The following is a 144,179-nucleotide window of genomic DNA, read 5'->3' as shown; positions in this document are numbered from 1 at the left end:
GAACCAGTCACAAAAGAAGAAGCAGGCTCCTTGCATCTTCTCACCCAACCACTTGCACCAGTGACCCATTTCCGTCACATCTCCTCCAGTCCCTTTCCCCTGCTGTCACCCCTCACCTAACTAAAATATTTAACCTCTCTCTCTTCTGGTATCTTTCCCTCCTCATTTACGCATGCCATAATACATCCACTACTTAAAAAACCATCCCTCGACCAAAACTGTGTCGCTAACTATAGACCTGTCTCTAATCTTCCCTTCATCTCTAAACGCCTGGTCCACTCCCGTCTTATCCGCTATCTCTTTGATAACTCTCTTCTCGACCGTCTCCAATCCAGTTTCCGCTCTTTACACTCTACTGAAACTGCCCTCATTAAAGTCTCTAATGATCTACTAACAGCTAAATCAAATGGTCACTACTCCATGCTAATTCTCTTGGATCTCTCTGCAGCATTCGACACTGTGGATCATCAGCTCCTCCTCACTATGCTCCGTTCCATTGTCCTCAAGGACACCGTTCTCTCCTGGTTCTCCTCCTATCTCTCTGACCGCTCCTTTACTGTATCTTTTGCCGGTTCATCTTCCTCTCACCTTCCCCTTACTGTTGGGGTTACTCAAGGATCGGTTCTAGGCCCCCTCCTCTTCTCCTTGTACACCGCCCCTATTGGTCAAACAATCAGTAGATTTGGTTTCCAGTCCCATCTCTATGCTGATGACACCCAATTATACGCTTCTCCTGACATCACGCCAGCCTTTCTAGAAAACACCGGCGATTGTCTAAACGCTGTGTCTAATATCATGTCCTCACTATATCTGAAACTGAACCTGTCAAAGACTGAACTCTTTGTGTTTCCTCCCGCTACTAATGTACCTATACCCGACATTGCCATTTCCGTGTGTGGTTCCACCATTACTCCCCAGCAACATGCCCGCTGTCTTGGGGTCATACTTGACTCTGAGCTTTCCTTTGCCCCCCACATTCGATCACTGGCTCGCTCTTGTCATCTGCACCTCAAAAACCTTTCTAGAATTCGATCTTTTCTTACTTTTTACTCTGCAAAAACTCTTACTGTTTCTCTTATTCATTCTCGTCTCGACTATTGTAACTCTCTTCTAATCGGTCTCCCTCTTACCACCCTACCCGCGCCCTCCGTTCTGCTGATGACCTGAGGTTAGCATCCTCAATAATCAGAACCTCCCACTCCCGTCTCCAAGACTTTACACGTGCTGCGCCAATTCTTTGGAATGCACTTCCCAGGTCAATACGATTAGTCCCCAATCCCCACAATTTTAAGCATGCCCTGAAAACGCATTTATTCAGACTGGCCTACCGCCTCAACACATTAACCTAATCTATCCCTGTGTGGCACAGCCAAAACTTTCGTGTCTACCTCTTTCCTCATAGACTAATCTTGCGAGCAGGGCCCTCATTCCTCTTGGTATTTGTTATGATCTATGTGATTATTGTTATGCTGTAATGTCTATTGTCTGTACAAGTCCCCTCTGAAATGTAAAGTGCTGCGGAATATGTCGGCGCTATAGAAATAAAATGTATTATTATTATTATTGGTCGGTAGTTTACTTCAGTGTTTTAGTATTTTACCCAAGTATTTGGTCAGTATGTTACCTCAGTGTTTTAGTATATTACATCAGTATTTGGTCAGTATTTTATCTCTGTTTGAAACACAGGTAAAATACTAACCAAATACTGATGTAAAATGCTAAAATACTGAGGTAAAATATTGTCCAAACACTGAGGTAAATCACTGACCAAATACTGAACTAAAATACTGATCAAACACAAAAAACTGACCAAACATTAAGGTAAAATACTGACCAAATACTGATATAAAATACTGATCAAACACTGAAGTAAATACTGATTAAATACTGACCAAATACCACGGTAAAATATTGTCCAAACACGGAGATAAAATAATAATCAAACACTGAGGTGAAATACTGACCAAATACTGAGGTAAAATACTGACCAAACACTGAGGTGAAATACTGACCAAATACGGAGATAAAATACTGACCAAACACTGAGGTAAAATACTGATCAAGCAGATACAATACTGACCAAATACTGAAGTAAAATACCAAATACTGAGGTAAACCACTATCCAAACACTGAAGTAAACCACTGACCAAATACTGAGATACAATACTGATCAAATACTGAGGTAAACCACTGACCAAATACTGAAGTAAAATACTGATCAAACATAAAATACTGACCAAATACTGTGGTTAAATACTAAAACACAGAGGTTAAATACTGACCAAACACTAAGGTAAACCACTGACCAAATACTGAACTAAATATGATCAAACACATTAACCAAATACTCAGGTAAAATACTGACCAAATACTGAGGTAAAATACTAAAACACTGAGGTAAAATACTGACCAAACACTGAGGTAAAATACTGACCAAACACTGAGGTGAAATACTAAAAACACTGAGATAAAGCACTGACCAAATACTGAAGTAAAATACTGATCAAATACTGAGGTAAAAACTGACCAAATACTGAGGTGATATACTAAAACACTAAGGTAAAATACTGACTAAATACTGAGTTAAAATACTAAAACACTGAGGTCAAATACTGAGTTAAATACTGATCAAACAGATAAAGTAATGACCAAATACTGAGGTAAAATATTGTCCAAACACCGAGGTAAAATAATGATCAAACACTGAGGTCAAATACGGAGGTAAAATACTGACCAAACAGTAAGGTAAAATACTGACCAAATACTGATGTATAATACTGATCAAATATTGAGGTAAAATACTGACCAAATACTGAGGTAAACCACTGACCAAACACTGAGGTAAATACTATAACCAAACACTGAGGTAAACCACTGACCAAATACTGAAGTAAAATACTGATCAAACACATAAAAAACTGACCAAGAACTAAGGTAAAATACTGACCAAATACGGAGTTAAAATACTGATCAAACAGATAAAATACTGACCAAATACTGAGGTAAACCACCATCCAAACACTGAAGTAAACCACTGACCAAATACTGAGATAAAATACTTATCAAACACTGAGGTAAAATATAGAATACTGATCAAACAGAAAACACTGACCAAATAGTGAGGTAAAATACTAAAACACAGAGGTAAAATGCTGATCAATCAATGAGGTAAAATACTGACCAAATAGGTAAAATACTGATCAAACACATAAAATACTGACCGAATATTTAGGTAAAATACTAAACCACTGAGGCAAAATACTGATCAAATATAGAGGTAAAATAGTAAACCACTGAGGCAAAATACTGACCAAATAATACTGATAAAATATTGAGGTAAAATACCGGCCAAATACTAAGGTGAAATACTGAGCTAATACTGAGGTGAAATACTGACCAAATACTGAGGTGAAATACTGACCAAATACCGATGTGAAATACTAAAACAGACGTAAAATACTGACCAAATATTGAGGTAAAATACTAAAACACAAGTAAAATACTGACCAAATACTGAGGTAAACCACTGACCAAACATCTGAAGTAAAATACTGATCAAATACGGAGGTAAAATACTGACCAAATACGGAGGTAAAATACTGACCAAATACTGAGGTAAAATACTGATCAAATACTGAGGTGAAATACTGACCAAATACTGAGGTAAAATACTAAAACACAGAGGTAAAATGCTGATCAATCAATGAGGTAAAATACTGACCAAATAGGGAGGTAAAATACTGATCAAACACATAAAATACTGACCGAATATTTAGGTAAAATACTAAACCACTGAGGCAAAATACTGATCAAATATAGAGGTAAAATAGTAAACCACTGAGGTGAAATACTGACCAAATACTGAGGTAAAATACTGACCAAATGCTGAGGTAAAATACTGACCAAATACTGAGGTAAAATACTGACCAAATACTGAGGTAAAACTAAAGCAATGAGGTAAAATACTAAAACAGACGTAAAATACTGACCAAATATTGAGGTAAAATACTAAAACACTGAGGTAAAATACTTACCAAACACTGAGGTAAACCACTGACAAAATAACTGAAGTAAAATACTGATCAAATACGGAGGTAAAATACTGACCAAATACGGAGGTTAAATACTAAAACACTGAGGTAAAATACTGACCAAATACTGAGGTAAAATACTAAAACACTGAGGTCAAATACGAGACCTGGGGACCCCTGTCCCCCCCGAGGGGAGCGTCCTGATCTGGAAGACATGGTCGCATTGGACGAACCAGGATTGGCGCGAAAGGACCGGAAACGTGTCTGTTGCTGCTGACAAAAAGGTCGTCTGCTGGGGGAGGAATTTACTTTTTCCTCCTGTGGCGTCCAAGATAAGCTGATCCAGCTTCTCTCCAAATAAACGACCGCTTTGGAAAGGCAGAGACGTTAGGGACTTTTTGGACGCAGAGTCCACTTGCCATTCTCTGAGCCACAGTGCCCGTCTGATGGTGATGGCGTTTAAGGCTGCAAGTGCTGCACAGTTAGAGTCCAGAGAATTTAGAAAATTAGGAAGGGGAAAGGGAAATTTGTGCTCACCAAAATAGTCCTGTAAGCCGGTCGTGCCTAGGGATCAAATGGCTGACCACCATGTGTTGCAAACATGAAGAGAGAAGGAAGATCCGGCACTGGAGACTTGATAAAATCCACGATAAGTTTTATTCACATAATTTCATGATAAAACCATAAAGGGGAAAACAGACCCCCCACGCCTGACGCGTTTCGAACCTTACACCAGGTTCTTCCTCAGAGACATGAAACAAAACAGTTCACAAAATGATTATAAACATTCCTAATCAGCAGAGGGACTCCACACATGTGTATAATCAAAGAGGCAGACAACTAAGCCCTCAAATCACTGGTGGAGTCACTCCCTTGCAAGAAGAAAGAAAAAAAAAAGGAAAAGACCTATACAACAATGGACAAGACATAGAATATATAAAAACATGTGCAATACACACGTATAAATGCATAAATACATAGCAACTATCAAATGACAAGCAACAAAAAAAAAAAAACCCAAAAAAAAATAAAAATAAAAAACACCAAACATCTCAGCACTCAATAGAAATACATAAGATCATTTCTATAATTTAGACCTTGCGGATATCGTGCATCAAGCGCAAGTATCCAGAAGGCTTCCCGACAGTGTAGTAAATGTTCCCAGTAAGGCCTGTTTCACACTTCCGTTTTTTCAAATCCGTCAAAATCCGTTGTTTTCCGTAAAAAAACGGATCCGCCATTTTTTGCAGGATCCGTTTTTTTTGTCCCATAGACTTCCATTACGGTTACCGCGGATCCGTCAAAAAAACGGATCCGTTTTTTTAAAAACGGATCCGTTTGCATCAGTTTCCGTCAAAAAAACGGAAACGGATCCGTTTGGCGGACACAAAAACGGAAGTGTGAAACAGGCCTAACCCCTCTGGGGGGTTTCAAGACCCGTTCTATTCCCTTAACTTTAAGACTGCATAAATTACCCTTGTGTATTTCAAGGAAATGTTTGGACAAGCCAGACACATTCCTACGACTGGACATAGACTCTGGATTAGAAGCGGTGATGTGCTCACTTAGTCTCCTCTTCAGGCTGCGTATAGTGCAGCCAATGTAATATAAACTGCACAATGTGCACTCTGCCATATACACTAAGTGTGTGGTGTTACAATTCATGTAGGTTTTAATTTTGTAGGTTTGTTGTGTACTAAAATTAACAAATCTATCTGTAATATCCATATAGCGGCACAAACCACACAATTTTTCACCACACTTATAATTGCCCAAGTAATTTAACCACGTAGGTTTAGTGCAATCAGACAAATACAATGAGGGGGACAAAAAATGACTCAAATTTTTAGCTCTCTTTGGAACACACCTATGTCCACCAGCCAATATCTGCCATAAGACTGGATCTTGATGCAGTAAGGGAAGATGTTTATTTATGATTTTAATAACACCCTTGTAATCTGAACTGAAAGCGGTAGAAAAAGTGGGAATATTTTTATTTTGATTAGTGTGTACCATGTCATTCTGCAATAAACTACTCCTAGTTTTGTTATCCACTTTCTTAATAGCCCTGTTTAACATCCAGTTCTTATAACCCCTTTTTGATAGCCTGGTGCAAATTTTACGACGCTCGGATTCATAAAGAGCGTCATTAGAGCATGATCTTTTGGCACGGATTAATTCACCCAACGGTAAATTTCGTATCACATGTGGCGGGTGACAACTATCCGCATGCAATATGGCATTACCACTGGTATCTTTTCTATATAGGGAAGTATACACTCACTGGCCACTTTATTAGGTACACCATGCTAGTAAGGGGTTGGACCCCCTTTTGCCTTCAGAACTGCCTCAATTCTTCGTGGCAGAGATTCAACAAGGTGCTGGAAGCATTCCTCAGAGATTTTGGACCATATTGACATGATGGCATCACACAGTTGGCGCAGATTTGTCGGCTGCACATCCCTGATGCGAATCTCCCGTTCCACCACATCCCAAAGATGCTCTATTGGATTGAGATCTGGTGACTGAGGAGGCCATTTGAGTACAGTGAACTCATTGTCATGTTCAAGAAACCAATCTGAGATGATTCGAGCTTTATGACATGGCGCATTATCCTGCTGAAAGTAGCCATCAGATGTTGGGTACATTGTGGTCATAAAGGGATGGACATGGTCAGCAACAATACTCAGGTAGGCTGTGGCATTGCAACGATGCTCAATTGGTACCAAGGGGCCCAAAGAGTGCCCAGAAAAAATTCCCCACACCATGACACCACCACCACCAGCCTGAACCGTTGATACAAGGCAGGATGGATCCATGCTTTCATGTTGTTTACGCCAAATTCTGACCCTACCATCCGAATGTCGCAGCAGAAATCGAGACTCATCAGACCAGGCAACGTTTTTCCAATCTTCTACTGTCCAATTTCGATGAGCTTGTGCAAATTGTAGCCTCAGTTTCCTGTTCTTAGCTGAGAGGAGTGGTACCCAGTGTGGTCTTCTGCTGCTGTAGCCCATCTGCCTCAAAGTTCGACGCACTGTGCGTTCAGAGATGCTCTTCTGCCTACCTTGGTTGTAACGGGTGGCAATTTGAGTCACTGTTGCCTTTCTATCAGCTCGAACCAGTCTGCCCATTCTCCTCTGACCTCTGGCATCAACATGGCATTTCCGGCCACAGAACTGCCGCTCACTGGATTTTTTTTCTTTTTCGGACCATTCTCTGTAAACCCTAGAGATGGTTGTGCGTGAAAATCCCAGTAGATCAGCAGTTTCTGAAATACTCAGACCAGCCCTTCTGGCACCAACAATCATGCCACGTTCAAAGGCACTCAAATCACCTTTCTTCCCCATACTGATGCTCGGTTTGAACTGCAGGAGATTGTCTTGACCATGTCTACATGCCTAAATGCACTGAGTTGCCGCCATGTGATTGGCTGATTAGAAATTAAGTCTTAACACACAGTTGGACAGGTGTACCTAATAAAGTGGCCAGTGAGTGTATATATTCCCCGTTTTGACATCTCCCATAATTTTAACATCCAGATATGTGGCACAAATGCCATGTATTTCGTGGGTGAATTTAATATTCAAAGAATTAGTCCCAATATACTCAAAAAACTTAAGCATGCCAGGAGAGGGAGATACATCACAACGATCAAACCACAAAAGGATCACGTCATCAATGTATCTCCCCCACCACAATACATTGTCTAAATAGGGATTATCCATAGTATATATATATTTGTTCTCCCAAAAGGACATATATAAGTTGGCCAGAGTAGGAGAAAATTTTGACCCCATCGGGCAGCCACACACCTGAAGATAGTACTTAGTGTCAAATTTGAAAAAATTGGTGTTCAAAAGATGTTGTAACGCCATAATGATAAATTTTTTAAGATCAGAACTGAAATTACTTTCTTCAGTCAAAATGGTGGAAACAGCAGATAATGCCAAATCATGAGGTATACATGAATATAGAGCAACAACATCACATGTTATCCATGTGTGGTGAGGCCCCCATGCAACCTCCTGAAGTGCCTGCAGAAGCTGTTTGGTGTCTCTAATGTGACCTGGTGTTTTCAAAACCAAAGGTTGTAATTTTCTGTCTATCCACTCGGAGAGTTTTTCATTAACCCCTCCAATACCGGCCACTATGGGCCTGAAAGGTGGAGGAAACACGCCTTTATGAATTTTGGGTAAGGCGTGAAATACAGGACACACTGGTTTATCCACATATAAAAAATCAGCCATGCGCTTGTCCAATACTCCCAAAGCAAGACCCTCCTGCAAAATCACAGATAAACCCTGCTGAATACAGCTTGTAGGATCATTGTTGAGAGGATGATATGTATTAATATCAGATAACATGGATAAAATTTCATTGCGATATAGTAGTGAGTCTAGAATCACCACTGACCCCCCCTTGTCTGATTGGCGGACTACTATATGTTGGTTCTTACTTAGTAGATGAAGCGCATGCTGCTCAATTACAGATAAATTCATACAAGACTGCACATCTGAATCCAACAGAGATTTAACATCACGTTCTATTGCCCTCTGGAAAGTATCCATAATGGGCACTCTAGATATCAGGGGATAAAAAGTGGGGTTAGATATCTGTACATTTGTGTCACATTGTACTGCTGTATGTTGATTTGTGCTCTCCAAACTAGACAACATGTCAAACAAAATTTGATCTCTAACAGGAGCAGCAAGTGGCAACAAATCAACATTGTTTGAACTCAAGGATGATATATCAGAAAATTGATTACCAATACCAGAATCAGGAGTAAAGAAATGTCTCTTAACTGTTAATAATCGCACGAATCGATTGACATCACATAATGTTTGAAACAAATCCCCTCTACATGTAGGAACAAAGGAAAGTCCTCTCTTCAAAACGCTCAGCTGAGCTTCACTCAGTATGGTAGCTGAAATGTTTATAACTGTAAACTCATCAGACGCAGCAATGTTACCGTTTATTTCCTCCAATGATTCACATTCCGCAGACCATATTGATGCTTTCTTCTTACGTCGACGTCCACCTCGCCTTGTTTTCTTTGATCGTTTTTTGCATGTGATGTTAAAGGTAACACCCGATTAGAGTCCATTGAACCCTCAGAAGTAGTAGGTGAATTAAAAGACTGTTCACATGAGGAAAAACTGACGTTGTTACTACGGAATGATTGATTCCTCTTGAGAATAGATCTAGGCTTATACGGAGTGAATTGTTTCCAAGCATAAACCATATTAGAGTCATAGTCCCTGCGATCACGCAGGAACTTATTTTTCTTGGACTTGGTAATGCCGCTTTCCAAATTATCAATATTAGCATGTAATCGTTCATAGCTCTTAGAAAATGTCATATGATTAGAAAATACATCCAACTTAGACTCCAAATCTTTGATGGAAGCTTCAATGTTGGTCAATTTGACAGATTCTTCCTCCACAATAAGAGACATTAGTTTCAAAGAGCATTCACTCAAAATATCATTCCACTTCTGTAGAAAGGTATCATTATAAATCACAGTCGGTACCTTTTTTAATCTCAAACCTCGCGGTATCATCTTATGACTAACGTATTTCTCAAGAGTCACTGAGTCCCACCAGGTTTTAAGGTGAGAAGTCATCTTTCTCTCCAACTCAGAGAAAAGTGAATGCATGTCCATACTAATCTTATCCTCATTATCAGAGGAAATGCCAAATAATTCATCAGCTTTTTTTCTTCTTAACAAGCAAGTTGCTGTAATATTTTTAGTCCCGGCTTGCATGTTAACAAATGTGCGGCTTGATGGGAGCACAGTCAGTATATTTAGAAAATTAGGAAGGGGAAAGGGAAATTTGTGCTCACCAAAATAGTCCTGTAAGCCGGTTGTGCCTAGGGATCAAATGGCTGACCACCATGTGTTGCAAACATGAAGAGAGAAGGAACATCCGGCACTGGAGACTTGATAAAATCCACGATAAGTTTTATTCACATAATTTCATGATAAAACCATAAAGGGGAAAACAGACCCCCCACGCCTGACGCGTTTCGAACCTTGCACCAGGTTCTTCCTCAGAGACATGAAACAAAACAGTTCACAAAATGATTATAAACATTCCTAATCAGCAGAGGGACTCCACACATGTGTATAATCAAAGAGGCAGACAACTAAGCCCTCAAATCACTGGTGGAGTCACTCCCTTGCAAGAAGAAAGAAAAAAAAAAAGGAAAAGACCTATACAACAATGGACAAGACATAGAATAAATAAAAACATGTGCAATACACACGTATAAATGCATAAATACATAGCAACTATCAAATGACAAGCAACAAAATAAAAATAAAAAACCCCCCCCAAAAAAAAAAAAAAAATGAAATTATGTGAATAAAACTTATCGTGGATTTTATCAAGTCTCCAGTGCCAGATCTTCCTTCTCTCTTCATGTTTGCAACACATGGTGGTCAGCCATTTGATCCCTAGGCACGACCGGCTTACAGGACTATTTTGGTGAGCACAAATTTCCCTTTCCCCTTCCTAATTTTCTAAATATACTGACTAACTGTGCTCCCATCAAGCCGCACATTTGTTAACATGCAAGCCGGGACTAAAAATATTACAGCAACTTGCTTGTTAAGAAGAAAAAAAGCTGATGAATTATTTGGCATTTCCTCTGATAATGAGGATAAGATTAGTATGGACATGCATTCACTTTTCTCTGAGTTGGAGAGAAAGATGACTTCTCACCTTAAAACCTGGTGGGACTCAGTGACTCTTGAGAAATACGTTAGTCATAAGATGATACCGCGAGGTTTGAGATTAAAAAAGGTACCGACTGATTTATAATGATACCTTTCTACAGAAGTGGAATGATATTTTGAGTGAATGCTCTTTGAAACTAATGTCTCTTATTGTGGAGGAAGAATCTGTCAAATTGACCAACATTGAAGCTTCCATCAAAGATTTGGAGTCTAAGTTGGATGTATTTTCTGATCATATGACATTTTCTAAGAGCTATGAACGATTACATGCTAATATTGATAATTTGGAAAGCGGCATTACCAAGTCCAAGAAAAATAAGTTCCTGCGTGATCGCAGGGACTATGACTCTAATATGGTTTATGCTTGGAAACAATTCACTCCGTATAAGCCTAGATCTATTCTCAAGAGGAATCAATCATTCCGTAGTAACAACGTCAGTTTTTCCTCATGTGAACAGTCTTTTAATTCACCTACTACTTCTGAGGGTTCAATGGACTCTAATCGGATGTTACCTTTAACATCACATGCAAAAAACGATCAAAGAAAACAAGGCGAGGTGGACGTCGACGTAAGAAGAAAGCATCAATATGGTCTGCGGAATGTGAATCATTGGAGGAAATAAACGGTAACATTGCTGCGTCTGATGAGTTTACAGTTATAAACATTTCAGCTACCATACTGAGTGAAGCTCAGCTGAGCGTTTTGAAGAGAGGACTTTCCTTTGTTCCTACATGTAGAGGGGATTTGTTTCAAATATTATGTGATGTCAATCGATTCGTGCGATTATTAACAGTTAAGAGACATTTCTTTACTCCTGAGTCTGGTATTGGTAATCAATTTTCTGATATATCATCCTTGAGTTCAAACAATGTTGATTTGTTGCCACTTGCTGCTCCTGTTAGAGATCAAATTTTGTTTGACATGTTGTCTAGTTTGGAGAACACAAATCAACATACAGCAGTACAATGTGACACAAATGTACAGATATCTAACCCCACTTTTTATCCCCTGATATCTAGAGTGCCCATTATGGATACTTTCCAGAGGGCAATAGAACGTGATGTTAAATCTCTGTTGGATTCAGATGTGCAGTCTTGTATGAATTTATCTGTAATTGAGCAGCATGCGCTTCATCTACTAAGTAAGAACCAACATATAGTAGTCCGCCAATCAGACAAGGGGGGGTCAGTGGTGATTCTAGACTCACTACTATATCGCAATGAAATTTTATCCATGTTATCTGATATTAATACATATCATCCTCTCAACAATGATCCTACAAGCTGTATTCAGCAGGGTTTATCTGTGATTTTGCAGGAGGGTCTTGCTTTGGGAGTATTGGACAAGCGCATGGCTGATTTTTTATATGTGGATAAACCAGTGTGTCCTGTATTTCACGCCTTACCCAAAATTCATAAAGGCGTGTTTCCTCCACCTTTCAGGCCCATAGTGGCCGGTATTGGAGGGGTTAATGAAAAACTCTCCGAGTGGATAGACAGAAAATTACAACCTTTGGTTTTGAAAACACCAGGTCACATTAGAGACACCAAACAGCTTCTGCAGGCACTTCAGGAGGTTGCATGGGGGCCTCACCACACATGGATAACATGTGATGTTGTTGCTCTATATTCATGTATACCTCATGATTTGGCATTATCTGCTGTTTCCACCATTTTGACTGAAGAAAGTAATTTCAGTTCTGATCTTAAAAAATTTATCATTATGGCGTTACAACATCTTTTGAACACCAATTTTTTCAAATTTGACACTAAGTACTATCTTCAGGTGTGTGGCTGCCCGATGGGGTCAAAATTCTCTCCTACTCTGGCCAACTTATATATGTCCTTTTGGGAGAACAAATATATATATACTATGGATAATCCCTATTTAGACAATGTATTGTGGTGGGGGAGATACATTGATGACGTGATCCTATTGTGGTTTGATCGTTGTGATGTATCTCCCTCTCCTGGCATGCTTAAGTTTTTTGAGTATATTGGGACTAATTCTTTGAATATTAAATTCACCCACGAAATACATGGCATTTGTGCCACATATCTGGATGTTAAAATTATGGGAGATGTCAAAACGGGGAATATATATACTTCCCTATATAGAAAAGATACCAGTGGTAATGCCATATTGCATGCGGATAGTTGTCACCCGCCACATGTGATACGAAATTTACCGTTGGGTGAATTAATCCGTGCCAAAAGATCATGCTCTAATGACGCTCTTTATGAATCCGAGCGTCGTAAAATTTGCACCAGGCTATCAAAAAGGGGTTATAAGAACTGGATGTTAAATAGGGCTATTAAGAAAGTGGATAACAAAACTAGGAGTAGTTTATTGCAGAATGACATGGTACACACTAATCAAAATAAAAATATTCCCACTTTTTCTACCGCTTTCAGTTCAGATTACAAGGGTGTTATTAAAATCATAAATAAACATCTTCCCTTACTGCATCAAGATCCAGTCTTATGGCAGATATTGGCTGGTGGACATAGGTGTGTTCCAAAGAGAGCTAAAAATTTGAGTCATTTTTTGTCCCCCTCATTGTATTTGTCTGATTGCACTAAACCTACGTGGTTAAATTACTTGGGCAATTATAAGTGTGGTGAAAAATTGTGTGGTTTGTGCCGCTATATGGATATTACAGATAAATTTGTTAATTTTAGTACACAACAAACCTACAAAATTAAAACCTACATGAATTGTAACACCACACACTTAGTGTATATGGCAGAGTGCACATTGTGCAGTTTATATTACATTGGCTGCACTATACGCAGCCTGAAGAGGAGACTAAGTGAGCACATCACCGCTTCTAATCCAGAGTCTATGTCCAGTCGTAGGAATGTGTCTGGCTTGTCCAAACATTTCCTTGAAATACACAAGGGTAATTTATGCAGTCTTAAAGTTAAGGGAATAGAACGGGTCTTGAAACCCCCCAGAGGGGTTACTGGGAACATTTACTACACTGTCGGGAAGCCTTCTGGATACTTGCGCTTGATGCACGATATCCGCAAGGTCTAAATTATAGAAATGATCTTATGTATTTCTATTGAGTGCTGAGATGTTTGGTGTTTTTTTTTTTTTTTTAATTTTTTTTTTGTTGCTTGTCATTTGATAGTTGCTATGTATTTATGCATTTATACGTGTGTATTGCACATGTTTTTATTTATTCTATGTCTTGTCCATTGTTGTATAGGTCTTTTCCTTTTTTTTTTTTTTTCTTTCTTCTTGCAAGGGAGTGACTCCACCAGTGATTTGAGGGCTTAGTTGTCTGCCTCTTTGATTATACACATGTGTGGAGTCCCTCTGCTGATTAGGAATGTTTATAATCATTTTGGGAACTGTTTTGTTTCATGTCTCTGAGGAAGAACCTGGTGTAAGGTTCGAAACGCGTCAGGCGTGGGGGGTCTGTTTTCCCCTTTATGGTTTTATCATGAAATTATGTGAATAAAACTTATCGTGGATTTTATCAAGTCTCCAGTGCCGGATCTTCCTTCTCTCTTCAAGAGTCCAGAGAAGCATGCAACAAATATTCCCTGGCCAAGGAGATCCGATTGGCTAGATCTGCCTCCGGGGGAAGGTCACGATCCTGAATGATGGTGGACAGGGTATCCGCCCAGGAGACCAATAGCTTTTCCTACCCCTGCCATGGCAAAGGAAGGAGAGAGTGCCGAGCCCGAGGCTTCGAAAACTGTTCGGGCAAGATTCTCTGATGGTCCGTGGGATCTTTGAGGACCCATCGGGTAAGGACAGGAGGGTTTTGGTGGCCAGACGGGAGACCCATGGGTCAACAGGAGGTGACTCGGCCCATTCCTTCTGCAGATTCACGGAAAAAGGATACCTAGCCTCAATAGGCTTCTGACCAGCGAAGCTTTTGTCTGGTCGCTCCCTATGCCGTCGAATTATGTCCTGGTACTCGGGATGATTGGAGAAAAACCTATGAGGACGTTTAGTCCTCTTGAAGGACACTGTGTGCTCTGGTACCAAATCAGAGTTCTTGTCAACCTTTAAGATGTGGTTAAAGTCCTCAATGAGACAGTCCACTGTCGCCTGATAATCCAATGAGTCTAGATCAAGGGGCATGTTGGGATCGGACTCCGAATCCTGGTCACTGCAAATCCCGGGTGAGGGGGGAGCGGAAAACTGAGCCCACAGATGACGAGACATGAGAAGGGTCGGGAGACATGCTATGGGAACGTTTCCTAGATTCCTGTGGAGTTCTTGACTGAGAACAGCCCCTGCTGGCCGACATCCCCCATGAGGTAGAGGAACCTTCCAAGCCAGGCAAACGAATGCCCCAACCAGAAGGATCTTGGAGGGATTCTATTGCTTTAGCTAGTGACGCCATGGACTGCGAAAGCGAGAAAGCCCACTCGAGGACTAGGTACACTGGGTTCAGCAGCGGAGGAGGGCTCCTGAACGCATTCAGGGGTCACAGGCTTTGCAGAGTGGCGTACTCTGTCCCCGTGGCAGCGAAGTCTGACAGGTGGTACATGAGGTGAAAAGTACTGTATGTGTCTTGTTAGCCTTCTTGGAAGTCTTAGAAAGTGACATGATGTACCCCAATATGCCCCTGCTCCTGCTGATGTGCTCCAATGGGGGGGGCGTGGCTGTAAGTCTCCAGTGACTACTGCAAAGGAAGGCCAATGAGTATCTGCTGCAGCTGAGTCTTACCCAGGTCCTGTGTGCCCAGAGATAGCAATCCTCCTGGAGCGCTGTGCCCCTCTGAAGATGAACGGTTGCCGCATGTGTTGAGAGCCGGCCGGGTGGATAAAGATGGCCACCGGCGTGTGACGTGCAGAGAGAAGTCTTGCTGTGTGCGAGAAGCACCAAATCGTGGACAAAGCCACAGCATGGGTGGAGCTTCCGGGTTATTGCTGGCAATAGGCCCAAGCGGGGGTTAAATTTCCAGCTAAGGCCGAAACGCAGCCGAGGAAAAGAGCCCTGGGAAAAAGAGTGACATGCATGAGCCCTCCGCCTCTGAGGCCCGGACAGACACCCAGCCCATCTTACCAGCAGTGTTCGTCCCGGCAGAAACCACCGCAGGAGGTAGAGTCCGGGGCAGATGTCGGAGTTTTCTGCTCCCAGGTCAGCTGCTCTCGTTTGGACGGGGCAGGGACCCTCTATCCGCCAATCCGTTTGCAGGAAGGGGGAGAGGGAGCGTCCGCCTACCTTCCATCGCCGCTGTATATCAGAGGCGATGCAGTGGGGGTGGCACGGGCGCCATAAGTGCATCAGGAAATCCAAGGGGTTAACTCCCCTAGGATGGGTCAGGACTGTAGGTCCGGCACAAAAAAACGGGATGTGCCTACATGCAGAGGGGGGTACGTGGAGGCGACACGCCATGTTCCCATCTGTTGCCGGAATGGAGAAAGCGGTGCGCTGAAGGGACCCGTCGCCACTAAGAAAAAAATCTCTGGCCTACCAATGTTAAACAATGCAGGAGGGGGTATGTGGAGGCGACACTCAATGTTCCCGCCTGTTGTAGGCTTGTGGAGAGCGGTGCCCTTAAGTGATCCGTTGCCCCTGTAATCTTTGAAAAATTAAGAATAAAGAGAAATTAAAAAAAAAAAAAAAAAAGCTATAGCCATCCATGGTCCTGTGTCCCCCAAAGAGGCGAAGGAGAAAAAGAAGCTTGGAAATCTAAGAACATTATCCCAACTGTGTAACATGGGGTGGGCTTCATCATGTTTAGGGGTTGCTTTGCTGCAGGAGGGACTGGTGCACTTCACAAAATAGATGGCATTATGAGAAAAGAAGATTTTGTGGTGATACTGAAGCAACATCTCAAGACATCAGCCAGGAAGTTAAAGCTTGGCGGGAAATGGGTCTTCCAAATGGACACTGACCCGAAGCATACTGCCAAAATGGTAACAAAGTGGCTTAAGGATAACAAAGTCAATGTTTTGGAGCGGCCATCATAAAGCCCCGATCTCAATCCTATTGAAAATGTATGGGCAAAGCTGAAAAGGCCAATGCGAGCAAGGCGACCTACACACCTGGATCAGTTACACCACCTTTGTCAGGAGGAATGGGCCCATATTCCAACCAACTTTTGTGAGAAGCTTGTGGAAGGATATCCCAAATATGTGACCCAAGCCATTTAGTTTAAGGGCAATGGTACCAAATACTAATGAAATGTATGTAAACTTTTGACTTTGCAGTAAGTAATAAAAATGCCTTAAAACATTCTCTCTCTCATTATTCTGGCAGTTGGCAAATAATAATTATAGTAATCCTAAATGACCTAAAACGGGAAAGGTTTATTCTGATTTCATGTCAAATATTGAGAAAAACATGCAGATGTGTCTTTTTACACAATGTATGGAAACTTTTAGTTTCAATGAATATAAATGAGATACTACCAATCCATTAACCAATAAACAGCAAGGTAGTGGTGAAAAAAATTAAAATATAACTTTTAAAGCCTTTAAAAAGACCATTGGTCCATAAAACAACAATTGTTTAATTTATGGGTTTCAATATACAAGAGGAGGGTTTCACACCTGAAGAGGGCTATAAAAGCTCTCCCCAATTATATGCTTATAATGTATTATTTCAACATCATCTAGGCCCACAATAGCTTGAACAAATAATAAACCCACTAGCAAGAAAATATACGGCATACTATATACTAAAGAGACAAGGTATCACCAAAATTCCTATATATAATAGTGCAAGGAAATATATGACACAAACCTCCCCTTAGAGCAAAAAAGCCACTATGATTCTCTCTTGGAATGAAAAAACGGTCACAGGAGCGCTAGGAAAGCCCAGGACAAGGATGTTTTTTCTTTAGCCACAACGCGTTTTGATGGTAACCCAGTCTTCATCAGGAGAGATTGGTGCTGCAGTACATAGGCCTATTCAAAATACCTATATTAAACCCTGCCTAACAAGTGGATGTTGGCACCCTAGAGGGGAAAAACCAAAATGGCGCCCCCACTCCGTGGCAGCTGTCCCTGTCTTTCCCTTATCTCAGGCCATGTTCTACAAAAAAAAAACAGCTGAAGGTGAGGGTCTCGTTGAGACCTGTTGGTGTTTGGGTCTTCAGAAGATAGATCCACCCTGTTTCACACTGCAGCATCCTTTGATCCCAGTTACCTCCCCTTTAAGTATATCAACTTTATCAATTCCCGTAAATCTTAGCTGTGAGTAATCCCCATTGTGATGCGTATTAATATGTCTGGACAGTGAGTTATCTTTTTTGAGGACAGTGTCTCTGAGATGTTCACCAATTCACCTTAACCGTTCCCTAATTTTTTTTCCTATACTAAGCCACACACACACACTCCGCTCTATAAATGTGACTCCCTTGGTTCGATAGTTGATAAAATGACGTATTTCAAATTCTTGACCTGTAACGTTACTCCTAAAGGAAATTTCTAGTTTCAACTCTACATATGCCATGCTACTGTTAACACTGTCCCACCTTAGTGCTTTACACTATTTGAGCAGTGAGGTCATGTATATACAAATGGGCGGTATGCTTTGCAAATACTGTGACTACAGTGGTTCGCTTATGAAAAATGAGTATACAGACAAAACAACATGGGTTTCGCAGCTGCTGATTTCTGGAGTAACATTTCCCTGTTTGTTTTATCACAGGATTGAATGTTTCTGCGATGGCTCCAGTTCTGATAGCTCATATATCAAGGCATTGACATAGGAAATCGAGTGGCAGCTGAGCGTGACTTGATTTAAAATGAGCTAAGAGCTGGAAACAAGGCAAAAACACTCGATTCTGTAATAAAACAGGGAAATGCATTACCCCAGACAACAGCAGCTGTGAGCCCCTGCTGTTTCGTCTGTATGCTCATGGTAAGTGATTAATACTTCCTTAGCGAAGGTTATAGATGGGGACTTATCTAGATCTATATACACCTATTACATCAGATCACGCTGGAACTGACAAACGAGGGAGAAGATAAGTGACAATCATTCAGGCCGAGCGGCTTCACTGCCCACACTTTCAATATTAATTCTGCTTCTCTCTGTAATTACATTGTGTGCAGGCTTGGACTGGACCACAGGAAAACAGAGGAATCCTCCGGTAGGCCGCCCCTGCGAAGGAGTGCTAATAAGTAGTGCTATTACACTTGATTCACAATTTTCAGTAAAAGGGTATCATATAGTCATTAAATAAGCTAGCTAAATTTAAATATTAAGTAGAAGCAAAGATAAATTTGCGTACTAAGATCAGGTTACTTTTGTATAACGGGCCCCAAAAATCAATGTTACTGGTGGGCCTTTGCCAACCCAGTCCGACAGTGATTGTGAGCATCACCTATGGCCGCTCTCTGTCTAACCCTCAATATGCCAGTAAATTTTAGTCGCCTGCAAATTGAAAAATCCTTGGGGACCGCACTCCTGGCTGCAGGGAACGGACATGTTCTGCAAAGCATTTGCATAGGGGCCTGAAGGCTTCCAAGGACCACGCACAGCTCAGAAACATACAGATGCCTACTGTATCCTGATGCCACACATTAGGTGGCATGGGATAAGCAGACATTACCTACTGATTTTCCTACTTTTATGCCAAGTGTAGATTTTCCGGTTCATTCGCCCAGGTTGCTGCCTATGGGTGATAGAAATTCAATAGGAACAAGTTACTCATCAGTAAAGACGGTGAGCGTCACGTGTGCAGAACTGCAGGCTGAGGTTGACTGACTGTGTCTGGCTGAGAAAACTATGTCTCGTCTTCATTGCAAAGAGTTTTAAAAAAAAAAAAACAACTTAGAAATGTTACCATTTACTGCTCATTAAAAATAATCTCCGTTCTTAAAAACATTTTTTTTAAATTCTATAGTTTACAGTAACCAGCGTTACCGGCCACCTCTGCAGTCTCAAGAGTGTATGGTTACCTCGGCACATGACACCCTGAAGCCGGGCGGATCCTTTGATGCCCGTATGCTTCTCGCATGCAGCAGAGGAAAAGCTGCCCCTTCTAGTATCTGGGAAAGTCCACAGGTGCAACCATGCCGATGGTTCGAACAAGAGGCAAGGAGGAAGCCAGGAGGCAGAGCAGGCATGTGATCCTGAAGATAGATGAGACTGACCCCTTTACTATATTAGTAAAAATGTTACCAAAATTGCATTTTTGGTGCATTTTGCCTCAAAAAAAAAAAAAAAAAAAAAATCAGAAAAAAGTCAAAAGTCACCAAAAAAAATACATCTTGTCCTGCAAAAAATAAGCCCACCAGGAAAAAAAAATATAACTTGTCACAAATTAAAAAGACCTCATGCAGCTCATAGAATTGTTCTTAACCCCTTAACGACCAGGAGTATTTTTGGTTTTGCATTTTCAATTTTCCCTCACCTTCTTTCCAGAGCCATAACTTTTTTATTTTTCCGTCTATATGGCCAACGTGAGGGCTTATTTTTTGCGGGACGAGTTGTACTTTTAAATGACACCATTGGTTTTACCATGTCATGTACTCGAAAACAGGAAAAAAATTCCAAGTGCGGTGAAATTGCAAAAAACTTGTTTTTTGCTTGGCTTTTTTGCTAGGTTCACTAAATGCTAAATCTGACCTGCCATTATGATTCTCCAGGTCATTACGAGTTCATAGACACCAAACATGTCTATGTCCTCTTTTATCTAAGTGGTGAAAAAAATTCCAAAGTTTGCTTAAAAAAAAAAAAAAAATTGCGCAATTTTCCGACACCCGTAGCGTCTCCATTTTTCATGATCTGGGGTCGGGTGAGGGCTTATTTTTTCCGTGCCGGGCTGACGTTTTTAATGATACCACCTTTGTGCAGATATGTTCTTTTGGTCGCCCGTTATTGCATTTGAATGTAATGTCTTGGCGACCAAAAAAACGTAATTCTGGCGTTGAATTTTTTTCTCGCTACGTCGTTTAGCAATCGGGTTGTTTTTTTTTTATTGATAGATTGGGCGATTCTGAACGCGGCGATACCTAATATGTGTATGTGGGATTTTTTTTTTACTGTTTTATTTTGATTTGGGCGAAAGGGGGCTGATTTGAACATTTAGGTTTTTTAAAAAAAATTTTTATTTTTAAACATTTTTTTTTTTTTTTTACTTGTGGCATGCTTCAATAGCCTCCATAGGAGACTAGAAGCATGCGCAACCCGATCGGCTCTGCTACATATGGGCGATGAGCATATCGCCCATATGTAGCAGATTTACTGCTGTGCTTTCAGCGCCGACCACCGGGTGGCGCTGAAAGCCATATGCCTGGAACAACCATAGAGGTCTCATAGAGACCTCTAGTTGTCCAGGCAACATGACGCCGACCCCCGATCATGTGACGGGGTCGGCGATGAGGTCATTTCCGGCCCGGCGGCCGGAAATGCTATTAAATGCCCGCTGTCAGCTTTGACAGCGGGATTTAACTAGTTAATAGGCGTGGGCGGACGGCGATTCCGCTCGCGCCTATTGCGGGCACATGTCAGCTGTTCATAACAGCTGACATGTCCCGGCTTTGATGCGGGCTCAGCGCCGGAGCCCTCATCAAAGCAGGGGAGATGTCTGATGACGGACTGTGTATGTCATTGGATATTAAGGGGTTAAAAGACATAGTTATTAGTAACGGGACTGCTCAGAGCCCATGACAGCACAACAGCAGGGATCCACCTCTCCCTCACATCAGTTGGTTTACAGAGCATAGGTGGATCTCCAGGTTACTCACAACAATTACATATCTTTATCATACTACTTATCTGAAAACACACTGTGTTTATACATAAATTGCACCAAACACAGTGAAAGCGCGCTCACCCATACTTGACGGGAGGGAATAAACGGGTGCTGTCATGGGCTCTGAGAAATCCCCTTAATGGTAAGTAACTATGTCTTTCTCCATGACAGCACCACAAATTAAATTACAGAGAATTGAATCTTAGGGAGGGACCACTGCCTGCAGAACCCTTCTCACGGTCAGATGAGGCTAGATCAAGCTAATAATGCTTGAAAAAGGTAGAAGGTGATGACCAAGTGGCAGCCTTACAGATCTGATATCTTGGACCTTTCTGCCCAGGAGGTTGCCACTGCTCTTGTGGAATGAGCTCTCAGACCCTCCGGGCGACATTCCCAAGAGCGGAGTAGGCCAACGATATTGCATCTTTTATCCATCTCGCCAAGGTACTTTTGGAGGCCTTGAGTCCCTTTCTAGGCCCCTGAAAGCATAAAAATAGAGATCCATCCTTCCTACACCCCTGGGCAAACTCTAGGTACTGAACCAAACATCTAAAGTGGAATTTTTCTTCCATATCTCTGAGGTTAGAAAAAAAGGAAGGATTACCTCTTGGGACCTGTGGAACCGAGATGCTACCTTGGCAAGTAAGCAGGGTCAGGTTTTAAAATAACTATCATCTAGGATCTTAGTGAAGTGAGGGCCTGCAGATAAGGCCTGTATGTCGCTTACTCTCTGGGCTGATGTTAGAGCCACTAGAATGACCATTTTAAGGGACAGAACCTTGAAAGGGACCGAATCCAGAGGTTCAAAGGGAGGATCTGTTATCGCCGATAGGACTAAATTTAGATCCCATGTGTTAATTTCTGGCTGATAATGGGCCTAGATCTTGAAGAGGCTCTAATAAATCGCACTACCCATGGATTGCCTGCATGTCTTGATTATATAATGTCCCTAGAGCTGCTACCTAAACTTTTAAGTTGCTGTTTGCCAGGCCTCGCTCCAACCCCTTTTGCAGAAATTCCAGGGCTGCCGTAATTGGAACTCCATCCTGGATTCTCACTCCTGAGGTGGATAAGAATTTCCTCCAGGTTTTACTATAAGCTCTAGTGGTGACAGTTTTCCTACTCTTGAGCAGGTGGAGACCAAGTTTGGTGAAAAACACCATCCCTCAACAGCACCCTTTCAAATTCCATGCTGTTAAATGGAGGTTCGCTGCCTAAGGGTGAAACACCGATCCCTGAGAAAGAAGGTCTGGAATTTTCGGTGATAGACATCATCCTCAGCCAGGAGAACCAAGTTTTTCTTGGCCAAAAGGGGGCTATCGATATTATTCTCTCGCTGTCCTCCCTGATCTTCCTTAGTACCGCAGGGATGAGAACGATCGGGGAAAAGGCGTAGGCCAGGATCTGATTCCATGGGATCATAAAGGCGTCTAAAGCCTGAGGGTTCCCTCTGGGATCTAGGGAGCAAAAGGAGTCTACCTTTTTGTTGCTATTGGCAAAAAGATCTGTGACCGGGAAACACCACATTTCCACAATCTTTTTGAAAACATACTCCTTCAATGCCCACTTGCCTTGTCTCAACTGAGTGAGGCTCAAAAAGTCTGCCCTGTGATTCACTATCACCCAAATGTGTAGTGCTGACAGGGATACGAGATTGCTTTCCGCCAACCTGAAAAGATGAGATGTTGTGTTCATCAGGGCCTGTGACCTGGTTCCCCCCTGATGGTTTAGATAGGATACCACCACCTAACTGTCTGAAAATATTCGTACATGAAGACCTCGCAGGGTATCCAGGAATTCTAACAGGGCATAACTCACAGCCAGTAGCTCCTTTTGGTTTGAGGATACCTCAAGCTCCTGCCCTCCCAGATTCCCTGAGTAACCTTGTTGCCCAGGTGAGCCCCGCATCCAGTGGAGCTTGCATCCGTGGTAACTACTTGGGACCCCTTGGTTAGATTGCTGGTATTTTCCCACCAACTCAGAGAAAGAATAGTAGCCGAAGACATGAGACATGCGCCCTTGCAAGTGACCTTTTAGTGAGATTTGTTATTTTTTTAAATCTCCCACTGGAGTGTATTTGAGCCCAATGGACTGCTGGCATACAAGCGGTAAGGGAACCAAGCAGGGACATGGCATGGGTGGGTTTTGTGAGGCTCTCAATACCTGATCTATAATCTTCCCCCTTTTCTCTACTGGGAGGCGGCACTCTTGCTTCTGGGAGTCCAGTATCAGTCCAAGGAACTCTTGTACAGTCTTTGGCTCGAGCCTTAATTTTTTTAGGTTTAAAAGCCAGCCCAGGTCTACTAAGGTAGTCATTACTCTATCTAGCTGTTCTCTGCAAAGAAGTGCCGAGTCGCCTATTACCAGAAAGTCATCCAAATAAGGGACGATCAAAACGTCCGGTTCGCTCAGGTGCGCCATAGCTTCCGCCACTAATTTGGTAAACACCCAAGGGGCTATCGAAAAACCGAAGGGAAGGGCCTTGTATTGTAAAAATTTATTTCCCCTTTTATGGAAACCACTACCCTGAGGAACCTCTGAGAGTCTTTGTGTATAGGGACATGATAACATGCATCGCTGAGATCCAGAACTGTCATGAAGCAATTGGGAAACAATTTTCTTAAGTTTATAATTGTCCGGTATTACCCATCTGTTTACCAGGAACAACGGGGCGTAGAATCCCTCCCCTTCTTTCTCGAGGAGGAACCTCCTGGAAAAAGGCTTTGCTCACTAGGTCCAAAACCTCGCACTCCAGGGCCTCTTTTCCTCCCGAGAGGATCGTAGGGGAGTCATGACAAAGTTCTGGGGAGGGAGTTAATGGATGTCTATCTGCAGGCCTGCCTTGACAAAATTTAATATCCAGGGACTGTTTGAATTTTTTTTCCAGGGCAGAAGAAAACGGGATAGTCTGCTTCCCACAAGGGAAAGACTGTCACTTTGAGGGCTTCCTATCACGAGAGAAACTTCCAAAGAGGAATCTCTTGTCTTTCTTCCTCCCTTCATTCCATCTACTATACTTTTTCAGGTGCCTCCTCTGGAAGAATTTCCTACTCCGAAAGGACGGTTTGAAAGTGGGAGTGGCCAGATTAGGGAACCTTTTTTCTTATACCCTGCCTTCTGGAGGATGTCATCCAACGCTTCTCCAAAACTCTCTTGCACTTCATTCATGGGCACCCCATCCCGGGGCCGTTTCTCTAGCTGATTCACCCAGATCATAAGGGATCTAGAGGCACAGGTTGCTACCTTCTTATCTAATGAGTCTTTTAAGGTTCCCATGTCCTCAAAGGGGAGGGCAAATTTCTTAGAGGCCTTTGCTACCGCAACATCTAATTTAGGGGCTTTATCCCAGGATGTCAATGCTGTATCCTTGAAGGGATATTTCCTTTTTAGGGATGGAACTGAAGAATTTTTCCTATCCGGTCTCTTCCACTCTTTTTTGATCAGGGCCTGTATATTTTCATTCAGGGGAAACGATCTCCACTTTTTCTGGGCCAATCCCCCAAACATTATGTCCTGCACCGTTGTTTTTGGGGCGACAGTCTATTACCCCCAAAGTGGATCTCAAAGCCTTAACCAGGCTTTCTACCTCCTCTAGAGAAAACCAGTGGCGCCCCCCTACTTCGTCGTCTGAGGATGAGCAAGAGTCTTATAAATCCGAGTATTTTTCCTCGGAGCTATATGACTCAGACTGAAGGGCTTGGCGGCTTTCTGCTCTCTGACCTTATCCCCCTACTTGAGGGATCTAAATGTACTTTCGACCTCCAATTTAATTACCGAACTTAGCTCTGAGGCGAAGTTTGGGGTCTCTTCACACACAACACTTGCTCTATGCAGGATTGGTAGAGTCTCTTATCCCGGGTGACTGGTAACTCTTTGCTACACATGGGGCAACTTCTTTGTTTGTTTCTTTTCTTCCCTGAATAATGAAAGAGAAAAAAGGTGACACCAATTACATGGTGAACTTTCACTAAGATCACTCACCAATCGGACGCAGCCGCAGGTATCGGTTCTGGAGGAGGAACAGGGTCCAGTAAGGGGCTTATTGAGGATGGAGACTTGTCCATTGTGCCAGATCTCCTGCTGTGCTGAATAGAATGGCTGCTGGAACATCCGCTCTGCTTGCCTGCAGAATCATGCCTCTTAGGATGCCATTTCTGTTGTCTCTGGCGCTGCTGCTGTGGTGGTGGCTGCTGCGGTTCGCTGTCCTCCATCATGCCGGGGACCACTTGTTAAAGGGAGCGTCTCCACGCTTTACCCCTTTTTAAAATATCCGCCCAGTGTCCTCAGTCCTACTTCCCGTCTACGCTAGAAGTACCTCCTCTTCACATGACCTCCCCGGCCACGTCATCAGGGGGCGCTTCGGAGTGTTCGCCGGCCGGAAACCCTGCACCTGGAATCTGGTGCGGCGGCTGCGTTCGCCCTGCTCAACCTGCAAGACCAATCGGTCCCAGCAGTGGAGGTTCAGGGCAACGCAGCAGCCACGGCAGGGGCCTCCCCACTGTCTTGACTGTACTGGCGGGGCCTGAACCATCTTCACCCCAATCTTCATTCCAGGTACACCGAACTGAAGGTTCTCCATCAGGGAAAGGAAATCAACTGATGCGAGGGAGAGGTACCGCACTTTTATCTGTAGGTTTCGTGTTGCTGAAGGGCAGATCCCCTCTCTCCGTGGTGCTGTCATGGGGGAAAGAGAAATATTGATACATAAAAACACATTATTTTGTTCCCTAAGGGTGTGTGCACACACTGTGGATTCTGCTGCGGTTCCGCAGCGGCTTTGGCCGCTGCGGATCCGCAGCAGTTTTTGCTGCGGTGTACAGTACCATAATATCCTATGGATATTAAAAACCGCAGTGCAGACGGTGCGGATTTTTCCGCGCGGTTTTCCTGCGGTTTCTAAACCGCAGAAAGAATTGACATGTCTATTCTTTCTGCGGATTCCGCTGTGGTTTGCCATCTCCTCCATTGTGGAGATGAAAAACTGCAGGGCAAAACCGCAGGCTAATCCACAGGTCTTTTGACCTGCAGATTTACCTGCGGATTTTACAAAATCCGCGCGGCCAAATCCGCACCCCAATCCGCAGCGTGTGCACATACCCTAAGGGTGTGTGCACACGTTGCGGATTCTGCTGTGGATTTGGCCCTACAATACCTTTTAAGGCAATGCAAAATGAAAAACGCAGTGCCCACGCGGATTTGCTGCGGTTTTAAATCCGCAGCAAACTTGTCACTTCTTTGTGCGGATTCCGCAGCGGTTTGGCACCTGCTCCATGACAGGTGTCAAACTGCAGCGGAAATCCGCAGGCTAATCGGCAGGTCTTTTAACCTGCGGATTTAGACATATTCGCATGGAAAGTTCCGCAGCAGAATCTGCAAAGTGTGCACACACCCTTAGGCTATGTTCACATGTTGCGTTTTTTTTTCTGCAGACAAAACCTGCTCTCTTGGAAGTAAAGAAGTGACTTACAAAAAAGATTTTGCTGCGTTTTTATCAGATACATTTGTCTGTTGTGCATGTTTATCAAGTTTAGTGCATAAAAAAATTTGATGCTTTTGCACCAAAAACGCAGCAAAATCTTATACCTGCTTTTTTTGCTACATGCTGCAGATTGCAAAAACGCAGCAGTTTTCCAATTTAATCAGGGAAAAATGAAAAAACTGTGTGCACATGAGATTTCTGAAATATCATGGCTTTTGCTGGGACTGGAAACCGCAGCTTAAAATTTGCATAAAGCAGCAAAAAAAAGAACTGCAGCAAAAACACAATGTGTGAACAAAGCCTAAATGTATTAATTGAGCAAAAGGAATAAAACACAAAATGTTTTCATCGCCGTAGTGCCTCAGAATTTGACGTAAAAACAAATCGGCAAAGTTGCTTCCGTTTTAAATCCTTCCCGAAAGAAGAAAATGGAACCAATTATTTGTATGCACCCCAAAAAGATGCCAATAGAAAATACAACTTGTCCCGCAAAAGAAAACCCTCATATGGATCAATGGAAAAATAAATATGCATTTAAGGCTTTCAAAAAAGGTTAAAAAGGGGACAAGATCTGGTTCTTATAGCAAAATACTAGTGAAGAGTCCAATTCATCCTATAAGGGTGCGCGGCAGCCACGGATTGACAGATGTACGGATGAGGGAAGCGCACAATCTATTGGACTCCTTGTTTTACAGTGGACCCCTACTGGCCAGAAACTGTGAAGATAAAAGGGAACCTGTCACCAGTCTTATACCTATAGACCTTGCCCCATCATCCCGAAGCATAGTCCAATGAAAAATATATAGGTTGCCGCGCTCAGTAGCAAATTGCAGTGTCGCTGCTGCAAGTGAAACAATATGCCTAAACCCAGAAGCCAGCAATACATGTGGATTGCTCTGCTGTATGCCAGACTGCAGCGTTAGCTGTGGAAAATAAGTGAAACTTTCCCAAAGTTCCTGGTGGAAGCACTTACATTGGCAGGCTGAAGAACGCAGAATGAAGTCCTTCCTAAGTAGTCAAACGTCGACGGAGTTTCTCAGCACAATCTCCAGTGCAGAGTCTGCTGCTAGGGAGCGTCCTCCCGTTTATGCAAAACCCCTGTGGGAAATGCTGAGAGGCACAGTGGTTAGCCTCGGCCGATGGCGCCGCTGTGGGATAGCGTGTTGAGCGCGGGGCGTGGCTAAGCGGTGACGTCACCTGTCTGTGAATGATGGACATGTAAGTGCCAATCCCGACGCGTTTCGAGGGAAACGTCCCTCTTAAGGTATGGCTCCTGCACTGCCGCTACTCATTTATATTTGTGCACGCCTTGCCTACCGCTCAGTGTGAATGCGATTGGCAGAATATATTGATGTAAATCTCCACTTAGGAAATCGTGACAATCCAACCCCAAAAAAACATTCCTATAACTCTCCATCATAAAATGTGTAACCCCAATAAAAACTAAATGAGAAAACCTTTATCTAATCACATATTTATTGCCAGCTGGAGTCTTAATGTTCCACATGTGTTATGTTACCCTATTTAAAATTAAAATTTTGAAAAATTAATTAAAACATTTTTTTTTTAAAATGTAAAAATACCAATATGGGTATAAAATGGAAACAATTATTTAAAAAAATATTTTTATTTAATACTAAATAAAAAATATATGTAAAAAATCCATTTCCCTACCCCTCTCTCTAGATTTGAGAAATAAATCAGCAGTTAATTTTGAAACTCCATCAAAGGGCATACAGTTCTATCTAATAATTTAACCCCTTAGGGCTAAACTATCCAATGTGAAAATCCATTTTGAGTCAATACGTGACATGCTCTTTAAATAATCACCTCCCCTTGGGTTTCTCTGGACAATTCAGATTCCACAAAATGATATACCCACAACTGACCGCCCATGTTTATCAGAAAAATGTCGTGATAGGGGGTGTCCGAAAAATCCCTTTGAGATATTATCCAAATGTACTTTAATTCTAAGTCGTCTTTTTAAAGTTTGTCGCATGGACACCTGACCGTATAAATGATCCCCGTAGAATCAAAAGAGATATTATCTTTAATGCAAAACTCTAGTCTTATCAGCATTCCAAAATGATACACAAGTATGTCTTGTGCATTTGGTACGTATGCAACAAGGACAATTCCCACAGTGAGTGAAACCACCACCCATAGGGTGTCGGTTATCTTTCACTCAGGGGTTACAAATATCTAGTCCCATTTTAATAGTGGGGGTTAAAATATTCCCAAGATTTTTTACTTTTTTGTAGACAAATCTGGAATTTGCAGGTAGTAATTCCCCCACAATTTTGTCCTTTTGTAGAATAGACCAGTATTTTTGAATTATTTTAGAAAATCTCTTGTGATTTGCATGATATTGGGTGATCAAAGAAATTTTACCAATTTCCTGTGCCAGAGAAAGTGAATTGCACACTGATTTAGCTCCATGAATCAAATTGCTCCTTGATATAATTTTAGCATCCTGGCTTGCTTGCTTGCTCCAGGGATGATGAATTATACCCCCTCTCTACAAATTGTTTTTGCAAATACTGGGATTCTGTATCATAATCACTGTCCTTGGTGCAATTACGTCTGACGCGTATGAACTGGCTCTTTGGAATGTTCAAGAGCCATGAGGGAAGATAACAACTATCCATATGGATGTAACTATTGCAATCTACCTCCTTGTGATGACATTTAGTAGAAATGGTGTTATTTTCAACATAAATATTTAAGTCCAAAAAGTTTACATCCGTTTTACTAATAGCGGAGGTAATCGCCAAATCATACGCATTGTCATTTAAACCCCCCAAAACATTTTTTAGATTCATTTAAGTCCCCTCCCATATGAAAAAGACATCATCGATGAAACAACGCCACATAATCAGGCCCTTTCATAATTGACCATCAGGAAAAATGTATGACTCCTCCCACTGCCATACATATAGATTCTCATAGCTCGGGGCAAACTTCGTCCCCATAGCAGTTCCCCAGATTTGTAAATAAAATTGTGTGCAATATACAAAATAATTATGTTGGAGGATGAACTTCATGCTTTCTATGATGTAAGTTTGAGTGGGATTGTAAATACTTAATTTATTTAAAAAATACTCAGCGGATTCACAACCTTTTTCCTGATTGATAACTGTATACAGGGACTTAATATCTAAAGTCCCCAATATATAATTATCAGTCCATCTGATGGTTTCCAAGATCCTAATCGTTTCTCTGGTATCTTTGAGATATGCTGGAAGTGTTGTGACACATTTCTGTAGACATGTATCCACATATTCAGATAACTTTGCCTTTAGGCAGTTAATACCCGATATGATTGGTCACCCTGGTAGGCATTTTGAATCCTTATGTATTTTGGGGATGTGATAGAATATTGCCAAGCTTGGTGTTTTATTATAAATAAAATGAAACTCCTTATTTAAAATACCCAATGATTTCCCTTTCAGAGCTAAAAGGTTACGTTTTTTTACAAAACAGGTAGTGGGATCACCCAATAATTTTCTGTATGTAATATCATTTAGGAGTCCATTGGATTCCTCATGATACTTATTGTGGTCCATAATCACTATGCTTCCACCTTTGTCAGCACTACGGACAAAAATATCATTATCTTGAAGAGCAATTAGGGTCCTTTTCTCCTCTCTGGTAAGATTGTGTGGGCTGTATTTAGAATTTCCTCCTTTTAAAGCATGAAAATGCGGTTCCTAGAACCCCTTTATGCCCTGATAGGTGCCCCTCCCTACCCATCTGGTCGATGGGTAGGCAGGGTATGGCATACGTACGAAAGGCAAAGGTATGGCATACGTATGGCCGGCACACAGACTGATGAACCCAGTGTCAGACAGCAGATTGTCCTTATGAGAAAACATTAGTGATGCAGGATATAACAAGGGTCCGCACGTCTCTACATGTTCTGGTAACTTACAGTCGTACACATTACAGTTATTGGGAGTCGGCGATGTCCGAGGTGACCTCTCTCCAAGGCGTCCAATATGTGTGGCATCATCTCGGTTTGGTTATGTCCTTGATCTTCATGTTCTTCGTCTTTGGGATGTCTCTGGTTGAACAGATTAGACAATTGGAACAACCGGTATTTTGGTAACGACACAAGGAACTATTCCCATAGTGTAATATTAGTGACTCATTTCAATTTCGCACTGGAGCTTCACGATAAACACTTTCCCAGATACAGGAACATTTAACCAGATCACATCTAAACCCTAGTCATCAGTGATCGGCTTACAAGAAGTTCTGTATTCGATCACTAAGCGCCCAGGTCAGTGAATAAAAAAAAAGAGAATTACTAGTTCAGCATTTAAAGCCATTTAATAATTACTGTAGTGTTCGGTTTAAAGGTGTCAGGGTCTCTTTAAATAGAATTTTTCCCCCATATTTCGATGCCAATAAATAACAATGGAGTTTCCAAAGTTTATAAAACTGTCATCCTTGAGAAATAATAGATCCATATGTGTTATCAGCCCATGTGTGTTTGTTTAGGTTCTTACTCACGGACAGCAAGCGGCCATTTTGAGAAATCGCATCAATTTCACGCAGTCATTAAGCTTTAATTATGTAAAACTCTGAGCATGTCTCCACTAACGAGCTGTAATATATAAATGTCACCGCAAACAATTAACACTGATTAAAAGTTTATTTTTATAAGAATAAAATCCAGAAATTGCAGTAAGCCAAATCACAAGGCATCCTGTGACGGCAAAGGCATCTGAAGACAAATCAAATAATAATCTCTATATATAATTGTCTTATCATGTCAGTCTGTAACCGAAATCGCGGGTGGCTGATTGGTCGCGGCCGCCAGGTCCCCGCCAGGCAGCAACCAATCAGCGACAGGCGCAGCTGTTTGTAATGGTAAGCTGCGCCTGGCTGCTGATTGGTCGCGGCCTGGCGGCAGCGACCAATCAGCAGCCAGGCGCAGCTTACCATTACAAACAGCTGCGCCTGTCGCTGATTGGTTGCTGCCTGGCGGGGACCTGGCGGCAGCGACCAATCAGTGGCAGGTGCAGTCGGGCGCAGCACTCAATTGGGCGCAGGCCTTAATCTGTAAAAAAGAGAATTAAAATTTAAAAAAAAGTTTATTCTCACCTTCTGACGGCCTCCTGTCTTCTTTCCATGCGCCCGGCCTCGCGTTCCCAGTAATGCTTTGCGGCTTAGGCCGCTGATGACGTCACTCTCGCGAGAGCGAGAAAGAAGACCGACGTCACTCTCGCGAGAGCGAGAGAGACGGCCGACGTCATCAGCGGTCTAAGCTGCAAAGCATTACTGGGAACACGAGGCCGGAAGCGTGGAAAGAAGACAGGAGGCCGTCGGAAGGTGAGAATAACTTTTTTTATTTTTTAATATTTTTTTACATGCTAGAGGGCCGCAGCAGTGATTGGTCGCGGACAGAAAGCCGCGACGCTGATTGGTCGCGGCTACACGGAAAGGAGGGTGAGGGGAACATGCATACCAGGATTAGGGGGTGAGGGGACCATGCACACCAGGATTGGGGGGGTGAGGGGACCATGCACACCAGGAAAGGGGGGTGAGGGGACCATGCATACCAGGAAAGGGGGGTGAGGGGACCATGCATACCAGGAAAGGGGGGTGAGGGGACCATGCATACCAGGAAAGGGGTGTGAGGGGACCATGCATACCAGGAAAGGGGGGTGAGGGGACCATGCATACCAGGATTGGGGGGTGAGGGGACCATGCATACCAGGATTGGGGGGTGAGGGGACCATGCATACCAGGATTGGGGGGTGAGGGGACCATGCATACCAGGAAAGAGGGGTGAGGGGACCATGCATACCAGGAAAGGGGGGTGATGGGACCATGCATACCAGGATTGGGGGGTGATGGTGAGCATACATACCAGGACTGGGGTGTGAGAGGACCATGCATACCAGCAAAGGGGGGTGAGGGGGACCATGCATACCAGGATTGGGGGGTGAGAGGACCATGCATACCAGGACTGGGGGGTGAGGGGAACATGCATACCCCGAAAGGGGGGTAAGAGGACCATGCATACCAGGATTGGGGGGTGAGGGGACCATGCATATCAGGAAAGGGGGGTGAGGGGACCATGCATATCAGGAAAGGGGGGTGAGGGGACCATGCATATCAGGAAAGGGGGATGAGGGGACCATGCATACCAGGATAGGGGGGTGTGGAGACCATGCATACCAGGAAAGGGTGGTGAGTATATCATGCCTACCAGGATTGGGGGGGTGAGGGGACCATGCATACCAGGAAAGGGGGGTGACGATGAGCATACATACCAGGATTGGGGTGTGAGAGGACCATGCATAACAGCAAAGGGGTGTGAGAGGACCATGCATACCAGCAAAGGGGGGTGAGGGGACCATGCATACCAGGAGTGGGGGGTGAGGGGACCATGCACACCAGGAGTGGGGGGGGGGTGAGAGGACCATGCATACCAAGACTGGGGGGTGAGGGGACCATGCATACCCCGAAAGAGGGATGAGAGGACCATGCATACCAGGATTGGGGGGTGAGGGGACCACGCATACCCCGAAAGGGGAGTAAGAGGACCATGCATAGCAGGAAAGAGAGGTGAGGACCATGCATACCAGGATTGGGGGGTGAGAGGACCATGCATTCCAGGATTGGGGGGTCAGGGGACCATGCATACCAGGATAGGGAGTTGAGGGGTAGCATGCATATCAGGATTGGGGGTGAGAGAACCATACATATCAGGATTGGGGGGTTCATTATTGCATTATTATTAAATCTTCAAAAATAAACTGCATACATATTCTAGAATCCCCGATGCGTTAGAATCGGGCCACCATCTAGTAAACAAATAAAATGCTCCTAGCAGCTAGGCTCGGTCTGCAATGTACCCCCATGTAATGTATGTGAGGGCTCAGCGCTGCTCACATGGATATGGAGAACGGCAGTCACAAACGGATACGAGCTAGGAGTCTGATCACTGGGGGGCTCCACCGATCTGGTATCCCCCACCTAAATGAATTTGGTGTCGCGCATGCACAACGCAGCTCCATTGAAAGTCAGTCATATTGACCTCAAGCTGATTGGTTGCTTAGCTGCATGGTGCATGTGCAACACCAAATGGATAGGTGAAGGTTACCGCAATCAGACACTTGACAAAGACTGAGCGATTGTGGGAAAATGGCCTGTAGCTAACCACTTTCCTTTCCTACTGATCCAAAGCATGCTGCACTTTCTCGAGATACTAAAATAATCCATATCAAACTCACACGAGGGAATAAAGCGTTACCAGCACAGCATGATTACAGGAAAGACCAGCATGAGCAAGACTAACACCTGGCACGTTCCTAATAAGGGGCCTGAGAGGTGGAGCATGACCAAAGTATTGTTTCTTTGGTACTCTTTAAATCTCTAGGTCGTGCACTGCCCTACACCCAGGATAACACTGTGCACAGCTCAGCCTAATGTCGTCACCCTGGACCGTCGGCCCAACGTCACCATCCTGGACCTTCAGCCCAACGTCACCATCCTGGACCTTCAGCCCAATGTCTCCAAGGACCCTCAGCCCAATGCCATCCTGGATTTGTCACTTTCCATGAAGATGTATTTATTGCAGTGTAAATGCTACTTTTTTCATGAATCCGTTACTTGTTTTTTTTTCTTTTCTTGCTATCACTCTCTGTTCCTTAGATATGTCCCCCTCTTCCCTGTATGTAGATCTAGTTTATTATCCAAGTGTGCGTGGTCCTTTTCTCAATGTCCACACCCAGTTGGTCTAAATTAGATTTATATACAGGGTAGAAGAGGCCATATCTCATGAACAGAGGCGCACAGGAACAAAAGAAACACATTGCTGGATTCAGCAGAACAGCTGCATTTACACCAGGTAAAATAACTTCATTTTTATTGACAAGTGACAGATCATGTTTAACAGCAAAATACGTAGAGAGAAACAATGATAATACGCGGTTTTGGACAGATTGTAATGATCAATGCAGAATACTGACAAACGGCGTTAATAGAAAATAAGTCAGCGATTGTTTTCATATGACACCAGAGAGTCGCACTTTTAGCAGAAACAGAAGCCATGGCAGAAGAAAGTGACCCAGCAAGTGCAGAACGGCATTTGCCAGGGCCGAATCACAATGCACAAAGCCAACTCCTCAATAACTACTTACCTGCAGCCATAAACACCTCCGCGTTCACCAGTTTGCATAAGTTGCCCCTACCCAATATATGACAGTATATTGCACCAGATCTTGCCACAAACACTGAGTGACACATCGTCATCCATCAGGTCTTCACTATAAAGCATCGCACCTCCATTACTCCCTGGGAGGACATAACGGACATGCGAGGTCCTCGCCTCCCGCTGATGTGATGTGAGGGCGGCTTATTAATCACGTTTCATTTGCAAACATTGTAAACAAATACCATCGCTGAGGGACAGCCACGGGTACAGACGGCATGGTCCTCTCATCTAGCTGTTGCTGAGGAAGAATGCATGAGAAGAGGACGGGTATTTTTTATTTCATGTATGATAAGCTATAGAGTCCCCAGAGGTTTGTACCCCTGTATAAAATACTGTCACGTGCCCCCCTCGGAGACGGTAACAAATGTATAGTTCCATCAGAGCCTAACATCAGCCCCTCTTGTTCTAAAAACGAGGCTTGCATGGAAGAAAAACCAGAGATTACAAAAGCTGTATTTTGTCCATGGAGCCAGAGCAGCTCTCGAGGAAGGTGCTGGGTCAGATCAAGTCTGTGTGCATGGGGTGCATGGGCAGCGAGGCCGGGTGATGCCTGTGCACCGGCCATTACTGAGGCGGCTGCTGTAGCTGAATCCTGCGCTCGGCAGCGGCTGCCAACATACGCCGGCGGAGGGCGACCGAGTCCGAAACCTCGCTTTCTGATGACGTAGAGGAACCATCGTCTGAAGTTCTGTTCAGATAACGCCTGGTGGGACAACGGCAGAAGAAAGCAATGTATATTTGTATGGGTGTAGCCGTGATGGCCGCAATGTTACACTGTCAGATTGGCACACATGTAACAATGTGTGAACACATCGTTAGCTAAACGTTACACTCCTGTATGGATCATTACGTGTAATGGAGAATTTGATGCTTGACCTTTCACTTTATGAGACATTATAAAAAAAAAAATGCATCTCAACACATAAACAAGGAACCCAGGACTTCAAAATTAATATTATATCAATGGGTGTCCAGTTGCCACCATGCCACCTCATTTTCACTTTTCCAGGTACAGCTCCCTACTTTTCTAGTATTACAGGATGGGCAGTCAAATTTTCATGTCCTGGATTAGCTCTTTAAAATGTAACTGCCATGAGATAGACATCTATATAATGCCAAAGGAAACTCGAATTGGCCGCAGCAGAGGGCCCCAGATCCAGCAGCTGGACTGAGAGAATAGCTTGGCACCGTTTACTGGACCAACAGGGTGCAACACAAGTCTTAGCGAGCAGAATAAATAGTGTTACCCACTTTCCCCCAAAAATCCCGTTCAGTGGCTATCCTAGAGTCTACTCTTCTAATATACTGATCTACAGTGTCACCACCATCTGAACACACACACCTACCTTCTGGCCAGCTGCACCATGTCCTCCTTCCTTTGACTTAGCATTCGTTGCCTTTCTTCTGCAGACTTCGAGAAACGGCTGCCTCTGGCCTCGAAGTCCTCTGCTTCGGTGGGCAATGCCTCTGCTTCCATGAAGTCTCCATATTCCTCTATACTTGGTGTCAAATTCAATGGCACTCGCTCAGACTGGAAAAAAAAAGACAACAGATGCAATAGTGTGAACAGGGTAATATGCATGCACCTGCTGTACATCTCCTCTGCGCAGTTATTCTTACCATTACCTGCACATCTCCGTTAGTTTCCTGCTGCTCCTCAGCATCGGGAGAGTCGTCAGGCCTGGCTTCCTCAGACCTCTGTAGAACAAGCAGATACAGGGTACTTTCGTCCACACCTTTATCACTACCATCTTATGTGTACTATACAGTTATCACATTGATACACGGACCTGAGTGGGAAAAGGCACTTGAATACGTCCCTCTAAAATATTGTCCGTAGTGACCTCCACAGAGCGAGTGATCTGCAGATCCTGCAAGACCAGGTGATAAGGGACTTGAGGAAACATGTCTAATACCTGCCGGGCCTGCGGAGACAGGAGGAGCACACAGTTTATATAGCCCATCATTCACATTTACATTTTCGGCATGCACCAGATCTTTGCCCTCCCCACAGATACGTACCATGGCATTTAGCTGAGAGTTAGTTGCTTGTGCAATTCCTAAAATGTTGGTTGTGTGCATCACTTCAACCGAGAAACTCGGTAGCCAACTTGCAAACCTTGATCCTATAAGATAAGTAATTATTACAGGGGTTGTTGCATCCTGTCATGAGCAGGACATCTTGTGACCACAATTTCAGCAGGAAGGGCAAGCCAAAAAAGCAAGCAGCAGCTTTTCCTCCATGAATGAATCCATTTTTCCTACAAGCGGCCAAACTTTCCAATTAAAAGGTCCGCTGGTGAGGAGCCAACCCCTGTAAATAAAAAATAATCTTACCATCAAAATGGAAGAAGTGATTATGATGATTGAGGCGGGGTCGCCCCTCTGTCACGGTGATCGGAATGACATTTTGATCTATGTTGTCTCTTGGCTGCTCTCCGCGAGGTCTGGTGCCATCGGCCATATTGAGCGACATTCTACAAGTCGGACATGAAGTGTCCTGTTCCAGCCAAGAGCGAAGGCAGGAGCTGTGGGGGACACACACTTTGAAATAAATAATAAAACCTTGTAGACTAAGCGACAGGAAATAATCCAGGATATTTTTATATCAAGCAACCGCCTTAATCATCTCTCTGGCTCCAAAGAGCGTCTTCTCTAATGCAGAGATTAACACCTACTTGTGAAACAGGTGCCCGCAGGGGAGCTTGCGTGCAGCTTGCATCGAATCCCAGCAGATGGCGCAGTCGTCGTTATTGGCCTCTAGCTCTTCGGACGTGGCTACTGCAAAGCTATCGGGAGTAAATGGTCACTTTATAATGTGCGCCGTCTGGAGCAGGGGTAATACTATATATATATATATATATATATATATATATATACACACACATACATATATACTGTACATATATCAAGACAGTTGGATCCACAGTTAAAAGAAAGAAAGAAATGTATATTTTAAGTTTACTTGTCATATCTTATTAGGGGACTTCTGCACTTTATTATTAGCTAATATGCAGATTCTTAAGTAAAAATGAAAACACTCTTGAACCTGCGATCATTTGATCACTTGTACCATATACTATAAAACTTTAGTATTGCAATATAGAGTACTAATCAGGGTCATATATGGAGCCCAGTCCGTGACTGGGCTTCAGAAATGCAACAACATGGCAGCGTCTAAGGTCTTCAGTAGGTCCTTGGACGGCCATATCAACCTATCAGCAACCTGCAATCAATTCTGAATGGAGGCCCATAGGCGCACGGGCAAGATAGGGCGGCTTAAATTTGGCTGTCGGTGAATGAGAACTGCATGTAAAAGGTTAGCAACAATCACAACTGGCTCAGATTGCTGCTGTTACATGCTGATGCTGGCTGCTTAACACAGTCAACATCTGCCCTTTGTGGAGCAGGCTCAGTGCCTGGGCCCTCTCCACACACCCTGACATATATTTATCAATGGGTGTTAACAAGGTAAAAAAATGACACCCCCCACCAACCAAACAGGATATTTCCCTCTCTCTGGCACTGATATATCAGCATTTCTCTGGTGCTCTGTCTCTTTACACCCGGGCATTCTGTGATTATGTCTCATTCATGTGACCACTGTAGTCAATCAAAAGCTGCAGTGTTCGCAGGAGGTTGAGTGTACTTAGACTGGAGAGAATATCTGTCCAGGGAAAACTAGAAGAGGTGAATATATTGTGTTGTGTTACTTTTCTTGCCCACATACGGCTTTTATTATACCTTTGCTCAGAAGAAAATGTAGCTGTAAAGGTTACAGTCACATTTAATATTGTGGACGAAGAGTCAATTTAAGAAAAGGAGCTTAAAAAAAAAAAAAAAGCAAAATAAACCTACTGAGCCTCCATGTTCCCAACGACGCGCAAATAATTTTTGTGCCGGCGTAGTCTACGCTGTAGCTCATGGAAAAGGTGACGCAGTTGCATGAAGATGACCAGGCTTGCCATGGAAAGCCAAATGTTGCCAAATAACTAAGAAAAAAAAAAGAAAAAAAAAAAGAGACAATAAGCTTTCAAGTAGCGCACATCTTCCTTTATATATTATAATTTTTAACAAACAGTTGTCGTAAAGTGAGAAGAAAACTAGGCCCTCACCAACATGTGAATATGATGCATCAGGTCCATAGAAAGATGGCTCAGCTCCATCACAAAATCTGTGTAATACACATAAGTCCCTTTCCCTTCCCATGTTCCTTCATGATTAAGGTCCCAGAGGTGGATCACGTAGCTGCAAGGAAAAACGTATGACGTTATTTAATAGTGATGAGAGAGCGCCCTCGGATAAGGTGTTATCTCAGCATGCTCGGGTGTTATCCGAGTGTCTTCAGCGTACTCGGGTAATATGTCCGAGTCCCAGCGGCTGTTCGACAGCCCCAAGACATGCAGGGATTGTCTAACAGGCATTAAGTTGCACTTGTCTTTGACAGCGCCGCCCTCCGCTTCTTGATTGACAATGCAGAGGTGACGGTATGCAGGAGGATGGCGCCGATGGGAATAAGCAAAGTAATAAGCATACTCCCATCGATCGGATTCTGCACTTGTCAGATATGTATTATATAGCAGGTACTCCCCCTACTTACCGTAACACAACGTGGGCTGTTCTTGTGGTCACCAGCAAACACTACAAGAAGAAAACAGGTCGGTGTTAGAGAATCGAAGGACGTGTCCTCTAAGGTTCACCCTGGCGGAGATGCCTACTGTACACTGAATTAGGCTGGGATCACACTACCGTGTGTGATGCGAGAAACTTGCACGAGTCTCTTGCATCAACACCCGGAGCTGCCGCCGGCACTCAGGACCGGAGCTGCGGCTGCATGTATTTCTATGCAGCCGCAGCTCCGGTCCTGAGTGCCGGCGGCAGCGCCGGGTGTTGATGCGAGAGACTCGTGCAAGTTTCTCGCATCACACATGTTGGTGTGATCCCGGCCTTAAACACAAAATGGTAAGACACCGTCAGCCTATAATGGGTGCGCAGGATCACATGGAGCTGCTGAATGAAGTGACACAATAAAATGACTAATGTAGGTGAAAACCACTGAACAATGTATTGGCACGGACGATAAATTAGCAGCCAACTGCTTTATAATGCAACTACACACAACAAAAATGTGATCATTCATCAACGTAGCCCTGCAATGCGTGTGTGCACATGGTCCATACAGGCCGGCACTGGACCTCACTGGCAGAGAATGGATGGGATTGATAATACTGTGGATCAAGCACTGGGAAAACTTTTCCCTGCAGAGATTTCCCATGATTGACATCTATGAATGGGAAAATTGATAAATGTCTGATGGCTGGGGTTCTCAATGATGACTAGAGAAGGAGAGAGGCCACCGATTAGACATTTATGGCATATTCTACGGCAATCTACATCAGTCCAGCTGTTGCCAGTCCATTCATACAAAATGGGTGCTCTTTGACTAAGGATCGAAAATAGTAAACTGAATCAATAATATAGATTTATAGACATCGAGCCAAGTGCTACACTTACCTCTGCAGCCATGAACGCCAGCGTGTGCATCCCGTGGGCATATCCGGCAAACACACATAGCACCGCCAAGCAGCAGCAGACCCCGAGCATGGCGGAGAGAAGAACCAGCACGCGGACGTGGCAGCTCATAGGGGTGGTCGGTGAGAATGACAGCTGCAAGAGGGGTAAGAAAACAAAAAGGTTCATTCAGAAACAAGTGATTGTGCCGCAACCCGAATCTCGTGAGCCGGGTACATACATATTCGAATCTGTCTCTGCAGAGCTGCACCATGAGATGGAGGAAGACCAAGCCTGCAAACCAGAGGAACCACAGGACCACCTCCTCCACCGTCTGCACGTTCAACACCCCGAAGATGAAGATGAACTTGTAGAAGATGAAATTCCAAAACTTGTCCTTCAGATGCTGCAAAGACAGAAAAAGGAAGTGAGGCATGGAAGAATCCACCAGCGAGGGTCCCCCAGCTCCGCCATTCCTGCCCAACAGGTTATGAACTTTAATGAAGTAGCCACGTTGCTAGTTATTTCTCCACAATTACAATAAGACGCCCCTGTACTCACCTGTCTCTCGCTGACGCGTAATGGACCGAACACCACATGTTGTATCAATTTAGCAACAAGCATCAGCAAGCAGCAGACGGTGTTCACCAGCACCTACATGGGGAGTGGAGAAACATGATGGCTACAGGTACCATGGAGATCGGCACTTTTACAGTCATTTCAACAAATTTAGCAAAAAATAAAACATGTACAAGTGAAGATAAGAAACTTTGTAATAAATCTTATCTGAGAAATCTACTTCTTTCTCCACTTATGAGCCACTTCTCTTCTCAACTGATTACAGCTGCCTTATGAAGAGGGGAGTGGAAGAAGGAAGGAGGCACAAAATGAGAGAGCAAAACACCCACACAGACCGTGCTGCCGATTTATAGTAAGGGTACATGCACACTTTTCAAGCAGAAGACACTTGTGTTGCTCAAGACTGAACATGTGCGCAGCAAGTCATTTTTACATAGTTTTGTTATTTTTAAAACGCTTTATCAGGAGGGTTATGTAGCATGCATATGTCATATGCATATATCGTGTGTGTTTCCGCACTCTGGGGCTGGATTCACAGTCATACTGCTCGGTACTGCTCTATAATGTCCTCCATGCTGCTGCATTTGATCATGTGCTACATAGCGACAGGAAAGTCTGTGTGTGCCGTTTATGGGAGACATTATGGCACCTTGTCTATACCCACCAGCTCAGAGACAACTGAAAACTAGAGTGTGTGCCTGGTGAAAAACAATCCAAACCTGCTAGATTGCAAATCTCACGCCTTGTCCAGCAGAGGATTTACTATAAGTATCGAGCAACCCAAAAACTTCCTTTGACTTCAATACAACAGGAACCTTATTCTTAATCCCTCATTTTATGAGCAACATTGGAAAACCTCGGAGCTAGTCCCTCTCTGACTTCTGTGGCCAGTAGTACAGGTCACGTCTTACGTGCTGGGAACTCGGGGGCTATTTTTAAGGCAGAGCATCCTAAAATAGTCAGCTATGGCCGCTCTGCTGTCTGCTTTTTCCTGACACCAGTTACTAGATCAGATCACAGATTACTATGTACAAGGCTGATATGTCCAGAATATCCGTAGCCCCTTTCTCTGTAAAAGGGAACATTCAGCATAGGGCATTAGAGGACTTACAAAATACCCTATTAGATGCTTATTGGTAATGGGGATCTCTGGAATGTCTCTTGGACATCATGGTAGTACTCCCCAAAATGGGTGCAACAAAAAGTCTGAGGCTCATAGGTCACATGTACGGTAGGTGGGGGTATGTAATGAAACGCGCAACCGTCCCTTTATTGTGCTAGATGGTGGGATCCCAAAAGGTGGGACACCCATAAATCAATGGCCTACCCAAAGGAGACATTCCAGAGGACCTGTTAAATAGAGGGATGTCCATCATTAATTAGCCAAAACCGGACTCTCCGGTGACACGGCCTATTAGAGCATTATATGGAAGCTCAATTCACTGGGCACCATTAAATATTCGCTCTCCCCTGTGGTGGTCAACAGCACTGCAGCCAATCAGTGAGCTCAGGGATGAGCTGCAGCGCTGATGATGTGACAGCGGAGATTCAGGGCAGGACCCGGGGAGGGGGGTGTAAAGCTGAGTTTGTTGTGGGGGCACTTTATTCCAATGGAAGCACATGAACACTCGGCTGCACTGAGCATGCATGTATATGGAGGTGTCGGGAGATATTATGGCTATTTCTTCTTCACAGGTGCTTTTAGTTTGAGGGAGAAAACTGTTGAGTCACGGTGGTGTCAGAAAACTTCACAAGAGAAATGGGAGAAACTCGCCTGCTCTTTGCTCCACTCTTCCCCAGAGATCATGTGCTCCGACTTTCAACACATTCTTGCCGGATCTCTGACCCTCCAATCCCAGCGCAGGACTAATCTAAAAAGTGGAGTGACCAACACCGGGGCGGGCAGTGTGCTAATCCCCTGGGGCTCGGGGACACCTCAGGTGCCCGTCTCTGACCCACAACGTGCGCCGATCACACCGACCGCAGTGAAGAGACACAAATACATTTGTAGAGATATTCTCATTTCAAGACAGCCGAAGGAAAGCAAGAACGCTGACGGGTGTCTTCTATCAAGCAGATTCCTTGTGGGATCTGCACTAATAAGGAGGTTATTGCAAACATCTAATTCTGAGGGTCTCTGCGGTCCTTTACTGCAGGTATATACCTGGCCCGACTCCACGCTATGTGTCTCCTACAGGGTGAAATCCAAGGTGATTGTATACTGGGGGCATCGCTACACAATATCCAATCTCCGCCATGAGGCGGATACTGAACATCTTTTTACAATAAATCTGCATGGGTTCCACATGGACAAACCCTAAAGGGTCTCGGGCGGCACAAGTTGCAGATTTTGGTTTCTGCAAACGTCCTATTCATCCGATAAAAAAAAAAAAAAAAGAGGAACAGAACAGATTTTGCAATCTTAGAAATTTCAGCTACAAAATCAACAGGTAAAAGGTAAATCCAGAGAGTAATGCCGCATCAGCGAAGAGAGTGCGCTGAAGAACATTGATCGCCTCCCGACACTCACAGCGGACGATAAGGCTTCATACTCATAATACGATCTGCAGGTTACATGGTTACTGCTCCTGTTCCGTTGTGAATTTCACCACAAGCTTTACCACGGGTGAGATCCGCAGGGAACATCAGCAGACGGATGGCAGACTGTGAAATTTCCTCAAGGTGTGAGGCCGGTGACTGTCATGAAGCAAACAAAGTCACTTGTGCTCTGTCTGGCCTCATTTCCGGCAGTGTCCGACTGCGGTCACCTGAAAAGGGCGGACATGGCCGAAAGAGAGGTCAGTCATACATTAACGAAGAGATGTCATACAGGCACAGTATAAGGGGCACCCAGGACGGTCACACGGGTACAGTATACGGGTACCCAGGACGGTCACGCACGTACAGTATAAGGGGTACCCAGGACGGTCACGCACGTACAGTATAAGGGGTACCCAGGACGGTCACGCACGTACAGTATACGGGGTACGCAGGACGGTCACACAGGTACAGTATACGAGGTACCCAGGACGGTCACAGGTACAGTATACGGGGTACCCAGGACGGTCACGCACGTACAGTATAAGGGGTACCCAGGACGGTCACGCACGTACAGTATAAGGGGTACCCAGGACGGTCACGCATGTACAGTATACGGGGTACCCAGGACGGTCACACAGGTACAGTATACGGGGTACCCAGGACGGTCACACAGGTACAGTATACGGGGTACCCAGGACGGTCACACAGGTACAGTATACGGGGTACCCAGGACGGTCACAGGTACAGTATACGGGGTACCCAGGACGGTCACACAGGTACAGTATACGGGGTACCCAGGACGGTCACACACATACAGTATACGGGGCACCCAGGACGGTCACACACATACAGTATACGGGGCACCCAGGACGGTCACACAGGTACAGTATACGCGTAACCCAGGAAGGTCACACAGGTACAGTATACGGGTACCCAGGACGGTCACGCACGTACAGTATAAGGGGTACCCAGGACGGTCACGCACGTACAGTATAAGGGGTACCCAGGACGGTCACGCACGTACAGTATACGAGGTACCCAGGACGGTCACAGGTACAGTATACGGGGTACCCAGGACGGTCACACAGGTACAGTATACGGGGTACCCAGGACGGTCACACAGGTACAGTATACGGGGTACCCAGGACGGTCACACACACAGTATACGGGGCACCCAGGACGGTCACACAGGTACAGTATACGGGGTACCCAGGACGGTCACGCAGGTACAGTATACGGGGTACCCAGGACGGTCACGCAGGTACAGTATACGGGGTACCCAGGACGGTCACGCAGGTACAGTATACGGGGTACAGTGGACGGTCACACACATACAGTATACGGGGTACCCAGGACGGTCACACACATACAGTATACAGGGTACCCAGGACGGTCACACACATACAGTATACAGGGTACCCAGGACGGTCACACATACAGTATACGGGGTACCCAGGACGGTCACACAGGTACAGTATACGGGGTACCCAGGACGGTCACGCATGTACAGTATACGGGGTACCCAGGACGGTCACACAGGTAGAGTATACGGGGTACCCAGGACGGTCACACAGGTAGAGTATACGGGGTACCCAGGACGGTCACACAGGTACAGTATACGGGGTACCCAGGACGGTCACACAGGTACAGTATACGGGGTACCCAGGACGGTCACGCAGGTACAGTATACGGGGTACCCAGGACGGTCACACACATACAGTATACGGGGTACCCATGACGGTCACACACATACAGTATACGGGGTACCCAGGACGGTCACACACATACAGTATACGGGGTACCCAGGACGGTCACACACATACAGTATACGGGGTACCCAGGACGGTCACACAGGTACAGTATACGGAGTGCCCAGGATGGTCACACAGGTACAGTATACGGGGTACCCAGGACGGTCACGCAGGTACAGTATACGGGGTACCCAGGACGGTCACACACATACAGTAATTATACGGGGTACCCAGGACGGTCAAACACATACAGTATACGGGGTACCCAGGACGGTCACACACATACAGTATACGGGGTACCCACGACGGTCACACAGGTACAGTATACGGGGTACCCAGGACGGTCACGCACGTACAGTATACGGGGTACCCAGGACGGTCACACAGGTACAGTATACGGGGTACCCAGGACGGTCACACAGGTACAGTATACGGGGTACCCAGGACGGTCACAGGTACAGTCTACGGTGTATCCAGGACGGTCACACAGGTACAGTATACGGGGTACCCAGGACGGTCACGCACATACAGTATACGGGGTAAACAGGACGGTCACGCACATCCAGTATACGGGGTACCCAGGACGGTCACACAGGTACAGTATACGGGGCACCCAGGACGGTCACACAGGTACAGTATACGGGGTACCAAGGACGGTCACGCACATACAGTATACGGGGTAAACAGGACGGTCACGCACATCCAGTATACGGGGTACCCAGGACGGTCACGCACATACAGTATACGGGGTACCCAGGACGGTCACACAGGTACAGTATATGGGGTAACCCAGGACGGTCACACACATACAGTATACGGGGTACCCAGGATGGTCACACAGGTACAGTATACGGGGTACCCAGGAAGGTCACGCAGGTACAGTATACGTGGTACCCAGGACGGCCACAGGTACAGTATACGGGGTACCCAGGACGGTCACGCAGGTACAGCATACGGGGTACCCAGGACGGTCACGCAGGTACAGTATACGGGGTACCCAGGATGGTCACGCAGGTACAGTATACGGGGTACCCAGGACGGTCACGCAGGTACAGTATACGGGGTACCCAGGACGGTCACGCAGGTACAGTATACGGGGTACCCAGGACGGTCACGCAGGTACAGTATACGGGGTACCCGGACGGTCACAGGTACAGTATACGGGGTACCCAGGACGGTCACGCACGTACAGTATACGGGGTACCCAGGACGGTCACGCACGTACAGTATACGGGGTACCCAGGACGGTCACGCAGGTACAGTATACGGGGTACCCAGGACGGTCACGCAGGTACAGTATACGGGGTACCCAGGACGGTCACGCAGGTACAGTATACGGGGTACCCAGGACGGTCACGCAGGTACAGTATACGGGGTACCCAGGACGGTCACGCAGGTACAGTATACGGGGTACCCAGGACGGTCACGCAGGTACAGTATACGGGGTACCCAGGACGGTCACACGTACAGTATACTCGGTACCCGAACGGTCACACAGGTACAGTATACGGGGTACCCAGGACGGTCACGCACATACAGTATACGGGGTACCCAGGACGGTCACGCAGGTACAGTATACAGGGTACCCAGGACGGTCACGCAGGTACAGTATACGGGGTACCCAGGACGGTCACGCAGGTACAGTATACGGGGTACCCAGGACGGTCACGCAGGTACAGTATACGGGGCACCCAGGACGGTCACGCAGGTACAGTATACGGGGTACCCAGGACGGTCACAGTACAGTATACAGGGTACCCAGGACGGTCACACAGGTACATTATATGGGGTACCCAGGACAGTCACACAGGTACAGTATACGGGGTACCCAGGACAGTCACACAGGTACAGTATACAGGGTACACAGGCAGTCACACAGGTACAGTATATTGTGGTCACAAGTCAGTAACAAATTACATTGTATTAAGATCACGTCACATGAGTACAGTATTTCTCAGGCACAGGTACAGCACATCACAGTAAGGCTACTTTCACACATCAGGTTTTCGGCGTCAGGCGCGATCCGGCGTCGTGCCGGAATGCCGGATCCGGCAAATGTTTTGTAAAACCTGATGTGCCGGATCCGGTTTTCTGCCGGATCCGTCTTGTTCTTGACAGACAAAACCGGATCCGTCTCATCCGGTTCATCCGTTTTTCTATCCGTTTTTTCGACGGATTACGCCGGATCCGGTTTTTAATATTGACCCTTGTGGCCCCTCAAGGCAGAGTACACTGGCAGGATGACAGAGTGTGAAAGATTTGTGCCCTAACCAAACTTGTGTACCTTCTGGACCAACAGTATATACCTTTGCCAACCAAAGTTGGCTATCTTGTCATGGTCTTACTATTTTTAGCTTTAGGCCACAGGTGTGTACCTTGTTGTGTTTTATGCAAAGTATTTCACCTTTTAACAAAAGTTGTGTACATTGTTAGGAAATCACCAACAATAAACACAACTTTTTAGGTGAAATACTTTGCTTCAAACACAACCAGGAACACAACTGTGGCAAAAAGCTAAAATTTACCCACAGTTATATACCTGGTTTTGAATACCTTTTTACCTTTGAAATACCCTGTATTTAACCTTTTTTTTAAACATAGTTCGCCGCAGAAAGAAAAGACAGACAACCATTGTGAAACGATAATTTAACTTTTATTTAAATTTTTTTTTTTTTTTTTTTTTTAATTTTTTAAAGTGCAAATAACTTTTTTAATAAAGGTTTTAAACCCAATGGGCATTTTTATTAAAAAACACACATTACAATTCTGTGTATTGTGGGGTGGAAATACTGCTGGAGGGGCTGCGGGACACTTCGACACTGGGTGTGTGGAGAGAGGACTGGGATCGTGGTGGGGAAGGAACAGTTAGAGGTGAAGGTGTGGAAAAAACTACAGAATGGGTGGACATGTGGGAAGCAGAAGAGGTGGTGGGTGGTGGAGTGGAGGGTTGGGCAGGGACTGTAGGAGCAGATGATGTTGATGGAAAGTTGTATGGGGAAGGAGTTTGGTACGGGGAAGGAGTTTGGTACGGGGAAGGAGTTTGGTACGGGGCAGGTTGCTGGAAGTGGGGAGATGACTGGTACTGGGGAGGTTGCTGGTACTGGGGAGGTTGCTGGTACTGGGCAGGTTGAAAAGTGGCTGGAGGGGGTGCAGATGTAATAGGAGGGGGAGGATGGAAAGTGGCTGGAGGGGGTGCAGGTGGAGGAACTACAGTGGTGGGAGGTGGAGGTTGGGAGGTAACCTGCTGTAGAGCACCGTGGCACGAATGCATTACATGCATCTGCTGGGCAGGAGAGAGCGTTTCCATGCGCTCCACAACAGACCTGAAAAAGGTGTGGTTTGGCGAAGATCTTGCTTCTGAATGCATGGTTTGCAGAAGTGTCTTCACCTCCAGAATGCTGGAGTTGATCTGCTGAAAGCCTGCGGAGATTTGCTCTGACAAGACTTTGAGACAGTTCTGGAAAGATGCATTCAGATGCAATAACTCTTGCGCATAACTCTTTTCCTGACCCCTCTGCCGCTGCCGCCCAGTACCCGCAGGTGTACTAGAGGCGGCAGGGGCAGAAGGGTGGGGTAAAGGGAAAGCGATCTCCTCACCAGCAGCTTCATGTAATGTAGGCGGCCACGATGCTCCTGTGCTGGTGGATGGGACAGATGGGTCGAATGTGTGGGAAGGCAGGGAAGGTGCAGATGTACCGGGGCGGTCGAAGTGTCCCTCGGTGCCGGTCTCTTCAGGGATCGCCTCAGAAGGGTCCAATCGTGCAGGCTCCCGAGTGCTGCTCACCGTGCTGTGGAATAAAGAGAAAAAAAAACAATTAAAATACTGACATGGTATGGCCCTGGCTGAAAAAAAAAAGTTACATCTTTTTCACATGTGGTGTGTAATATTTACCTTCTGGTGAGCATTGTTTCCCGGAGGAACGACAGGGCTTGTGCGTACTTGTACTTGCTCCTGCGTCCTTCAGATCCACTCGGGGCCCGCATCTCTTTATTGAACTCCTTCTTGAAACGATCCCTCACAGACCGCCACCGATTCACAATTCTGTTCCCTGAAACGAGAAAGGAGTGGTTAGTATACAACATCAGTGTTTCACAAACTCCAGTCCTCATGGTCCCCAGGGGTCATGTTTTCAGGATTTCAATAGTAAATAGAAATCCTGAACACATGATCCGTGGGGACCACGAGGACTGGAGTTCGGGAAACACTGGTTTACATCAAGCAACCGTTACTGTATATACTTACGCTCTTTAATCTGGTCCCGAGCTTCGAGGTCCTCCCAGCGGCCCACAAGGAGAGAACAGATTTCCTCCCAGAGTCGTCGGGTAATGATCAGGTCAGCGTGGCGGCGGTCAGCCATATTCCAGAGCGGCTCCCTTTCTCTGACGAGATCGATGAGGCGGTCCACATCAATCCCTCCATCCTCACCGTCAGAGTCGGGAGCACGCTGTGAAGGCTGTTAAAGAAAAAGACAAAAATAACATAATTAGCCTCCACAAAAGAAATGAAATAAAAAGTGCCAAAAAACAAAGCAAAAATATTTATACTTACACGCTGGTGACCGCCGCGTTGCTGTCGCCGACGACCCTGGGAGGCACTGCGAGGACCTCTTGGCCGAGCACCAGATTGGGAAGACTAGAGAAGAAAACAAAAAATGTTATGAGTTTGGATGTAGGCATTTGTTTGCTGTGTGTGGTCTGCAGAACATTGTTTTCTATGTGTTGTGTGTAGTGTGATGTTGTGTTTCTGCGTTTGATGCAAAAAACTTACGAATTGTGAGCCCACTCCAAGCGTCTGTCCACCCCTTCCTTCTTCTTCTGGGAGCTCCTCTTCATCTTGTGATTCCTGTTTTGAAATAAAAGGCAATGAATAGACATATATTACAGAGATGATGGATTTTGGAAATAAAAACTTACCGTCAAACGCTGACGATGCGAGGGAGGGCTCCCAGAAGAAGATGTGCTGTCCTGTTGATGGCCAGACTCCATGGCTGTGGGTATTGCTGCTGCCAGTGATGCCATTTCTGCTGCTGCTGCTGCTGCTGCTGCTGCATCTCTTTGGCGGCTGTTGAATAAAGAGAAACAAAGGGCCAATGAATATCTTGATATTCCATGGCCCTAGTTTGGAGGAATGGGGGATTTGATAATTACCGTCTCTCATCTGCTTCTGGACTCCCCTCCCGTTCAGCATGCTGCTCCATTTGGGGTGGTGCTGATGGTGCTGCTGCTGCATCTCTTTGGCGGCTGTTGAATAAAGAGAAACAAAGGGCCAATGAATATCTTGATATTCCATGGCCCTAGTTTGGAGGAATGGGGGATTTGATAATTACCGTCTCTCATCTGCTTCTGGACTCCCCTCCCGTTCAGCATGCTGCTCCATTTGGGGTGTTGCTGATGGTGCTACTGCTGCAGATGTCTGCTGCCTTCTCCTGCGCCTGGTTGCTGTCTTGGGTGGCATGTTGGGTGTGGCTGAGGGTCCCATTGTCTTGCTTTTATATATCTCCTGTGGGCAGAGCTACTGAGCATGCTCAGACCAAAAAAACCGGATCCGGCCACCGGCTCATAGGCTTTCATTGTGTGAAAAAGCCGGACGCGCCGGATCCGGCGTGTCCGGCTTTTTCGCCGGAGACAAAAAACGTTACAGTAGACGTTTTTTCCAGACGCCGGATCGCGACACATTGCGACACATTGCCGGATCCGGCGAAAACCGGATGAAACGCATGGCCATCCGGCGCGATCCGGCGCAAATGCAAGTCAATGGGGGGGAAACCGGATCCGGCATTGCATTTCGCCGGATCCGGTTTCTGTCAAAAGCGACGGATCGCGCCTGACGGCGAAAACCTGATGTGTGAAAGAGGCCTAACACATATAGCATATCCATGGCACAGGCGATGACAAGCAAAATATATTGTGGACACACAGGTACAGCATATTGCGGGCAGGCAGGAACAGTATATTGCGGGCACAAGCTGGTCACATGTGTAAAGCATATTGGAGCACAGGTTGCCACACAGGTACATTATAGTGTGGGCACAGGAGGTCATACATGTATATACACAGGTGTTATATGTTTGGTATATTCTGTAACCAGACCAAATATACAATCAGGTTTTATTTTAACATTATTAGTCTATACAGGCATACACAGTATATAGACACCGGTCACACACAGTACACACAGTATATAGACACTGGTCACACACACACACAGTATATAGACACCGGTCACACACACACAGTACACACGGTATATAGACACCGGTCACACACACACAGTACACACGGTATATAGACACCGGTCACACACAGTACACGGTATATAGACACCGGTCACAAACACAGTATACACGGTATATAGACACCAATCACACACACAGTACACACGGTATATAGACACCGGTCACACACACACACAGTACAAGGTATATAGACACCGGCCACACACACAGTACACACGGTATATAGACACGGGTCACACACACAGTACACATGGTATATAGACACTGGTCACACACACAGTACACGGTATATAGACACCGGTCACACACAGCACACGATATATAGACACCGGTCACACACACAGTATATAGACACCAGTCACACACATAGTACACACGGTATACAGACACCGGTCACACACACAGTACACACGGTATACAGACACCAGTCACACACACACAGTACACACGGTATATAGACACCGGTCACACACACACACACAGTACACACGGTATACAGACACAGGTCACACACACACAGTACACACGGTATATAGACACCGATCACACACACAGTACACGGTATATAGACACCGGTCACACACACACACAGTACACACGGTCTATAGACACCGGTCACACACACACACAGTACACACGGTATATAGACACAGGTCACACACACACAGTACACACGGTATATAGACACCGATCACACACACAGTACACGGTATATAGACACCGGTCACACACACACACAGTACACACGGTCTATAGACACAGGTCACACACACACAGTACACACGGTATATAGACACAGGTCACACACACACAGTACACACGGTATATAGACACCGATCACACACACAGTACACGGTATATAGACACCGATCACACACACAGTACACGGTATATAGACACCGGTCACTCTCACAGTACACACGGTATATAGACACCGGTCACACACACACAGTACACGGTATATAGACACCGATCACACACACAGTACACGGTATATAGACACCGGCGACACACGGTATATAGACACCGGTCACACACACAGTACACATGGTATATAGACACCGGTCACACACACAGTACACGGTATATAGACACCGGTCACACACACAGTACACGATATATAGACACCAGTCACACACACAGTATATAGACACCGGTCACACACACAGTACACACGATATACAGACACCGGTCACACACACACAGTACACACGGTATACAGACACCAGTCACACACACAGTACACGCGGTATACAGACACCGGTCACACACACAGTACACACGGTATATAGACACCGGTCACACACACAGTACACACGGTATATAGACACCGGTCACACACACAGTACACACGGTATATAGACACCGGTCACACACACAGTACACACAGTATACAGACACCGGTCACACACACAGTATATAGACAACGGTCACACACAGTACGCGGTATATAGACAGCGGTCAAACACACAGTACACACAGTATATAGACAGCGGTCAAACACACAGTACACTGTATATAGACACCGGTCACACACACAGTACACACGGTATATAGACACCGGTCACACACAGTTCACACGGTATACAGACACCGGTCACACACACAGTACACACGGTATATAGACACCGGTCACACACACAGTATATAGACACCAGTCACACAGGTACAGTATACGGGGCACCCAGGACGGTCACACAGGTACAGTATACGGGGCACACAGGACGGTCACACAGGTACAGTATACGGGGCACACAGGACGGTCACACAGGAACAGTATACGGGGTACCCAGGACGGTCACGCAGGTACAGTATACGGGGTACACAGGACGGTCACACACGTACAGTATACGGCGTACACAGGACGGTCACACAGGTACAGTATACGGGGTACACAAGACGGTCACGCAGGTACAGTATACAGGGTACACAGGCAGTCACAAAGGTACAGTATACAGGGTACACAGGACGGTCACACAGGTACAGTATACGGGGTACACAGGACGGTCGCACAGGTACAGTATACGGGATACACAGGCAATCACAGGTACAGTATACGGGGTACACAGGCAGTGACACAGGTACAGTATATTGTGGTCACAAGTCAGTAACAAATTACATTGTATTAAGGTCACGTCACATGAGTACAGTATTTCTCAGGCACAGATCAGTCACAGGTACAGCACATCACAGTAACACGTATAGCATATCCATGGCACAGGCGATCATACAAGTAAAATATATTGTGGACACACAGGTACAGCATATTGCGGGCAGGCAGGAACAGTATATTGCGGGCACAAGCTGGTCACATGGGTAAAGCACATTGGAGCACAGGTTGCCACACAGGTACATTATAGCGTGGGCACAGGAGGTCATACATGTATATACACAGGTGTTATATGTTTGGTATATTCTGTAGCCAGACCAAATATACAATCAGGTATTATTTTAACATTATTAGTCTATACAGGCATACACACGGTATATAGACACCGGTCACACACACACACACACACACACACACACACACAGTACACACGGTATATAGACACCGGTCACACACACACAGTACACACGGTATATAGACACCGGTCACACACAGTACACACGGTATATAGACACCGGTCACACACACACAGTACACACGGTATATAGACACCGGTCACACACACACAGTACACACGGTGTATAGACACCGGTCACACACACACAGTACACACGGTATATAGACACCGGTCACACACACACACACAGTACACACGGTATATAGACACCGGTCACACACACACAGTACACACGGTATATAGACACCGGTCACACACACACAGTACACGGTATATAGACACCGGTCACACACACAGTACACGGTATATAGACACCGGTCACATACACAGTACACGGTATATTGACACCGGTCACACAGCACGCGGTATATAGACAGCGTTCACACACAGTACGCGGTATATAGACAGCGTTCACACACAGTACGCGGTATATAGACAGCGTTCACACACAGTACGCGGTATATAGACAGCGGTCACACACAGTACGCGGTATATAGACATCAGTCATACACACAGTACACTGTATATAGACAGCGGTCACACACAGTACGCGGTATATAGACAGCGGTCACACACACAGCATATAGACACCGGTCACACACACAGTACACGGTATATAGACACCGGTCACACACAGTACGCGGTATATAGACAGCGGCCACACACACCGTATATAGACATCGGTCACACACACTATACACGGTATATAGACACTGGTCACACACACAGTACACACGGTATATAGACACGGTCACACACACAGTACACAGTATATAGACACCGGTCAAACACACAGTACACGATATATAGACACCGGTCACACACACACAGTACACACGGTATATAGACACCGGTCACACACACACAGTACACACGGTATATAGACACCGGTCACACACACACAGTACACACGGTATATAGACACCGGTCACACACACACACAGAACACACGGTATATAGACACCGGTCACACACACACAGTACACACGGTATATAGACACCGGTCACACACACACAGTACACACGGTATATAGACACCGGTCACACACACACAGTACACACGGTATATAGACACCGGTCACACACACACAGTACACACGGTATATAGACACCGGTCACACACACACACAGTACACACGGTGTATAGACACCGGTCACACACACTGTGACACACACAGTACACACGGTATATAGACACCGGTCACACACACACAGTACACACGGTATATAGACACCGGTCACACACACAGTACACGGTATATAGACACCGGTCACACACACACAGTACACACGGTATATAGACACCGGTCACACACACAGTACACGGTATATAGACACCGGTCACATACACAGTACACGGTATATAGACACCGGTCACACACAGCACACGGTATATAGACAGCGTTCACACACAGTACGCGGTATATAGACAGCGGTCACACACAGTACGCGGTATATAGACATCAGTCACACACACAGTACACTGTATATAGACAGCGGTCACACACAGTATATAGACAGCGGTCACACACACAGTATATAGACACCGGTCACACACACACAGTACACGGTATATAGACACCGGTCACACACACACAGTACACGGTATATAGAAACCGGTCACACACACACAGTACACGGTATATAGACACCGGTCACACACACACAGTATATAGACACCGGCCACACACACAGTACACATGGTATACAGACACTGGTCACACACACAGTATACGGTATATAGACACCGGTCACACACACAGTATACGGTATATAGACACCGGTCACACACACAGTATATAGACACCGGTCACACACACCGGTCATACACAGTACACACGGCATACAGACACCAGTCACACACACAGTACACACGGTATACAGACACCGGTCACACACACAGTACACACGGTATATAGACACCGGTCACACACACAGTACACATGGAATATAGACACCGGTCACACACAGTACACACGGTATATAGCCACCGATCACACATACAGTACACACAGTATACAGACACCGGTCACACACACAGTACACAGTATATAGACACCGGTCACATACAGTACACGGTATATAGACAGCATTCAAACACACAGTACACACGGTATATAGACAGCGGTCAAACACACAGTACACACGGTATATAGACACCGGTCACACACAGTACACACGGTATACAGACACCGGTCACACACACACAGTACACGGTATATAGACACCGGTCACACACAGTACGCGGTATATAGACAGCGTTCACACACAGTACGCGGTATATAGACAGCGGTCACACACAGTACGCAGTATATAGACATCAGTCACACACACAGTACACGGAATATAGACATCAGTCACACACAGTACGCGATATATAGACAGCGGCCACACACACCGTATATAGACATCTGTCACACACACAGTACACGGTATATAGACACTGGTCACACACACAGTACACACGGTACATAGACACGGTCACACACACAGTACACGATATATAGACAGCGGTGTCACACACAGTACACGATATATAGACACCGGTCACACACAGTACGCGGTATATAGACAGCGGTCACACACACCGTACACACGGTATATAGACATCAGTCACACACACAGTACACGGTATATAGATACCGGTCACACACAGTACGCGGTATATAGACAGCGTTCACACACAGTACGCGGTATATAGACAGCGGTCACACACAGTACGCGGTATATAGACAGCGGTCACACACAGTACGCGGTATATAGACATCAGTCTCACACACACAGTACACGGAATATAGACATCAGTCACACACACACAGTACACGGAATATAGACATCAGTCACACACACAGTACACGGTATATAGACACCGGTCACACGCAGTATGCGGTATATAGACAGCGGTCACACACAGTACGCGGTATATAGACAGCGGTCACACACAGTACACGGTATATAGACACCGGTCACACACAGTACACGGTATATAGACACCGGTCACACACAGTACACGGTATATAGACACCGGTCACACACAGTACACGGTATATAGACACCGGTCACACACAGTACACGGTATATAGACACCGGTCACACACAGTACGCGGTATATAGACATCAGTCACACACACAGTATACGGAATATAGACATCAGTCACACACACAGTACACGGTATATAGACAGCGGTCACACACAGTACGCGGTATATAGACAGCGGTCACACAGTACGCGGTATATAGACAGCGGTCACACACAGTACACGGTATATAGACAGCGGTCACACACACACAGTACACGGTATATAGACAGCGGTCACACACACAGTACACGGTATATAGACACCGGTCACACACAGTACGCGGTATATAGACAGCGTTCACACAGTACGCGGTATATAGACAGCGGTCACACACACAGTATACGGAATATAGACACCGGTCACACACACAGTACACGGTATATAGACAGCGGTCACACACACAGTACACGGTATATAGACACCGGTCACACACACAGTATACGGAATATAGACATCAGTCACACACACAGTACACGGTATATAGACAGCGTTCACACAGTACGCGGTATATAGACATCAGTCACACACACAGTATACGGAATATAGACATCAGTCACACACACAGTACACGGTATATAGACAGCGGTCACACACACAGTACACGGTATATAGACACCGGTCACACACAGTACGCGGTATATAGACACCGGTCACACACAGTACACACGGTATATAAACATCGGTCACACAAACAGTACACACGGTATATAGACACCGGTCACACACACAGTACACACGGTATATAGACACCGGTCACACACACAGTACACACGGTATATAGACACCGGTCACACACACAGTACACACGGTATATAGACACCGGTCACACACACAGTACACACGGTATATAGACACCGGTCACACACACAGTACACACGGTATATAGACACCGGTCACACACACAGTACACACGGTATATAGACACCGGTCACACACAGTACGCGGTATATAGACACCGGTCACACACAGTACGCGGTATATAGACAGCGGCCACACACCGTATATAGACACCGGTCACACACACAGTACATGGTATATAGACACTGGTCACACACACAGTACACACGGTATACAGACACCAGTCACACACACAGTACACACGGTATACAGACACCAGTCACACACACAGTACACACGGTATAGTCACACACACAGTGCACACGGTATATAGACACCGGTCACACACAGTACGCGGTATATAGACAGCGGCCACACACACCGTATATAGACATCGGTCACACACACAGTACACGGTATATAGACACTGGTCACACACACAGTACACGGAATATAGACATCAGTCACACACACACAGTACACGGAATATAGACATCAGTCACACACACAGTACACGGTATATAGACACCGGTCACACGCAGTATGCGGTATATAGACAGCGGTCACACACAGTACGCGGTATATAGACAGCGGTCACACACACAGTACACGGTATATAGACAGCGGTCACACACACAGTACACGGTATATAGACAGCGGTCACACACACAGTACACGGTATATAGACACCGGTCACACACAGTACACGGTATATAGACACCGGTCACACACAGTACACGGTATATAGACACCGGTCACACACAGTACACGGTATATAGACACCGGTCACACACAGTACACGGTATATAGACACCGGTCACACACAGTACACGGTATATAGACACCGGTCACACACAGTACACGGTATATAGACAGCGGTCACACACAGTACGCGGTATATAGACATCAGTCACACACACAGTATACGGAATATAGACATCAGTCACACACACAGTACACGGTATATAGACAGCGGTCACACACAGTACGCGGTATATAGACAGCGGTCACACAGTACGCGGTATATAGACAGCGGTCACACACAGTACACGGTATATAGACAGCGGTCACACACACACAGTACACGGTATATAGACAGCGGTCACACACACAGTACACGGTATATAGACACCGGTCACACACAGTACGCGGTATATAGACAGCGTTCACACAGTACGCGGTATATAGACAGCGGTCACACACAGTACGCGGTATATAGACATCAGTCACACACACAGTATACGGAATATAGACATCAGTCACACACACAGTACACGGTATATAGACAGCGGTCACACGCAGTACGCGGTATATAGACAGCGGTCACACAGTTTGCGGTATATAGACAGCGGTCACACACACAGTACACGGTATATAGACAGCGGTCACACACACAGTACACGGTATATAGACACCGGTCACACACAGTACGCGGTATATAGACACCGGTCACACAGTACACACGGTATATAAACATCGGTCACACACACAGTACACACGGTATATAGACACCGGTCACACACACAGTACACACGGTATATAGACACCGGTCACACACACAGTACACACGGTATATAGACACCGGTCACACACACAGTACACACGGTATATAGACACCGGTCACACACACAGTACACACGGTATATAGACACCGGTCACACACACAGTACACACGGTATATAGACACCGGTCACACACACAGTACACACGGTATATAGACACCGGTCACACACAGTACGCGGTATATAGACACCGGTCACACACAGTACGCGGTATATAGACAGCAGCCACACACACCGTATATAGACATCGGTCACACACACAGTACACGGTATATAGACACTGGTCACACACACAGTACACGGTCTATAGACACTGGTCACACACACAGTACACGGTCTATAGACACTGGTCACACACACAGTACACGGTCTATAGACACTGGTCACACACACCGTACACGGTCTATAGACACTGGTCACACACACAGTACACGGTATATAGACATCAGTCACACACACAGTACACGGTATATAGACACCGGTCACACACAGTATGCAGTATATAGACAGCGGTCACACACAGTAAGCGGTATATAGACAGCGGTCACACACACCGTATATAGACATCGGTCACACACACAGTACACGATATATAGACACCGGTCACACACACAGTACACGGTATATAGACACCGGTCACACACAGTACGCGGTATATAGACAGCGGCCACACACACCATATATAGACATCGGTCACACACACAGTACACGGTATATAGACACTGGTCACACACACAGTACACACGCTATATAGACACGGTCACACACACAGTACAAGGTATATAGACACCGGTCACACACACAGTACACGATATATAGACAGCGGTCACACACAGTACGCGGTATATAGACACTGGTCACACACACAGTACACACGGTATATAGACATCAGTCACACACACAGTACACCGTATATAGAGACCGGTCACACACAGTACGCGGTATATAGACAGCGGTCACACACACAGTACACGGTATATAGACAGCGGTCACACACACAGTACACGGTATATAGACAGCGGTCACACACACAGTACACGGTATATAGACAGCGGTCACACACAGTACACGGTATATAGACAGCGGTCACACACAGTACGCGGTATATAGACACTGGTCACACACACAGTACACACGGTATATAGACACCGGTCACACACAGTACACACGGTATATAAACATCGGTCACACACACAGTACACACGGTATATAGACACAGGTCACACACACAGTACACACGGTATATAGACACCGGTCACACACACAGTACACACGGTATATAGACACCGGTCACACACACAGTACACGGTATATAGACACCGGTCACACACAGTACGCGGTATATAGACACCGGCCACACACAGTACGCGGTATATAGACAGCGGCCACACACACAGTATATAGACACCGGTCACACACACACAGTACATGGTATTGTCACACACAGTACGCGGTATATAGACAGCGGTCACACACACAGTACGCGGCATATAGACACCGGTCACTCACACACAGTATATATACAGCTCTGGCAAAAATTAAGAGACCTCTGCACAGTTTTATAAAAATCAGCTTCTCTCCATGTCTGACAGCCATTCCATTCCAGAGTCAGTTGAATTCCAACCAGAGTACACCTCATTCTACTTAATGTGCTTCTGATTAGGTGATCACCTGAACCAATTCTTAGTTAACGAAGGAAAGTATAAAAAACCCTGCTGTGGTGTTCACAATTCTCTTGCCGTAGGACAAGCTGGATGGCAAAACAAGTGCTAGTAATATTCCAAAGTAATAGGAATGAAAAAATAACTTTTATCCATGCCAAAGGAGTTGAAAAGAAAAGTCTTGAGTGAGGAAAAGAAGGGCTCAATTCTGGCTTTACTAGCAGAGGGATACAGTGAGTGTCATGCTGCCTCCATCCTAAATATTTCTACAGCAGTCCATTACAACAAGGTCAAGCAGCAGACATTGGAAACAACAAAGCTACAGACCGGCAGAGGGAGAAATCGAATGTACACTGACAGGGATGACCATCATCTTATTCGAATGTCACTCAGCAACCGCAGGATGACATCAAGTGACCTACAAAAGGAATGGTAGCTGGGGCGAAGTGCACGGCAACACAAGTTCGTAACAGGCTCCTAGAGGCAGGGCTCAAGTCATGTAAAGCTAGAAAAAAGCCTTTCATCAATGAGAAGCAAAAGAGAGCCAGGCTGAAGTTTGCCAAAGACCATAAGGACTGGCGTAAGGTAATCTTCTCTGATGAGTCTAATTTTCAGCTTTGCCCAACACCTAGTCGTCTAATGGTTAAACGGAGACCTGCAGAGGACTACAAGTCACAGTGTCTTGCACCCTCTGTGAAGTTTGGTGGACGATCAGTGATGATCTGGGGATGCTTCAGCAAGGCTGGAATTGGGCAGGTTAATCTTTGCGAAGGACGTATGAATCAAGCCGCATACAAGGTTATCCTGGAAAAACAGTTAACCTTTCGCTCAGGCAATGTCCCCCAACTCTGAGGACTGTTTTTTCCAGCAGAACAATGCGCCATGCCACACAGCTAGGTCAATCAATGTGTGGATGAAGGACCACCACATCAAATCCCTGTCATGGCCAGCCCAATCTCCAGACCTGAACCCCATTGAAAACCTCTGGAATGTAATGAAGAGGAAGATGGATAGTCACAAGCCATCAAAGAAGAACTGCTTACATTGTTGTACCAGGAGTGGCATAAGGTCACCCAAATGCAGTGTGATAGACTGGTGGAAAGCAGCCAAGACGCATAAAAGCTGTGATTACAAATCATGGTTATACCACAAAATATTGATTTCTGAACTCTTCCTGAGTTAAAACATTAGTATTGTTATTTCTATCTGATTATGAACTAGTTTTCTTGCATTATTTGAGGTCTGCAAGCACTGCATTTTTTGTTATTTTGACCATTTCTCATTTTCTGAAAATACTAAATTTAGTGCTTGGAAATCCGGAGACATGCTGTCAGTAGTTTATAGAATAAAAGAGCAATTTACATTTTACTCAAAAATATAAATAGAAAAATCAGACAAACTGAAAATTTTGCAGTGGTCTCTTATAGACACCTATCTCACACGCAGTGTGTATATGTATATATCTACAGGGTGGGCCATTTATATGGATACACCTAAATAAAATAGGAAAGGTTGGTGATAACTTCCTGTTTGCGGCACATTAGTATATGGGAGGGGGAAACTTTTCAAGATGGGTGTTGACCGTGGCGGCCATTTTGGATCCAACTTTATTTTTTTCAGTGGGAAGAGGGTCATGTGACAATTCAAACTTATTGAGAATTTCACAAGAAAAACAATGGTGTGCTTGGTTTTAACATAAACTTGTAAATAACTCATGAAAGAATAAAGTTATGACCACTTATAAAATGTGTTCATAGTGCTGCCCATTGTGTTGGATTGTCAATGCAACCCTCTTCTCCCAGTCTTGACACACTGATAGCAACACCGCAGAAGAAATGCTAGTCTATGGGGGTCAGATTCCTTGTAGGAATGCTCGGACCTGACACCCATAATGTGGTGGTGCACCATCTTGCTGGAAACACTCAGGGAGCGTGCCATCTTCAGTGCTTAAAAAGGCAACACACCATCATGGAGCAATGTCAGATATCCAGTGGCGTTGAGGTTTCCATTGATGAAGAATGGCCCTACTATCTTTGCACCCCATACACCCCACCATACCATCAATAATGGGTGTCAGGTCCGAGCATTCCTACAGGAACAGTTTCCTGAAAAGTGGATTGGTCATCATGGGCCAGTTGATTGGCCACCGAGGTCTCCCGATCTGACCCCCTGAGACTTTTATCTTTGGGGTCATCTGAAGGCAATTGTCTATGCTGTGGAGATACGAGATGTGCAGGATCTGAAACAACGGATACTGGAAGCCTGTGCTAGCATTTCTTCTGCGGTGTTGCCATCAGTGTGTCAAGAGTGGGAGAAGAGGGTCGCATTGACAATCCAACACAATGGGCAGCACTTTGAACACATTTTATAAGTGGTCATAAACCTGTAAATAACTCATGAAATAATAAAGTTACGTTAAAACCAAGCACACCATTGTTTTTCTTGTGAAATTCTCAATAAGTTCATGTGTCACATGACCCTCTTCCCATTGGAAAAAATAAAGTTGGATCCAAAATGGCTGCCACGGTCACCACCCATCTTGAAAAGTTTCCCCCTCCCATATACAAATGTGCCACAAACAGGAAGTTGATATCACCAACCATTCCTATTTTATTTAGGTGTATCCATATAAATGGCCCACCCTGTATATAGACAATGGTCACACACAGAAAACTGTATATACACATCAGTGCCACACACACTATATACACCAGTGACACACACACACAGTATATATACACACCAGTGACACACACACACAGTATATATACACACACCAGTGACACACACACACAGTATATATACACACACCAGTGACACACACACACACAGTATATATACACACACCAGTGACACACACACACAGTATATATACACACACCAGTGAGACACACACACAGTATATATACACACACCAGTGACACACACACACAGTATATATACACACACCAGTGACACACACACACAGTATATATACACACCAGTGACACCCACACACAGTATATATACACACCAGTGACACCCACACACAGTATATATACACACCAGTGACACACACACACAGTATATATACACACCAGTGACACACACACACAGTATATATACACACCAGTGACACACACACACAGTATATATACACACCAGTGACACACACACACAGTATATATACACACACCAGTGACACACACACACAGTATATATACACACACCAGTGACACACACACAGTATATATACACACCAGTGACACACACACACAGTATATATACACACCAGTGACACACACACACAGTATATATACACACCAGTGACACACACACAGTATATATACACACCGGGGACACACACACACAGTATGTATACACACCAGTGACACACACACACAGTATATATACACACCAGTGACACACACACACAGTATATATACACACCAGTGACACACACACACAGTATATATACACACCAGTGACACACACACAGTATATATACACACCAGTGACACACACACACAGTATATATACACACCAGTGACACACACACAGTATATATACACACCAGTGACACACACACAGTATATATACACACCAGTGACACACACACACAGTATATATACACACACCAGTGACACACACACACAGTATATATACACACACCAGTGACACACACACAGTATATATACACACCAGTGACACCCACACACAGTATATATACACACCAGTGACACACACACACAGTATATATACACACCAGTGACACACACACAGTATATATACACACCGGGGACACACACACACAGTATGTATACACACCAGTGACACACACACACAGTATATATACACACCAGTGACACACACACACAGTATATATACACACCAGTGACACACACACACAGTATATATACACACCAGTGACACACACACACAGTATATATACACACCAGTGACACACACACACAGTATATATACACACCAGTGACACACACACACAGTATATATACACACCAGTGACACACACACACAGTATATATACACACACCAGTGACCCACACACACAGTATATATACACACACCAGTGACACACACACAGTATATATACACACCAGTGACACACACACAGTATATATACACACCAGTGACACACACACACAGTATATATACACACCAGTGACACACACACAGTATATATACACACCAGTGACACACACACACAGTATATATACACACCAGTGACACACACACACAGTATATATACACACCAGTGACACACACACAGTATATATACACACACCAGTGAGACACACACACAGTGTATATACACACACCAGTGACACACACACACAGTATATATACACACACCAGTGACACCCACACACAGTATATATACACACCAGTGACACCCACACACAGTATATATACACACCAGTGACACACACACACAGTATATATACACACCAGTGACACACACACACAGTATATATACACACCAGTGACACACACACACAGTATATATACACACCAGTGACACACACACACAGTATATATACACACCAGTGACACACACACACAGTATATATACACACCAGTGACACACACACACAGTATATATACACACACACCAGTGACACACACACACAGTATATATACACACACCAGTGACACACACACAGTATATATACACACCAGTGACACACACACAGTATATATACACACCAGTGACACACACACACAGTATATATACACACCAGTGACACACACACAGTATATATACACACCGGGGACACACACACACAGTATGTATACACACCAGTGACACACACACACAGTATATATACACACCAGTGACACACACACACAGTATATATACACACCAGTGACACACACACACAGTATATATACACACCAGTGACACACACACAGTATATATACACACCAGTGACACACACACACAGTATATATACACACCAGTGACACACACACAGTATATATACACACCAGTGACACACACACAGTATATATACACACCAGTGACACACACACACACAGTATACACACCAGTGACACACACAGTATATATACACACCAGTGACACACACACACAGTATATATACACACCAGTGACACACACACAGTATATATACACACCAATGACACACACACAGTATATATACACACCAGTGACACACACACACACACAGTATACACACCAGTGACACACACACACAGTATATATACACACCAGTGACACACACACACAGTATATATACACACCAGTGACACACACACACAGTATATATACACACCAGTGACACACACACACAGTATATATACACACCAGTGACACACACACACAGTATATATACACACCAGTGACACACACACAGTATACACACCAGTGACACACACACACAGTATACACACCAGTGACACACACACAGTATACACACCAGTGACACACACACAGTATATATACACACCAGTGACACACACACAGTATATATACACACCAGTGACACACACACACAGTATATATACACACCAGTGACACACACAGTATACACACCAGTGACACACACACACAGTATATATACACACCAGTGACACACACACACACAGTATATACACACACCAGTGACACACACACACAGTATATATACACACCAGTGACACACACACAGTAAATATACACACACCAGTGACACACACACACAGTATATATACACACCAGTGACACACACACACACACACAGTATATATACACACCAGTGACACCCACACACAGTATATATACACACCAGTGAGACACACACAGTATATATACACACCAGTGAGACACACACACACACACACACAGTATACACACCAGTGACACACAGTATATATACACACCAGTGACACCCACACACACACAGTATATATACACACCAGTGACACCCACACACACACACAGTATATATACACACCAGTGACACCCACACACACACAGTATATATACACACCAGTGACACCCACACACACACACAGTATATATACACACCAGTGACACCCACACACACACAGTATATATACACACCAGTGACACCCACACACACACAGTATATATACACACCAGTGACACCCACACACACAGTATATATACACACCAGTGACACCCACACACAGTATATATACACACCAGTGACACCCACACACAGTATATATACACACCAGTGACACCCACACACAGTATATATACACACCAGTGACACCCACACACAGTATATATACACACCAGTGACACCCACACACAGTATATATACACACCAGTGACACCCACACACAGTATATATACACACCAGTGACACCCACACACAGTATATATACACACCAGTGACACCCACACACAGTATATATACACACCAGTGACACCCACACACAGTATATATACACACCAGTGACACCCACACACAGTATATATACACACCAGTGACACCCACACACAGTATATATACACACCAGTGACACCCACACACAGTATATATACACACCAGTGACACCCACACACAGTATATATACACACCAGTGACACCCACACACAGTATATATACACACCAGTGACACACACACACAGTATATATACACACCAGTGACACACACACACAGTATATATACACACCAGTGACACACACACACAGTATACACACACACCAGTGACACACACACACAGTATATATACACACCAGTGACACACACACACACAGTATATATACACACCAGTGACACACACACACACAGTATATATACACACCAGTGACACACACACACACAGTATATATACAAACCAGTGACACACACATAGTATATATACACACCAGTGACACACACACACAATATATATACACACCAGTGACACACACACACACAGTATACACACCAGTGACACACACACAGTATATATACACACCAGTGACACACACACACACAGTATATATACACACCAGTGACACACACACAGTATATATACACACACCAGTGACACACACACAGTATACACACCAGTGACACACACAGTATACACACCAGTGACACACACACACAGTATATATACACACCAGTGACACACACACACAGTATATACACACACCAGTGACACACACACACAGTATATACACACACCAGTGACACACACACAGTATATATACACACCAGTGACACACACACAGTATATATACACACCAGTGACACACACACACAGTATATATACACACCAGTGACACACACACACAGTATATATACACACCAGTGACACACACACACAGTATATATACACACCAGTGACACACAGTATATATACACACCAGTGACACACACACACACAGCATATATACACACCAGTGAGACACACACACACAGTATATATACACACCAGTGAGACACACACACACACACACACACACAGTATACACACCAGTGACACACAGTATATATACACACCAGTGACACCCACACCCACACACAGTATATATACACACCAGTGACACCCACAGACAGTATATATACACACCAGTGACACCCACACACAGTATATATACACACCAGTGACACCCACACACAGTATATATACACACCAGTGACACCCACACACATTATATATACACACCAGTGACACCCACACACAGTATATATACACACCAGTGACACCCACACACAGTATATATACACACCAGTGACACCCACACACAGTATATATACACACCAGTGACACCCACACACAGTATATATACACACCAGTGACACCCACACACAGTATATATGCACACCAGTGCCACACACACACACAGTATATATACACACCAGTGCCACACACACAGTATATATACACACCAGTGCCACACACACAGTATATATACACACCAGTGCCACACCCACAGTATATATACACACCAGTGCCACACCCACACACAGTATATATACACACCAGTGCCACACCCACACACAGTATATATACACACCAGTGCCACACCCACACACAGTATATATACACACCAGTGACACCCACACACAGTATATATACACACCAGTGACACCCACACACAGTATATACACACACCAGTGACACCCACACACAGTATATACACACACCAGTGACACCCACACACAGTATATATACACACCAGTGACACCCACACACAGTATATATACACACCAGTGACACCCACACACAGTATATATACACACCAGTGCCACACACACACACAGTATATATACACACCAGTGCCACACACACAGTATATATACACACCAGTGCCACACACACAGTATATATACACACCAGTGCCACACACACACACAGTATATATACACACCAGTGCCACACACACACACAGTATATATACACACCAGTGCCACACACACACAGTATATATACACACCAGTGCCACACACACACAGTATATATACACACCAGTGCCACACACACACAGTATATATACACACCAGTGCCACACACACACAGTATATATACACACCAGTGCCACACACACACAGTATATATACACACCAATGCCACACACAGTATATATACACACCAGTGCCACACACAGTATATATACACACCAGTGCCACACACACAGTATATATACACACCAGTGCCACACACACAGTATATATACACACCAGTGCCACACACACAGTATATATACACACCAGTGCCATACACACAGTATATATACACACCAGTGCCATACACACAGTATATATACACACCAGTGCCATACACACAGTATATATACACACCAGTGCCACACACACACAGTATATATACACACCAGTGCCATACACACAGTATATATACACACCAGTGCCATACACACAGTATATATACACACCAGTGCCACACACACACAGTATATATACACACCAGTGCCACACACACACAGTATATATACACACCAGTGCCACACACACACAGTATATATACACACCAGTGCCACACACACACAGTATATATACACACCAGTGCCACACACACACAGTATATATACACACCAGTGCCACACACACACAGTATATATACACACCAGTGCCACACACACACAGTATATATACACACCAGTGCCACACACACACAGTATATATACACACCAGTGCCACACACACACAGTATATATACACACCAGTGCCACACACACACAGTATATATACACACCAGTGCCACACACACACAGTATATATACACACCAGTGCCACACACACAGTATATATACACACCAGTGCCACACACACACAGTATATATACACACCAGTGCCACACACACACAGTATATATACACACCAGTGCCACACACACACAGTATATATACACACCAGTGCCACACACACACAGTATATATACACACCAGTGCCACACACACACAGTATATATACACACCAGTGCCACACACACACAGTATATATACACACCAGTGCCACACACACACAGTATATATACACACCAGTGCCACACACACACAGTATATATACACACCAGTGCCACACACACACAGTATATATACACACCAGTGCCACACACACACAGTATATATACACACCAGTGCCACACACACACAGTATATATACACACCAGTGCCACACACACACAGTATATATACACACCAGTGCCACACACACACAGTATATATACACACCAGTGCCACACACACACAGTATATATACACACCAGTGCCACACACACACAGTATATATACACACCAGTGCCACACACACACAGTATATATACACACCAGTGCCACACACACAGTATATATACACACCAGTGCCACACACACAGTATATATACACACCAGTGCCACACACGCAGTATATACACACCAGTGAGACACACGCAGTATATACACACCAGTGACACACACGCAGTATATACACACCAGGGCCACACACGCAGTATATATACACACCAGTGCCACACACGCAGTATATATACACACCAGTGCCACACACGCAGTATATATACACACCAGTGCCACACACGCAGTATATATACACACAAGTGACACACAGTATATATACACAAGTGACACACACACAGTATATATACACACAAGTGACACACAGTGTATATACACACCAGTGACACACACACAGTGTATATATACACACCAGTGACACACACACAGTGTATATATACACACCAGTGACACACACACACAGTGTATATATACACACCAGTGACACACACACAGCATACACACCAGTGACACACACACAGCATACACACCAGTGACACACACACAGCATACACACCAGTGACACACACACAGCATACACACCAGTGACACACACACAGCATACACACCAGTGCCACACACACAGTATATATACACACACCAGTGCCACACACAGTATATATATATACACACCAGTGCCACACACACAGTATATATATATACACACACCAGTGCCACACACACAGTATATATATACACACACCAGTGCCACACACACAGTATATATACACACCAGTGCCACACACAGTATATATACACACACCAGTGCCACACACACACACACACAGTATATATACACACCAGTGACACACACAGTATATATACACACCAGTGACACACACACACAGTATATATACACACCAGTGACACACACACAGTATATATACACACCAGTGACACACACACAGTATATATACACACCAGTGACACACACACAGTATATATACACACCAGTGACACACACAGTATATATACACACACCAGTGACACACACACAGTATATATACACACACCAGTGACACACACACAGTATATATACACACACCAGTGACACACACACAGTATATATACACACACCAGTGACACACACACAGTATATATACACACACCTGTGACACACACACACACAGTATATATACACACACCAGTGACACACAGTATATACACTCCTGTCACACACAGTATATATACACACCAGTGACACACACACAGTATATACACACCAGTGACACAAACACACACAGTATATATACACACCAGTGACACACACACACAGTATATATACACACCAGTGACACACACACACAGTATATATACACACCAGTGACACACACAGTATATATACACACCAGTGAGACACACACAGTATATATACACACCAGTGAGACACACAGAATATATACACACCAGTGACACACACACACAGTATATATACACACCAGTGACACACACACACAGTATATATACACAACAGTGACACCCACACACAGTATATATACACACCAGTGACACACACACACAGTATATACACCAGTGACACACACAGCATACACACCAGTGACACACACAGTATACACACCAGTGACACACACAGTATACACACCAGTGACACACACAGTATACACACAGTATATATACACACCAGTGACACACACACAGTATACATACACACAAGTGACACACACAGTATATATACACACAAGTGACACACACACAGTATATATACACAAGTGACACACACACAGTATATATACACACAAGTGACACACAGTGTATATATACACACCAGTGACACACACACACAGTGTATATATACACACCAGTGACACACACACACAGTGTATATATACACACCAGTGACACACACACACAGTGTATATATACACACCAGTGACACACACACAGTGTATATATACACACCAGTGACACACACACACAGTGTATATATACACACCAGTGACACACACACACACAGTATATATACACAAGTGACACACACACAGTATATATACACACAAGTGACACACAGTGTATATATACACACCAGTGACACACACACACAGTGTATATATACACACCAGTGACACACACACACAGTGTATATATACACACCAGTGACACACACACACAGTGTATATATACACACCAGTGACACACACACACAGTATATATACACACACCAGTGACACACACTCAGCATACACACCAGTGACACACACACAGCATACACACCAGTGACACACACACAGTATATATACAAACACCAGTGACACACACACAGTATATACACACACCAGTGACACACACACAGTATATACACACACCAGTGCGCCACACACACAGTATATATACACACACCAGTGCCACACACAGTATATATACACACACCAGTGCCACACACACACACACACACACACAGTATATATACACACCAGTGCCACACACAGTATATATACACACCAGTGACACACACAGTATATATACACACCAGTGACACACACAGTATATATACACACCAGTGACACACACAGTATATATACACACCAGTGACACACACACACAGTATATATACACACCAGTGACACACACACACAGTATATATACACACCAGTGACACACACACAGTATATATACACACCAGTGACACACACACAGTATATATATACACACCAGTGAGACACACACAGTATATATACACACCAGTGAGACACACACAGTATATATACACACCAGTGAGACACACACAGTATATATACACACCAGTGAGACACACACAGTATATATACACACCAGTGAGACACACACAGTATATATACACACCAGTGAGACACACACAGTATATATACACACCAGTGAGACACACACAGTATATATACACACCAGTGACACACACACAGTATATATACACACCAGTGACACACACACAGTATATATACACACCAGTGACACACACACAGTATATATACACACCAGTGACACACACACAGTATATATACACTCCTGTCACACACACACAGTATATATACACACCAGTGACACACACACAGTATATATACACACCAGTGACACACACACACAGTATATACACACCAGTGACACACACACAGTATATATACACACCAGTGACACACACACAGTATATATACACACCAGTGACACACACACAGTATATATACACACCAGTGACACACACACAGTATATATACACACCAGTGACACACACAGTATATATACACACCAGTGACACACACACACAGTATATATACACACCAGTGACACACACACACAGTATATATACACACCAGTGACACACACACACAGTATATATACACACCAGTGACACACACACACAGTATATATACACACCAGTGACACACACACACAGTATATATACACACCAGTGACACACACACACAGTATATATACACACCAGTGACACACACACACAGTATATATACACACCAGTGACACACACACACAGTATATATACACACCAGTGACACACACACACAGTATATATACACACCAGTGACACACACACACAGTATATATACACACCAGTGACACACACACACAGTATATATACACACCAGTGACACACACACAGTATATATACACACCAGTGACACACACAGTATATATACACACCAGTGACACACACAGTATATATACACACCAGTGACACACACAGTATATATACACACCAGTGACACACACACACAGTATATATACACACACACAGTATATATACACACCAGTGACACACACACACAGTATATATACACACACCAGTGACACACACACACAGTATATATACACACCAGTGACACACACACACAGTGTATATACACACCAGTGACACACACACACAGTATATATACACACCAGTGACACACACACACAGTATATATACACACCAGTGACACACACACACACAGTATATATACACACAAGTGACACACACACACAGTATATATACACACCAGTGACACACACACACACAGTATATATCCACACCAGTGACACACACACAGTATATATCCACACCAGTGACACACACACAGTATATATCCACACCAGTGACACACAGTATATATACACACCAGTGACACACAGTATATATACACACCAGTGACACACAGTATATATACACACCAGTGACACACAGTATATATACACACCAGTGACACACACACAGTATATATACACATCAGTGACACACACAGTATATATACACACACCAGTGACACACACACAGTATATATACACACACCAGTGACACACACACAGTATATATACACACACCAGTGACACACACACAGTATATATACACACACCTGTGACACACACACACAGTATATATACACACACCAGTGACACACAGTATATACACTCCTGTCACACACAGTATATATACACACCAGTGACACACACACAGTATATACACACCAGTGACACAAACACACACAGTATATATACACACCAGTGACACACACACACACAGTATATATACACACACCAGTGAGACACACACAGTATATATACACACACCAGTGAGACACACACAGTATATATACACACCAGTGCCACACAGTATATATACACACACCAGTGCCACACACACACACAGTATATATACACACCAGTGCCACACACACACAGTATATATACACACCAGTGACACACACACAGTATATATACACTCCAGTGACACACACAGTATATACACTCCAGTGACACACACAGTATATACACTCCTGTCACACACACACACACAGTATATATACACACCAGTGACACACACACACAGTATATATACACACCAGTGACACACACACACAGTATATATACACACCAGTGACACACACACACAGTATATATACACACCAGTGACACACACACACAGTATATATACACACCAGTGACACACACACACAGTATATATACACCAGTGACACACACACACACAGTATATATACACACCAGTGACACACACACACAGTATATATACACACCAGTGACACACACACACACAGTATATATACACACCAGTGACACACACACAGTATATATACACACCAGTGACACACACAGTATATATACACACCAGTGACACACACACACACAGTATATATACACACCAGTGACACACACACACAGTATATATACACACCAGTGACACACACACACAGTATATATACACACCAGTGACACACACACAGTATATATACACACCAGTGACACACACACACAGTACATATACACACCAGTGACACACACACACAGTACATATACACACCAGTGACACACACACAGTACATATACACACCAGTGACACACACACAGTACATATACACACCAGTGACACACACAGTACATATACACACCAGTGACACACACAGTACATATACACACCAGTGACACACACACACAGTATATATACACACCAGTGACACACGCACAGTATATATACACACCAGTGACACACACAGTATATATACACACCAGTGACACACACACACACAGTATATATACACACCAGTGACACACACACAGTATATATACACACCAGTGACACACACACAGTATATATACACACCAGTGACACACACACAGTATATATACACACCAGTGACACACACACAGTATATATACACACCAGTGACACACACACAGTATATATACACACCAGTGACACACACACAGTATATATACACACCAGTGACACACACACAGTATATATACACACCAGTGACACACACACAGTATATATACACACACCAGTGACACACACACAGTATATATACACACACCAGTGACACACACACAGTATATATACACACACCAGTGACACACACAGTATATATATACACCAGTGACACACACACAGTATATATATATACACCAGTGACACACACACAGTATATATATACACCAGTGACACACACACAGTATATATATACACACCAGTGACACACACACAGTATATATATATACACCAGTGACACACACACAGTATATATATACACCAGTGACACACACACAGTATATATATACACCAGTGACACACACAGTATATATATACACCAGTGACACACACACACAGTATATATACACACCAGTGACACACACACAGTATATATACACACCAGTGACACACACACAGTATATATACACACCAGTGACACACACACAGTATATATACACACCAGTGACACACACACAGTATATATACACACCAGTGACACACACACAGTATATATACACACCAGTGACACACACACAGTATATATATACACCAGTGACACACACACAGTATATATATACACCAGTGACACACACACAGTATATATATACACCAGTGACACACACACAGTATATATATACACCAGTGACACACACACAGTATATATATACACCAGTGACACACACACAGTATATATACACACACCAGTGACACACACAGTATATACACACACCAGTGACACACACAGTATATATACACACCAGTGACACACACACAGTATATATATACACCAGTGACACACACACAGTATATATATACACCAGTGACACACACACAGTATATATATACACCAGTGACACACACACAGTATATATATACACCAGTGACACACACACAGTATATATATACACCAGTGACACACACACAGTATATATATACACCAGTGACACACACACAGTATATATATACACCAGTGACAGACACACACAGTATATATATACACCAGTGACAGACACACACAGTATATATATATACACCAGTGACACACACACAGTATATATACACACCAGTGACACACACACAGTATATATACACACCAGTGACACACACACAGTATATATACACACCAGTGACACACACACAGTATATATACACACCAGTGACACACACACAGTATATATACACACCAGTGACACACACACAGTATATATATACACCAGTGACACACACACAGTATATATACACACCAGTGACACACACACAGTATATATATACACCAGTGACACACACACAGTATATATACACACCAGTGACACACACACAGTATATATACACACCAGTGACACACACACAGTATATATATACACCAGTGACACACACACAGTATATATACACACCAGTGACACACACACAGTATATATATACACCAGTGACACACACACAGTATATATACACACCAGTGACACACACACAGTATATATACACACCAGTGACACACACACAGTATATATACACACCAGTGACACACACACAGTATATATATACACCAGTGACACACACACAGTATATATATACACCAGTGACACACACACAGTATATATATACACCAGTGACACACACACAGTATATATATATACACCAGTGACACACACACAGTATATATATACACCAGTGACACACACACAGTATATATATACACCAGTGACACACACACAGTATATATATACACCAGTGACACACACACAGTATATATACACACCAGTGACACACACACAGTATATATATACACCAGTGACACACACACAGTATATATATACACCAGTGACACACACACAGTATATATATACACCAGTGACACACACACAGTATATATACACACCAGTGACACACACACAGTATATATATACACCAGTGACACACACACAGTATATATACACACCAGTGACACACACACAGTATATATACACACCAGTGACACACACACAGTATATATACACACCAGTGACACACACACAGTATATATACACACCAGTGACACACACACAGTATATATATACACCAGTGACACACACACAGTATATATATACACCAGTGACACACACACAGTATATATATACACCAGTGACACACACACAGTATATATATACACCAGTGACACACACACAGTATATATATACACCAGTGACACACACACAGTATATATATACACCAGTGACACACACACAGTATATATATACACCAGTGACACACACACAGTATATATACACACCAGTGACACACACACAGTATATATATACACCAGTGACACACACACAGTATATATATACACCAGTGACACACACACAGTATATATATACACCAGTGACACACACACAGTATATATATACACCAGTGACACACACACAGTATATATATACACCAGTGACACACACACAGTATATATATACACCAGTGACACACACACAGTATATATATACACCAGTGACACACACACAGTATATATACACACCAGTGACACACACACACAGTATATATACACACACCAGTGACACACACACACAGTATATATACACACCAGTGACACACACACAGTATATATACACACCAGTGACACACACACACAGTACATATACACACCAGTGACACACACACACAGTACATATACACACCAGTGACACACACACAGTACATATACACACCAGTGACACACACACACACAGTACATATACACACCAGTGACACACACACACACAGTACATATACACACCAGTGACACACACACAGTATATATACACACCAGTGACACACACACACAGTATATATACACACCAGTGACACACACACAGTATATATACACACCAGTGACACACACACAGTATATATATACACCAGTGACACACACACAGTATATATACACACCAGTGACACACACACAGTATATATACACACCAGTGACACACACACACTATATATACACACCAGTGAAACACACACAGTATATACACTCCTGTCACACACAGACACACACACAGCAGACGGCCGTCACTCACCCACACGCCCAGGCCGTCTGACACCAGGTACCGGCCGATGTCCGCCGCCTCCCCGGGGCCTTCTGACAGTTGCCCCCGGAGCTCCTCCGCCTCCTCCCGGCCGTCCTCCTCATTCTCCTCGCCGCTCAGGCTCCGGTAGGCGCTCAGCAGACTGAGGCCCAGCAGGAGGCCGCTCAGGCCGGTGTACGTCCGCAGGCTGGGCCACGGGAAGCGCTCCAAAAAGAGCAGCGGCATGTTCAGGAAAGCCCGGGGGCCTGTCAGTGACGGGAGCAGGAAGCCGCGGCTCTGTGGCAGTGTGAGGCCCCGCAACCTGACACAGTCAACGGCCGCACTCTAGCGGCCTCCCGGCTCCTGTCTCCTCCGCGCTCACACTTCTCAGCCGCTGCCTTCCGTACGTTCCTCGGTGAGACAGCGCCCTCTGCTGGTGGCGGAGCGCAGGGTCCTACAGTGTCACCACAGCACACCCGCGGGTCACCCCTGACAGTGTCACCACAGCACACCCGCGGGTCACCCCTGACAGTGTCACCACAGCACACCCGCGGGTCACCCTGACGGTGTCACCACAGCACACCCGCGGGTCACCCTGACGGTGTCACCACAGCACACCCGCGGGTCACCCCTGACGGTGTCACCACAGCACACCCGCGGGTCACCCCTGACGGTGTCGCCACAGCACACCCGCGGGTCACCCGACGGTGTCACCACAGCACACCCGCGGGTCACCCCTGACGGTGTCACCACAGCACACCCGCGGGTCACCCGACGGTGTCACCACAGCACACCCGCGGGTCACCCCTGACGGTGTCACCACAGCACACCCGCGGGTCACCCCTGACGGTGTCACCACAGCACACCCGCGGGTCACCCGACGGTGTCACCACAGCACACCCGCGGGTCACCCGACGGTGTCACCACAGCACTGTTCTAGTAACACTTCTTCGGCTGTGGCCCCTGTATCAGGACCTTTCAGTAGTGGCGCACATCCACAGTAACCCCTGTTCACACTGAGGTTTTTCTTGCTGTCAAAAACTTTAGGAAACGTTCGGTTTTGTGATTGTTTCACTAAGGCTAGTTTCACATTAGCGTTTTTTTGCGCAGCGCATCGGGCGCATAAAAAACGCAAAACAAACGCGCGGTTTTTTAACGTCATGCGCACGCTGATGCGTGAAAAAAACGGTGTTGCTTGCGTTTTACATGCGTTTGCGTTTTTTATGCACATGCGTTTTTAGGTGTGACATTTTTGCCATTGTCTAGAGAACATTCTAGACTTGTTTAACTCAAAAACGCATGCGCAAAAAAACGCGACCATGCGCACGCATGCGTTCCCATAGACTTCAATGTGTTTTATTTGCGCATTCCGTGCACATGCGTTTTTTTGCCGAGACAGGGCGCACCAAAAAATGCAACATGCTGCGTCTGGCGCGCCTGGCGCGAAAGACAAAAAAAACGCATGCGCACGAAAACGCAAGTGTGCGCAAGACCATGCGCACTTCATGTTAAACATAGGTGCACGGGTGCGCTGCGCACAAAAGCGCTAATGTGATACCAGCCTAACTAAAGTGTTTTTTCACAGCGTTTCTCGCAGCCGTCTGCCCGGACTGTTCCTACCGTGGAGCATTTTCCTTCCGGTGCACGAAAAATGCCACAAAGGGTCGCAGTGGAGACCTCCGCTGAGGGGCGAGTGGAAACTGAATGGAAGCGCTCCATGATGGAGGAGGACTTTGGAGAGTTTCCGCTCTATAAACGCAGTAAAAGGAGAAAAAAAAAAACCTCAGTGTGAACACGCTCCTAAGGGTATGTGCATGGGGAGTGTTTTTTTTTTTTTGTTTTTTTCCTCTTCCAGTTTTGATAACCACCTGGTGGGAGAAAAGACCGCGCATGGGGCTTCTCGGGACCGGCTCCTGGTGTGAAAAGCTACAAGGTGGGGACTGTCCAGGCACGAGGCTGAATATAAAAAACTGCCCCAAAAATGAGCATTTTATACAGCGCTGTGTACTTACAATTGCTCGTTTTGCCTTTCTACCCAGTAATTCTTCCCTTTTCCATTAGGTCTGTGACATCATGTGATTAATAAGTGACGAGCTGACTCCTTCTAAGCTCTATGTAGAATCAGGTCAGTTTTCCCTGCGTGAGTCATCACTGTAAAAGTCTCTGGCTGTACCTAAGTTTTAGCATATTTTAAGCCATTTTTTCAGGTGGATTTCATGCAGGATCCACATGAAAAAGATGTTGTATGCCCATAGCCTAAGCCATAATCTCAGCTTATACCATCTGTTAGGCAGCAGAGTCCCGACTCATTATGGCACACACGATGATGACCATTTTTCCAGAAAAGGTCACTTCTTTATGGCATAGAACAAAGGATGTGTCGCGAAGAACCGACTGGAAGCCAAACTGCTAGTGCATCATCTTCTAGGCCATCCATGAGGCGTAATCGTACCCTCTTTAGATGGCGAGACTCATGGGGCTGACGTATCAGTGTTTATGGCCGAAATGGTACTCCTGTGCGGTCCATTTCTGGCGAGCTGCTCGGAGGCGCACACCACCAATAAGATGCACCGAATTCATTAAGTGGTGTGCGCCTCTTACTTCTGCGTTCCCCTCACTAAGACTGGAGTATAAGACGCCCCTTATTGAATTGTGGCCACAGTGTCATTTCTACCACCAGATTTTGCAACACCAAGGAGCCACAGGTCTGCAGAGGGACGCAGCTTGCACATGTATTAATCATCATTCACACATACGTGGTCTCGCGGTCCGAGTACAGGCTGGCCGCAGGTCTTACCCGGACTCGACAGCCTTATAGGTCGGAAGAGCAGCGGCCGGTCCACGAATCACCGTCTGTGATGCACGGATGTGTGAATACGACCTTATGCCCGTTTCACGTGGTCCATGGTCAGATCAGATGACTTGGAACAACAGACAAGTATCATATTTGTCCATAGAAGCAGGGCCCCCCCCCCCCCCGGAGCCCGTTTGGGGGGAAACCAGGCACCCCTGGAGCACCACGCGGATGTAAGACACAGTTTTCTTTTTGCCTTGCTCCTTGTATATAAGTTGGCTCCACTTCACACCCTTAGGCCAGGATCACCCGCACGAGTCTCTCGCATTAACACCCGACACTGCCCCCGGAACTCAGGACTGGAGCTGCATGTATGCGGCAGCACCGGGTGTTGATGCGAGTGACTTGTGCGAGTTTTTCACATCACACACAGTAGTGTGATTGCGGCCTTACAGGTTTTTTATTTTTTTACTGACCAAAAGCATACTTATCTGGGTGGTCACCATTTATAGGGACGTCTACATTCACTGGAGTGGTTAGAATTGCATTCGCTCCTGCGGCATTGGTTATCCTGAAGATTTTATCATATTTGGCCACAAAGTGACAGACAGAGAAAAGAAAAGAAACTGTTTAATGGTTTAAAAAAAAAAAATAAAATATCACAACGGTACATGAAAAAAAGAAATTGGTCACAATAACATATCTCGCTGCTGTGTGTCACAGCGCCAAGTCAGGAAAAACAAACAATGGATTCCGCCTCGGCTCCCCGCATTATAAAGCTGTTCTCACAGAGACTGCTCCGCCCGCACGATGGGACCCCGGCTCTCTCCACCATCAGTTGTAAATGAAGTTGAACCTGTGGAAGAGATTAGACCTTAATATGGGCTGCGACGCCACGGAGCTCCAGCCGCCATCAGTAATACGTGGAGGTAGAAAGCCAGCTTACCTACTAAGGAGCTGTGGAAGGCTGGAAATGATGGGGCCGTAACCGGGGGCATTGTCGTACAGCTCAAACAAAGGGGCGGCAACAAGTTTGTAATTTTTCGGAACTGCAAATAGTGCTAAGAGAGAAAAAAAAAATACAAAGAAATATTTTTACAAAAATCCCACTGGTACAAGCAAAAATGCAAGCAAGCATAAGTGGACTGGACAGAGGAAACCTAAGTATGCTAAATATAAGGACTTAATTTTATTTAATTGCTATCCAGATGTGGAACATCGTTGCACCCCCCCCCCAGTCTGACACCAGACCACTCCAGGATTATACAAGCCCTGCCGTCATACAGCTTCAAAAGTCAGATCAAGAGATTGGGGACTCTGATCAGTTAACATGCAATAGGATGTCATTACTAGGGCGACCACCAGGGGGCATTTAAGCTTATTGAGTTATACTGAGACAGTATGAGCAAAGTCACTTAAAGGGGTTGTCCACTACTAGGACAACCCATTCTCGTACAACCCATTCTCGTACCCACACTTGGCACCGATAAACTTAAAAAAAACCCGCTTATATTGACCTCCCATGATGGCGGTGTTCCCAGTGTTGGCATTCGCGGTACCGGGGGCTTTCGTGCGGTTGTATGACACGTAACCCCGGCTCCCAATCAGCGCTGGCATCACTGTCCCTGCCTTCGGACAAACTGAACATGAAGAGGAAGTCTCAGATCAGCTGCAGCCCGGATTTGTCCAAAGGTGGAGACAGTGACGCCAGCGCTGACTGGGCACCGGGGTAACGTGTCACAACAACCTCATGAAAGCCACGGGACCGTCAGTGCCAACACTTTTGGAACGGCGATGACACAGGAGGTGAGTATAAGCTTTTTTTTTTTATTTTATCAGGGCGAAATAAATGTGGGGTAGGAGGAGGAGTTGTCCAAGTTGTGGACAACTTCTTTAAACAGTTGACCACTACTTTTTATTTTATCCTTAGGGTACACCATCAATATTTGATGGGTGGAGGGGGCAACCCACGGGACCCCCGCCGATCCGCTGTTAACCGGCACCAGACAGAAGTTCTCGGATGCTGCCAGAACACAGCAGCTCCATCAAAACTATAGTGGCCATGGCCGGTACTACAGATCCACCCCCAGGTATTTGATCTGCAGTACCGGGCTATGGCCACTATAGAAATGACAGCGCTGTTGTGATCGATGAGCGGGTGAGGGGTGTCCCATCTCCACTGATCAGATATTGATGGCCTATCCCAAGGACAGTAGTGGCCAACCCCCTTTAAGCTCTTAAGGTTGCAGACAATTTTTTTTTTTCCCTCCAAGAGCCATCATTTTTTCATTCTTCTGTCGACATAGCCATATGAGATTCATTTTTACCAGAAGAAAATCCAAGTGATCTGAAAATAAACGCCATTTTTGCAGTTCATTGCGCGGTAAAAATGACCCGGCAATGGGATTCCCCAGGTCAGTACAATTACAGCGATATAAGATATGGAATTTCTTTTTTTTTTGTTTTTTTATTATTTTAGTGACATTAATTTTTTTTTTAAAGAAGAAACCAATAACTTCGGTTTTATATTTTGATACATTGGACTCTTTACAAACATGCCAATATCAAATTTGATTTTTTTTTTTTTTTTTTAATTTTAAATAAATATATATATTTTTTTTTTTTAAATGTTATTGCATCTTAATTTGTTTTGTTTGCCTGCTTGTTTTATATACTGCAAAAATCACATCTCCCATGAAGCACAGCCCGGGGCTGGGCTAGACAGGAGTACCAAGATGGCAGTGATGGGAGCCTTAGCAAGATCCTAGCTGCCATTGCAACCTATTGGCAGCGCGCGTCAAGGCACTCATATTCCTCTGTCGAAGACCGACAGCAGCAAGTAAAGCAGTTAAACAGCAGTGACCGGACTTCACTCATATCACTGCCGCTAGGAGCAAGTGCTGCCCTGTGAGCGGCTCATAAACAGGACCAACCTGGTCATAGAAAGGAATAATAACGTGGAGGTGATGCCCAAACCTTGGAAGGAACAACGTAATAATGAACGGACTTATCCCCGAGGACTCGGCCCTTACCTTTTTCCTGAAGTTGCACCAGGAACAACTTCTTGTGTTCTTTTGGCTTTGTGATATGTGCAGGAATATATGGATACTGTGGAGACAGCAGATACGAGAAGTCACAGCGTCACATTATGTCAGGCTGCATGTTTTCATTTTAGTGTTTTAAGACAAACCTGTGGTGGTTCGAAGTTTGGCCTCCACCAGTTCCCAATGCAGTCATCAATGACCCAGTCCTGCTGCACCCCGTCCTGCCGGCCGAGGATCTACAAAGCAATGATGCCTTCATTCAGTCACCTCATATAGAATATAATAGGGGGCTTTTAAAGTAGCAGAAAAGGCGAAAACAGGTCCTCTCCCCAGATTCACGCGCACTCCTCCTGGCATATAAGACTGATAATTTTGGATTGAGTTTTTTTTTTTTTTGTAAAGGAGATGCGGTAATCAAAACGTGACAATTCAGGTGGTTGAATTTTCTTTTTACCGTATAATCTACTACACTGGGGAAAATAAGTATTTGATACTCTGCCAAATTTTGCAAGTTTTTCCACCTACAAAAAAATGGAGAGGTATGTAGTTTTTAGCGTAGGTACACTTCAACTGTGAGAGACAGAATCTAAAAATAAAAAACAGAAAATCCCATAGTATGATTTTTACATAATTAATTTGCATTTTATTGCATGAAATAAGCATTTGATACAATAGAAAAACAGAACTTAATATTTGGTGCAGAACCCTTTGTTTGCAGTAACAGAGGTCAGACGTTTCCTGTAGTTCTTGACCAGGTTTGCACATACTGCAGCAGGGATTTTGGCCCACTCCTCCATACAGATCTTCTCCAAATCTTTCAGATTTTGGGACTGTCACTGGGCAACATTGAGTTTCAGCTCCCTCCAAAGATTTTCTATTGGGTTCAGAACTGAAGACTCCTCAGTTGCCCTGGCTGTGTGTTTTGGATCATTTTTATGCTGGAAGACCCAGCCATGACCCATCTTCAATGCTCAGACTGAGGGAAGGAGGTTGTTGGCCAAAATCTTGACACATGATTTCACCCATCCTCCCTTCAATACGGTACAGTCATCTTGTCCCCGTTGCAGAAAAACATCCCCAAAGTACGATGTTTCCCCCACCATGCTTCACTGTTGGGGTTGTACTTATCCTCCTTCTTCCTCCAAATATGGCGAGTGGAGTGGATACCAAAAAGTTCTGTTTTGGTCTCTTCTGAGAACATGATCATCTCCCATGCCTCCCCTCTGAATCATCCAGATGGTCATTGGCAAGCTACAAATGGTCCTGGACATGTGCTGGCGTAAGCAGAGGGAACCTTACGTGCCCTGCAGGATTTTAATCCATGATGGCATAGTGTGTTACTAACGGTAATGTTTGAGACTGTGGCCCCAGCTCTCTTCAGGTCATTGACCAGGTCCTCCCCGTGAGGTTCTGGGCTGATTCCTGACCTTCCTCGGAATCACCCTTACCCCATGTGGCGAGATCTTGCATGGAGCCCCAGACCGAGGACATTTGACAAGAGAAAACACCATATGCACTACTATAGAGGGTGCACAAGTAGGTTCCCACACCATTCAGAGATAAGTAAAGTAAACTTGGCACTCAACTTTGGATGAATTGAATGTGTTTTAATGCAGTCAAGTTAAAAAAATATAAATAAAACGTTTCGGCCTCACTAGGCCTTCTTCAGTTACAGACTGCAGAGAGAGGTTGGTGTCTTATGTGCATTTTCAGGTTGTGAAAAGTCACAGAAACATGGATTTTTGTGATAACCCATCATAAAATCCTTTTCTCAGAGACGCTCATTGGGGGACACAGATACTGTGGGTGTATGCTTCTGCCGCTAGGAGGCTGACACTAAGTGAAAAAAAGAGGTTAGCTCCTCCTCCACAGTATACACCCTCGCCCCTATTGCGGGCGGAACTCAGTTTGGTGCCAAAGCAGTAGAAGGACAACAAAATCAGCCTTAATACAGGTACAACATGTCCAGAAAAGGACCACTCTTATCACATAAATAAATGCGTATTAAACAAAAAACAGAGCCAACTGGCTAACAGGGTGGGTGCTGTGTCCCCCAATGAGCGTCTCGGAGAAAAGGATTTTACGGTCAGTTATCACAAAAAGCCATGTTTCTCCTTCGCCTCATTGGGGGACACAGATACTGTGGGACGTCCTAAAGCAGTCCCTGGGTGGGAGATTGACTCACCGACCCAAGCTACATGCACCTCTTGTTTAAAGGTGCGCCACCGCTGCTTGGAGAATCCTTCTACCCAGGCTTGCATCCGCCGAGGCCTGAGTATGACTATTATGTCTGGCAAATGTGTGCAGGCTGGACCAGGTTGCTGCTTTGCAAACCTGTTCCGCCGAAGCCTGATGCCAAAGTGCCCAAGAGACGCCCACTGCCCGAGTAGAGTGCGCTCTGATCCCTGCTGGGATCGGCGTGCCTCTAATGCGGTAGGACTCCTGAACAGTCAAACAAATCCATCAGGCTATGGTCGATTTTGAAGCAGGGAGTCCCTTCCTGCGCCCTTCAGGGAGCACGAACAGCGTGTCCGTCTGACGCAAGGGCGCCGTCCGCGACCTGTACCTCCGGAGGGCTCTTACCAGGTCTAATGTGTGAAGAGCCTTCTCCATACGGTGCACCGGTGCTGGACCAAATGAAGGCAAGGCAACATCCTCATTAATGTGAAAAAGAGGACACAACTTCTGGCAGAAAAGGAGGGGCTGGTCTGAGCACCACCTTATCCTTATGGAAAGTGAGGAACGGAGCTCGGCAGGATAGGGCCGTCAGCTCTGAAAACCCGCCTGATAGAAGTGATGGCCACTAGGAACACCACTTTCCAGGAAAGGTGCCTCAAGGAGATATCCTGAAGCGGTTCAAATGGAGCTTCCTGCAGAACACTTAGGACCAGGTTAAGGTCCCAGTCGTCTTATAGGAAGGTAACAAATGGGAGACTCCATAGATGAAAGTCTTCACCTGCAAACTGTTAGCAATTCTGCGCTGGAACAGGACGGATAAGGCCGATATTTGTCACCTGAGGGAACTTGGGGCTAAGCCCGAGTCTAGGCCCTACTGGAGAAAAGTCAAGATGTTGGGGGATCGAGAATCTCAGCGGAGAAACCCCGCGGCCTCGACACCAAGCAAAGAACACCTTCCAGGTGTGGTGGTAAATTCATGCTGAAGCAGGCTTCCGGGCGCTAATCATTGTAGCGACCACCTTGCTCCCGAACCCAGCCTGGGTTAGAATCCAAAAATCAACGGCCATGCTGTCAAACACAGGGCCCTTGAGTTCGGGTGGCAAATCAGCCCTTAAGAAAGTAGATCTGGGCGCTCTGGCAGGCGCCAAGGAACGTCGGCGAGCAGCTGCATTAGATCTGCGTACCACGCTCGACAGGGCCAGTCTGGGCCAGCAGAATCACAGGGACCCCTTCCGTCTTGATCTTCTTGAGGACCCTCGGAAGTAGTGGCAGAGGGGGAAATAGATATGGGAGGTGAAACTGGTTCCATGGCAGAACCAACGCGTCCACAGCGATTGCCTGTGGGTCCCTGGCCCGAGCGACATATGTGGGTACCTTGGCGTTCACTCTGGACGCCATCAGGTCCACATACGGAGTTCCCCACAGCTGACAAACCTGCCGGAAGACTTCGGGATGTAGAGACCACTCTCCGAACGCAAGACCCTGCCGGCTGAGAAAGTCTGCCACCCAATTTTCCATGCCCGGGATGTGGACTGCTGAAATCAGCGAGTGGTTTGCTTCAGCCCACTGCAGAACGTGCCCCACCTCGCGCATGGTTGCTCTGCTGCGGGTGCCCCCTTGGTGATTTATGTAAGCCACCGCCGTGGCATTTTCCGACTGAATCCGGACGGGGCGGCCTGCTAGAAAGGGATGAAACTTTGGCAGAGCCAGCTGAATTGCTCGTATCTCCAGTAAGTTGATCGGGAGGCGTGCCTCCTGTGGCGACCACCGTCCCTGGGTCGTGTGGTGGCGAAACACTGCTCCCCAGCCGAGGAGACTGGCGTCGGTTGTCATCACCAACCAATGGTCTGGGGGGAAAGGTTTCCCATGGGTCAGAGGAACTGGTTAGCCGCCATCCGAGCGACTGCCTGACTTGAAAGGGCAGTCGGCACTGCCGATCGAGCGTGAAGGGATTCTTGTCCCAAGCTGACAAAAGGGCGTGCTGCAGGGGGCGAAGATGAAACTGGGCGAACGGTACCGCTTCCATTGCTGCTACCATTTTCCCTAGACTACTCATTCCGGAACGGATGGTATGAGGGACTGGTTGCCGAAGTGTCCGGACTCCCTGTCGGAGCGCTAGCACCTTTTCCTGAGGGAGAATTACCAACCCTCGGCGAGTGTCGAGAATCATTCCTAGGAAGGAGATCTTTTGAGCTGGCACAAAGGATGACTTCTTCGCAATGACCAACCACTCAAGCGGGCAAGAGTATCTAGCATGATGTTGACATTTTCCTTGCATGCCCGCACTGAAGTGCCTTTGACCAAGAGGTCGTCCAGATAAGGCACAACGACTATGCCTCGAGAATGCAGTATGGCCATGACAACTGCCATAACGTGTGTGAACTCTCTGGGAGCCGTGGCTAGCCCGAAGGATAGTGCTACGAACTGAAAATGTAGATCGCTGATGGCGAAGTGTAGAAACCTCTGATGAGGAGGAAAAATGGGAATATGCAGAAATGCGTCCTGGATATCTATTGAGGCCAAGTATTCTCCCTGCTCCATGGCCGATATGACTGACCGGAGAGACTGCATCCGGAAAGGTCTGATCCTGATGAATTTGTTCAGAAGCTTCAGGTCCAAAACAGGCCTGACAGACCCGTCCTTTTTGGGAACCGCAAAAAGGTAGGAATAGAACCCCTGATTTTTTTTCTTTTCGTGTTCCGGCACTGGAACAATGACTTTTGTGCTGGAGCGATTTGATGGCTCCCAATAGCGCCCTTGCCTGGGCATCCACTCTGGGAAGCCGGGAAAGAAAAAAACCGTCTTGGCGGATATCTGACAAATTCTATTTTGTAACCTGAGGCCACCAATTCCTTTACCCATGCGTCGTGAGCGACATTGGCCCAGACGTGGAAAAATCAAGAGTAGGCGGCCCCCCACCTTGCTGGTGTCGTCTGGTAAAGGCCTCATGTCATTTAGCCGATGATCTTTGGGATCTGGATCCCCTCGATCTGGACTGCTGAGTACGCAATCTCCCCAATGGGTTGGCTCTATATGAGACCTGCCGCTCCCTATCCTGGTTGGGGCAGCCTGAGGTGGCGGAATTGGCCGCTGTAGTTCACCCAGTGTTGCGAAAGGCCTGAAAACGTGTCTAAAACGGGTAACAAAAAAGCGGTTTGACCCTTTGTTGAGGGAGAAACCCGCTCTCTCCTCCTGTGGAGTCGGAGATAAGTTGGTCCAACTTCTCCCCAAATAGGCGGCCGCACTTATAAGGCAGGGAAGTCATGGACTTCTTAGAAGAAGAATCGGCTCGCCATGTCCTTAACCATAGGGCTCTTCTGATCGAAACTGCATTAGCGGCAGCAAGTGCCGAGCAATTGTCCGCATCCAAAGACACATTGATTACGTATCTCCGGCCATCGCCATCTGACCTGCGACCTCCGAAATCTCTGCAGGTAGATCCTGCTCCTGTGCGACCTTGTTTAATGTTTCTGACCATGATATCATAGCCTTGGCTACCCAAGTTGCTGCGAACGAGGGATCGATTGCTGACACTGACGCCTCATATACTGAGCGAGCTAAGCTCTCTATAAGGCGATCCGTGGGATCCTTGATCGGGGAAACACTAGGCACGGATAGCAGGGTCTTGGTGGCTAGGTGCGAAACCGGAGGATCCACCATCGGGGATTCCATCCATCTTTTACGGAGGTCCGGAGCAAACGGATACCTTGTTTCGAGTGCCTTTTGACCCGAGAAACGCTTGTCTGGACGTTCTCTGTGCTGCTGCACTATGTCCTCAAACTCCGGGTGAGAGGAAAAGATTCTGTGAGGGCGCTTCACTCGCTTATATGGTTTGGGGAGATCGGACCCTTTCAATAGGATCTGTCACCCCTGTCTCATCTTCATGGGAAAAAAAAAAAAAAAAAAATATATAGTCTGGAGACATCCAGAAGTGTGTGCCTCCAAAGGACACTAAGCAAAAAACTGAGTTCCGCCCGCAATAGGGGCGAGGGTGTATACGACGGAGGAGGCGCTAACCTCTTTTTTTTTCTTTTTTTTTTTTTTCACTTAGTGTCAGCCTCCTAGCGGCAGAAGCATACACCCAGAGTATCTGTGTCCCCCAATGAGGCGAAGGAGAAAATCACTTTAAATAATGAGCTGTCATATTGACCACAAGGATTGTGGATTCCTGAACTTGTATGGCCGTCCTAGAGGAGAGTCGGTATGTGCGTATGACCTGCAGTGACGCGATTTTCTGTGACTTTTCACAACCTGCAAATGCACTTAAGACACCAACCTCTCTCTGCAGTCTGTAACTGAGGAAGGCCTAGTGAGGCCGGAACGTTTTATTTTATTTTACTTGACTGCATTAAAACACATTCAATTCATCGAAAGTTGAGTGCCAAGTTTACTTTACTTATCTCTGAATGATGTGAGGCCATTTGACAGTCATCTTGTGCTTCTTCCATTTTCTAACAATTGTACCAATAGTTGCTGCATTCTCACCAAGCAGCTTGCCTAATGTCCTGTAGCCCATTGCAGACTTGTACAGGTCTACAATTTGTCCCTGGTGTCCTTAGACATCTCGGCCATGGTGGAGAGGTTGGAGTGTGATTAAGTGTGTGGACAGGTGTCCCCGGACGAAGCATTTCAATGCGAAACGCGTGGTGGGGGTCCCAGGTTCCTTGGTCTCCAGGTAACAATACCTCTGTCTGTCTTTGACTTATAGGCTTATAACTGTGCCACATTTCCAGCACCCCTTTAAATATGCGTTCCATCTTATTATTGCAACTATGCTGTTATGTTAGAAGGTGCTCTAGCGGTGGTTCCTTTCATTTGCCTATGGTTTTTAAGACACATTGAGGATTTCCTCTCCTCTTTTAGAGATGGTTATTAGACTATGAGATGTTAATCATGCAATATATGCATATTAGATTAAGGCTGTACAAGCTTGTATGCAACCCTCGGCTATTGATGGTGACCAAGTGTACATGATGTCAAAAAGGGCTGCGCGGCACTCCTATTGATGGGTGCACGAATAGGATACTACTCTGCAATGATAGCAAAAATAAATTATTCGGCACTCCAATTTTGAATGCTGAAAAAAAACAAAAAAAAAAAAAAAAACAAACCCACTTTATTGATACAGATACATCCACTGTATGGTAAACATTGACGTTTCGGCCTTCATCAGAACTGCAAAGAATAAATAACAAAAAATTGACAACATGTGGAGTGCCTTAAATAGGGTTATAATTGACCTCACTGGCGCTGCTACACCGCGGCCCCGGAAGTGCGGTGAGTTTGCCAAGGAGGTCAATGATAACCCTATTTTCTAAATGCCTAATTGTATGCCATTTGGTAAGTGTTGTAATTGTTACTTTTTTTGCTGAATAAAAATAATCTGATTTAAAAAAAAATTATAACCCTATTTAAGGCGCTACACATGTTGACAATTGTCCATTTTTTATTATTTATTCTTTGTAGTTCTGATGAAGGGTTGATTGTTGGCCGAAACGTCAAAACGTTTGAAATACAGTGGATGTACCCGTATCTAGGGCCGCCATCAGGGCATTACTGCCCCGACTGGCGTATTGGGCCCGATGATCAGAGGGGGCCTTCTCCTCTGCTCAGCAGGCCCTAGTGACAGGATTGTGCCGCTGCAGTAACTGAACCTGCGTCTGAGACTATTGTTGTGTGGACCCGCACGGCAATAGTTAAAAGCCACCACCAATCGGAGGCTGGAAGCTGACTTCAGCGGACACGTCGCTGGCGTATGATGTCATTGTCATTCGCTGGCGAGTGCGCACTTGAACTGCATTTTGGGAGCATCGCCGCAGGAGCACGACCAGGTAAGAATTTTTTTTATTTTTAGCGAAAGTGGCACGGGGGGCAGGATCATGGCGCAGGATGGAGACACATGGTGCAGCATCATGGGCAGGATGGAATCAATGGAGACAGATGGGGCAGGAGGGGACATCACATGGGGACAGAATGGAAACTCATGAGGGCAGGATGGGAGAACATATGGGATCAGAATGGGAGAACTGGAGCCAGGAATGAGACACACGGGGGCCAGGATGGGGGATACTATTACCATAAGAGCTAATTAAGGGATATTATTACTGCAGTGATGTATTTATTTTATTTTTTGAGGATACTGTTTTAAATGGAGGGCGGTCCTGTTACTGTGCAGAGCGACACTATCGCCTTTTTTTTCTTCATATGGTGTAGTTTAGAAGTTGGGAAAAAATGAAGTAATGTGTTCTGCAAGCAGTGCGCTAGATATCTGTGTTATTTCCTGCAGAGACGAGCCCTGGCTGGATGAAGATGAAAAGCAAAGATGAAGGACTTCACCTAGAGACGTCACTGATGAGTCAGTGTGTTACCTGTACAGTGACACTATACACTATATACAGAGCTCCTGTGTATAATGTCATTGATCACTGTATAACCTGCACAATATATACAGAGCTCCAGTGTATAACGTCACTGGTGATCACTGTAATATGTTGTCCAGCCATGGTGTGGCAGTATTTGTTCCTTGTATGTGCTATTATTGTACAAGCCCCCACTATAATGTAAATTGCTGTGGAAAATGTTGGCGCTATAGACATAAAATTATTAGGTCTCTATGTGGTGGTAATATGTTGTCTGGACATGGTGCGTTGGTATTTGTCCCTTGTATGTGAGGATATTGGTCATTTTAAAAATTGAAAGAAATAAAAATATACCTAAACTAGCTGAAGAGCCCGGCACTGCCCGGGCATAGTAACTAACTGTGGTTAGTTATAGCAAATTATAATTATCCTCCATCCCATAGTCCCGTGCCCATATACCCATCATACATCCTCATCCCATAGTCCCGTGCCCATATACCCATCATACACATTTGCCATCCCATAGTCGAGTGGCTGTAGCTGCGACGATGCGGATGCCAATCCCGGACATACACATACTTGAGCTTTATATATTAGATTGTATTGGATATTTTAACAAATGACTAATACGTTAGAGTAGGGCCCGGCCAAAAGAGTCTACCTTTTTGTGGTGGTGGCTTTAAAAAAAAAAAAAAAAAAAATCTTCTGGAAAAAAAAAACAAAAGCTGCTAGCTATGTGTGTGATCTGGTGATGGGAACTGTTAGTGTGTGATTGGTGAGAAGTGGAGTTTTTCAAAGAGTAAGCGGTAGGGCTGTGGACAGTTCGAGGGGTTGAGCCTGGGCGGAGTCTCAAGGGGGGCCCCTCAGTTCCTAATTTCAGCCCTGCCTGTATCAATAAAGTATTTTCTTTTTTCTGCATTCAAAATTAGAGTGCCGAATTTATATTTCATATAAGTATACATGATGGTAGACTACACTTATATTCAGAAGACCCTTACTATTTAAAAGTCTTTAACTCTTCCCGGGTGTACCCACCTATTTTTCCTGTGTGGTATATTATATGTATTGTCACCTTATTTTTAGATCATGTTGTCAATAAAGGTGTCTACATTTTAACTGGATTTTCTTACCGAATGTAAAGCATATTTTTTGGTGTCTTCGTAGTATTAAGTGGTGAAAGGAAATCAGGCACCAGGTTATGCCACCAAATAGGAGAGTGGCATGATGTAGAAAAAGAAACCCAGATTCCAGAAATGTATCACTTACTGTGCTGCTTGCTGCAGTTTTGATAAAATCACTCTTGATTATCACTAGAGGACTAATAAACCTGCTCCCATGTAGTCCACCTCACCCCCACCGCTGATAGACAGCTTTCTGCCTATGCACAGTGTACATAGAAAGCTGCCAACCAGGTGTGGGGGCAGGGTTATACAGGACTCAGCATTTTGAGCAATGATAGATCAGCAGCAGATAAAACTGGGATTGTATCAAACCCACAGCAAGCAGACCAGTAAGTGACACATTGCCGGAATCAGGGTCTTTGCCCCTACATCATGCTCCTCTCAGATAGAATAGCAGAAACCTGATGACAGATTCCCTTTAAAAAGCAATGAAAGGAGCCAGACATAAAAACAGAGACTTGTGATAGATATCATGAAGATATAAAATATGGATTTTTATGATGGCACCTGACAAAACACCAAAGGTGTGACAGTTCCATTGTATAACCCAAACTCCGAATTCAGGACTGAACCTCTATGAAATGATCACAGAACCATATGTGACACTTAAATAAAATCAAAATCCCATATCTTCCCCTACACACCCCCATCTTTAAGGAGTAAAAATGAATCCATACCTCGGTCATGAGGCGCTTTAATCCTTCTACTTCATCCTCTCCAGGATTGAGTTCTCCCCCAGGCCTGGAAAGAAACAATCAAGGTAAACGGGTTGTCTCTTATCGGACCTATATGGTATATCCTCTTGTGTGACAATTTTATTAGAGGGGTCTGCACATATGGGACCACCTCCCCAATGACTGCGGCCGACGGAGTGGAATCTCGTAGATATTCCTCCTGTGCATGGAGTGGCCGTGCATCTACGCAATGATGGACGCAGCCGCTGCATCAGTCCCACTGAAGTGAATGGAGAAGGGGGTCATACAGGTGCATCACTGCTCCATCCAAAGAGATTGGGATCCCCAGCGGATAGGGGGCCAAGGTATTTAATCTGTGAGGACGGTGTAGAGACTGCTCTGCACATACTTGTCACTTGTGTACAGGGGTGTGGAGTGAATGTGGAAATACCCCCTGGAAAGTCAGAAAAGTTCTAAGGGGGTGAACTTACAGCTTAAAAAAGGTGGTTCCCAGCTGCAGTAACAGCACATGGGGTAATCTGTGTTCGTGGACGATCAGGACGCCCTCCACCGTGCGCCTCATTCCAATCTTGTCAAACTCCTCTCGCATTCGCTGGAACCGCGCAGCCACCGAGCTGTCCTTCTCATACAGCGGCTCCTTGGTACCAAAGGTGTAGTTAGTCAGAGGATACCTGGGGATACAGAGCAGATGTATTAGCAAGCGGCAGCGCTCAGCACAAGGACATTATTACACTGCTCATCTTTTATTGTTCTTAAGATTCATCTGTCACCAGGTTTTTGCTGACATATCCGACAGCAGCAAGATGTAGGGGCAGAGACCCTGATTTCAGTGATGTGTCAGTTACTGGGCTGCTTGATGCAGTTTTGAGAAAATCCCTGTTTTATCTGCAGCAGTTCTGTGTACATTTTCACTAGAAGCAAAATCTCTGTCGGCACGGCTGTGTTTTGATTGGCAGGCGTAAGAGGAGAAAAAACAAAACACACAGGAGTTCCGTAAACCACGCCCAGATCGATGAAATGAAAATTTGCACCATTATTGCTGGGGGCATAATTTTGAAATGGAGTGACAGTAGAAAAACTGTTCCATATTCAGTGGCAGCCACCTCAAATGGAGGGGGTACTTAGAATAAATAATAACAATCCAAGCTCCTCTTTAAATGACCGCTGATATTATACTCCGGAGCTGAACTCACAATTTTGAGCTGAAATTTACTTTACAGAGTTCTTACTCTTGTGATTTGCATTCCAAGAACAGTCGCCCTTATGCCGCTGCTCAGTTGTCCCTCTGTTAGCAGAGATAATGTTTTATCGGATCAGCTGTTACAATGCAACATTCAGCAGAATTGTGAATATGATATAATGGGAGTTGTACCTTCACCACTGGAGAGGTTGGAGGGGACCGACAGGGCAAATATGTAACACGACGTCGTCCCTAAAACTGTCCACAGCTATTACACCGTGTAACAGACAGGAAATAAACATAAGGGGTTTGCCAGGATCTTTATATTGATGACTTATCCATGGGATCAGCAAACAGCATCCAATCAGTGTGGGGGGGGGTCGACACCGGGCACCCGACCCATCAGCAGACCGAAAGGATCGTAGAACTTGGATGAGCGCCTTGTTGGCGCTATAGAGCACAGTGCTGTACAGTGTATGCCTGATACTGTGGCTCCGTCCCAATCAAGTGTATGGGACAGAGCTATGATATTAGGAGGAACTGCTGGTAAAGAAACGTGCCCCCTATGTCTGATAAAGGATGAAGAGCATGCAGCAATTAACAGGAGACACAAGAAAACCACACGGCTCTGCTGCATCAGCGCTCACACACACGCCTCTGCTGCATCAGCGCTCATGTGCGCACCTCTGCTGCGTCAGCGCGCACCTCTGCTGCGTCAGCGCTCACGTACGCGCACACAGCTCTGCTGCGTCAGCGCTCACACACGCGCGCACACAGCCCTGCTGCATCAGCGCGCACACACAGCCCTGCTGCATCAGCGCGCACACACAGCCCTGCTGCATCAGCGCGCACACACAGCCCTGCTGCATCAGCGCGCACACACAGCCCTGCTGCATCAGCGCGCACACACAGCCCTGCTGCATCAGCGCGCACACACAGCCCTGCTGCATCAGCGCGCACACACAGCCCTGCTGCATCAGCGCTCACATGCGCGCACACACAGCCCTGCTGCATCAGCGCGCACATGCGCGCACACACAGCCCTGCTGCATCAGCGCGCACATGCGCGCACACACAGCCCTGCTGCATCAGCGCGCACATGCGCGCACACACAGCCCTGCTGCATCAGCGCGCACATGCGCGCACACACAGCCCTGCTGCATCAGCGCGCACATGCGCGCACACACAGCCCTGCTGCATCAGCGCGCACATGCGCGCACACACAGCCCTGCTGCATCAGCGCGCACATGCGCGCACACACAGCCCTGCTGCATCAGCGCGCACATGCGCGCACACACAGCCCTGCTGCATCAGCGCGCACATGCGCGCACACACAGCCCTGCTGCATCAGCGCGCACATGCGCGCACACACAGCCCTGCTGCATCAGCGCGCACATGCGCGCACACACAGCCCTGCTGCATCAGCGCGCACATGCGCGCACACACAGCCCTGCTGCATCAGCGCGCACATGCGCGCACACACAGCCCTGCTGCATTAGCACTCACATGCACACACACACAGCACTGCTGCATCAGCACTCACATGCACACACACAGCCCTGCTGCATTAGCACTCACATGCACACACACACAGCACTGCTGCATCAGCACTCACATAGCCCTGCTGCATCAGCACTCACATGCACACACACACAGCACTGCTGCATCAGCACTCACATAGCCCTGCTGCATCAGCACTCACATGCACACACACAGCCCTGCTGCATCAGCACTCACATGCACACACACAGCCCTGCTGCATCAGCACTCACATGCACACACACAGCCCTGCTGCATCAGCACTCACATGCACACACACACAGCACTGCTGCATCAGCACTCACATGCACACACACACAGCACTGCTGCATCAGCACTCACATGCACACACACACAGCACTGCTGCATCAGCACTCACATGCACACACACACAGCACTGCTGCATCAGCACTCACATGCACACACACACAGCACTGCTGCATCAGCACTCACATGCACACACACAGCCCTGCTGCATTAGCACTCACATGCACACACACACAGCACTGCTGCATCAGCACTCACATAGCCCTGCTGCATCAGCACTCACATGCACACACACACAGCACTGCTGCATCAGCACTCACATAGCCCTGCTGCATCAGCACTCACATGCACACACACACAGCCCTGCTGCATCAGCACTCACATGCACACACACACAGCCCTGCTGCATCAGCACTCACATGCACACACACACAGCCCTGCTGCATCAGCACTCACATGCACACACACAGCCCTGCTGCATCAGCACTCACATGCACACACACACAGCCCTGCTGCATCAGCACTCACATGCACACACACAGCTCTGCTGCATCAATGCTCACATGCACACACACAGCCCTGCTGCATCAGCACTCACATGCACACACACAGCCCTGCTGCATCAGCACTCACATGCACACACACAGCTCTGCTGCATCAATGCTCACATGCACACACAGCTCTGCTGCATCAGTCTTCTCATACACACAGCTTTTCACAGGATATAAACACAAGGCTCGGCCCCATCGGCGCACCCAGCTCTGTTACATCCACAGTCTGTACACAGAGCGTGTCCGTAGCCCCCACTCACAAGTTTATGGCCCGCTCCAGGGTCAGGGGCTTGGTTTGCGGCAGATACTTGTTTCCAAATTGATTGACTCCTCTGGGCCAGCCGGTCTGAGAGCGATTGGGAGGAATGACCGACATCCTGCTGCCGCCGCCGAGCTGCCCTTATATCAGCCCCCAAACGGATTCCCGAGAGGTAAAGAGTAGTACAACGGGAGCGCTGAATGCGGAGAACCACTTCCGGTTAAGACCGGAAGTTGCCATAACGCTGCGACGCTTTGTGGGGGAATCGTGGGAATTGTAGTTCTGGAGTAGAGCTTTAAAGCTGCAGTTCTTTTTGCGATAGAAATGAGTGGAAAGCGGCGGCAGATAGGCCAGAAAGGCGGAGGGAGTAAGAAGGGCAGGCTGGAGGTGAGGGCAGAGCTGTCAGCTGCTCTGGGGGGACAGGCTGGACGTGAGGAGGCCCAGAAAGCCTGGGAGAAGAGAGCGGCTGCCCGCTGTGGTGAGTGGGAGCACGTGTGTGTGTGTGCTGCAGCCTGAGCCTGGAGGGAAGTCCCAGCTTCACATGCACACTGGCCTTTATTTACAAAGACAGCTTGGCATTTGCAGTGATTACTGGGCTCTGATCCCGGCTGTTCACCTCCAGAAGTGCTGCGCGGAGGCGTCTACAACAGATAAAGCGCCCTCCTTCTGTCCCCCAGTGGGACTGCAGCGAGCTGTCAGGTTGCTTTGGCAGCCAGATGCATAAGGGCGTGTGCACAATGTGCGGTTTTATGTCAATGTTGGATCTTTACTCAAAATGCAAGTTTTAAAAAAATAATAAAAAGAGGGATTTTTGGTTCTTACCATAAAATCTCTTTCTTGAAGCCTTCATTGGGGGACACAGCACCCATGGTAACCTGTGTCCCCCCAATGAGGCGATAAAGAAACACCTCTTTGAACAAAGCTCAACGGCGGCCTCTGTGTCTGCCGAATACTGAAGTCTGTCAGGCTCTGCCACATGCGGGGTCTGATTTGCTGCCGGACAATAAAACATACAAGTGATTAAAGGGTTGCATTCGATCCTATATATGGAACTAATATTGCAGAAAAAAACATCAGTTTTTTATTATTAAAATGTTGTGAATTACAACACTGTGTAATTATTTATTCAGCATAATAAGTGTGGTGGTAATAAAGCTGCTTTTTACCTATTCTCCCCAAGGCTAGGAGTTATCCCTGGCCTCATCTACTTAGTGGGCCTGTATAGACCAAAGCAGAAAGTGGTTCCTAACACCATAGGGCCACTTATATGGATGATCAATACATATTACACACAGTAGATGGGCGTAGCTGGGTCCCACAAGTTCCTACCAGTTCTGAGTTGATGGCACTGCTGGACATCTTCCGATCTTGATGTATGATGTCTTTCATCTGCTGCACTAAGTTTCCTTGGCCGATCACTGCATCTAAGGTGCACGGCATTGCCCATTTCTTGGTTCTTCAAAAGAGCTTGAACAGCATTCTGCATTGATTTCTTTTAGGCTCTGTTGTCTTGGACTCCGTGCCCTTCCAGCATTGCATCATCCATTCCTTCATTGAGAACTCCACGTTTCTTGACGGGTTAAAGGAAGAATTACTGGACTTGAGGTTCCATGAAAAATCCAATGATCTCTACAAATTCCAACAGGTACCAGCAATTTGTAGAGCAGGGTTTTGTTTTCCACCCCAGAGTTCGTTTTTTTTTTTAATTATTATTTTGTTAATAATAGTATTTGTTGTGGATTAGGGAGTGCTGCCATCTCTTGGCCAAACTTAATATTGAAATTGTATTTTTTTGTGCAAACTATTGAGAAAAAAACTATCACTGTCTACAGTTACAGTGAATTAAAGAGTGCAATTTTGACCACAAAGATGGATAATAGGCTTTGTGGTGGTCTCACACTAATACACCTATTCATAGTCCAACAGTGATGAAAACACAACCTCCTTTCATCTCTTGATTAATGCATACGTTATTTTGGGAATGTATGGGAAGAATGCCCTAACACGGAGGATAAAGTCTTGATAAATCCCTTTAACTTACTGTTATGGACTCTTTTTTTCTTAAATTAATCTCCTGTTTTACAGTCTGAGGATCTGAAGAGCAGAAAGGAGCCGCACATCAGTGCTCTACGGTGAGACGACCGAGGACCGCTTAAGTTTTAATTTAATATATAACTTCTTTTCTTTACTAAGGCATTCTGACTATAGACACATCTACAACACTCACTCCAGCTCCGTTGTGCCCAGTGTCAGTCTGGAGTGGCCAGTGCTCCCTCCACTTTATCTCCTCCTGTGTGTGCTGCATGATGGCCACCTTGGATTGCCAATTAGATTTTGCACCCCTTTTGGTGTGATACTTAGTATTCCCAACATTCATTTCTGGATGATGCCATAGATGTCTATAGTCGGGGTACCCCAATGATTAATGTATCTTCATTCTCGTTGCTTTTTGTACACATTTCTTCCCACTAGTGTAACTTGCTTGGACACAATCTTGTTTCAGGGACGCCCTGTTTGTAGATTTTCGGCAATGGCTATCAGAAGTGACAGGAGTGAAGCTGGAGACAACTGTAGACGTATCGTGTGCGCAGTACAACTACACAGGTAAGTGGTGAGCACATCATGCAGTAAGTGTTGCCTTTGTTTGCTTGTTTTTCCTTCATTATTTCCTTTTCCCCTTCCTTCCCCTTTTTTTTTTATTTTTTTCCCTTTCCATATACAACATTTGTTCTATCAGACACTCTACTATGTCACGATGATGAACTGGAAGGGAGGAGATTTGCTTTTATCCTATATCTGGCTCCTGAGTGGTCTGAGGCAGATGGGGGGACTCTGGACCTGTACAGCACTGACGGTACGTCTCTACTTCCCAGATTGTCTTGATTAAACTGAGACTTGTATCCACAGGTTGTTAGGGTCTTTGCAGCTTTCCTACCTACATTGGGCACTTGGGATGATAGCCAGTGTCCCGCTATAAGCAGGAGACCCCCTTTCCCTTTCCATGTACATTTCTGTAGTATGTTGCCTTTAATTACCTATAACAAAGGTTACTCTTTCATAGGGGTCCCATCTTTGACGTGTTTTCATGATTTTTGACTCCTATTATCTCAACAACAGGAGTCAAAATATGTATAATGAACAATGAAAGGACATCAGACCCAAGAAGGTCTTCATAATTAACGTGTGCAAAAGGAGTGCACAAAGTCCTCCTTTTCTATACAGACCTCACTCTGTGCCGCTTTCAACCTCATATTCCTGCTCACCAAATTCGGTTCTGTCCTGGAACGTCACCTTTATATTAGAGGATTTTGATGAGTGCCATTTTTATAGAGAGAGTATTGATGACTCCATAATGGCTGACTGATGTATACTCTGCCCACCTGTCATGCTTTCCCAGACAGGACACAACCCGGATCTATTGTAAAGTCTCTTGTTCCGTCTTTTAACACGTTGGTTTTCTTCGAGGTCTCTCCAGTCTCCTTCCATCAGGTAGGAAATGTAATTTCCCCCCCCCCCCCCCCATCTTCGGACTATTTTTTTGTTCTGGAGCCTATTTATTTGATTTTTCAGGTTTCTGAAGTGTTATCTGAGGACAAATGTCGTCTTTCAGTCAGTGGATGGTTTCATGGATCCTCTTTGGCGCGCCCCCCACGGTGTCTGGACCCTGCACCTATGCGAAATCCCCACATCCCATGTGATGTAATAATGAAACATTACGCTGGAGCCCATTTAGAAAGCTTTAGAAAAAAAACACACTTTTTTTTTTTCCTCTCCTTCACAGCATGAAATCCTGTATGAGTGGATAAATCCCACATACCTGTCATTCGAGTATCAATCACAGATTCAAGAGGAATTTGAAGACTCATCGGAAATTTCTTTAAAAGAATTTCTTAAGGTTTATCTGAGCGCTGTGCATCTGAGGATGCATTGGAAATAGTCTGATGTCCTAATATCTTTCTTACCCGGGGCCCCATGTGGTGACTATGTAGGCACTTTAGAAATCCCCTTCCCTTTGAGGTGCCTTGTACAGGTCAGGCCTGATTTGTCACTCTTTATCCAGAATTTTTCTTCTTTCACAATCTCCATCAGACCAATCACTTCCGATGTATCTATTGCAAGGAGAAGCCTATTTAGGACTGTAATCAATTCCAGATCAGGGAAGACTGGTGCACAAATCTACCACTAACTCAATATTTCCAGACGCAGGTGATAAGGTGCTGCTGTGTTGGCATAGAGCACCATGCCCTCATGCCAGAGATCTTGTATGCTGGATGTGGCCTTGATACCTGGGTTACATGTCTTGCATTAGACCTTGGTCTGGAGCAGTTGCCTCTTCATCTCTACTCCATCACCGGGTGATGGCAGCTTGGATGTATTCCTCTCTTGTTGAAAAAATATTATCCCTTTTAATATCTCTTTTTAATGCCATAGATCTGGAGAACCTGATGTCCTCTACAGAAGGCAAATTCCAAGAAACCTGGTGACCTTTTCATAGGAGATCCAGGTTGAACGTTCCCTAGTACTAGCGGTTACACTACCCCGGTGTTTACCCCAGGATGTATCCCTAATGCCATCTACCCCGGTGTCTCCCCTATGATGTATCCCTAATGCCATCTACCCCAGTGTCCCCCCTATAATGTATCCATAATGCCATCTACCCTGGTGTCTCCCCTAAGATGTATCTCTAATGCCATCTACCCTGGTGTCTCCCCTAAGATGTATCTCTAATGCCATCTACCCTGGTGTCTCCCCTAAGATGTATCCCTAATGCCATCTACCCTGGTGTCTCCCCTAAGATGTATCCTTAATGCCATCTACCCCAGTGTCCCCCCTATAATGTATCCCTAATGCCATCTACCCTGGTGTCTCCCCTAAGATGTATCCTTAATGCCATCCTACTCTGGGTTGAAGTAGCAAAAGTTACCTTTCCTTTTGGGAGCGTACTAATATATTTTTATCCGTGGAGCATTGCCTAGACTATTCACAATGAGAGTCCGCCACCTCAAGTTCATTGTGCCAAAATATGTTTGACTTGATGAATGCTTGATGCAGAGTTCCTACTCTTTCTCTAGTACGTCATCCAGTTTAATGGGTGTCAGAAAATCCCTGTCCCCTGGGTGCAGTTTAAAATAAAAATACAAAAAAACTATGTTTACTCACCCTCTTTGGGTCCAGCGCTGAGTCTTCACTGCTGCTCCTGGTGTCTGGCTACAGCTCTGCATAAAATAACAATCGGTGTAATCAGTGGTAAACTGCAGCAAGGAAAAGGGGTTTTCTGAAACAGGAAAAAAAACGCCTTTAATGCTTTTTCTATGGGCACCTGCTAAATACCACTGCACCCAGCAGATGGCGTACTTCACATTATATAATTTTATGATACTACTCCGTGTCCTGGTGCAGGCGAGGAGAAACCTAGAGAGCTTCACATTTGGGTCACAAGAAAGTAGGATTTGAGGGATGAACTATTTGGGATATCCTTTAAGGCTATGTGCCCACATATGCAGAAAATTTCTGCTTCAAAACCGGACTCCTTCCCAGAAACCGCGTGTTTTATTTCCATGCGTTTTTTGCGCGTTTTCCGCGCATTTTTGCGCAAAAAACGCACGTTTTCGATGCATTTTTTTTCCACGCGTCTTCTGACTCATAGAAAATAGCTAAAAATGCTGACTTTTCCCCAGAATTAATGAGCATGCTGCATTTACTGCGGAATTCACTTAAAATGAATGGGATGCTTCTTGTATGCGTTTTTGAAGCATTTTGACCGGGACAGACGCTTCAAAAACGCGAAAAAAACGCTTACGTGGGCACACAGCCTTAAGGTTGAAAAATAAAGGAATTGAGTTCAAGCCTATTCTTGTCTGGTTTGTAGGAGGAGAAGTTCAGCGCTGTGTGTGCAGCTTTGGAGACACACCACATAGATTGGGAGCTGCTCGGTCCTCCCAACAGAAGGTGACGGAATTTTTGGATTCGGTTTCTGTTGTTGTGTTTTTTGTTTTTTTTACTCCACTTTCATTATCTTTGTCATCTAGATGTTATAAGAGGGCAAAAGAAGAATTACCTGATGCGGTATCCACCTGTATGGACCTTCTACGATCTGAGGCTTTTTTCCTGTTTCTCTCCAACCTGACTGGACTGAAACTGCATTTCTTGGCTCCGGACAACGAAGATTCTGAAGATGAAGGTTCCTCTGGAGACAATGCAAAGTCCTTGATGCGAAGAGATGTTGCGGAGCCTGCGGACCCTACAGCTCAGTCAGAAGGTGCATGCATGAACTTGCCATCCTAGTTTAGTGTCAAGGTGGAGGCCATTGTATCGAAAACGTGACCAAAATTTTTTCAAACTCTGAATTTTTACACCCTTAAACCAGATATTTATTATCTATTTTGTGTGGTGTAACTAACATTTACCACATGTCTACTTCACATCAGCATCATTTTTGAAATCTACCTTTCTCCAGTCACCTTCCACGACAGTCACCTTGGAGGATGTCTCCCCGCCCTAATGGGGGACAGGAAACACAAAGAGGTTAAATAACCCTCCCCTTCCTGCTACCTCCAGTGTTTTTTCCTGTCCCCCAGTGGGGCATGAAGAAGAGGTCACAAGGGCTGCCGTGGCCGGCGAACGGAGCCCTATATACTTAGATTGCCGGGCAGCCGAGGTCGGGGGGGACTCTCCTCTCCTCCTCCTCCACAAGAAGCTGCTCCCATCTCCATCTGACGATGCGACTCGGGACTTCCCGCCCCTCCCGCGCTTCTGCAAAGAGGCAAAGCGGGGCGGTGTAGTGCAGCCGGGGTCCTCGTGCAGCTCCCCGGCGTCCTCCTTCCTCCATACGGCTGTCGCCGGGCACGCGCGCAGGGGTAGTGACGCGTGTGGATTACTGGAAGTGATGTCACTGGCGCACTTCCGGTTCGCGGCCTACAGCGCTCCAGGGTGGAACGCACGCGCCGGAGGAATACCTATCAGCCGGGGTCTTACCTGCGGTGACTCCCCATGCACCACGAGGAAGGAGGGGCACATGAAGATAGAACGCTTCATCGCCCAATATAAACGGGCCATAGGTTCCAGGTGGGTGCAGTGTGACTGAATGCTGACATAGACGGCGATAAGCCCTTGACAGCTGCATCTGCGGAGCTCAGCGTTCCCCCTCCTACCGTGAGTAGCAGGGCTGGTCCCCTGAACTGTCCAAACTTTGGTGGCACGGGTTAGTGAGTATGCCATTCTCTCCTTTCAGGAAGAAAAGGCTGCAGCTCCCAGAAATAAGCCCAGCCGCAAGTGTGGTATATGTGGTGCCAGGCTACCTTCTGAGTATAAAAAGAAGCTATGCCAGCCTTGTACGCAGGACATCCTACGTACTGAACAGCCCTCCCTGTTTGACAGTATTAAAAATCTCATTAAACAGGAGGTACAGACCACCATGACATTGGCCCAGACCCCGGTGCCCAGCCCCGATCCAAAAAAAAAAGAGGAAAATAGCACCCACGGAGACCGATTCAGACTCGGGTGAAGTCTGTACCTCGGGGTCTGAGGACATTTGGGAAAATGAGGGCTCCACATCCACCCCTAATCCCGACAGAGAAATACTACTTTTTTTCTGAGGACATGGAGGAGCTACCGTAGTATCCATGGTGAGAAACACCATGGGGTTGAGGAGGAGGAGGTGAAGCTCTCGATCCAAGATGAGATGTTTGGGGGGCTGAAACCCAAAGGTAGGAAAGGGTTCCCGGTTCTTGAAAATGTCTGAAGTATGATAGTTCAGGAGTGGTTCTCACCAGAGAAGGGACTTGGCGTACCCTCTGAACTCAGGAGCCGCTTTCCTCTTGAAGGTGACAGCTCCATTTGGGAAATCCCTAAAATAGTTGTCCAGGTCTCTAAGGTGACTAAGAAAACGTCCCTTCCCTTCGAGGACGCTTCCCAATTGAGAGATCCTATGGATCGCAAAATAGAGAGTCACCTTAAATCCTGGGAAGCGTCCACAAATCTGCTGAAGGCAAACATAGCCTCTACGTGCGTCGCCAGGGCGCTATTTTTCTGGCTTCGCACTCTGGAGGATCACCTCTCTCGGGGTACTCCCAGAGAGGAGATCCTGGATTCCCTTCCTCTACTCCAAAAAGCAACAGGCTTTTTAGCCGATGCCTCAGGGGAAACGGTACGGGTAGCAGCAAGGTTCCTAGTCCTCTCTAATTCGGCGAGAAGGGCCCTCTGGCTGAAATCGTGGGGAGGTGACATCACCTCTAAGACAAAGCTCTGTGCCATCCCCTTTCAGGGACATCACGTGTTCGGGCCAGTCTTAGACGACATCCTTGAGAAAGCCTTGGAGAAAAAGAGAGCGCTACCCGAACAGAAAATGACCAAGAGACTGTTTTTTCCTCTTCGCCACGACAGCACCCACTGAGAGAGGGGATCCGCCCCCGGAACAGGAAACCTACAGAGAGATAAATGGGGCGGTCCCCCTCGCTCCCTCAGTTTGGTTTCCTGTTCCTGGAAAGGAACCCGCAGAAGAGGATGCCTGGTCTGGTAACCGCCTGCGTGCAAAATATGAGCAGCAGGGGCCCCAGGACCGGAGGCAGCGTCGGGCGGAGAGGTGTATTTCCCCCCCCCCCCCCCCGAGCTGGTGTAATGCAGGTGAGGCTGGAGGCGAAAGTGGTGCCAAAGCTCACTGGGGTTATGGCTATACTTCCGGGATCAGGCTGAAGGCAGAGACCGCGGGACAACGCCCGCGCTAGCGCAGTAGGGCGAAAAAAAAAAAAAATGGTGGACAAAAAAAAAAAAAGAGGAGCAGCTATGGCAAAGGCTTTAAAAGGAAGCCACAGACACAGCGCTAGTGCGCAGTCATGTCATCCTTAGATGACTCAGCTTCGCTCCCATTAGGTCAGCTAGTGGTATCCCCACTTGGCAGTAGACAGAGTAGTGCTACGAGGAGAACCAATAGCACCAGAAGAAGTGGCAGCTCTAGGAAGGAATCCATTGGGCCTTCCAAGCAAGATGAGCCGTTAGAGAAGAAACGTAAGGAAAAGAAGTCGTCCCATGCCTCGCCTCAGCCTGGGTCCCGGACACCGCAGCCGGTAGTTGCTGACGAAATTCACGGGTGAGTGTTTTTTGGTCAGGTTAGATAATTGATAGCCTTCTCTTTCTGGTCCATACCCCCTTTAGGATAAAAGAACAGAGAAGGCGAAACAGAGAGAGTGTGCCTTATGTTCGCAGCCCCTCCCGGATGGCCACCCAAAGAGATTATGCCAATCATGTGTTGAGGAGGCCTTGCAGGAGGAATCCTCACGAAAGAAGGAGGATATCCGGGCAATGAGAAGAGAGGAACTACGGGCCTTAGGCGGTTCCAGTAGTCTAGGGGGTCACTCCTCCGTGAGAGAAATACGTTCATCTAAAGGAGGAGTCTCGCTGGCGTCAAGGTCGCCGTCAGATACCGGAGAACTTGATTCCGATAAGTCCCAGGAATACCTTTCCTCAGAGGACGAGGATCAGACGTGTTTCCCCACGGACAGTGTCGGTAATCTTGTGAAGTCTGTCCGAAATACCATGGGGTTGCCGGAGAGTAAGGACCCCAAGACCCCTCAGGACATTATGTTTGCGGGTATTTCTCGTAAAAAGGTCCGAGCATTCCCAGTGGTCCCAGCTATAAAGGACCTAGTTAAGAGGGAATGGGAGAAACAAGGCCAAAGGACCTTCCTCCCCTTAACGTCAAAGCGTAAGTATCCCTTTGACGATGAGGAGTTAACGGCCTGGTCGAGAGCCCCCAAGGTGGATGCGGCAGTGGCCTCTACCTCCCGTAGATCCTCCTTGCCGGTGGAGGATTCGGGAACTTTGGCTGATTCTTCGGATCGTAAGACTGATACATTCCTCAAAAGATCGTGGGAAGCTTGTACGGCAGCCTTTAAGCCCGCAATAGCAGCCACATGTACGGCAAGATCTATGTTGGTGTGGCTGAACGACTTGGAGGACAATATTAAAAATGGAGTAGCTAGGAGTAGGCTTCTTTCCTCTATGCCCCTCATTAAGGGAGCAACGGCCTTCCTCTCCGACTCCTCCGCGGATTCTCTCCGGTTGTCGGCTAGAGCCGCGGGACTGACCAATGCAGGCAGACGGGCCTTATGGTTGAAGGGGTGGAAAGGAGACACACAAACAAAAACTAGATTGTGTGCTATACCCTGCCAGGGTAAGTACCTGTTTGGTACAGAACTGGATGAAATTTTGACAAAAGCGGGGGAGAGGAAAAAGGGGTTCCCTAACCCGTATGTTCCGTTCAACAGGAGGGCCTACAGGAAGCCACCGTTCGGTAAAAAGAAAGACTTTAGACCCCAGGATCGCTGGGGAAATAAGGACCCCAAGCAAAGAGGCAACCTATTCGGGAAACGTCCCTTCAGAAGAGACAGATCCCGATAAAACCGTTACACCGGTAGGTGGCAGGCTATTAAGATTCAGCCGCCAATGGATGAAGGTGACATCAAACCCGTGGGCCCTAAGTATTGTATCATCAGGCCTAAAATTAGAATTTGTTCGGTATCCACCGAACTCCTTCTTATTGACTTCTATGAAGTCCCGATCTCAGCAGGAAGCACTGGAGATGGAGATTGCGGTACTGCTAACTAAACAGGTTCTAGTGGAGGTCCCAGACGACGAAACAGGGATGGGCTTTTATTCTCCTCTATTCTTAGTCCCAAAACCAGATGGCTCTTACAGGACTATAATAAATTTAAAGAAACTTAATACCTTCCTAAGACTGAGGTCGTTTAAAATGGAGTCGATTAAGTCTGCAATAAAGCTTTTGTTTCCCAGGTGTTATATGGCGGTCTTGGACCTAAAGGACGCCTACTACCATCTCCCCATATATCGAGGGCACCAAAGGTTCCTGCGGGTAGCAGTCTGGTTCAGAGGTCGGATTCAGCATTTCCAGTTTGCGGCAATGCCATTCGGGCTATCCATGGCTCCTCGGGTATTTACCAAATTAATGCTGGAAGTAATGTCATATGTAAGGCTGAATGACACCCTAGTTGTCCCTTACTTAGACGACCTACTCATAGTAGGGAATTCTGTTTCACAGTGTGAAGCAAGAATAGCTAGGATTATCTCATCCCTACAAACACTGGGTTGGCTAATTAACTGGGAGAAATCCAGACTAGAGCCAGTGACCTGTCAAAGGTTTTTGGGCCTGCAAGTAGACTCCGTAACTGAGGAGTGCTTTCTGCCAAACGCCAAAGTAATGGCCATAATCGACAAGGTACAGAATGCTACAGGAAGACCCGTAATATCATTGAGACAGGGCATGTCCTTGCTGGGGTCACTGATATCATGCATTCCAGCGGTGCAATGGGCTCAGTTCCACTCTAGAGAACTACAGTGGGCTATTCTGCAGGAGATAGACTGCAGGGGCGGCTGGAAGGGAAGATGTCCCTATCGCCCGAGGTGGTTGAATCCCTAAAATGGTGGTTAATTCCTTCCAATCTATCGAAGGGAGTACAGTGGTGGGTGACTCCCTCCAAGATACTCACCACGGATGCCAGCCCCTTAGGTTGGGGAGCCCACCTAGAGGAGCACATGGTACAAGGCTGGTGGCGGGAGAATTAAATAGAGGCCTCCTCTAATGTAAAGGAGCTAACAGCGATTTTTTTTTATGCGATATCTCACTTCCTCCCGCAGTTAAGAGGCGCCCACGTAAAGATCCAGACAGACAATACCACCGCAGTGGCCGATATAAACCGGCAAGGAGGCACGCGGTCAATGCCACTGATGTCTATTGCGGGAAAGATTCTGGAGATGGCCGAGGTCCATCTTCTCTCCTTGTCAGCGCTCCATATAAGAGGAGTGGACAACTCCCGAGCAGACTATCTCAGTCGCCAGGCCCTATACCAGGGAGAGTGGGTCCTCAGCAGAGACGTGTTCGAAATGATAGCGTCAGAATGGGGCAGACCGGAGATAGACCTATTCGCAACCAGAGCCAACAGGCGTGTAAAAAGGTTTGCTTCTCTCTACAGGTCGGGCAACCCAGATATTCTAGATGCCCTCCAAACACCCTGGGCATTCCAACTAGCCTATGCCTTTCCTCCGATGGTGCTACTACCAACAGTAGTCAGGAAAATAAGACAGGAGAGGGCGAGGGTCATCTTGATAGCCCCATTTTGGCCAAAAAGACTGTGGTTTTCATGGCTGAGAGCCATGTCGGTAACCGACCCGTGGATCCTGCCGCTGCACCAGAATCTTCTCTCGCAGGGACCCTGCTACCATCCACAGGCCAAAGCCCTGCACCTAGCGGCCTGGAATTTGAAAGGGAGCTACTGAGGCAGAAGGGTTTCTCAAAGAACCTAATCAATACCCTGCTACAAAGCAGGAAGGAGTCCACGACAAAAATTTATGCTAAGGTGTGGAGGAAGTTCCTGGCCTTTCACCCAACAAAACTAGCTGGTGAAGTACCCATTACGGCCATTCTAGAGTTTCTACAAAGAGGCCGAGAACTTAGACTCTCAGTAAGCACTCTTAAGGTCCACGTGTCAGCCCTAGGAGCCCTGTTTAACTATAACGTGGCAGCAAATAGATGGGTGACTCGGTTTATCTCGGCCTGTCAACGAGCAGAACCGGTGCATGTGCCTCGACTTCCAGCGTGGAACCTTACTTTAGTTTTGGATGCCTTCACTCAGGCACCATTTGAGCCCATAAGCTCAGCATCAGTAAAGTGCCTCTCATTGAAAACGGCTATGCTGGTGGCCTTAGTATCGGCCAGGAGAGTGAGTGATCTTCATGCTCTGTCAGTAGACCCACCGTTCCTGTTAACAACACGAGACAGTCTCATTTTAAAGACGGACCCGTCCTATCTGCCCAAACGGGCAACTAAATTTCATAGGTCTCAAGAGATATGCCTACCTTCATTCTATGAGAACCCGTCAACACAGGACGAGGAGAAATATCACACCTTAGATGTGAAAAGAGCTGTGCTAGCCTACCTTGATAGGACCAGTCCCTGGAGGCAGAGTAGGTCTCTTTTTGTCTCATTCCAGGGCAGCAGGAAAGGGTCTGCAGTTACATCAGGCACGATATCCAGATGGATTAGAGATGCGATCACAATGGCGTATCTGACAAAAGGAGAAGACCCTCCACTGGGGATTAAGGCGCACTCTACTAGAGCCATATCATCCTCCTGGGCCGAGAGGGCGAACGTCCCAATTGAACAAATATGTAAGGCTGCAACCTGGTCTTCTCCATCTACCTTTTATAGTCACTATAGACTAGATTTGTCCTCTACCGAGGATCTAACTTTTGGTAGATCAGTCCTTAACACGGTGTGCCCGCCCAAGTGATTATCTCTGAAAATCTCTCAGTGGGTGCTGTCGTGGCGAAGAGGAAAAACCGGATTACTTACCGGTAATACTCTTTTGTAGAGTCCACGACAGCACCCGCTCACTTCCCTCCCGTAAGAATTTTTTCACACATGGGTCTCCTTGGTGGTGGAGATTATGATTTAAATTAGATATGTGATTAAACTTAGTAAGCTTAAAACTGCATAGGGGTAAGATAGATGAATCGCCCAAACAGTTTGACTAAAACATGTATGGCGGTTCCTCCGTTGTTCTCGGTAACACAAACTGAGGGAGCGAGGGGGACCGCCCCATTTATCTCTCTGTAGGTTTCCTGTTCTGGGGGCGGATCCCCTCTCTCAGTGGGTGCTGTCGTGGACTCTACAAAAGAGTATTACCGGTAAGTAATCCGGTTTTTCGTGGCCCACGAGAACAGTCCTCCCAGAAGGAGTTCAGAGGAAAGGGCAAAACGGGACGGTGGCGCTACTGAAGGGGGGTAGAGGCAAGAACATCCTTGTCCTTCAGCAGCAGCAACCCCCGGACAAACAGTGACTCTCCGGTGGGGGGTCGACTCACTCAGTTCCTCACCCAATGGCAGTCCACAACTTCGAACCAGTGGATCCTTCAGACCATTCAATTCGGGCTGAGATTAGAGTTCGAGCAACCACCCCCCCCCCCCACTGTCTGAGAATTACCCCAACACAGTCCCCAGATCTGCAGAAATCCCAACTGCTCCAAATACAGGAGCTGTTAAGAGTCTCATACGTGCCTCAGCACGAAATAGGCAAAGGACGTTACTCCCGCCTGTTCCTGGTAAAGAAACCCTCCGGGAAGTACAGACTGATTATAAATTTGAAACCCCTAAACTGGTTTATTGAATACCGAAGATTCAAGATGGAGTCGGTGAAATTGGTGATCCCTCTCATTGGGCGGGGCTGGTTGATGGCTACAATAGACCTGAGGGACGCGTATTACCACGTCCCAATCCATCCGGAGCACAGGGCGTTCCTGATATTCGCGGTTTCCCACGACCAGGGGATCAGCCATCTACAGTTCAATGCCCTCCCATTTGGGGTATCTCCAGCACCAAGAGTGTTCACGAAAATTATGAGAGAGGCAGTCATTTTTATCCACCTGCAGGGAATATGTATTGTTCCATATTTTGACGACCTGCTCGTTATCGCTCCATCAGAATCTCGTCTAAACCAGGATGTGTCGAGAACCCTGCAGATACTCGAAGCCTTAGGGTGGATCCCGAATCTGAATAGATCGGACCTTCACCCATCACCAAGGAAAAAATTCTTGGGAATTCTGTTAGACTCTGAGGAAAGAATGTCCTTTCTTCCCGAGGATCGCCAGGTGGAACTCCGTCACAAAATCGTCCGATGCAGAGGGCACCAACTGAGAGACACCATGTCTATCCTGGGGTCCCTGACAGCGTGCATCCAGGCGGTGTCATGGGCGCAGGCTCACACGAGAATCCTCCAATCATACGTCCTGGAGAACTCAATATCGGGGCAATCTGTCAAGGAAGATTCCACTTCCAGGACACGTGAGATCGGCCCTCTTATGGTGGCTAAATTTCTGAAACTTGAGGCGGGGAGTCAGCTGGGACCAGCTTCCCCTGAAGATAATCTGTACCGATGCCAGCCTGAGAGGTGGGGGAGGCCTATTTCCAGGGACGATGGTCTCAGAACGTAAGAGCCAGATCGTCAAATCTGAGAGAGTTGACAGCAGTGGAGGAAGCACTAAAAGCCGCATCATCCCTTATCCAGGACCACCACGTTCGGATCTATTCCGACAACATAACCACGGTAGCCTACCTCAGACACCAGGGGGGTACGAAGTATGCCAGTCTGAAGACAGTGGCAGCAAGAATTTTCCTCTGGGAAAAGCACCTGCTGTCCATCTCGGCGATACACCTGAAGGGGACGGACAATATCCGGGCGGACTTCCTCAGCTGAAAGGATGTCCATCTGGGGGAGTGGTGTCTAAACCAAGAGGTCTTCCGATCTCTGACCTCGAGATGGGGGAATCCAGAAGTCTACTTGTTTGCGAATGCGCAAAACGCAAAAACAGCAACCTATTTCTCCCTCAGTCCTACGTACGGAGCCCGGGGAACAGATGCCTTCGCCCACCCATGGGACTTCAGACTAGCGTGCGCCTTCCCACCGATCCCTATGCTGGCAAAGACACTACAAAAGATCTGACTGGACAGGGTCATAAAAATCCTGGTTGCTCCAATGTGGCCGGGACGCAGCTGGTACAGCACCCTGTTGGACATGGCCCAGGAAGGTCCTCTGCTTCTACCCCAAGAAACCGACCTGCTTTATCAGGGTCCCCTGCTGTACCCGAACCCCAGCAAGCTAAAGCTGGCAGCCTGGTTATTGAAGCCAACATCCTGAAGGCCAGGGGTCTGTCGGAGGGGGTAATCCGGACCCTTCAAAAAAGCAGGAAACCAGTGACCAATACCATATACGGCAAAGTATGGAAGAAATTATCTTCCTGGTGTCTTCCTGATGTCCCTGACCCCTTCCATCCCAATATTGCTCAGATCCTAGATTTCCTGCAAAAGGGGTTAGAGCTAGGACTCCAAGCACCCTAAAGGTACAGGTGTCTGCCCTCAGTTCCTTCTTTGACCAGGACCTAGCCACACATCGTTGGGTCAAGCGGTTTATGACCGCTGTTAGTAGAATACGACCTAGGCTCCCTAATCGGGTTCTTCCCTGGGATCTTAATATAGTGCTCAATAGTCTTACACAGACCCCCTTTGAGCCCCTGTCTGAAATTCTGTTAAGAATCCTGACACTTAAAACAGTCTTCCTCGTAGCAGTCACCACAGCTAGACGAGTAGGAGAACTACAGGCCCTATCAGTACAGGAACCATACCTCTTAACTCAGACAGTATAACACTGCGCCTAGACCCCTCCTTTATGCCCAAGGTGGTTTCAGACTTAGGGGTCAGGATATCGTGTTGCCCTCATTTTGCCCAAATCCTTCTAATACGTAGGAAGAAAGATTCCATACCCTGGATGTCCGCAGAGTGGTTCTCCATTACCTTGAACTAACTAAGGATTGGAGAATTGACCAGAACCTGTTTATCCAATAGTCAGGGCGGAATAAGGGGAAGAAGGCGGCAAAAAACATAATTGCAAACTGGATCAAACAAGCCATCTGCTTGGCGTATTCGTCAAAAGATCTTTCTCCTCCGGAGTGTCTAAAGGCCCACTCCACTCGAGCAGTCGCTACGTCATGGGCAGCGCGAGGGAACGCGTCATCGGAGCAGATATGCAGAGCCGCCACCTGGTCCTCTGTTCATACCGTTACCAGACACTATAGATTAAATTTTGATAGGGATCTAACATTTGGTAGACGCGTTCTGCAAGCTGTGGTCCCTCCCTAAGAAATTAGTGTTGGTATAACTCCAAGGTGACTGTCGTGGTAGGTGACTGGAGAAAATAGAATTAGACTTACCGGTAATTCGGTTTCTAGGAACCTTCCACGACAGCACTAATTTCCCTCCCTATCTAAAATATCTTTATTGGATGAGTCCTGCACCATTGGCGGTAACTATTCATGCTAATATGCCAGAAAAAACACTGGAGGTAGCAGGAAGGGGAGGGTTATTTAACCTCTTTGTGTTTCCTGTCCCCCAATAGGGTGGGGAGACATCCTCCAAGGTGACTGTCGTGGAAGGTTCCTAGAAACTGAATTACCGGTAAGTCTAATTCTATTTTTCTCCTACGCCTCATTGGGGAACACAGAGATAGTGGGTGTTATGCTGCTGGCCGCTAGGAGGACACTAAGTAAACACAGAAAGTTAACTCCTCCCCTGCAGTATACACCCTCTCGCTGGCTGAGATTTCCCCAGTTCTTGCTTAGTGTACACCGTTAATTAAAAAATAAGAATTTACAGAAAAACTTAAAAATAAAATAAAAACAATGGGGTCTGAAGCCAGACCCAAGTGCCGCCTACAGACACTAAGCAAGAACTGGGGAAATCTCAGCCAGCGAGAGGGTGTATACTGCAGGGGAGCAGTTAACTTTTTTCTGTGTTCACTTAGTGTCCTCCTAGTGGCAAGCAGCATAAACTGCGGATTTAGTGTGGATTTCGCCTGCTTTTTTAAACCTGTGGATTCCTATACTGGAACAGGTGTAAAAATGCTGCGGAATCCGCACAAAGAATTGACATGCTGCGGAAAATAAACCTCTGCGTTTACACGTGGAATTTTCCGCAGCATGTGCACAGCGGTTTTTGTTTTCCATAGGATAACATGTTATTGTACACCGCATGGAAAACTGCTGCAGATCCGCGGGGCCAAATCCGCTGCAGATCCGCACACTAATCCGCAACGTGTGCACATACCCTTGGGGTGCAGTGATCATATTGACACCACGGGTGTGTCACAATTTTATACCATTGGGCAGTGAAGAAAATATAATTCTATTTTTACCCCTAAAACTTAGTATTAGCCCCAGATTTTACATTTTGACACTGGGAAATGGGTAAAAATGGCACAAAAATTTGTCCCATAGTTTATGCTGAATGTAGAAATATCCCGTATGTGGCTGTACAGTACTGCTTAGCTATACAGCAAGCTTTTTTTTTTTTTTTTTTGCGGGACAAGTTGACATTTTTGGCCACACAACTTTTTCTGATCGCTTTCTATTCCAATTTTTTGGGAGATATATATATTTTGTTCATTCTATCACTTAAGCTGAGCTCACGGCGGCGATTGTGCAGGCTGCTCCGCTCCTGTACCTTATGATTGTCAGGACGTACCGGTACGTCCAATGTCTGTAAGGGGTTAAAGGAGTTGCACCAAGTTTGGAAGTTATCCCCTATCCATGGGTTAGAGCAGAGCTGGTAAAACTGCGACATGTGGACAGACAGCCTAAGGGCTGAAACCGTGGGCCCACAAGTCGCACAGTGCCCTCGTCCATCACCGCAGCTGTAAATACATTGGTGGAGGATGGGGCTGTCGGCTTCTTCCACTAGTCAGCGTGTACAATAGCAGAGGCAATGCCATCTGGTCAGTATGTCTGCTGTACGGAGAGTCAAAGCATCGGGGGAATGGGAGCAAAGTATGTGTCTTTTGTTTTTTTTATATTATGTGCATGTTATGTTAGCATGTATATAGGGGGTTGTGTGGGGGCTCATACGGTGTATATAGGGGGATGTCTGCATACTTGATTCTGCTCAATATTAAGTGATGACATTTAATATTTTATATTATCATATTGAGCCAAATTAATTTCAGCCTATTAGTTCGGCAACTTGACAACAGTAATGGTCTCATGTGGCCCAGTCAGGAAAATTAATTGGCCACTCCTGGGTTCAAGGATAGCTTTCCTATCGCTGAGACATCCACCACTTCTGAGAACAGGGATCTGTAGACCCTCATGTGAATGGACTGGTAGTCGATCATGTGCACTGCCAATGGATATCTGTGGAGAGGGGATAACTCTTAAATTTGGTGCAACTTCTTTGAGTCCCCCATATACGTTAGTCTGCTGACTTGGTAGGAATTGTAAACCATCTAATGTGTGTGGCAACCACAACTGGTATTGAAGAATGTGACCTTATATTATAATATATAATTTATTTTCCTTCTCGTTTCTATTTTGCTCCCTTCTAAAGGTGGCAAGGTCCCAACGTGCACTGGAGAACTGAGGCATTGGATGCATGGGCACTATACCATGATTCATGACCATGATCCCGAGCGGCAGGAGTTCGCTCTAGACCTTCTGTTGTTCTGTGGAAGTGAAGGTCAGTAGTGTGTGTGTATCTACAGGTGCATCTCACAACATTAGAATATCATCAAAAAGTTATTTTATTTCAGTTCTTCTATACAAAGTGAAACTCATACAGAGTGATCTATTTCACGTGCTTATTTCTGTTATGTTGATGATTATGGCTTACAGCCAACGAAAACCCAAACGTCATTATCTCAGTAAATAAGAATACTTTTGAAAATCATTTTATCAAGCTGGTGTTATAATCTAAAATGTTTACCTACTGAAATGTATGTTCAGTAAATGCACTCAATACTTGGTCGGGGCTCCTTTTGCATTAACTACTGACTGTGGAACTTCACACTAGACCACAAGCAGCTTGGATTGTGGCCTCTCCAGACTCTGGGACCTTGATTTCCAAGGTCTAGTGTGAAGTCTCCACAAACAGTGATGGTTTGGGGAGCCATGTCATCTGCTGGTTTAGGTCCACTGTGTTTTATCAAGACCAAAGTCAGCACGGCCGTCTACCAGGACATTTTATAGCACTTCATGCTTCCCTCTGCTGACAAGCTTTTTGGAGATGGAAATGTCATTCTCCAGCAGGACTTGGCACCTGTTAACTGCCAAAAGTACCAATACCTGGTTTACAACCAACAGTATCACTGTGCTTGATTGGCAACAAACTCGCCTGACCTTAACCCCATATTGAATCTATGGAGTATTGTCAAGAGGAAGATGTGAGACACCAGACCCAACAATGCAGACGAGCTGAAGGCTGCTATCAAAGCAACCTGGGCTTCCATAACTCCTCAGCAGTGCCACAGGCTGAACGCCTCCATGCCACGCTGCATTGATGCAGTAAGTGATGCAAAAGGAGCCCCGACCAAGTATTGAGTGCATTTACTGAACATACATTTCAGTAGGCCAACATTTTAGAGAACACCAGCTTGAAAAAATTATTTTAAAAAGTATTACAATTTACTGAGATAATGACTTTTGGGTTATCATTGGCTGTAAGCCATAATCATCAACATTAACAGAGTGATCTATTTCACATTTATTTCTATGTAATATTAGTTTCACATGTATTGAAGAACTGAAATAAATTAACTTTTGAAGGTATTCTAAATGGCCTTATGCCTGCTGCTGTTTGACAGATTCAGTTCTTTATGGGAAAAAATTAATTACAAGATTTCTGACCCTGTTGAAAATGTTTTGTCCATAATTTGTACCTTCTAACATTTTACTTTCTTTCGATTTAGAGTGGGAAGCGGAGTATGGAGGATTCACTTCTTATATTGCCAAGGAGGAAGATGAAGAGGTAAAACATTTTTTGGGGGAGGTTTAGGACTTAAATTTAGGAATGGGAAAAAGAAAAAAAAACAACTTTGGGGGGCATTCACAGAATTGAAAGCTATCCCCTATCTATGGAAGAGCAGAGGTGACCTCAGCTGCACTCATGGCCTATGGGACTGCTGAACATCAAAGTTATAGTGCTGTCCAGTCCCATAGACAATGAATGGAGTGAAAGTCGAACAAATGCACCTCTGCTATGGAGCCCTATACTCGTGATTGTGAGGGGTCTTGACTATCAGTAATGTTATCCTCCAATCCTTCCAAATTTTGGGAATACTACTTTAATTTTTATTTTGCTTTGGCTTCCATTTACTCATTACTAATCCCTTATCTATTTTCAGCTCCTCACGGTCTACCCAGAGAACAATTGCTTGGCCCTCGTGTACAGAGACAGAGAAACCATGAGATTCGTGAAACATATCAACCATAGGAGTCTACAGCGAGACGCCAATCGTCCCAACCACAGCGGATTCTGGGACTTTGCTTTTGCGTACTACGAATGATGAGCTAGACACATACCTTTTACTCGTTCCTTTGAGGATTTATCGATCTCCTGTGTGTTTGCTGGCTTTGAGGAGTGGAGCTAATAAGACCGTGCAGATCGTACTGTGCCCTACAGTTTGCTACATGTATATATGAAATGTAGAACTTTCTGAATTATTGAGCATTTATAAAAATGGCAACATTCTGGAATCCCCCTCCCCCATTTTAAGTCAATGCAAGTGTAAAGCAACACACAACTTTGTGGCACAATGTAATAATAACCTGTCGCATCGGGAGGCCCATTACATGCTGCAGTGATGAAAATGCATGTTTCTAAATTCCAGCAAAACCGTGCATTCAAATTAACAGGATTTCTAAAGTTTTCCTCACTTTTGTCATTTATCACTGGTGAAAATGAGCAACTTTGTAATATATCTTATCAGAGAGATTTGCTAGAATTGATCAGAAATTATCAAAATTCTTAGGTAAAATCTGTATTCAGTGAAGAAAGTATCCCATTACTAAGACAGAGGTGTAGCTGTAGCAACTGACATCGCCTATGTGGATGAGAGGAGGTGCTAGAAGCAAAGCTCCTCCACTCATCTACATCGAAGTATATCTGTTGTGAGTTCATTTTCCCCTTCGTCACTGAGGTCTGGTGAACTCCCTATTCTGGTAAAGGAAGGTAATGAGCCTGATTATCAGGCACCTGAGGATGACTGGCTGAGTGGAGTCACGGACTGAATATAAGGTTGCCGACGCCCTTCTGCCCTGCGGGTGATTTTGCTGTGGACCTCTAGGACACCAGTCTGATTCCTGCTCCTCTAAAGCTAAGTTTTCTGCTTTGCCTGTTAGCATTTGTGTTTGGTTGTTGTTTTCCTTGCTTTTCTGTATTCTGCCATTCCCTGCTGGGGTGAGCTGAATCTCCTTTTGCCTGTAGCTCTGTCTTCAGAATATTCCTGAGTACTGACATAGCTTTTTTGAAGCCTAGCGTCTTCAGGGCCTTTTTCACTGTCAGTTTGTTGGCTCTTATTTTCATAGGGTTTTTCACGGATTGCAGACAGCAGCCTTCCTGTCCTTTTCTATCTAGTTAGCTTGGGCCCTGTCTTTGCTCAGTCTATCTTTCTGTCTGTGTTAGTGTTTTCATCTTGCTTCACCGTCATTATATGTTGGGGGCTGCCTGTTGCTTTGGGGTCTGCTCTGGGGCAGTTTAGATATCCCCTTTCTTTCTTTAGGCCTATTTAATTCTCCGGCTGTGATCGAGGGGTCTAGGGCATCGTAGGAACCCCCCACGGCTACTGCTAGTTGTGTTGATAGGTTCAGTGGTCTGCAATCCGATAGCTCCCAATGTCTCTGGTTTTCTGGACTTAGCTAGCATTTCAGTTTTTGCCTCCTACGGTGACTCAATCATAACATATATCCATAGCAGTGGTCTTTCCTCTCGCTCTTTCTCTCAGGCTGCTGCACTGAAGGCGGGCCATTCTCTCACGCTCTTCTTCCTGGCCTATTTCAGCTGCAGGCTTGTGTTCCTCTGCTCCTCCTCTCTCTTATGGCGCCATTCCACTGTGGCTTGCACCATCCTTTTCCTCCAGCTCTCTGTTCTACATCCATCAGGTATTAGGCTCCAGCACTATGGTTCCTGTTTTCTCCACTAGGGAGTAATTATTTCCTTCTTAATTTTCGTTAGGACCAGTGCCTCTGCAGGAACAGCTAGGCTCTGTTATTATAGGCATATGAACCTCCCCTCAGCAACTCCACACCTGGAAACCATATATCTATATGCTTAACATCAGGGTTTCCCGCTATTGTCCGGTACCTCCTCCAATTCCACATTTTGTTTGACTTTCCTGCAAAAAGAAGCTACCTGTAGGTCAACAGATGGCCCTCTGCCAGGACTGCAATTGCCCTACAATGCAGGTCCCACGGGAGCCCAACCCACTACTGATGAGAGCACCCCCACCACACACACCCTGAGTAGGCCGCATCTTTATCTCAATCTGTCACCAATCTAACCAAGTGCTTACAATTATTGCTCTTGGCCTTAGAGCGCCTGCCCATGCCTTCAACAACCTGTGGTGTATCAATCGTCCCTAGGGCCAAATCTGAGTCTTCCTATAATCCGCACCACTATGCAAGGACACATAAGTGATCCATGAAGCAGATGCGTTCAAGTTCATTTTCCAGATCACCTTCCACCTTTTCTGGGATGACATCTGTTTCCTGACCATCTTCTCCTGAGCCTCAGACTGTTCGGGAGTCTGACCTACGCGCTGAATCACATTTTGACCTGGACTCTGACCAAGTCTCCAAACTCCAAGACATGATGGACAGTCTTGTTATTGCTGTGAATCAGACTCTAAATGTTAAAGATGAGGATCCTTCAAAAACACCCCGTGTGTTTTACAACCAACAGAGTTTGCTATATTTTGACATGGATTGGGAGCTCCTCAGGAAGAAGCGTTTGGATATCCTTTTGCTCCCGACCTTATCAAACTTTGGTCGGATCATCTGGTGTCTCGTCTGTCTACTAACACAATTCTCGCTTTCGTGGAAGGCGCCTCTCTCAAGGACCTTACTGATGGACATATCGAATCCTTGGCAAAAATCTGTTTTTGAGACATCTGGCACGGCAATCTACCAAGCTTTTTGCCACCACTTGGATATCTAAGTTGGTCTCTGCCTGGGCTAAGCTTCCCCACCAGGGTATCCTCTCTGAGGCCCTTCCTGATAGGCAATCTGATCTGCCAGATCAGCTGAATGTGTCGAGCAGGGCGGCATCCGGTCTCTTATACCCCTGATGATGCTGTTCGGCCAGCCAATCACTCCACGATCACAACTAAGATGGCTGCGGCGTTTCATAATGTGGCGCCACTGAGGGTTCAGTCGCCACAGAGGTACTGCACCTCACCCAGAGGTGTGGTATCCCACTTCCCAGGTAAGATGGAGACACCTAACAGGACTAACACCTGCACCCAACACACACCCTAGAGCAGCAGGACACCCTGGATGGACCTCAACGGAGGAGGATCTCAACCCTGCCGGGTGGTAAAGGGTGTTGGGAGGTGGGTGGAACTAGAGGGTTTAGAGCAGGAGAAGAGAGAGGTTAGTAAAGAGTCTTCCCTGAGGGGAGGAAGGGGAAGGACGTGTGTAGAGAGTCTTCCCGTAGGGGAAGAGGTGAACAGACGTGTGGAGCAGCTCCTGGTCAGGAGGAGCTGCTGGAAGGAAAGGAACAGAAGGAAGCTCCCTGAAGAGGGAAGGGATCCTTAGAGGCACAGCGCAGCGACCATACTGCCCGTGGTGCTCGTTCCATGCCGGCAGACGGGTATCGGCCCCCGAGCCTAGTGGCGATCTCAGCAGATAAACTAGCAAGCCGAAGGCAGAGGCACCTTTGGGTAACTCAGCCATGAGCCACAGTTCTCTTCTCCGGAGAGAGCAAAGGAACGCAGCGAGGACGTTACCCGACAAGGTCCGCGGCTGCTGGCCTGGACACTTACTGTGAAGTGTTGGGAAGGAAGAGAAGTAGAAAAGCCAGCACAGTGAGACGGTCAGGAAAGGCACATACTGATGGGAATACTGGAAAGGTGTTCTCCATCCGCTGGGAAGTTTGCTGGACCTCTCACCTGGAGGACGCAGCATCAAGCGGGCATATGCGCATCAGAACTGTGAGTAAAGCTTTGGAACTGCACTCAGCTTTGTCCTCGGAATTCTTTCTGCAACACCTACTCAGCACTGCTACATCTATCATCAAACACAACATATTTACTACAACTGCTGCCCTGGGACAAAGCTCTGCCTGTGGAGAGCTATACCAACTCTGCTGCATCACCATCAGTCCCAGAGGCTCTGCCCTGCAGCGCTGGTCACCTCTGACCGGAAACCACAGGTGGCGTCACGAACATTTTACAAACTCTTTATTTTTCCCCTGTAAATATCCCCTTTTATTTGACGCCCAGGGCCAAGAACCGGGTCACTGCTGCCTTGACACTGCCCCTTTAAGAAGAGGCCCGGTACCGAGTATCCCTACTGCCCAGGTGGGCAATCCAATAGCCGGGCAGACAATCCAGAGCCCCCTTTTTTTCTACATTTACTTGCTTGTTCACACTGCAGACTACAGCCAGATCATTTTAATACAACAGTGTGAAAATCCAGCAATTTAAAACGGCTTTGTCCGTCCTAGGCCTCACACCTGAGTGCGCAGAAAATTCTGGCCTTTTTTTTTGTGGTACTGTAGTATTTTTGGAGTGTCTTACAACATTTTTGTAAACCATTTTGCTGACCAAAAAATATTTAGCTGGCCAAAAAATATTTAGCTACAGTTCATATATTTATCACTGTTTTGTACGCCACATGCATCGCATATCGTTGCGCTAAATATTTTACAATTTTAGTACTCCAACAATTCTCTTTAGTGTCATCGCAAACTTATTGACAATTTTGGCGGGCCAAAAAAAATCCAGGCCACATATTTAACAGTGTTCTATCTCCGTCAGATACCAGATCTATCTGTGTTCTATAAGTTGTGGCATTTCCGGCCTATATTAAACTGTTTTTGCTGTCTGTTACACTAGATCTATACAGTATTTTAAGGTAAAAAAAATTTTTAAAAAAACTCCAGGCCACATAATTAACAGACTATCTCCATCAGACGCCTGGTCTATCTGTGCTCTACTTTTCAGGGATACATTCCTCTTTTTTGCTGTCTGCTACCCTAGGTCTATACACTGTTTTGGGGTAAATAATTAAAAAACTACAGGCCACATACTGAACAGTGTGGTATTTCTGTGACACGTCTCCTCTATCTGTGGGCTACAAAGGGTGCTTTTGAGGCTTCCATTCACTTTTTTTTCTGTGTGTTACCCTACCTCTAAACACTATTGTACTATTTTGGGGTAAAAAATTAAAAAATACAGGCCACATATTGAACAGTCTGGTATCGCTGTCAGATGCCTGATCTATTTGTGGCCTACAAATTGTGGCAATTCAGGCCTACATTCCACTGTATTTGCTGTCTGTTACCCTAGGTCTATACACTATTTTTGGGGAAAAAATAAAAACACAGGCCACATATTGAGCAGTGTGGTATCTCGGTAAAAATACTTCTGTTTCAAGTTGTTATGGCTGCTTCATAACTGTGTCTTAAATGCAACTACTACCACCATCGTCATCTTTTGCCTAGAGGCAGTCACTTCGTAGATAGAAAGTCTAGGGAGCAGAGGGTGAATGCTTGGGCGGTGCTGTAGTCTGTCTCTGGATTACGAAGGTGAAATATTCTAGATTAACCCCTTCCTGACATCCGACGTACTATCCCGTCCATGGGACCCGGGCCCCTATGCCCAGGGATGGGATAGTACGTCTACCGCGATCAGCGACGCCCACGTGGTGAGCGCCGCTGATCGCGGCCGGGTGTCAGCTGATTATCACAGCTGACACCCGGCACAATGTGTCAGGGGCGGTCACGGACCGCCCCCGACACGTTAACCCCTTGCACACCACGATCAAACATGATCGCGGTGTACCGGGGGTTAAAGGGAAGCATCGGCAGGGAGGGGGCCCCCTCCGTGCTTCCCTGAGCCCCCCACAGCAGCGCAATGTGCAGCGCTGCTGCGGGGGGCTCCTTTCCTGCAGGCCCTCGAATCCAAGATGAAAAACGCACCCCCCCAAAAGAAATTCATGAAACGCTGGTTTTTGTTCATTCTGCGTCCCAAAAATCGGAATAAAAAGCGATAAAAAAATGTCACGTGCCTGAAAATGGTACCAATAAAAATGCCAACTCGTCCCGCAAAAAATAAGACCTCACATGACTCGGTGGGTCAAAATATGGAAAAATTATAGCTCTCAATATGTGGTGATGCAAAAACTATTTTTACAATAAAAAACGTCTTTTAGCGTGCGACAGATGCCAAACATAAAAACCGCCATAAATAGTAAATCAAACCCCCCGTTATCACCCCCTTAGTTAGGGAAAAATAATAAAATTAAAAAAATGTATTTATTTCCATTTTTCCATTAGGGTTAGGGCTAGGGTTAGGGCTGAGATTAGGGTTAGGGGTGTGTTGGGGTTCGGGTTGGAGTCAGAATTGGGGGTTTCCACTGTTTGGGCACAACAGGGGCTCTCCAAATGCAACATGGCGTCTGATCTCAATTCCAGCCAATTCTGAGTTGAAAAAATCAAATGGTGCTCCTTCCCTTCCAAGCTCTGCCATGCACCCAAACAGTGTTTTACCCCCACATGTAGGGTATCAGCCTACTCAGGACAAATTGCAAAACAATTTTTGGGGTCCAATTTCTCCTGTTACCCTTAGGAAAATAAAAAATTGGGGGCAAAAATATCATTTTTGTGGAAAAAAATGATTTTTTTATTTTCACGTCCGAGCGTTATAAACTTCTGTGAAGCACTTGAGGGTTCAAAGTGCTCACCACACATATAGATAAGTTCCGTGGGGGGTCTAGTGTCCAAAATGGGGTCACTTGTGGGGAGTTTCAATAGTTTAGGTACATCAGGGGCTCTCCAAACGCACATGACACCCGCAGACCATTCCATCAAAGTCTGCATTCCAAAACGTCACTACTTCCCTTCCGAGCCACGACGTGTGTCCATACAGTAGTTTTCTCCCACATATGGGGTGTCGGCGTACTCATGACAAATTGGAACAACTTTTGGGGTCCAATTTCTCCTGTTACCCTTGGGAAAATGAAAAAATTGGGGACTAATTGATCATGTTTGTGGAAAAAATACGATTTTTTTATTTTCATGCCCGGGCATTATAAACTTCTGTGAAGCCCTTGGGGGTTCAAAGTGCTCACCACACATCTAGATAAGTTCCTTAGGGGGTCTAGTTTACAAAATGGTGTCATTTGTTGGGGGTTTCCACTGTTGTGGTACATCAGGGGTTTTCCAATCGCGACATGGTGTCCGATCTCAATTCCAGCCAAAAACGTCAAATGGCGCTGCTTCCCTTCCGAGCTCTGCCATGCGCCCAAATAGTGGTTTACCCCCACATGTGGGGTATCAGCGTACTCAGGACAAATTGCACAATAACTTTTAGGGTCCTGTTACCCTTGGGAAAATAAAAATTGGGGTGAAAAGATCATTTTTATGGAAAAAATATGATTTTTTAATTGTACCGCTGTACGTTATAAACTTCTGTAAAGCCCTTGTGGGTTCAAAGTTCACACCACATATCTAGATAAGTTCCTTGGGGGGTCTAGTTTCCAAAATGGGGTCACTTGTAGGGGGTTTCCACTGTTTAGGTACATCAGGGACTCTCCAAACGTGACATGGCGTCCGATCTGAATTCCAGCCAATTTTGCATTGAAAAAGTCAAGCGGCGCTCCTTCCATTCTGAGCTCTGCCATGCGCCAAAACAGTCGTTCCCCCCCACATATCAGGTATCAGTGTACTCAGGACAAATTGCACAATAACTTTTGCAGTCCAATTTCTCCTGTTACCCTTGGTAAAATAAAAAAAATTGAACCTGAAATATTTATTTTGTGAAAAAAAGTTAGATGTTCATTTTTTTTAAATATTCAAAAAAATTCCTGTGATGCACCTAAAGGGTTAATAAACTTCTTGAATGTGGTTTTGAGCACCTTAAGGGGTGCAGTTTTTAGAATGGTGTCACTTTTGGGTATTTTCTATCATATAGACCCCGCAAAGTGGCTTCAAATGTGATGTGGTCCGTAAAAATAAAATGGTGTTGTAAAAATGAGAAATCGCTGGTCAACTTTTAACCCTTATAACTTCCTAACAAAAAAAAATTTTGGTTCCAAAATTGTGCTGATATAAAGTAAACATGTGGGAAATGTTAGTTATCAAGTTGTTTGTGTGCCGTATCTCTGTGATTTAAGGGCATAAAAATTCAAAGTTGGAAAATTGCGAAATTTTCAAAATTTTCGCCAAATTTCCGTTTTTCTCACAAATAAATGCAAGTTATTCGAATGAAATTTTACCACTAGCATGAAGTACAATATGTCACGAGAAAACAATGTCAGAATCACCGGGATCCATGGAAGCGTTCCAGAGTTATGACCTCATAAAGGTACAGTGGTCAGAATTGTAAAAATTGGCCCGGTCATGAATGTGCAAACCACCCTTGGGGGTGAAGGGGTTAAATCATAACTGGAAGATCCAGAACAAGAGCATGTGGAAGAGTACAGGGCTAGTACTCGCAACTACTGAGGCCTGGTGTTCCGGGGCCAGATTCTGACAATCCATCACCTACTATTACTGAACGTTTTGGACGATGACATAAAAAAGGAGCCCCTGCAGTTTTGGGTAAGAAGTGGAAAAACACAGAAGACAGAATAAATCCATTTCCCCATTCCAAAATTCCTCTTTCTAATAAATGGATCTATCTAATAAGTGTCAGATTATTATGCTGTGTGCGGATTTGTTGCAAAACCTGAAGGGTCTCCTGATGCCAGGGAAGCGAATGAGAATCCTGAAGTTGCTTATTTTTTCCTTGTAGATTCAGTGCAGATTTAAACCTGAAACACGTCAATTCTTTCATCGTTTTTGATGCAGATTTCATCCGTACTTAGGCCGGTTTCACATTAGCGCATTTTCAGCGCGCGCACGGCCGGGGGTAGCTCCGCCCCCGAGCCGGCTCTCTGCCCGGCGTGCCCGCCCCTTCCTTGTAGCGCCGCCTCCTAGCGGACAGCGGCGCCTGCGATCGGCGCACCCTATCTTTAGCATAGGGTGTGCCGATCGTGCGCAGGCCGTGCGCTAGTTGCGCTTTGACCTGCGCTGCGCACTTTTGACGGTGCGCCGTGCGCGCCAAAATCCGAAAAGTTTGATTTTGGCGCGCACGGCGCACCGTCAAAAGTGCGCAGCGCAGGTCAAAGCGCAACTAGCGCACGGCCTGCGCACGATCGGCGCACCCTATGCTAAAGATAGGGTGCGCCGATCGCAGGCGCCGCTGTCCGCTAGGAGGCGGCGCTACAAGGAAGGGGCGGGCACGCCGGGCAGAGAGCCGGCTCGGGGGCGGAGCTACCCCCGGCCGTGCGCGCGCTGAAAATGCGCTAATGTGAAACCGGCCTAATGAGTAGGGTAAAATCTGCACCAAAAAACGCAAGTAAAATAACGCAGCAAAAAAAGCTGCCTATTTTATGCAACGTTTTTCCTGCCAAGAGATGCAGAAATTTCTGCACCAAATTCTTGTGCACATACCACAAGGATACAATGACCTTTATTAAGGTGTGCGGAATTTTTAGGCAAATTGTAAATGGGCCATAAGAGATTTAGCTGACTGAAAAGTCAAAACTTGTTACCATGATACTGTTTAATGTGTGTATACAATTTAATGGGTGTTTCCGCTTAACCTTAAAATTTGAACTACATCTGAGAACTGAGATTCATAGCAGCATTTAAGCCTTAAATATGTAATGTATTAAATTCCCCCTTTCCTACTTATATTTATTTCCTAAACAGTGTCCATACATTAAATTTTCTGTTTATAATTATATATATCTTTTAGATTTTATTTATATTATTTAATTTTATATATCTCCTACAAGGTTTATATCTATCTTCTATGTATCTGTCCATCTACATGATTCTTGCTGTGACATCACAGTATTATCTATGTCACAATGATGTGATGACATCATCACATTCTACATTCCAGTGTTACAGCCCGTAGGAAATCACTGCCTCACAGACCCCCAAGGGTGAGGGAGTTCCTTTTGTTTTTCGTGACGGACGAAGCAAAAATTGATTACAAAATGGATAAACAGAGAAGACGAGCCCAACGAGATCGGGTACTGAGAGAGAGGAGAGGATTAAATGAAGAGCAGGTGTTATTATTCGCTTTAGGGCGAAAAGACATTACTCTACCGAACATGGACACTGACGCCTCTGAAATGGCATCCAAACGACAAAATCTTGAGAAAATTAGAAAGTCCAAAAGACATGAGATCCTTACAGAGAGAAGGATCATGGAGAACCTCATGAAGTCCCACTCTGCAGCCTCCGCTGAGCTTCAGAGGGCCATACTTATCTCCTTGAAAAAAATTGGAGATCTGGCCCCTGCAATAAGGATGAGGAATAAAGAAGCCATCCTAAATAAGTGGAGAAACATCGGCGCAGATATAAAGCTGGACGAGGTTCTCCAAGAAACTCCAAGACAGGTCTCATCCAGATCTGAAAGAAAAGACATCCTGGACCTGCAAAGAGCGGCAGCCAAGAAAAGAATTCGGAACAGCAGAGACTGTGTTATCCAATGCAGGAGACAGCTGACCTATGCTACACCCATTATTAATGGGATTGGAGCACTATGGAGTTCCCAGTCATCAGCCAAAACCATCAGCGTTTCTTTACCAGAAAGAGCAATGGATGAAGATGAAACAGGTAAGATGGATACAGCTCAGTAGGATAAGACTGGGGGCGAGGGGGATTATACTCCTAAAATTATGTGCAGACCTCAATTATCAATGCTGACTTGTGGAAGAACTGTCCTTGCTGCCCGTAGCAGCCAGTCACATTTCAGTGTTCCATAGAATGTTAAGAACCGGAATCTGTGCTGTGAATCGTTGCTACGGGCAACAGGGACATTTTTGCAATTAGACAGTTTTGATAAATGAAACACCAAATATTCGACATTTCCTCCTGATGTGTAGAGTTCTGTTTAAAATTGTAATATGTGATATCTGGAGCTATATTTATTAACCCCTTCTTGACCGGGTAGTTTTTCGTTTTTTTTCCTCCCTTTTTCGAAAAAGCCATAATTTTATTTCTTCATTTGTCTTCTAATACAGCCGTATGTGAGCTTTCTTTTTTTTTCATTGGGCCGAGCTGTAGCTTCAAACGGCCGCATTTATTTTGTCATTCAATGTTTTTTTTTCCTTTTTTTTAAAAAAAAAAGGAAAAAAAATTAGTTTGGTAAAATTGTGTAGAAAAAAGGGATTCCGACATGTTTGTTCTTTATTGTGTTAATTGTGTGATAAAAATGACCTCACAACAAAAAAATTTCCCATGTCAGATACAATTCTGGTAATGCCCAATATGCATAAGTTTTCTTTTTACTAAAATGGTGGAAGAAAATTAGAAATTTAATAAGAAAAAAAATGACAATTGGTTTGTGTCGCCATATTCTGAGACATTGTAACATTCTGATTTTGAAAAAAATGCAATTTTGATAGTTCCATTTTTTTTCTCATTTCAGTATTTACTGTTTGGGATAATTATTTTTATATTTTTGTATAGTGGACTTATACTAATGGAGTGATCCTAGTTATGCTCATTTTTATTATTATTAGTAACTGGGAAGGATAAGTAATTCAAATTAAATTTTTGAATTAAAAAAAAAAAAAAAAACTTTTTTTATTTATTTCATTTTTTTAATCTCTTTAGAAGATTTGACCCTGAGATTTTCTGATCTCTTGTAAAGGGACTGTATCGCTGTATATAGTTTTAGTTACGTTTTCATATGAAGTTAAGCGAGGCTGGTCTTAACATTTGGATGAAAATAAAAGATAGGGCCCATATAGACATTACAACCGATAAACCCCTTGCAATTGTGTCCTGAGGGGACTAATGGGTGCTGATGCGCACAAATCGGCATTTACTTAATTTAAGTACCACTGTTAGCAATGAAATAGTAAAACTGAAGCAATCGGAGTGTTCTCCAGTCACTGCAGTTATAGGCAGGTGTCAGCTATGTAATACAGCTTGTGTTAGCCTGGTAAAATGCATGCTCAGCGCCTGAGCCCGCATTTAAAGGGAATCTGTCACCCCTTTTTTGAGATATCATACAATGATATCATTCAATTGTGTGTCACATAAGGATTCTCTTAGTACTTTTGCTTCCCCCTAACCCCGCACCTTTCATGCATAAATACCTTTTTAATATCGGTTCAGATGTATGTAAACTGCTGCTGTCCGGTCCGCTGGGCGGGGCTTATTCAACTGCTCCCCCCTCCCTGTCTTGCTCTACGCGTTTCTTCTTGTGTAGAGCCAGACAGGGAGGGGGCAGGAGAATAAGCCCCGCCCAGCGGATCGGACAGCGGCAGTTTACATACATCTGAACCGATATAAAAAAGGTATTTATGCATGAAAGGTGCGGGGTCAGGCGGAAGCAAAAGTACTAAGAGAATCCTTATGTGACACACAATTGAAAGATATCATTGTATGATATCTAAAAAAAGGGGTGACAGATTCCCTTTAATGGAAAGTGTATTTCCATTATTTGTTCTCAAAGAGATTAACAAATCTTATATTATCTCAGCAGGTGCAAACGTTATGATGCCCTCTGGCATAGCAGATGTGAAAGCAGAAGACCTTGGTGATGCCAGATCCCCTATTTTACCTGTGAGAGAACTGGTTAAAATAGAAAATCCTATTGACCTTTACAGCCTTGTTATACTCACTGATATTGGAAGAGGAAGTTACGGAAAGGTAAGAATTTATACTACTCCGTGCTCCCCAATGTATTCTTCACCAGATACACAGGATGGTATAAATATTCATTACAGGATCTCCATATGTAATGATAATTGGGATACACCAGTGATCCTTTACACAGATCCCTAGAATAGATGAGTTTGCTCTGATCTTCTGTGATTTTTCTCCAGGTCGTCTTGGCATCAGATCCGGTCAGCAACGAACTGCTAGCCCTTAAGATCATGGAAAAGAGGCGTTGTGATGAGGAAACATTCTGTACAGAGTTAAAGGTCCTAAGTATTGGCGCCGGCTGCCGCTTCATAACATCTCTGAGGGGCTTTGTAGAAACACCACAAGATTATAAAATAGCCATGGAGGCAATGGCCGGAGGAGATCTGTTTAGCCAAATGTTAGAATCGATGAAGTTCGATATAGAGACCACAAGGTAAATATCTTAGGCTGCATCATAATAATCTGCTGCCCGTTCATTATGGTCCTAAAGTGTGTGTAACCACTGATCCATCCTTTACTTTCTTCTCCACAGGCGCTTTGCAGCAGAAATGGTTTGCGGCATCCAGTTCCTCCATGAACACGGCGTGATACATCGGTAATCAGTTCATCTTCATAAATCTATGTTGTCACCTTACATATCTAATGAAGTTCTTTTCATGAATTATTCTCACCATCAGTGTCTGCTCCTTTTCTCTGCAGTGACCTGAAGCCTCATAACGTCCTCATTGATGGCACTGGACACATAAAAATCTGTGACTTTGGCACTTCAGCCGTGAATGTGGGCAAGGATGACCTCTTGGAAGAACTTGTTGGCACGAAGGGTTACATCGCGCCTGAGGTAAGGAACATCCCTGAGTGATTAATGCCGATAGTAGGATTGAGTACTAAGCTTATCTGAGTATCCAGCTCATATCTCATCACAGACCGGTCCTCATAGGCTCTGTGTGTATATCTCCTCCCCGGTATATTCAGCTCATCTCCTATCTTATGTTCCTACAGGTATTGGATAGAGAAGGCTACAATCATCTGGCAGATTCCTTTTCATTTGGTGTCATCCTGTACATGATGATTGTGGGGACGTCTCCATTCTATAACAGTGGCGATATGGACGACTACCATGAGTCTTTGGACAACGTCCTCTATTTCCCACCCTGCATCTCCAGCGATGAGCTTGACATCCTAGAAGGGGTAAGTAGGATTAGGAGAGGAAGAATGATGGTAGATTATAAGGAAGGATAGAGGACATGATGCTGACAGTTCATAGACATTGTGTAATAACGTATCAGTAATAATACATAATATAATGATCAATGGTCTCTCTCATCTTCCAGCTTCTCTGCAAAACTCCATCTGCTCGGTATGCCATAACATCGTTCATTAGAGAACGCCCATTCTTCCGCTCCATAAACTGGAGCGACGTGGAGTCCGGCAGAGCCGAACCACCGTTCCATTACGAAAATGTAAGTATAGCACATAGGGACATCCATAGTGTTACCTCTGCCCAGTAGTACACATACCCACCATACACCTCATCATTATATCCCCCAGTATACAGTATATATGTGAGGCGCCAGTTCTAAGAAATGTACATTTCTCTTCTTAAAGAGGAGAAAAGCAGCGCTCACCTTTAAAAATCATTTTCTTAATAACATCCTTTAAGACATATCATCAGTAGAGAGAGAAGTATCAGGTGCGACTGTTCACAGAGTCCAGCTGATATAGTCTACAGGACATTAATAAAGGAGTATTTTTATACGGCGAGTGACGCTTTTCTTCATTTTTGGCCTGCAATTGTTTCCCCAGTTTGGTGTCTATTAAACTGGGCTCCCCCATGGTTCACGGACCCTTTTTTAAATGTGCAGCCTGCGGTATTGTGATCTCCGCCCAGACTTTATGATGGTGTCGGTTCGCTTCCATTTCTTTATTTTGAATATATTTCTGTTCTTACAGGAGTAATAGGCTGATATAAATCAGTCCCATTCCAGCAACATCGAGGAATGAAGCTTTAATCGGATGAGACAATTACCTGGACTTTCTAATTTACCGGACTGTGACAAATACTACAGAGCTTCCACCACATTAACAGCCACGTAGATTCGAGCACCAAGCATCCAGGGATGTATTCCGATCGCCATATTTGGGGTCAGGAAGGAATTTTTTTCCCCTGAGGATATTCCAACAACAAGTCCTCGGGGTTATTTTTCGCCTTCCTCTGGATTGAAATGGCAAGTAAACAAAGGCTGAAATTGAAGGACTTCTTTCAGCCAAACTTGCCATTTGGTTGACTCATTTACACTGTGGTGGTAAGGACAAGACTACTGGATATGGACAGAGAAGGCAGCGGCAGCTCCTTCTCCACCTGATATGGCGAAAAAGAAGGCAGCGGCTGCTCCTTCTCATACTTGGCCATAGGCCGGGGTCACCCTTGCTAGAAACTAGCACGAGTCTCGCGTCTCAATACCCGGAACTGCCACCGGCACTTGGACCTTAGCGCTCAGCTGCATAGAAACAAACTCCGGTCCTGAGTAACAGCGGCAATTGTGACCCCGGCCATATACAGACACTACCGGGTCATGGACAGAACGAAGAAGCGGATGCTCCTTCATCTACCTGTCCATGGCCAGACAGAAGGCCATATGGTTGATCGTGGTGCTGTAAGAATTCAAGAAAACTCCATCTACACAGATCACACGTTACACATTCCTGCTCTTCTCTCCATCGTGTGTGATCCAGACCTGGATGTGCAAAAACAGCACAAGTACAACCAATGGCCCAAGGAGCGGAATCATCAACATCTGCTCCTCTCTATAGAAAGTTACTGTATCTACAGACTTTCTTATTTCATCTTTGCATATTAGTAACAACTTTTATGCAAAAATAAATATATTGAACATCAATGCTGCTTCTAGAACGATTCTTCTGACAGAACTGCTGTTTGGTACTTTTACTAATATCCCGATGACCTAATGTAATTGTGGAAGGGGCTGAATATCTCTCATGAGGATTTCTGCATACAGTAAATTATTTAAGTTCTAAAAAAAGATGAGAGAATTTAATCTACTCAAACTTTACAAGTATCCTCATTCACTGCTCTCCCAGTAGCATAACTTCTGGAGAAGCAGAGGTTGAAGTCGCCCCAAGCCCCTCACTCAGACGGGCCCACCCAAAGCTTAACTTATCGGTGAGGGCAGCCAGATGATACAGAAAGACTTGATACAGAATAGCAAGGGGGCACACTAGATGAGCCCTGGGCATAGATAAGGGGAGAGAGCGACATGATGAAGTCTGTGACTCTGAAGTACAAGGTGCTCAGTGCTCACAGACATGGCCGAGGTGAGGAAGGCTGAACCTGACCACCACTGAGCAAGACACAGAAGAACAAGGTGTTCAGTGCTCAGAGACATGGCCGAGGTGAGAAAGGCTGAACCTGACCGAGCAAGACACAGAAGGTGAAACATCAAGACTGAACCAAGAAATATCTGAAGACAGATTTTTTAAAGGTTTTATGGACTGATGAGATTAGAGCGACTCTTGATGGACCAGTTGGCAATGGTTGAAGAAGTAACTGGTACAAACATCTATTTTGACACCAGCAAGGTGAAGGTGAGGAATAGCTATGGGTTGGGATTATTAATGATGAGCTTGATGGACCTTTTCAGGTGGCAGATGAGCTTAAAATCAAGTCCCAAACCTATTACCAGTGTTTAGGAGACTCTTCCTTCATACAGTGTTACAGGAATAGATCTGTACATTTCAAGAAAATTATGATTGTTCTGCAGGACAATGCTCCATTGCAGCATCAATGTCTCCACTGCTCGGCTCCCAGTAAAGATGAAAGAATAATGATACAACCCCTTCCTCACCGGAACTAAACCATTATGAGTATTTGTGGGCCCTTCTTAAATGGGAGATTTACGGTGAAGATAAAGAGACACATTTCTGTTCAGTATAACACACAAAAATGAACTGTAACCTTTAATTCAAAAAAGGGGTCCAGTTCTGAGAAAAGATCCACGATAAAATTATTTTTAATAGTGAAGGGCGAGCACTAAAATGCTCGTTGTTCGGGTCGAGCAAATTGTAATACTCGGGTACTCGGACAGATCAACGAGCCCAATGTAAGTCTATGGGAGACCAGAACATTTTTACCGCAATCTCCCCCGGGGGTCCTTTTAAGGTCTAAAAACTTCAAAAAATGATGGAAACACTGCTCAAATGACACGGGGACATCATGGGGATCGCCCCTGGAAGCATTCCTGACTCCTAGTTCACAGCTTTAAACAATGTTTTCAGAGTTTCATGTCATTTTTACCGATGCACCAAAAAACATACCAAAACGGATTTTGCTGGGAAATATGTTAGTGTACATCCTTTCCAGGTTAATGACTTGTATATAATGCAAAATAAATAACCCCGTACCAAAATGTTCCTCCCCCACTTGGGCTATGCTCAGAAGCAGCGTTTTTGAAGCTTTTTTCAACTTTAACATTGCTTTCAACCAAAACAAATGCATTCACTGGGAAATGTCATTGTAACATTTCCCAACCCCAGCTGGTCCTTTTGTGTGTGACACATAAGCAGACCCATCTTGTTTCATTTATGAAGGAGGGATTCTTAAAGTCACAGAGCCTATTTTTACAGGGCCATCAGGCAGCATTAAGCTGCTTAAAGGGCCATTATTAAACAGTGGGTCTCCTAAACTGTTATAGCCTTCTAGCTATTGAACCCGTTCTATTCCCGGATGGTGAGCATTTTTATTGGTATATGGGCTCCCATCCTGGTATGTGCTGCCCCCCTCCTATCCTGGTATGCATGGCACCCCCTCATCCCTATAATGGTATGTATGGCCCCCCTCATCCCTATTCTGGTATGTATGGTCCCCTCACCCCCCCAAACCTGGAATGCATGGCACCCCATTCCTCATCCTCGCATGCATGGTTCCCTCACCCCCAATCCTGGTATGCATGGTTCCCTCACCCCCAATCCTGGTATGCATGGTCCCCTCATCCCCCAATCCTGGTATGCATGCTCGCCTAAGCCCCAATCCTGATATGCATGGTCCCTCACCCCCCCCAATCCTGATATGCATGGTCCCCTCACACCCCAATTCTGGCATGCATGGTCCCCTCACCCCTTATCCTGGTATGCATGCTATCTCTCACCCCCTTATCCTGATATGTAAGGCCCCCGTCACCCCTATTAAACTGCACACATAGAAAAAAAATATTTATACTCACCTTTCTTCCCTGTGCTCCAGAACTGTCCTGTTCTGGCACAGGCCGGGGGAGGAGTGCAGCGCTGGAGTACACGCATGCCCATACGGCGCTGTCCGGCGCCATATTGCTGAAGACACACTGTAAATGTGTCTTCAGTAAAATGGCGCCAAATAGCGCTATGCGCATGCGCGATTGTGAAGCCGAACTCCTGCCCGGTTTCCAGCGAGAAGAGAAGCACCACGGCATCACTCCTCCCGGTCAGGTATGTAAGTATGGCGCCGGAGATCGTGGTATGCATTCAGTGTCTACGCGTACCACGATCTCCGGCGCCAGGCTCGGACTGGCCCATAGGGTAACAGGGGAATTCCCCGGTGGGCCCCTGTGCAGATCTGGGCCCCCAATCCCATTATGTGGGGAGAACTTGGCATAATTCACTCTATACAGAAAAAAGCAGCATCTCATCATTCATTAACCAAACTAGCCAGTTTATTATTATATACTGCTATAGGTAAATTTGTGAGCAAGGGTAGTGTAATATTTGTGTGCAGGTAACAAGGGGGTCCCCAAAGTCAATTTTACTGGTGGGCCCTTGGCACCCCAGTCCGACACTGCATACAGATGATCGCTGTCGAACTTCAAATGGGCCTGGACATGTGCTGAGTGAGCAGGTGGACTTTGAGTGTCCTGCAGAATTTTAATTCATGACGACGTAGTGTGTTACTAATGGTAATGTTTGAAACTGTAGACTCAGCTCTCTTCTGGTCATTGGTCAGGTCCTCCCGTGTGGTTCTGAACTGATTCCTTTCCTTTCTCAGAATCATCCTTATTCCCACGTTGCGAGATCTTGAATGGAGCCCCAGACTGAGGAAGATTGACAGTGATCTTGTGTTTCTTCCATTTTCTAATAATTGCTCCAACAGTTGTTGCCTTCTCCACCAAGCCGCTTGCCTATTGTCTTGTAGTCCATAACAGCCTTGTGCAGGTCTACAATTTTGTCCCTGGTGTCCTGAAACAGCTCTTTGGTCTTGGCCATGGTGGAGTGGTTGGAGTGTGATTGAGTGTGTGGACAGGTGTCTTTTGTACAGGTAACGAGTACAAACAGGTGCAATTAATACAAGTAATGAGTGCAGAGTAGGAGGCTTCCTAAAGAAAAACTAACAGGTCTGTGAGAACCAGAACTCTTGCTTGTTAGTAGGTGATGAAATACTTTTTTCAAAATGCAAATTAATTATGTAAAAATCATACAATGTGATTTTCTGGATTGTATTTTTAGATTCTGTCTCTCACAGGTGCAGTGTAGGTGGGAAAACTTGCAAAATCGGTAGTGTATCAAATATTTATTTTCCCCACTGTATATAAATAGTATATATCAAAAAGATTAATTTAGACTAAAAACATTTACATAGAGTGATATTTACTTACTGAGTTTAGTGTTCACTTGTAAATCAATGGAGGAAAAGATTTCAAAGTCAATAGAATGTTCAACCTGAACACTAAAAATTAACTCTCTCCCCATGTGACCAGACCCCAGGCACATTATATGGTACATAACCACACCCACAGGTGAGGTATGGATCACATGGTCATGACCTCACTACAGGTCCTATTCCAAACACAGCCACACACATACAGGCTTTACATTGGGCATTCAGACACATGCCCCTTGGTGGGTTTGTAGGTGACTGGTGCCACCCATCTCACCAAGTCACCTAGAAGCTTTCCCAATACACAGCAACAAACCCTCAGCAGTATTATCTCTGCTGATTAATACATATTTCAACTTCCATCACAGGCACCCACCCCTGTGATACATATCGGCCATTTATAATCCTGCCGCTCACCATTTTCCCATCACAACAAAGGGAATACCTGCATGCATGTCCCGGACAGCCCATACAGCGCCCTCTAGCTGTCACAGGGGTCACTGCATCACAATATATATATATATATATATATATATATATATATATATATATATATATATATATATATATATATATATATATATATATATATATATAGTTATTATGTATTTTTTGCACAAATAATATATTTTTTAATATTTTTTAGCACTTTTAATCTTTTATTGTCCCTGATCCTTATGTTTTTGAGATTTAATTAATGACTTATGGATTTATATTGTTCAGGTTTTTCCTGACTACTGATAAAGGATTTTTTAGGGCCATTTCTGCATGAAATATTTTTTATATATATATAAACAATATATGATAGTTGTGCTGACACCTCTATAGTAGCAGTGTCTTGGTATTATTTTTTAATTATGTGTATGAATTTTTATGTGTATTCTACCACTGTAACAATAATCAATTGAAATATTACCCTGTATATATATATATATATATATATATATATATATCTATAATAATAAATGCCCTAAGCAGCTTCCGGTTGTAACAACTTCCGTCCAGTTGTAACCGATGACGTCACCGCACACCTCTTTCCATGTTAACCCTCAACACACCACTCCTCCTCAACAAACACACTCCTCTCACCTTTCACCATCTCCACTCACGTCCACTCACTCTTTCACTCCACATACGACCCTTTCTCTCACTCCGTCTCTCATACTCACGCCGTCATCGCCGCTGATCCACGATCCCCGACATCATCTTCCGCCGGCGCCATCCTGGATCCAGACGTCCTTCACGCCGGCGACATGTTCTTGCGGCGACGCCATCTTGAGTATCGCGAAATCCCGCGATACTCAAGATGGCGTCGCCGCAAGAACATGTCGCCGGCGTGGAGAACGTCGGGATCCAAAATGGCGTCGGCGAAATCTAGCGAGATTTCGCCGACGCCATTTTGGATCCCGACGGCATCCACGCCAGCGACATGTTCCTGCGGCGACGCTATTTTGGATCGGCAAAATCCCGCGATACTCAAGATGGCGTCGCCGCAAGAACATGTCGCTGGCGAGGACGACGTCGGGATCCAAAATGGCATCGGCGAAAACTCGCGAGATTTCGCCGATGCCATTTTGGATCCCGACGTAGTCCATGCCGGCAACATGTTCTTCCGGCGATGCCATCTTGAGTATCGCGGGATTTCACGATACTCAAGATGGCGTCGCCGCAAGAACATGTCGCCAGCGTGGACAACGTCTGGATCCAGGATGGCGCCGGCGGAAGATGTCGGGGATCGTGGAGCAGCGGCGATGACGGCGTGAGTATGAGAGACGGAGTGAGAGAAGGGGTGGTATGTGGAGTGAAAGAGTGAGTGGACGTGAGTGGAGATGGTGAAAGGTGAGAGGAGTGTGTGTGTTGAGGGTTAACATGGCAAGAGGTGTGATGCTATCGCATCCTCCTGATGCGATAGCATCGGGCCATAATCTAGTATATATATATATATATGTATCTCTTTGATCTCTGATCCAGATACTGTTTTTACAGATATGAGCTGGCACGGAGATACTACACCAAAAAATGTGTGGCCTGTATTCCAATTACACCTGGAGCTAGCTATATACGGCTAATATATCCCACAGGTAGCAGCAGCAGCAGCACCAGAACACAGGAAGGGAATGGACCCTCTTGATGTATGCAATGCTCTATATACACACATACAATGCCTTCAGGCCTTGCACTGATGTGCATACAGCGAGGTACACTACCCTGCCTGTCTAATACTGGAACCTATAAACTCCGGAATTAGTCCTTAGGACTGTTGGTTAAGCTGGATGTCAGTATTTAGAATGGTAGACCCCACACTAACTAAGAAATCTCCAATTCTGACCCTATCAAGGCAGCCGCTCTACCTACACTCTCTCACAACAGAGCTGAATGTGTCGAGCAGGGCGGCATCCGGTTTCTTATACCCCTGATGATGCTGTTCGGCCAGCCAATCACTTCACGATCACAACTAAGATGGCTGCGGCGTTTCATAATGTGGCGTCACTGAGGGTTCAGTCGCCACAGAGGTACTGCACCTCACCCAGAGGTGTGGTATCCCACTTCCCAGGTAAGATGGAGACACCTAACAGGACTAACACCTGCACCCAACACACACCCTAGAGCAGCAGGGCACCCTGGATGGACCTCAACGGAGGAGGATCTCAACCCTGCCGGGTGGTAAAGGGTGTTGGGAGGTGGGTGGAACTAGAGGGTTTAGAGCAGGAGAAGAGAGAGTTTAGTAAAGAGTCTTCCCTGAGGGGAGGAAGGGGAAGGACGTGTGTAGAGAGTCTTCCCGTAGGGGAAGAGGTGAACAGACGTGTGGAGCAGCTCCTGGTCAGGAGGAGCTGCTGGAAGGAAAGGAACAGAAGGAAGCTCCCTGAAGAGGGAAGGGATCCCTAGAGGCACAGCGCAGCGACCATACTGCCCGTGGTGCTCGTTCCATGCCGGCAGACGTCGAGTGGAGGGATCAGGTCGCAGAGGGGTATCGGCCCCCGAGCCTAGTGGCTATCTCAGCAGACAACTAGCAAGCCGAAGGCAGAGGCACCTTTGGGTAAATCAGCCATGAGCCACAGTTATCTTCTCCGGAGGGAGCAAAGGAACGCAGCGAGGACGTTACCCGACAAGGTCCGCGGCTGCTGGCCTGGACACTTACTGTGAAGTGTTGGGAAGGAAGAGAAGTAGAAAAGCCAGCACAGTGAGACGGTCAGGAAAGGCACATACTAAAGGGAGTACTGGAAAGGTGTTCTCCATCCGCGGGGAAGTTTGCTGGACCCCTCACCTGGAGGACGCAGCATCAAGCGGGCATATGCGCATCAGAACTGTGAGTAAAGCTTTGGGACTGCACTCAGCTTTGTCCTCTGAATTCTTTCTGCAACACCTACTCAGCACTGCTACATCTATCATCATCAAACACAATATCTTTACTACAACTGCTGCCCTGGGACAAAGTTCTGCCTGTGGAGAGCTATACCAACTCTGCTGCATCACCATCAGTCCCAGAGGCTCTGCCCTGCAGCGCTGGTCACCTCTGACGGGAAACCACAGGTGGCGTCACGAACATTTTACAAACTCTTTATTTTTCCCCTGTAAATATCCCCTTTTATTTGACGCCCAGGGTCAAGAACCGGGTCACTGCTGCCTTGACACTGCCCCTTTAAGAAGCGGCCTGGTACCGAGTATCCCCACTGCCCAGGTGGGCAATCCAATAGCCTGGCAGACAATCCAGAGCCCCCTTTTTTCTACATTTGCTTGTTCACACTGCAGACTACAGCCAGATCATTTTAATACAACAGTGTGAAAATCCAGCAATTTAAAACGGCTTTGTCCGTCCTAGGCCTCACACCTGAGTGCGCAGAAAATTCTGGCCTTTTTTGTGGTACGGTAGTATTTTTGGAGTGTCTTACAACATTTTTGTAAACCATTTTGCTGACCAAAAAATATTTAGCTGGCGAAAAAATATTTAGCTACAGTTCATAAATGTATCACTGTGTTTTGTACGCCACACGCATCGCATATCGTTGCGCTAAATATTTTACAATTTTAGTACTCCAACAATTCTTTTTAGTGTCATCGCAAACTTATTGACAATTTTGGCGGGCCAAAAAAAATCCAGGCCACATATTTAACAGTGTTCTATCTCCGTCAGATACCAGATCTATCTGTGTTCTACAAGTTGTGGCATTTCCGGCCTATATTAAACTGTTTTTA

At 45.5% G+C, this 144,179-nt stretch overlaps 3 protein-coding genes across 4 annotated transcripts; 1 reads left to right on the top strand and 2 right to left on the bottom strand.

The window, feature by feature from the left end:
* Positions 1-34,803: 34,803 nt before the first annotated feature.
* Positions 34,804-80,481, bottom strand: AMFR (autocrine motility factor receptor). The gene is made up of 14 exons (XM_073582084.1): positions 80,048-80,481; positions 41,241-41,333; positions 40,921-41,085; positions 40,683-40,835; positions 39,769-39,809; positions 39,284-39,416; positions 39,027-39,160; positions 37,847-37,957; positions 37,506-37,696; positions 37,191-37,294; positions 36,959-37,093; positions 36,795-36,866; positions 36,515-36,699; positions 34,804-35,871 (listed from the first exon to the last, which is right to left on the bottom strand). The coding sequence occupies exons 1-14, from the start codon at positions 80,279-80,281 to the stop codon at positions 35,733-35,735; spliced, it is 1,890 nt and encodes a 629-aa protein (XP_073438185.1). The 5' UTR covers positions 80,282-80,481; the 3' UTR covers positions 34,804-35,732.
* A 2,960-nt stretch (positions 80,482-83,441) lies between these two features.
* NUDT21 (nudix hydrolase 21) lies at positions 83,442-100,334 on the bottom strand. Its single transcript, XM_073582072.1, has 7 exons — positions 100,083-100,334; positions 96,757-96,957; positions 96,269-96,332; positions 86,020-86,109; positions 85,862-85,937; positions 83,776-83,890; positions 83,442-83,685 (listed from the first exon to the last, which is right to left on the bottom strand). Exons 1-7 carry the CDS (start codon positions 100,196-100,198, stop codon positions 83,664-83,666), a joined length of 684 nt encoding a protein of 227 aa, XP_073438173.1. The 5' UTR covers positions 100,199-100,334; the 3' UTR covers positions 83,442-83,663.
* Positions 100,335-100,405: 71 nt separating this feature from the next.
* OGFOD1 (2-oxoglutarate and iron dependent oxygenase domain containing 1) lies at positions 100,406-121,338 on the top strand. Of its 2 annotated transcripts, XM_073582052.1 has the most exons (13): positions 100,406-100,559; positions 101,581-101,726; positions 102,167-102,213; positions 102,585-102,685; positions 102,819-102,935; positions 103,479-103,570; positions 103,652-103,780; positions 103,863-103,976; positions 105,951-106,030; positions 106,111-106,340; positions 119,021-119,149; positions 120,378-120,436; positions 120,813-121,338. In XM_073582052.1, the coding sequence occupies exons 1-13, from the start codon at positions 100,406-100,408 to the stop codon at positions 120,972-120,974; spliced, it is 1,560 nt and encodes a 519-aa protein (XP_073438153.1). In that variant the 3' UTR covers positions 120,975-121,338. The 2 variants fall into 2 exon arrangements, with proteins under 2 accessions (XP_073438153.1, XP_073438162.1); XM_073582061.1 differs by lacking the exons at positions 119,021-119,149; positions 120,378-120,436; positions 120,813-121,338 and adding an exon at positions 117,039-117,289.
* Positions 121,339-144,179: the final 22,841 nt, after the last annotated feature.

This window comes from Dendrobates tinctorius, unplaced genomic scaffold, assembly GCF_039654945.1.
Source record: "Dendrobates tinctorius isolate UK_male_01 unplaced genomic scaffold, ASM3965494v1 ptg000009l, whole genome shotgun sequence".
Taxonomy (NCBI): Eukaryota; Metazoa; Chordata; class Amphibia; order Anura; family Dendrobatidae; genus Dendrobates; species Dendrobates tinctorius.
The sequence above is the reverse complement of the archived record's forward strand: the minus strand, read 5'-3'. Positions and strand labels throughout refer to the sequence as shown.

What these genes read in the sequence shown, in the direction of transcription:
- OGFOD1 (XM_073582052.1), top strand. Translation starts at nt 100,406, where the DNA reads ATGAGTGGAAAGCGGCGGCAGATAGGCCAGAAAGGCGGAGGGAGTAAG. An exon ending in TGCGCAGTACAACTACACAG is followed by an intron (nt 102,686 to 102,818) that starts GTAAGTGGTGAG and finishes TTGTTCTATCAG; the next exon opens with ACACTCTACTATGTCACGAT. An exon ending in GGACCTGTACAGCACTGACG is followed by an intron (nt 102,936 to 103,478) that starts GTACGTCTCTAC and finishes ATGCTTTCCCAG; the next exon opens with ACAGGACACAACCCGGATCT.
- AMFR (XM_073582084.1), bottom strand. Translation starts at nt 80,281, where the DNA reads ATGCCGCTGCTCTTTTTGGAGCGCTTCCCGTGGCCCAGCCTGCGGACG. An exon ending in GCAGAGACAGATTCGAATAT is followed by an intron (nt 40,836 to 40,920) that starts GTATGTACCCGG and finishes CCCCTCTTGCAG; the next exon opens with CTGTCATTCTCACCGACCAC. An exon ending in ACTCTCAGCTAAATGCCATG is followed by an intron (nt 37,094 to 37,190) that starts GTACGTATCTGT and finishes CTGTCTCCGCAG; the next exon opens with GCCCGGCAGGTATTAGACAT.
- NUDT21 (XM_073582072.1), bottom strand. Translation starts at nt 100,198, where the DNA reads ATGTCGGTCATTCCTCCCAATCGCTCTCAGACCGGCTGGCCCAGAGGA. An exon ending in CAAACTTCGAACCACCACAG is followed by an intron (nt 85,938 to 86,019) that starts GTTTGTCTTAAA and finishes CTGTCTCCACAG; the next exon opens with TATCCATATATTCCTGCACA. An exon ending in GGTGCAACTTCAGGAAAAAG is followed by an intron (nt 83,891 to 85,861) that starts GTAAGGGCCGAG and finishes TTTCTCTCTTAG; the next exon opens with CACTATTTGCAGTTCCGAAA.